This window comes from Perissodus microlepis, chromosome 12 (assembly GCF_051167445.1).
Source record: "Perissodus microlepis isolate ML-2025 ecotype Zambia chromosome 12, ASM5116744v1, whole genome shotgun sequence".
NCBI lineage: Eukaryota > Metazoa > Chordata > Actinopteri > Cichliformes > Cichlidae > Perissodus > Perissodus microlepis.
Genome location: NC_140472.1, coordinates 21,545,614 through 21,678,059, shown reverse-complemented (window position 1 = coordinate 21,678,059; position 132,446 = coordinate 21,545,614). Strand labels below are relative to the sequence as shown.

General features: G+C 41.1%; 8 protein-coding genes across 21 annotated transcripts in view; 1 reads left to right on the top strand and 7 right to left on the bottom strand.

The window, feature by feature from the left end:
* Positions 1 to 14,333, bottom strand: part of trim36 (tripartite motif containing 36) — a 32,705-nt gene extending 18,372 nt beyond the window's left edge. The window contains exons 1-4 of one of the 8 annotated variants that reach the window (XM_084945812.1): positions 13,902 to 14,333; positions 9,380 to 9,614; positions 4,667 to 4,732; positions 585 to 928 (exon numbers count right to left, since the gene is read on the bottom strand). In XM_084945812.1, the coding sequence (XP_084801938.1) occupies positions 585 to 928; positions 4,667 to 4,732; positions 9,380 to 9,614; positions 13,902 to 13,964 (708 nt within the window). In that variant the 5' untranslated portion in view covers positions 13,965 to 14,333. Of the gene's footprint in view, positions 1 to 584; positions 929 to 1,851; positions 1,933 to 4,666; positions 4,733 to 9,367; positions 9,615 to 10,441; positions 10,694 to 13,901 lie in introns of those variants that run through there. The other 7 variants (XM_084945811.1, XM_084945813.1, XM_084945815.1 and 4 more) reach the window with 7 other exon arrangements.
* Positions 14,334 to 18,505: 4,172 nt separating this feature from the next.
* On the bottom strand, positions 18,506 to 37,365 carry pggt1b (protein geranylgeranyltransferase type I, beta subunit). Its single transcript, XM_084946567.1, has 9 exons — positions 37,203 to 37,365; positions 34,839 to 34,957; positions 33,525 to 33,589; positions 33,097 to 33,248; positions 31,252 to 31,384; positions 30,212 to 30,257; positions 26,805 to 26,989; positions 25,585 to 25,693; positions 18,506 to 21,852 (listed from the first exon to the last, which is right to left on the bottom strand). Exons 1-9 carry the CDS (start codon positions 37,328 to 37,330, stop codon positions 21,686 to 21,688), a joined length of 1,104 nt encoding a protein of 367 aa, XP_084802693.1. The 5' UTR covers positions 37,331 to 37,365; the 3' UTR covers positions 18,506 to 21,685.
* A 477-nt stretch (positions 37,366 to 37,842) lies between these two features.
* ccdc112 (coiled-coil domain containing 112) lies at positions 37,843 to 44,271 on the bottom strand. 2 transcript variants are annotated; one of them, XM_084947472.1, is made up of 14 exons: positions 43,616 to 44,271; positions 42,992 to 43,122; positions 42,218 to 42,339; positions 41,886 to 41,975; positions 40,926 to 41,001; positions 40,512 to 40,638; positions 40,195 to 40,311; positions 39,898 to 40,035; positions 39,284 to 39,405; positions 38,975 to 39,101; positions 38,622 to 38,789; positions 38,306 to 38,404; positions 38,047 to 38,165; positions 37,843 to 37,931 (listed from the first exon to the last, which is right to left on the bottom strand). In XM_084947472.1, exons 1-14 carry the CDS (start codon positions 43,658 to 43,660, stop codon positions 37,901 to 37,903), a joined length of 1,512 nt encoding a protein of 503 aa, XP_084803598.1. In that variant the 5' UTR covers positions 43,661 to 44,271; the 3' UTR covers positions 37,843 to 37,900. The 2 variants fall into 2 exon arrangements, with proteins under 2 accessions (XP_084803598.1, XP_084803599.1); XM_084947473.1 differs by having other exon boundaries at positions 42,992 to 43,119; positions 43,616 to 44,270.
* A 20,906-nt stretch (positions 44,272 to 65,177) lies between these two features.
* On the bottom strand, positions 65,178 to 73,355 carry fem1c (fem-1 homolog c). Its single transcript, XM_084946638.1, has 6 exons — positions 71,965 to 73,355; positions 68,895 to 69,064; positions 68,621 to 68,809; positions 67,819 to 68,330; positions 67,344 to 67,520; positions 65,178 to 67,176 (listed from the first exon to the last, which is right to left on the bottom strand). Exons 1-6 carry the CDS (start codon positions 72,506 to 72,508, stop codon positions 66,912 to 66,914), a joined length of 1,857 nt encoding a protein of 618 aa, XP_084802764.1. The 5' UTR covers positions 72,509 to 73,355; the 3' UTR covers positions 65,178 to 66,911.
* Positions 73,356 to 75,303: 1,948 nt separating this feature from the next.
* Positions 75,304 to 80,642, bottom strand: tmed7 (transmembrane p24 trafficking protein 7). 3 transcript variants are annotated; one of them, XM_084946958.1, is made up of 4 exons: positions 80,560 to 80,642; positions 80,081 to 80,276; positions 78,462 to 78,707; positions 75,304 to 77,519 (listed from the first exon to the last, which is right to left on the bottom strand). In XM_084946958.1, exons 2-4 carry the CDS (start codon positions 80,237 to 80,239, stop codon positions 77,283 to 77,285), a joined length of 642 nt encoding a protein of 213 aa, XP_084803084.1. In that variant the 5' UTR covers positions 80,240 to 80,276; positions 80,560 to 80,642; the 3' UTR covers positions 75,304 to 77,282. The 3 variants fall into 3 exon arrangements, with proteins under 3 accessions (XP_084803084.1, XP_084803086.1, XP_084803085.1); XM_084946960.1 differs by having other exon boundaries at positions 80,552 to 80,634; XM_084946959.1 differs by having other exon boundaries at positions 80,556 to 80,627.
* Positions 80,643 to 82,347: 1,705 nt separating this feature from the next.
* Positions 82,348 to 91,930, top strand: LOC146376273 (RNA-binding protein MEX3B-like). Its single transcript, XM_084946739.1, has 5 exons — positions 82,348 to 83,129; positions 84,044 to 84,282; positions 84,469 to 84,514; positions 87,101 to 87,816; positions 88,132 to 91,930. Exons 1-5 carry the CDS (start codon positions 82,526 to 82,528, stop codon positions 88,540 to 88,542), a joined length of 2,016 nt encoding a protein of 671 aa, XP_084802865.1. The 5' UTR covers positions 82,348 to 82,525; the 3' UTR covers positions 88,543 to 91,930.
* A 2,118-nt stretch (positions 91,931 to 94,048) lies between these two features.
* On the bottom strand, positions 94,049 to 128,278 carry LOC146376271 (SMAD family member 4-like). 3 transcript variants are annotated; one of them, XM_084945731.1, is made up of 10 exons: positions 127,790 to 128,278; positions 103,290 to 103,648; positions 102,051 to 102,225; positions 101,245 to 101,502; positions 101,007 to 101,111; positions 100,861 to 100,911; positions 100,439 to 100,622; positions 98,428 to 98,596; positions 97,958 to 98,096; positions 94,049 to 97,289 (listed from the first exon to the last, which is right to left on the bottom strand). In XM_084945731.1, exons 2-10 carry the CDS (start codon positions 103,527 to 103,529, stop codon positions 97,078 to 97,080), a joined length of 1,533 nt encoding a protein of 510 aa, XP_084801857.1. In that variant the 5' UTR covers positions 103,530 to 103,648; positions 127,790 to 128,278; the 3' UTR covers positions 94,049 to 97,077. The 3 variants fall into 3 exon arrangements, with proteins under 3 accessions (XP_084801857.1, XP_084801855.1, XP_084801856.1); XM_084945729.1 differs by lacking the exon at positions 127,790 to 128,278 and adding an exon at positions 104,698 to 105,167; XM_084945730.1 differs by lacking the exon at positions 127,790 to 128,278 and adding an exon at positions 104,000 to 104,474.
* Positions 119,273 to 127,779, bottom strand: LOC146376272 (nesprin-2-like). 2 transcript variants are annotated; one of them, XM_084945733.1, is made up of 4 exons: positions 122,749 to 127,779; positions 121,698 to 121,846; positions 120,814 to 120,978; positions 119,273 to 120,736 (listed from the first exon to the last, which is right to left on the bottom strand). In XM_084945733.1, exons 2-4 carry the CDS (start codon positions 121,752 to 121,754, stop codon positions 120,569 to 120,571), a joined length of 390 nt encoding a protein of 129 aa, XP_084801859.1. In that variant the 5' UTR covers positions 121,755 to 121,846; positions 122,749 to 127,779; the 3' UTR covers positions 119,273 to 120,568. The 2 variants fall into 2 exon arrangements, with proteins under 2 accessions (XP_084801859.1, XP_084801858.1); XM_084945732.1 differs by lacking the exon at positions 122,749 to 127,779 and having other exon boundaries at positions 121,698 to 122,740.
* Positions 128,279 to 132,446: the final 4,168 nt, after the last annotated feature.

Here is a 132,446-nt window from a genome sequence, read left to right as displayed (position 1 = left end):
TGGACATGGAAGTCTGCAGCAACAGCTCGGACAGATTCCAGCATGGCAATAACCTGGCCTCGGCCAACTTCACTTAATCACGTGAGTTTGTGTTCAGCAAACAAATTACCAATCCCCAGACTAAAACCAAACAACAAGAATTGAAGACTAATCACAGAATTTGTTTGGGTTTTCACATGTAAAAAAGATCAAACTTGCACTTGTTTTTGACTAGTATATGACACAGGAACCAATTTTATAGTTCTGCTGAGAGTAAAGTATATTTGATTCTGTTTCTGAGTTACACCATGCGTCACTGACCTTTCTGAGCTTCAGAAAGTGATTAAATATAGTTTGATCAGCAAAGTTACGTTTTAAGCCAAACTTTCTGTATAGCAATGATTAGAAAACCAACACAGCTGGTAAAATTCACCATGCATGACATGCAACTCTCATACCGCCATTCAATCAAGTAAGCAGAAATCTATCAACTAATGTTTAACTCTGTGATAACATATCTTGTTAACTGTTCATAGTTCAAAGTTGTTTTGTTTATCGTTTATTACTTCGTGAGAACAAACTGACAGCTACTGAGCCACACTCACCTTGGGCCTAAAATTCGTAGTGGGACCAACATACTCGTGCTGGGCTTTGGGCGTGCCCCAGGGGTGGTGCAGCTTGAAACACTCGTTACAGTAGCTCGCCTTGCAGTCCATGCAGCTCTTTGTTGCCTCCTGCTGTGGAGGCTTGCAGATGTTGCACATGATGGCGACGGCTGCGCGGGCAGCCTGCCGGTAGCGCTCCACGATGCTCTCCAGGGTGAAGTTTCGGAACAACATGCTGATGCCGCGTTCGCCCAGATCTATGTCATGCTGGCAGCCTGGGCACGGGATGGCGGTGACCCGGGGAGTCACAGATCCTCTACGCCATCCCGGAGAGGAGATGGAACCTGGAGGAGAGCAACGAGGGCAGAGCACTGAAATGAGTGTCAGGAATATAGAGTCACAGCCTCGGGACACCCATTTTCCAGTCTTGCCTGAGGCCCTATTTTATTATGTGAAGAACAATGTCCTCTGATTTCTAATTACAGTCAATTAACAGCTTTCAAGATGTTCCAGCACAGTTTAAAGACAAATAGATTCGTTTTGAAAAGCAAATTCACATGACTGAGCTTAAAGCAAATCTGACGTTACAAATAGAGCCTCAGCATGTCTCTCTTTGTGCTTTATTTCCACAGTGACAGCTGCACAATTGAGGCATGGCTGTATTGGGGCAATACACCCAGCAGCTGTCAGGGGGAAAAAAGTCCACAAAGAAAGACCATCAAGGGTACTGGAACAGGTTAAGGAGTGACGTTTGACAGGAAAGTCAGCATCCTTGGAGCTTATACACAGTCTTAATAAGAAATGCATTTCATTCAACACTTACTACATGAAGGAAGAGTATTTTAAGTGCTCACAATGATCTGGACAAAGGAAATAATTCAATTTCCCTTAAATGGGTGATTGGCAAAATAAAGATGAAAAACAAACCACATGATTTAAACAAAAATAAAGAACAAGCAATTTTAACTGAAGTGCAGTGTAAGACAAAGAAAATAAACTTTCAATAAAAATTTCAAGCAACTGACATGTCCAGTTCAATGCAGGAACACTTTTCACATAGCACATCTCCTCTTAAAGCAACATTGCTTTCAAGAGTCTCACAACATCGTGCTTGTTACTGATGCGGCAGCATCAGAACAAGGCAGCAACACGGTTACACGAGATCACATCACAGACACAAGCAGGGTCTGTTAAACAAAACATCGTCACCACACTTAAAGCCAGCAAACTGACGCCAGAGCACGCAAAAATTAATATATTGCTTCACGTTTTTGAGGGACAGGGGAAGCGAGGAGTGCTGGATTTATCTCTGTTTGCAAGCCAGTATTTCCGCTCCGTTTCCGAGGACCTAAAAATTAAATCAAACACTCCTCAGGTAAGCAAAACACAGGAAAATGATTTGAAAGCACCACTTCAGCAAAAAAAGTAAGGAGGAGCAGCTGAGGGAAAAGCAGCAGCAGAACAGCAAACACACTGATGTGATGTGTAGCCATGCTGGGTTTTCAGATGTATCAGTGAACACTGATGGTGCACCTCTACGAGGTCAGATCTGACTGACCACAAACTACAGAGCTTTGTTCACCACAGTTTTTCTACCTGAATTTATTTAACATAGGTGAAGTTGAACATTTTGCTATGATGTTACGATGAAAATCTGAGGCTAATGATGGAAATGAAGATGGCATGGTCTTATTAAAGACAAGCAGAGTCAGTGGATGACAAGTCTGGCAAAGGAAAAAAAAGTAAAGAAAAGCCTTCATACTTAAACAAATGGTGCTGAAGGTCTTTATATCCTGCAAAGACTGCACGTGCGTGTCATGCAGGCACACTGACTCAGGTTCTGGTCAGCACAGAAGGTGTGAGCAAACAAGGCCCACAGAGCAGATGCCTGAAGCAAAGCGTGTTTGTGTGTTGATTTGTGGATCTGCAGAGGGAGCAGAGCCAAAGGCAAAAACTGACGAGTCATTGCAAAGAAAAACTGACCTTTTCTTTTTCCATCCTGTCCAGACCTTTAGACAGTATAATGCAGAAACCTACAATTTCTTTTTTTCCCCCCCTTAAAAGGTTTCAGATTATCAGGATACATTCTGGATGTTTAAACTCACTGGCAACTTTATGAGGTACACCTATTTAACTGTTTGTTAATGCAAATAGCAGCAATCCAGTGCATTTAGTGTATGAAGACATGGTCAAAACGATCTGCTGAAGTCCAAACTGAGCATCAGAATTTGGAAGAAAGGTGATTTAAGTGTTAGTGTAACAGTTTTTGGTGCCAGATAGGCTGGTCTGAGCACTTCAGAAACTGCTGATCCACTGGGATTCTCCCACAAAGTTATCAACAGAGTTTACAGAGAACAATGTTACAACGGTAACTCAAATAACGCAATTTGTTATAACCAAGGTATGCAGAAGAGCATATCTGGATCTTTTATTGAAACTTAAGCAGCACTATAGCTACTGCGTGCCACTCCTGTCAGCTAAGACAACTTACATACGCTCAGAAGACTTGGGGTGGGGGTGACCTGATGGGTCTCAATTTCATCTGCAACATCCACATGGTAGGGTCATAATTTAGCGCAAATATCAAAACAGGTATAATGGCTTGGCACACTTTTGCTCCAAACGAGCATCGTAAAAAAAAAAAAACCAAATAGTATTTTTGCTAACCTGCTAACCACGTCCATCCCTTGATCATATTGCACCACATCACAAAGCATGATGATGAGTTCACTGTACTCACCAGATCCCAATCCAACCTTTGGTCTGTGGCTGAACAGGAGATCATCGTGCATGTGAAGCTTGTATGGTACCATCATGTCAACATGATCCAAAAATCTGAGAAAGGTTTCCAGCACCTTGTTGAATGCCATGGAGAATTAAGGCAGTACTGAAGGCAAAAATGGGTCCAATTCAGTACTAGCAAGGTGTACTTAATAGAGTGTCCAGTGAGTGTATATTATAAAAATGGTTAAGTCTGCAGTTTATGAAATATTTACTTCTATGAGCAGATATCCAAGGCAGATTAACAGGACTCCAATTAGTACAACTACACTTTGTTCAATATGGAAATGTAAAATATTAACTTAATACATGTTCTCCAAGGCCGAAAGAAAATCAAGTCAGCTCCCATTATTTTTTTTGTACTTTTTTTTTTTTTTTTTTTTTTAAAAGGGCTTTGGGGATACTACATTATTTTTTCAGTGTTCAAGAAAGAGACGCTGACTCTGCTTCAAAGCTGAGAAAATAATTGCACCTGATTAAAAACATCCACTGAGCATGTTAAATAAACTTCATTAGTTAAACTAAAAGGGCTTGTGTTAGTCTCGTTTTACTTTGCTGGCAATCTGACACTTAAATCATGCTTAAAATAATTAGAGGTAGGCTCAAACAGGTTTGTGTTCCTATAAGTGGTTTCTCAAACACTCATTATTGTGAGGTCAAGCATAGCGAGCAAATTAAAAGGCAAACATATCAGGAAATAATGACAGTTAACAAACTTGGCAAGTCCAAACATACTGTATGCTTTTTTTCCCCACTGTGTGTTTAACTTAAGAGACCTACAGTTCTCCATCCCTATAAAGCTGCTTTAGTTGCTACCGTGATTTAGCGAATAATGTAAGGCTTAGTCCACACACACACACACACACACACACACATTCTTGTTCCACTTCAACTCCTAGGAAACTTCCTTGCCCCTTTCTCACTAATTTGAGCTCCTTTCAATTCCTTTTTGGTACGAAGCAACCTCTCTGTCTGGGACACTACCTCCCTCCCTCACTCAGGCACTACTTTCTTTTACATACTGACTCATCGTTGGAGCATTTCATAGCCATTTTAACACTCAGGTTTTATGCTCAGTGGACATTTTTAAGGGTCTCTTAAACCAGATATTAGTCATTAAGTGTCTAACAAAGAGTTAAAAGCCTACTTTATGGTATTAATCACAGCAATTCTTCATAAGAACCTATTTTATATCGGGTGTGAGTCTGTATGGTCGTGTGAATAGGGCTAATGCAGACTATGTAGAGAAGAGGTTGAACCAAACTAGGGTTTCACAGGGGTTCTAGTAACACTGTACTCACTACTACAGCTACTCAAAACACGGAGCCCGCGTCTACCTCGACTTCCAAACGACCTTCGCACAGTGGCTGCAAGCAATGAACAGAGAAGTGAGGTGAGAACAACAAGGAAAAAAATATATTTTAAATGAAACAAAGCATAATGTGAAGTGATGCGTGAATACAGATTTTTTTTTAATATGACACTGAGAAAAAAAAAAAAAAAGGTCAACTTATGAGAAAAGTGACAAAAATGGTAATGCAGTTCAGTGTAAACATTTAAAAATACAGTTTGAACAAAGTACACTTAACTCTTGATTTATGCATTATTACTAGACAACTTGTATTAAAAGGAGAGAAACATATACATGACTGGACTAATAAATGTGGTCCTCATTTTATTTTTGGCCAAGAATGTGTATTAATAGCAACAGTTTGGTTTATGAGAAATATTTCTCGTCATGTTTATATGCCAAGCATAAAATTTAAAAAAGGAGACAGTTAGCTTAGCTCACCATTAAAATTAGGCAAAGCTAAAACCACTTTCCTACCAGCACCACTGCACTATTTGCAGCCTTTTGCACAGATTTAAGGGAGAAATCTTTTTTCCTTTTGATGATGTTCAGATACCATTTTGCTCTCAACAAATTAAACAGGGATTGTCAAAGTGTAAAGGACAGATATTTCATTCATCAAGATCCAATATGGGATTTAAAAGTTAGCTTAATTTTTGTGAGATTTATATTATAAACCACATTATATTATTGTAAGGTTTACCTTACAAAATAAAGCCTTTTGAGGCAACTGTTGCAGTGACTTAGCACTATATGAATAAAACTGAACTGAGATGTTGGCTGAACATTGATATAAACTGACTGATAGCCCTAATTATGGTGGCCTATCACCATGTAGAACATTTGACTAGGTTGACTGTCATTTACCTGTAGGCAAAGAATCAATCATGCATATGCTAAACAGTTTCCCTGGACACCAAAATAAATTAACACTGCGGAAGTTTGTTTATGCCACTGGAAAGAGAAAAAAAATAATAATATAGCCATACATAAGAAAAATTTAGAGAATGTAAACTTTGGTCTTATGGGTGGAAATCCCCTCCCCCCCTTTTTTTCCCAGCGGCAGCTCAGAGCGAAAAACATTAGCATTTTTAGCCAACTAGCTAAAGATGCTACCAAAGTTGATGAGTTACCAAAATTAAGTTGGCTAAAGTCGGAAACATTTTATATCTCCCTTAATTTTCGAAGCAAGTGTTTTTAAATGTATAATAGGGCTGTTCGATATAGGATGACGATATAAAAACGTCTATCGTTTCATTTTACGCTATCATGTGTTTCGTGGTGTCGCAAAATAAACTGTTTACGGCAATATTTTTCATCGTTTTGATGGTCACTGTAGTGGCTATATTAATTTCTTAAAAGTTCCCTCTTTCTCTTATATTTAATATAACCACACTACAGACGGACAAGCGCCTGTTTTTATGTGTTGTTGTTAGCAACAGGTAAAACCATCGGGTGTCCGCTTGTTTATTTCCCCACATAAACCTTTCACAATAAAGCTCAAGATCCTGTTGAGATTTTTCAAAATAAACTGAATCAGGTGAAAGATTATGCCGAGTATTTATGGATGAGAAGCAAAAAAAGAGCCGTCAGATGCTAAAAAATAAACCTTAGACTCAAACGTTAGAACAGGATTTTCCCCGCAGCACGCTGTGTAATAAATACAAAGAAAACGGCGGCCTTCTAAAAATGTATCGTTTCATGCATCTGTTAAGACACTTGTCTCCAGGTAGATGATGCCCAGCTGGAAACACTTCACGCAAGTCGAGCTGCCCGATATTCACAGAATTTACAGAAAATGTCAAATTTTTGTGATTTACATCGTTATCGGACATAGATGTCTTATATTGGGATATGAGATTTTGGTCATATCGCACAGCCCTAATGTATAATTCAGTTACATTTTCCAATAGGAGCATGGAAAACATACTTTAATAGAAAGCAGGTAAGCAAAGCCAACCATCTCCTGGCTATAGTTTCGCATCCAGCATTTCACTTCTAAAACACTGACAAGAAAACAAATTTGCTTATTTCTCAACATGTGACAAGATTACTAAATACAACGCAGCCTTCGCCAGCTAACTCTTATTGAGGGTTAGCAGTTAAAGGTTAGCTGTGTTTATAGCCCCAAAGCTGGGAAACGTCACGTTTTAGTAACGGCCCTTTTCAGTCACAGTACAGCGAGGCTTGTCCAAGCTGCACACTGATAAATATAGTCTCAAGTCTTTTCTTTCTCTCCCTTCATCTAATCCCTCAGTCATTCCTCTCAGGCAGGTCGCATCACCATGGCTACCAATGAGCTGAGCTCCCAGCAGTGAAGGCACTAGGAGAGTTAGTTTGTTCTGTTGGGAGTTAATGTGTTAATAAGGCTTCCTTCTTACACTCACTGGAAATCTGCACTCATGAACAGCCTTATTAAATATCATGTCAACCAAATGTCACTGAATTTACCATACGTTAATGCTGTGCATTGACCTGAAAGGAGGCAGTAGTCATAATGAGTCCAGTGGCTCTGTGCACAACCTGGATTTTTGCAGAACCTCAGATTTGTTTACTCAAAAAGCAGGATTTGATTATTTCCTGCATCAACAGATGCAGTCGTGCCAGTAAGGAACAAACTTGAGCTGAACAGGGAGACTGTTCAAGAGCCCTGCCTCTGTGGTTTGGAACCAGCGCTGAATAACTTGCAAAGAGTTCACCTCAGTAAACTTCGGTTTTGTTAGTGCTACCCTTCTGATTTTGACAGTGTTCCAAGAAGAGATGTTGGTTAAACATTACTCAGTCTCATACAGCACGAGTTACTGAATAGCCATAATTGTAAGAAAATGAGTGCCCACCTTTATGCACAAGTCTGCATCAGTTCAAAAATAAATAAATTACATAGAGTCTAAAATCAAGCACTGTAAACTTGATTTTAATCAACTTTCACAGCATAATCACTCAACATGTTGATTTGGGGTCAGCCACTGATTATGCCCAAATGTCATCTTAAAGAAAAAAAATTGAAAAATCAATTTAAAATGGAAAAAAAGCACAACCAAACCTTTAATACCAGTGAGTTAAAAAGATTACATTCAACACTACATCTCGAATGGTGTCCCAGTTCAATACAACACACTCATAAAACACTGAAATAAAAAAAAAAAGGATTCATCAGCACATATGTAGATGTTTGGCATTTTAAGGCATGCATACGCTCTCTGGTAAACATCACAGCAGCAATGTAACAATTTACTCGATTTTTGTATCTGTCGTCTCCTTTTTTAAAAAGGGGAAAAAAGTAAGAATTGCACAGTGAGACTTGATTAAACTCTGAAGATTTCAAATATGCACACTCTTTCCCAATCCCATTATTCCAGCATGAACCCACGACCTGCTTGGAGTTGGTATGTAGCATTTAAGTCAGACACAGCCCGGGTGATGTCAAGAGCGCAAATGAGACAACATCTTTCTGAAAATGGCCTCCAGCCCAGAGCTCTCAGGAGCCACAGAGGCGGCCTTGTGTCCCACCATGACGCTTTTTTTTTTTTAAGGCTTAGACATTGACCCGCTTGAGCCGGACTGCAACAGTGCAACGTGCTGTGCAGAGAACATAAACATAATTTAGCCACCTGCGCCCGGACGAATCTCAACCAGCTTTCCTCCTCCCAGCTCAGCTTGGTTTTAAGAGTTTAAAATAACTCTAAATAAAAATGCAAAAAAAAGGAGCTTACAGATCTCCTTTGTTCACCCGTGTGTACATAACACGCACACACAGACGATACACACATATCCAATTAAAGGTGTAGTGAAAATGATAGCTGCTCTTCTTGTCATTACTTTAACATTTCCAAATGTGTTTGATGCCCCGGGGACCAATAGAAGGCAGACAGTGAAGATTAGGGCCTGATGGAGCTTGTCAACATTTCTTTTCTTTTCGAAGACAAAACTAAAGCTTGTCGACTTCCTCTTCTTTCTCTCTAATGAGGCCTGCAGAAGCAGACGGGATCAGAAATAGTGATGACTGACGGTGTTACAGCTGAGCGGTAAAATGATTAAAAATCATTTCTCAAAGTTTGTTCTGCGTTATCTAGGACAAGAAGAGGAGGGGAGAGCAGCGTCTGAGGTGCACTAGCACCCAAACGTCGCACAATACTTGGCCTATTTAGCATCTCTCCCAGTTTCCACGAGTCTATTCACACTCAACCATTAATTTGCATTGGCTAAAGATTTGCTTATTGGTTCATGAAGCCCTCTTCTCAGTTGCACTACCTTTTTTTTTTTCCCCAAGCCTTCGGTTTTTATTTGTGTCATACTTTTCCTTATTTGAGAAGCTTTCTTTCCCTTTCTGTAGAGGAAAATCCCAACACCTGTTGCATGCAGCCTTTTGACGAGAAGCAAAAGCAAAAGGTGAAGTTGAAGGAACTAGGAGGAAGATGTTACAGGAAGTTGGCATTACCAATTCCCCTAGGAGTCACCACAAATGGTCGAGCATTGCATTTTGTGTTCTGATTATTAGCTTCCATTAGGCAGTGCAAGAGCTCTCACTGTTCCTGCTAATGCCCTCGATACACAAGCTTTTAAAAACCTACAGAAATATGAGATTCAACTCCCCACACCATAATCCTTCCTGTGAAGCTCACTTTTAAGTTAACAAGCTTTGGTTCCTTACCCTGAGACCCACCTGATCTCACAAGCCTGTCCAGCCTCTCCATGGAGGGGGAGGGCACCCTGGACCTGGGGCTGCCCGGTAGGGAGCACTCAGAACCGGCATCAAAAGAGTCCTCGTGGTTCAACATGAGCAGCTCTTTCACACATTTGTGGCAGACGCTGTGCTGGCAGGGCAGGATCAGCGGATGGGTGAAGAGCTCCTTGCAGATTGGGCAGATCAGCTCCCTCTCTATGTTCTTGATCGGGACCTGATGATGGAGAAGGGATAACTGAATAAACTAGATTTCTTTTTAACATTTAGAGGCGTTTTCAGACGTGCTGTCAGGTACACCGAACAAGACAAAAATAACTTGGAAACAAAAAAGGTGAACAGAAAGACAGAAATAGCATCACAGCTCAGAAGGATACAGCTCTTTGATTCCCAGACAACTACTATAATGAAGATGCTGTCTGCAAATCTGAGCATGTATGCTGTGTCACTGCAGGTGGAGAAATGCACTTTAAGGTGGGCACACTGGGGTGTAGGTTTGACGGGCAGCTATACTGATTTCAGTCACTCCCCTGACTATCACAATAATGGCCATCCGCAGTGTATTTAACATGTTAGCGATAGATTACATAAACCGGGATTAAGCCCTGCTAAATATAGAGAAACAGTGAAACGCATGAGCCCAGCAGCTCACGTTTCAGCACATTAAAGACGATTACGAGCGTCTCTGCAGCAGTCCTAAAGCGGCAGATTGGTGATTTCTTTCAGGTGGTGTGATGAGACATCCCGGCGTAATCAATCAATCCATCCTCCTGCTGGTGGTGGTGCTTGAACAGCAGTAATTTAGAGAAAACACTCACGTGTTAAATACCCAGAAGGATAAAGGGAAGTTTAAACAGAAAACAGTGACCAAGCCTGTTTGAAGCGAGTCACTACGCAAAGAAATAAGTGAAACAAACGCTGGAGTCAGCAATGAATGGAGACTGGTAACTTTTAACAATGCCCAGTCCCAGCAGCAGAGGCGAACAATGACGAGTTTCTCACACACACACACACTACCATGAAACTCACTTTTCTCCAACTTACCCCGTTTATGCTGCTACGCCGCATCTCTGCAGACATCCCGGGGGAGAAAACGCTGTGTGAGAGACTTAAAAACACTTAACCCGGCGTGTTGGCTCGAGCAAAAACACCCGAACTTCTCCGACGCGACGTGAAGATGCCGACAGCGACGGATGAGTGAATTTAAATAGAGCGACGCTGCTGAGAGAGTCTGCGCCGGCAGCCTGGAGTGAATCAGCAGCCGCTTCTCTGCTGCAGGAGAGCAGGCGGACCGAGACAGGCAGGAGGGAGGGAGGAGGGGAGGAGAGCCGTGTGGGAGGGGGGAGTGCGTATGTTAGAGATGGGCGGATCGAGCCGAATATCGGCAGTATCGTTACTAGCGCGATAGAATCGATATTTTCATAAGAAAATGTTCAAATACACGAAACGCTGAAAGGTATTTTTTTGTTGAATTAACTAATTCTTGTGAAAAGTTACTGAATGATGTTACTAGGTCATTGAAACAGTATATAAGGCAAAAACAAAGTTTGTACACTCCTAATAAGCTTGCAAGTCAATATTTGGTGTGACTAAATATTTCTTCAACAAGCTTACTTATAAATTCTTTGAGTGTTCTTCAGGAACAGTTCTCCAGGCTTCTTGAAGGACATTGAAAGCTTTTCTTTGGATGTTGGCTCCTTTCTGTTCTGTTGTTTGTCCAGATGATCCCAGTCAGTGTTCCCAGTGTGACTGTCAGTTTTCCATTGTGTGCTTTTCTATCCTGGTATGCTTTTACTGCTCTGGCAGTGTGTTTGGGATCATTGTCATGCTGGAAAATGAAGCCATTGCCAATGGAATGCTGTCCATTTGCATGATAGACTCCCTCTTGCCAACCGTTCTTTCACTGGGACCATTTCTGATGAAGCTTCTGTGAACATCCTAAGCCTCTCTCAAGTCCCGTGTCCGATATTTGCTGGATATGTTTTGTTTGTTTATTTCTTAGGGATATGACACTCAGGTGCTGTCAATCTGCTGTACATATGTTTTAATGCATACCATTTCCTTTTCTGTCCTCCAATTGTCCAGTTTCTTCAATTTTTTAAAGTGCACACTGCACACCATGCTGAGATATGCCAAGTTTTTGGCTAATAGCACCTCGGGAATTATTGGTGCAAAAATACTGCTTTATTTCTATCAAATTATATTATTTTTTGGCACTTTCTATAGATTCAACTAAAGAAATGGGAACATATATGTGAAAGGCTGCCAGTAACAAAGTGCCTTAAGATGCAATTTAAAAGTGGTTCCGTTATGTGTTATGTGTAGACACAGCACTAATTCACCACTAATTCATCCCTTGAGTTAAGTTACCTTCTTATGTTTGAATTATTCATAGGTCAGTGTTAGGTAGCTTAACAAACGAAACATTCTTCTGAAAAAATGATTAGATACAAGGACTGGACTGAAAATGAGTGAAAGAAACGTCGGCTCCTTGGAAACAAAGAAAAAGAGAAAGAAAGAAAGGCCGGGGGGCCTCAAGACTTTTGCACAATACTGTACTGTATATCAGAGGGATAGCCCAGGTTGACATTTTTGGGAGACAATGTTGAATGTTTGCAATCAAATTGAATTCGGGAAAAGTATGCTGTGTTTGCAGATGTTAGCAATGTGGTGTTTAATGTGTGAAGGCTTGCTGAGAACAGACCGGTAATTAAAGTGTCTTCATGTGCCTATCAGCACTTGAATTTGAAGTTCAAGGGAAAGCTCTCAAAAGCTTTACAAAAGTACTTAAAATACAAAACAGCCTACCCTTTTCAGTGTGTCCATCTTTACACCGGGTTACTACACTGACACCCAGAAGCAAAGGGGGCCAGTAAACTGAGACTGCCGTGCTCGTTACAACGTCAGGGTCCTTCCCATTACATTAGGGGATTTATGACTCTATAATTGCTTGCTGTAGTGATTATTGCACAGGTCTGCAATTATTTTATTGAACACTAGGGTTGCCTGGCAAGTCACCTCAATAATGTTTCAGTTAGAGAACAAAAAGTGACCATAAAATAAGTTGGGTGCTTTGAGGAGGAGCTGTAATTCCTTCAAGAAGTAAAGTGGCCATGTTATTTGAATTGATTAACCGGCTTCTGCATGCACAGTCACTGGAGGCACAGAGGGCAACTTTAGGACTCTGTTTAGTCATTTGTTTGTTTGCTGGCAGACACTCGGGCCTTGCAGCGACACTGCCAGACAGCACCATCTTGCTGCTGTGTCACATGATGAAGTTTCTGCCACTGTGGACTTTCATGTTCTCCCTGTGCCTCTGTTCCTCACAAAGTCCAAAGACTTGACAACATTAAATGTCCTGTATGATGTCATTATGTCATATGCTGTATGTCAACCTGTGACTGACTGACAGCCTGTCCTGAGTTTAACTTGGTCCTCTAGGATTTGATTCACCCTCCAACAGCCCTCTTAGATTGGATGGTGATCTATTAAAACTAAATTTAACAGTTTCACAGAGGTCGTAGAAATGTTCTGACACATTACCCTCACTTACAGCATTTTTGTACTGCTGTTCACAGAAAGACGCTCAGCAAAGAATTTCTAGTTACTGTTTCATTAATAGATTTACTGGGCTCCTAATTGTATTTATTCTCTGTAATAACACTATCACTCACTGTGCACGACAGGTCTGACAACAGCTTAAAATATAACAGAAATCTGCAACTGCGGCTGGCATGTGTGAGTCAGTCGCCTCTAAGATCTTCTCCTGTTTCTGTCACACACGAAACACATGCACAGCTCTGTGCACGCATGAACGAATGCCAGAGATTGTGCTAGCAGGAGAGATACATTTCAGCACATTCTGTCAGTCTGGAGTGCATGAAATGGGTAAAGACACCCACCCAGCCCTCCCCTTTTAGTCGCAAACACACCTCAGTAACTCAGTCTCATCAAAACCACAGCTGCTGCCAAGTGGCCCACATTTTGACAGAAGTCGGTGTTCTCCCTGCAGCAGTAACCAGTAACACACCCAGAAAAACCTCTAATTAAGCTCATCATGTTCAATTTTTAGATAGATAGCTAGATAGATAGATAGATAGATAGATAGATAGATAGATAGATAGATAGATAGATAGATAGATAGATAGATAGATAGATAGGTTAGGTTAAATTAAGGGAATGAATCTCTACTTTTGAACTGCAATAATGTAAAGTGACAAATTTTCCAAGAACAGAATAAAATAAAATAGTTTGTGCTACAGGAATACAATAGGTGTGGGTCTTAATAACTCAGTCATGCACTCGTAGTGTATATAACGTAATATAATGGGATATTGTGTGACACCAACAAAGAACAGATTAGAATAGAAGTCTATGAGCATGCCTCTCCATCCTCCGACAGTCCTGCAGGCCGGCCCGGCGCTGCTGCTGCTGTCGGAGCATGCTGACAGGCAGATCGCCGCTGTCAGAAGGACCATAAATCATCCGAGCGGATGAGCCTCACCTCGCCCCTCTCGATCCGCTCCACGATGCTGGCGAACTCCGTCATATCCTCCGAGTCCGACATGGCTACAGATGATGGTGATGGTGGGAATGACGATGGATGCACAGTATATAGAAGAAGAGAGCACCTCGATATTTAAAAATGCAGAAAAAAAAATGACGCAAACAACTGCTGCGGCTTGTTAAAGAAACAGGATAAAAGCTTCACAGCTTCGCAGGGGAGGTGAGACAACATCAAGAGAGGAAGAGCCGCTCCTCAGACCATATCCACATCATCATCCATCCTCTCTCGTCCTCCCTCCCTCTTTCTCTCTCCGCACGGGCTTAGGTTTGTCCGTGGAGACTACAGTACCCCACATATGCCGGCAGCAGTTTAATTTTAGTTAGCCTCATCTTGGAAGGAAAAACCCCGCCCTCCCTCCTTTGTAGCGTCCTGTGCCATCTCCCTCCTTATCCCCACATCATCCCTCGGCGGCGATGTCTCGCCTCACACAGCTCTTTGTACTCGCCTGATCTACCATTTATCACCCCCCGAGTGAATGACTTCCCTTAATCTGTCAATCACTACAAAAATCATAATCATGTCAGCCTGAAGATTAAGGGTCGGGTAGGGAGGAGGGGGGTCTCAAATCAGTTAGTGCCGCTTATTCAAGTTTCTTTTACGCTTTTACGCATGGCTGGTGGCGCACTCACGTGCGCACATGAGGCTTTATGGGCCGACTTGTGGTCATTTAGCCTCACGTATGAGAGTACAGGTAGCCTTTTTGTGCCACTATTTGGTTTATTTTGTTGCTTGGGAAGCTGAAAACCGCCCCTTAAATGTGACGCATCCAGACGTGTAGAGGTTTGGAGAAAAAGCCAGATTGTGAAGCCGGATTAAGTTCGTGTTTTTTAATTTTTCTGGCAATGCCACTTGTTCCGCGTCGGCAGATGGCTGCACGGCTTCATGCAGATATATTCCACCCCATTGAGCATGTGGAGGGGGGACAAGCAGGCAGACTGCCCTGACCGAACAACCGAAGCATAACAAACTTATTAAGTATGTTTCCAGTGGCTCCCAACCACGGATACGATCACAGTCAGCTGGCAGCAGTCGAAAAACCTCATTAAAAAACATTTAAAGATGCAGGTACATAACTTAACTTATAATAGAATACTACAATAAAAATACGAGCGCCCCATCGCTGAATGATTTAGAGGTCACTAGGATCAACGTGTGGACTGAACAGACAGCAGTGAGAGGCTGCATTTAGCCAATGATGAGGACAGAAGGATAAATTGAGGGATTATCAAAGCTGAACTTCTGTCTGAGGGCAATGTGATTTCACCAGATTTCAGTGGAAAAATCTCACACCAAAACTAAATGTGGCCCTCATCCTGGCACAAGGAAAACATGAGGGATGACCACACTGTTAGTAAGAACTCATCGTGTAGGAGGCATTAATGTCTGGAACAGAGTTTATGGCCATCCATCACGTGCTGCTGCGATGCAGTGCTTTAGTTGTCATGTACATAAACCCGAGATGGCACATAACTACCCCATAAAACGCCACAGTGCTCTACACCTATTGCAAAATCAATATAAAGTACTGATTAACGTGTTTCACTAAGTAGGACTGACAGAGAATACATGATTTATAAGCACACATTAGTTCACCTAAGGCCCTGTGATCGTTCCAGATGAGTCATTAATATCACATGAAAGGCAGAGTGGTAAACATGCTGCATTTCTTCACTTGTTTTAGTAGAAACAGCTCAGTTGACGACTGAGTTTGCATTAAGCGATGTTTACCGACTCATATTAGGTCTTCTTTGCTGGCAGATATACATGTGGGAGCATGAGAGGTGTTGATGAACTCCACCCAAGCCACAGCTGCAACTTGCTGCCAAGGGAATATCTCCAGACATCACCAGTCTGGGTTAGGCTGTAATCACTTGGGTAAAAATACTTTCCTAACCTCATGTTTGTATTTCTATTGCTTTCTGTGGAGTGGGGGGCAAAATGTAAGATCCACTGCTGTTTAACATTTTATAATGTCCAAAGATTGGATATCAGTGCCACTGGGCTCCATTAGCCTGGCTCGTGTTACCCTATCAGTGCCAACAGTGAAGTCTGTGACTGTGCTGTGCAGCTGGGGCTCCATGTATGTTTGCACGTGTGATCTGTATCCAGAGGAACCCCCCACCTCCCCCTCAGCTTTTAATGATGTTTCAGTCACTGACCTAATAAAGCAGAGGGAAAAAAATCATCTCCCAGCTTTACTCACTACACAAGCCATCCACACTGTAGAAACATGAAAGGCAACTGAGGCAAATTGGGGGAAAATACCGACCAGCTGTCATCTTTCGATGTAAAAATAAAACAACAACAGTTGAGTCACCGAGCCATATGCAGGACACAGTGAAAGGAAATAAAGCCTTTCATAAAGAAACTCAGCTGTTGCAGGCAGCATGAATCATGTAACACCCAGAGGAGCGAACACTTGCTTTGTCTCTTTTTGCTGTAAGGAAGTATTTAACACGAGATACTTCCATCCAGGAGGCATTAAGCAAGGGGAAATCCATCTTTGGCATGACAGCTGGGATGACAAGATTCACAATAGTGAGAATAAAAGTGCCATGACCCGTCAGACCCAGGAGAAGCATTTTTCTCCCCACCATAGCAAAGATTGAAACTTTTATCCAAACTTGGTCCTGTTTTCATTCTGAGACTGATCCAAGACCTTTAAGGTGGACAGGTGAGAGTCCATACTCATGTTTTAGTGCAAAGAGGGGACAGAGACTGACTCTGAAAGGACTAGTTGAAGATCACATTTTTGATAGTTTTGTGTTTTAAGAAATTCGTGCTTTATTTCTTTCTGTGAGTATTTATTGCAGCTAATGATTAAAGAGATTTTTTTGTCGATTGTTTGTAATTGCTGTTGCAGTTGTGGATGCTTATTATAAATTTGGCCAAAGTTTCAAATAATGTCTCTGTATACCCAGGCTTTAGACTGCTCAAAGTGTTCACTTACAGTTTTTTGGGATCTTTATGAGGCCAAACAGGCTGACAGCTCTGGTGCTTCCACTCAGAATCAAGCAGAGCTTAATGGGAAAGACAGTTGCAGCGTGGATGTTTGAGCTGCTCCCATTTTAATCTCATTCATGTTTGGAATCTTGTCCTTTCAGTGATAAAGCCAAAGTATTTGTAGGTTTAGGTTTCCTTATGAAATGATTTCTTTTTTGAAGAAACTTGCCACATAGGAGGGTCTCAGTGGCAGGGAGGCAGGGATAGGATTTATTTCCTTATCACACCTTTGTGCAGATAAAGGCATTTCAAAAGCTACAGGCTACTTGCTATATGAAATTTCAATCTGTACTTTTGGTTATAAGAGGAAAAGCCTTCTTTCCTAATAAAACAAACACATGGCATATACAGTATGTTTTTTTCCCCTTTTGGTGCACATCTGGAACATAATCATTTGCATTTTTGACCAATTTTGGTAACCCCCATGGCCTTTCACCTCCAGGAATGAGTCTGTTTTTAACAAGCAAAATCAATAATTTGTGCAGATGATGCACACTGGCCTCACGGGACAAAACTAAACTGTTTTTTTTTTCTGAATCTGAAGCTGTTGATACTGAAGGAAAAACTTCAAGAGGGGCCAGTAGATTTGTCCACCATCTCCCAGATTACAGAGTACCTGACAGACAGGCCACAGTTTGTCAGACTGGCTTATCATCGTCTGACATGGTGACGGGCTGTCTCCATTCCTGTTCCCTTTGTGCACCTCAGATTTTGAATACAACCCTATAGAAACACTCTGATGATTCTGCAGTGGTTGGATGTACTAATGATAAACAAGAGGAGTACAGAGCACTAGTGGATGATTTTGTGTGCATTCTGTGAGGAATCACCTGCTTGTGAATGCGAATAAGACCAAAGAGATGGTGACGACGAGCACAGCTACGCGACCAGTGTTTGTCCTGGGACCGATTGTTGATTTGATGGAGGTTTACCCACGCAACCATGACGGCAACAGGCTGACCTGGAAGATGAGCAGGCTCTGTTTACTAATAAAGCTGCAAACCACAGCAAAACAGACATTATCAGTCTGCTGTAGCGAGCACAGTGTACGGAGCACGAAGGCTGGCTCTGTGATTGGGTGAAGTAACAAACCTAACCACCTCTGCTGCACGCACTGGACAGCAGCAGAGAAACTTTCTCTAACAGGCTGATTCAACCACAAGGACAGATACAGGAAGTCTTTCGTAGGTCATGTGACACATCTATCTGAAAATCATGTTTTCTCATGTTAATGGTTTATTCAAACCCTGCACCCAGGACCCAGACACGTAGCAAAAAAAAGGGTGGACAGATCTATATTTAAACGTATACTTTGTTTCCTTATTTGGATTTCAAATCAGATTTTACTTTAGTAAAATATATGTTGACATTTTGAATTTTATTTTACTGCGCTATACACTATTATAACTATATCGTTATAGGTTGTATTAACCTTTATTTTTAACTTCTGTACCGAAGAAATTCTCCAGCTTTTGAGGCTAAAGTGCGACTTAGCTAAAGTGAAAAGCTGCACGAACCCACCCACAGAAAACAATTCAGACAGTTAGTACAGGTTTTATTTACCATACATACAGTTTGCACTGCCAAGCCAGAGCCAACATCATTTCATTCAAAGCTATAGACAAACAGTACATCACATGCCAACATTTGCATATCCAGTTCCTCTAACAGTCTCACTCACGTCACCGTAAACCTGGTTCTCTCTTGCACGATAGAAGTCACATATTTATAGACATTTACATGTGTATCTACACTCAATATCTCTACAAAGCATAGAAAAAATAAATTTCATTACCTTTATTCTTACATTATTCATTATTACATTATGTATATTTATTGATGGCAAAGCAGGGGTTTATGGTTTGACCACGTTGCTGGATCTCGGAAAGAAAACAGTTTTCACTGCAGCTAAAAGCACAAAGCCGTCGTCCACCTGTTTTGGGACAGAGTGGACTGCGATGCGACCGGGGGAGAGAACAGGTGACTCTGCTGAGACACAGCCTTCATCTGCAGTCACGTGGCAGAGCCATTAATCCAATCTTTCATGCTTTTTAAGAAAGTGTCCACGGGGAGCGTTAGAGCGAAAAAACAAAACACCCCAAAAAACAGATTCCAGTAAAAAATAAATAAATCACTTCCATCAGTCAGATCGTACATCAGTCTGATTGTATAAGCACATTTAACAAAAATGGGAGGAGCAAAGAGTTTAGAGAGCAGTCGTTACCCTTCCTGTAAGTTTACATGCATTTAGAGTAGATGGTTCCTTCCTCTTTCTTCTCCTCCAGGAAAGGAAAATATCCTGGGCGTCTGTTGACAGAAGGAGCATCCCTAACCCAGTTTAACCATGCTGCATGTACAGAACTGCAGTATTCACAGAGCACTGACCCAAAACGACGCTGCACGAGGCACATTTCAAAGTCAAATTTGAGCGAGTGACAGGCCGAGGACGGCCTGAGTAAACTGTATAGGAAGCAGAAGTGACGTCCTAAGATGCAGATCATTAAATTTCACCGGATCTGGCTCTACAGTGGTGCAGCAGAAGTAACAGTTTTCTTTCTTACAGAGCAAAGCAAATCACAACACACTGATTCAAGAATATAATGATGACTTTAAAAAAAGAAAAAGAAAATTACATTTTTTCTCTGAATTCAGATCCTTTCCTTACTTATCTAAGGCTTAATTCAAGAACATCTGAAAAAGATGCACTGAAACAAAATCTTAGGAAAAATGATACTATAGTAACAACGAATCGCCACAGCAAAGCCTGTCGCTTTAGGAAAAGCATGCAAACGTGAAAGATAATAAAGCATTGGCTAAAAAGTAGCTGTATTTTGCGCTAAAACCAGGCTATATAACACTGAGGGCTTTGTTGGGAGTCGAGGAGAAGACGTCAGCCTAGTTTTGGTTTACTTTTAATAATAGATGGCTCAAATTATTTATTTATTCACCTCTTCTTTCCTCCGTCTCCCTGGTCTGTAACCTTAACTGAAAACGAGGTCAATTTGGAGGAAAGGGAGATGATGCCAGGTCCGGCTTTAGTTTAGATGGTAGGATAAAAAGAAAAAGATTGTGAGAACGGCTGTTGTATGCAGCCTACAGTGAGGGTGCAACCTCTGCAGGCAGCGTTTGCTTAGACGGCGACCCCGGTATGAAAGCATGTGGCTGGGAGAAGATGGTTATTTGGGAATGAGAGAACCTCAGTGAGGGCAGGAGGTGGCGGCTGTGATCAACTCAGTGTCGTGTGTCACTCTAAGGGTTGTTTTTGAAATTTAAAACTCTCTGCCTCGGGTCAAGGGTAAAAGGTTGCCTAAACGACATGTGGTGTTCCTTTGAGCACCTGTGCGGTAAACCCTACCAGCTCTGCCTCAGTGATTTAGGGGTCTGGGGTCAGATCACTGCTAAATACTTTGTGATGAACATTTTCGGTGGGGGGGATGCAAGTAGCTCGTTGGGATAACACTTGCTTCTGTTTCCTGACACTCTGTGGTCCATTCTGCTCGTGCTCATTGTTCTCTGTTGTTACCTTGCATCCTTTCTGCACTGAAAATAACTGCACTGTTCAAAGGAATACATTTCCTCAAGCTACGGTGCTATTGTCTCATCTTTTCTTACCGATTCCAGGCTGGTTAGCGCCTTACAGGGAGCATGCAAGCTAGCGAATGAGCACAGGTCAGGATGCAGGAGTTGTGGGGTGTTAGGATGGGGTCTGCTGCTACAACCGGGAGCTACTACCTCTGCAGGAAAGAAGGTGGTTTTCCCCTTCTTAACAAACTCCCCGGAGAGGCTCAATCTCTTTTCTGTTAGCCTTCAGAGAAAAATGCAGGCAAAGAATGATATTTTCTAAAATGATTTGCCTGCAGCTAAACCCATAACCACCTTTTCCATTAATTTCACACCAGGCGCTCTTTAATTTAAATCTTGATCAGTGCACACAGCCTGCAGTGGTGAAACTGGGAGATGAGTAAACCTGGCCTGGTATCACCTTTGGGACATGAGAGCTTGAGGCTTTAAACAGGTTCACAAGCAATGTCAGGATGGAAATGCTACAAGGGCAACAAAACAAAAAGCAAAAGAAGAAAAAGGAGACTATGCTTCGAATTCTTTAAGTCTTTGAATGAAAAGGAGACCTTAACAGTTCTCACATTTAAAATTTAGAGACATTACTCAGCAATAGCATAATCTTAGCAAATAAACCTGATAAAAAGACAGTGTGGATGCTCCCAGCCCTCCAGGGATCCCCCCTTAAACACTTATTACAATGTTTCTTATGTACATTTAGAGTTTTGATCCTTGGCTATGAAGATATTGTTCACAATGATGATGAGCAGCAAAGCTCAAAAGGCCATTATCTAAAAACTCAATGGAACAATGGAGGCATCAGAAATTTCAAGTTTATAGCAGCTCAAATTTGACTTTCTGGCACGTTTTTATTCCCACGAACCACAAACCACACCGTTATTGACTACTGTGCGAATAAAAGGCAGCAAAAAACGTGAGGCGTGTGGCTCTTAACGGAAGAGTTGCACTGGATGGATTTAAAGTGAGCGTCCCAAAGTTACTGCTTTTGTAAAGAAGAGCGTTCTTCAGTCCTCACATGAGATGGCCTCTTGGTAAGTGGCCAAACCTCTTCAACAAGTCCAGTCCTCCTTGACTGGTAACTGTTCGACGTTGCTGATAACTGAAGCCATTGAGAGGGAGCGCCGCGGTTCATCCGGCTTTCAGTGCTGACGTCCGCAGGTGTTGGTGCTGTCTCTCCATGTCTGCTGCAGCTGTTGGAGGCGCTGAAAGGCTCTCTGGGTGATGTTAAGACCGGGGTGGACCTTCCTCAGATTGGGCTCTCCAATTAGGGACAGACCACAAAGCCCTAAGTATGCATGAAGAGGATCTGACAGAGAGGAAGAGAGATTGAAAGAATGGAAAGAAGAAACTAGGTCAGAGATGATAACATGCATCACAGCACAAACACCTGTATGTGACAGGTCTGTAGCCTTTGCAGTACTCGTACACTGACTGATGACGCCAGAGAAAAAAAAATGGAAGCCATTTTTGCTCAGTCTCTTTCTTATTGTTGAAACATGAACTCTGACCTTAACTGAGGAAAGTGAGGCCTGCAGTTCTTTAAATGATGTTCCAGGTTATTCTAGGTTACAGAGCTCTTGGAACAAATTTGCCAGGTTGGCCACTCCCAGGAAGGTTCACCGCTGTTTAAAGTCGTCTCCATTTGTCTCACTGCGGTTCACTGGAGTCCAAAAGTCTTAGGAATAGCTTTATTACCCTTTGCAGACTGATAGATGCCAGAGATTTTGTTTCTCAGCTGCTCTCGAGTTTCTTTAGATTGTGCCATGTTGTGCACGTTATTCGAGATCTTTTAGCCTGCTTCACTTTGTCAGACAGCTTCTATTTAAGTGATTTCTTGATTCACCAAGAATCCGGCTGTAATCAGGCCTGGGAGTGGCTAGTGAAACTAAACCCAGCTTTCCAAAAAAAAGATTTTGGTTAAGCACATTTAATTTATGATTTAACAAAAGAGGGCAGGCAGGGCAGGTTAGATAACTCAAGTACAACAAAGCCATCTTTGTCTAATACTAAAATGCGTTTGATGATCTGAAACATTTAAGTGTGACAAATATGTCAAAGAATAAGAAATGAGGAAGGAGACACATAACTAAACAGATTCAGAGTCTATACAGCACCATGAGAGCTGTTGGCATTTTTTGCACCATCATAATATTCTATCTGCAGTATCAAGGTGAGCTGGTACTGTTACTAGCTTGAAATCATATTACTGGGAGCTTTCCAATTTCATGCTCAAGTCTAATGTAAGAATTCAAGAAGACTACAACTATGAAACTTGACCGGCCTCTTAAGTAGAGGAACAAGAAGGCAAGTAAGGTCTAGTAATGAAAAATCTCTGTATGGTCTTGAGTCCTGACGTCAGTCATAACCCCAGTTTAACCACTGGATAAGATGAACGTGCTGGATGTCCCTTTACCCATCCATATGCAGTCAATAAAACAAAAACCTCATTTCGCATAAGAACCTTCCTCCATATGGTTTTCTTGCACTGAACCTTTAAGTAGATATAAATAATGCATGCAGGTCGCCTCTGTGGTCGTTTCACCTCCCCTGGGACGAGAGTAAAAGCTGCACGAGCCAGTAAATGAGCAGTAATTGAATTATAATGAAATGACAGATGATTGGACACAGACATTAGAATCAATCAAAGCACCATTAGTGGCATCAATCACGAGTCAACAAGGACTCAAACTAAAGGTTGAACAGAAGAGACGTCTCCATCAGTCCAAGGTTTGAGGCGGTTTGACTGATAAGGAAATTATCAATGTCCATTTAGCAAACTGTCTACTTACCCGGAGATGCAGATGAACATTATCGTTAAAGCAGAGTCACCTCTGTTAGCTCCGTTTTAGTTACAAATAATGATACCTCTATCTGGCTCTTTAGCAGCTAAGTGCTAAATGTGTGGGTCCGAGCAGGTAGCACAGAGAATTGTGTGACAGACAACTTAGGAAAGAATCAATTTTAAATTGTATCTTTAGGCGCTTCGTTACTAGCAGCCTGTCACAAACGCATCGTTTCTTTCCGTTTCTTTTCCATTTCGTTACAACTTGGCATATCTTAGCATGCTGTGCAGCGTGCTCTTAAAAAGTTTGAAGAAACTGGACAAATCTGAAAGTCATGTTCTTAAGAAACAGGAAAAAAAAATGGCAAAAACCTGACACGGGACCAGAGATGCATCTGAACCTTCAGCTGATCCATCTACTATTAACATCAGCCGTTCTTAAGGAAGGCAAACAGAGAGAGAAGGCTGAGGTGTGCTAAATTACACAGCCATCTGTAAAACATGGTTGATCTCTGTCATAGTTTGGCACTGCATTTTAGCCAGTGGTGTTGGGATCTTGTAAAAATTAATGGAAATATAAATACAGAAAACTCTTTTTAGATTTAGATCCACATGAAAATGACCCCAAACACACTACCAGAGTAGTAAAAGCATACCTGGATAGAAAAACCACACAATGGGGCAATATCATAGATTGGTCTCCCCAGAGCCGGAACCTCAATATTATTGAAGCAGTGTGGGATCATCTTGACAGAGAACAGAACAAAATGCAATAGACATCCAAAGAAGAGCTTTGAATGTCCTTGAAGAACTATTTCCAAAGACTACTTAAAGAAATGACAACAAAGCTTGCCTAACAGAGTCCAGGCTACATTGAAGAATAAATATTGTCATACCAAATATTGACTTTCATGCTCCTCAGAATTGTACAACCTCTGTTTTCCCCTTATATCTTGCATTCCACTTTATTTTTGAATATGTTTCAATAAATCGCTGCACCCATTTCCCGTTTTCCTAGCAAAATATAAAGAAACGAAGGGTGACTCAAGACTTTTGCACAGCAGCGTATTGATCAATGCCACTTCAAAGCACTTTCTCCAACATGAATCAGTATAAGGCTGCTTTGATCATTAAGCTACGCCTTTGGGCCACGAACTGTCTCTTGTAAGTGTTATAAAAGCAGAGACACGCGTATACAATAAAGGCAGGAGCTTTCTTTGTGACAACCATTTGGTTTGATCAAATTCTGTCACGTCATTTACAGCAAAAGAAAGTTAGCTGAAAAGACCTGTGGATTTTATTTGATTTTATTTTTTTAATAAACAGCTGATATTTTGTTGGTTCAATTTAATCACTTTAAACTGGAATTTCAGCCACTCTTACCCCATGTAATCCCACATATTCCTGTTAATCAGATTGTTAAACAGTACCTGTGGACAAACTTGGGCTGTGCCAAATGTTCAAAGTATATTTGGCTTTATTTGGTGCAGATCTGCTAAACAAATACACAACACCTTCTTTTGTTCCGGGCTATTGTTGCTGTCCCATCTTCCCAAGCCAGCTCCTTCCTGTGCATGACTGCGCAGCTCAAACACACACACACACACACACACACACACACGCACACAGAAGTCCAGCGGTATCTGTTCCCATACTGCTGCAGTCTCTTTTATTTCCTAAAACTCTCCTTTGTACATGTATATTCACACGGCTTTGTCATCACACTGTCTACCTGCCCTGTTCACCTCATTGTTCCTTCCACCCTGTCTTCCCCTGCCTTGTTCCTGTAATGTGAGGAGCCCGATCTGCTGTGTCCTTGGCTACCAACAACAACCACCTCATCAATTACACATTACAAGGGCGAGGAAGAAAGCACAAATACGGACCAGACGAGCAACTAGACCATTGAAGTTTAGGGTTACAAGAGCTCATCCGCTGATCTCAAATAAAACCGGCAACCACAGCTCCACCCTGACCTCCCTGTACCTGTGGAGGGCATGGAAACTGTTCAGTAAGAGAGAAAGGAAAATAAAGGTATCCTAACTGCTTACATCCACCACCTCTTATCCTTGAGATATTTAGAGCTACAGCAAAGCATAGTAACCTTAATCGAGCTTCTACAAAAATAACCTCTATGCAAACAAACAGCAAAACTGATTTTTGTAAAAACTATGGGTGGAATCCACATTAGGCTTTTGAGTAGTCGGGTACCTTTTGCACTTTACCTAATGACTACATGTACTGTGAGATGCTTACCTGGATGGCTGTCTGGCCATTTGGCGAAGCCGCCCACCAACCGATCCTGCGTGGACAGGATGAAGCTCCGGTTCCTTTCAAAGTTTGTATACTGGAACACATCTAACAGCTGGAAAATAAGGGTAATAAGAAAAAGGAAAACATTTGCAAGAGACTCTAACAAAACAAATGCACTGATATAAATTTAGAGCGCTGTTTATTATAAGGTTAAACTGGCTCAGTACACACTCATTTCCAAAGAAGCAGAGCAGACTGTGTTTAGAGAAGTCACACACATATGACAACATTTATTTCCACAAAGGTGAAAACCAGTGATTACACACACTTGATATTCTCCCTCTATATACAGACATCAGGGGAGAAAAACATCAAACGTCAGTGTGAGCCATCTGCAAATATTTTGTTTGACTGTGAAACTTTAATCCTTCTGGCGCTTGACAACCCACAAATCCACTGTTTTCCTGCACTGGGTTTGCTTTTGTACGAGTGTGTGTGTGTGTATTTAGGTCAGGTTTTTAGCGTATATGGAAGTGAAGATCAACCTATGTATTAATTACCACATGTCCCGGTGTTTTATATGCTGTACATTCCTTCACATCCACCCTGATAATTTCAGCAACTTGCGATTGAAAAATTCAAAAACTGCGGCAAAAAAGTAGCCGGAAATGCCACAGGGACTCAACGGCACCGAGCTGTTGTAATGTTACTAGACGATTACATTTCCGTGTCCATATCAGGTGACGCTGTAGGGTTTCAGAGGGGTTTGCGGTTTACAAGCAATTAAATCCCCCAGTAAACCAGGAGTTTAGACGATGTGAGATTTTCAAAAATGATTCACATTTAGTGAATGCCAATATATTCTAAAGTGTAACATCTTCTGTGCTGTAATAAAGAGAAATTTCATAAACATAACTTCTTAAAAGGTTCTATAAATGAGACTATCGACAGGCCCACATTTTTCCCAGTGTGAACATGTAGGGTAATAGCCTCTGTAGGAGGAAAAAGAGCAGCACTTCCTCACTGTGTGCTGCAATCTGAGCTTCCCTATTTAGTGTTTTGGTATCCGGTTTGGCTGTGCGTCCATGTTGGTGCACAGGAATCACTTCCTCTTAAACTGCTGGTATTTTAATTGCCATTTAGTGCAGCACCCAGCTTCACTTTTAATGCATGCAAAACGGTGTCTCTATATGCGTGCACGTGTCTGTCCCACTGGTCTTTACCTCCAATGTAGCTCCCACCCAAAAGGAGTAGCATGTATCTACGGGTTTGTTTGGGCGGCCGTGGAAACCGCTCTGCTGCCTCATGATGCACCAGCGCCGGATCCGGTCCAGTTCCCGCTGACTCAGTGCCTCCTCCAGTCGACCCATCAGACACAGAGAGGCTATGGCGCAGTACGTCCAGCCGCCTAGAAACACAACACAGGCTCATTAAATTTGACTAATCTGACAATGTATTCAAACTGGAAAGCAGCGCCGGTGGTTCATATGTTTTGGTGACAAACAAGATGATTGCAGGGCACGGCAATCAAAACACAGATTTTATATCTGTGTGTGGGCTCAAATAACTCACAGGCTAAACGTAAGACGAGAAGAGAAAAACCTTTAGAGATGCTTTTAGAGTTGAGGGCTGAAAAACAGAGCATCATACAGCTGGACTAATACCAGCGTGAGAGTTTTGATTGATTGATGATAAGCTGTTATCAGAGCAGCCATAAGCAATCTTCTACAATCCAGCTGTCAACTGCTTTCATTATCACAGCTGCTCTAGCTGACCTCCACACATTATGAACATCACTGCCAGCTTATCTGTGTTTGTGTGAACGTGGTAACGTGTGAAGGGGAGACACAAAGAAAAGGCGTGGTGAAGTGTTTGGGTCACGAGTGTAAATCTGCCAACATGCTACACTTGCCTATAATCAGCCATGTCTAGCTCCCTTTCTGCTTGAGGCGAAGGAAGAGGAGATAAATATAAATGTCAAACAGAACTGAGGGGAATCCTAACCATTGACTCTAACCGCAGGGTTGGGAACAATCGGCTTTATAATAAAAATAGACCCTAAAAGCAGCTTTCTGTTTGGAAAGTATAACAAATATTCACACTTGAATGTAACCTTATTTCCTCCTGTGCCAACATATACAGTGAAGTCCCAAAGCTTGAGCCAACTTTCATTGATTTATTTTAAATAATCTGGGGAGTACGACCTTCTTGTCATTTTACTTACTAGTGGTCTTGAGCACTAGTTCTCCAGGCTTTCCCAAAGTGTTTCTAAGTTCATTTTTGGACATCGGCTGCTTTTTCCACTCATTTTCAGTCAAGTCCTTTGACCGAAACATTTTCAAAAGATGTAAAAAAAAAAAGAGGTGATAAGAAAATGAACCAAACTCACGGGATGAACTAGTGTTACAACAGACAACTTGGCAAGGAACTAATTTTAAATTGTAAATAAAAGAACATAATTTATTCTCATTTTAGTTTAATCTTCCAAAAATGCCAAATAAAACATAAATTGACAAGGATAAAATTTTATTTTTGGACCAACAAGGTGATTCCCAAAGTGCTACTAACCCAAAATTGGCACATTGCGGCATAGTGTGCGGTTTGACCTTAAAGAAAAAAAATTAGGAAAAGTGGAAGATAAAAGAAGAAGTGGCTTGCCTAAAAAAACCCAAAAAAAAAAAACAAACGGAAAAATTAACTATCTACAGGAGATGAACTTAATCTGAAATTCATGTTCTTATGTTAACAGGACAAAAAAATTCTTAAGGGAGGGGAACAGGGAGAAAAGGCTGAGCTTAGGGCTGTGCAATATGACCAAAATCACATATCCCGATATAAGAATTCTATCGTCCTGATAACGATATAAATCACAAAAATTTAACATTTTCTGTAAATTCTGTGAATCTCGGGCAGCTCGACTTGCGTGAAGTGTTTCCAGCTCTGCGTCCTTTATCCGGAGTCGAGTGTTTTAACAGATGCATGAAACGATACATTTTTAGACTGCCGCCGTTTTCTTTGTATATATTACACGGCGTGCTGCGGGTTGCCTGTTCTAACGTTTGAGTCTAAGGTTTATTTTTTAGCACCTGGCGGATCTTTTTTTGCTTCTCATCCGTAAATAATCTGCTCTTTCACGTGATTCAGTTTATTTTGAAAAGTCTCAACAGGATCTTGAGCTTTATTGTGAAAGGTTTATGTAGAACATAAACAAGCGGACACGCGAAGGTGTTACCGTCGTTGTTGCTAACGACAACGCATAAAAACAGGCGCTTGTCCGTCAGTAGTGTGGTTATATTAAATATAAGAGAAAGAGAGCTTAAGAGAGAAATTAATATAGCCACTACAGTGACCATCAGAACGATGAAAAAATATTGCCGTAAACAGTTTATTTTGCGACACCACGAAACAAACGATAGCGTAAAATGAAACGATAGATGTTTTTATATCGTCATCCAATATATATCGCTATATCGAACAGCCCTAGCTGAGCTATACTAGTGAATAACCCAGATTTGACATCTTTGTTTCAAATCATCATCGAAATGTGTGGAAGTCAGGAGAGAGGTGCAACAGTGTGTCTACAGCCACCTGTAAAGCAGGGTGGAGGCTCGGTGATTTGGAGCTGCATTTCAGTCACTGCTGTTGGGAATCTTATCAACATTGGTAAAATTACAAATGTGAAAAAGCACAATCAGCTTTTGATCCACCATGCAATACCATTTGGAAAGCACCTGATTGGCAGCAAATTCATCTTTCAGCATGACAATGAGCCCAAACACACTGATAATGCAGTTTAAACATGAGGGGTGACATCTATGGAATTTCTCTGAGGTGTATTTATGAGAAAAATGTTGTTTTCTTACCATCTTAAGAAAATAACCATGCATGGCAAGAAAAAGGAGAAAAGTATACCCTGCACATAGTTTTTAATAATACCCCATTTTATGCATTTAACACAATTATCAGCAAAACAGTGCAAAGCAAACAGCGTGGGAGGCCTTGCTGCTGAACAAACACACTTTAGGGATGTATGGGCATCTACTCTGCATCTCTACTGATGTGTAATCAGCCTTCAGACAGAGAGTTGGCATGCTTGCAGAAGAGAGCAGAGTCTCAATGAAGGCTGTAATCACAGAGGTCGAATTTATCTCAAGGAAGGAAATCACTGAGACACACTAGAATCTGTGCCTTTGAGCGGTTTTAGATGTAATTTATGCGTTCACAGCCCCTCACAAAGCTACCACAAAATGATTTCTTCACTGTGCCAAGAAGGTGACAGTAGATGTGTTACTGAGAAGTGTGTATATGTGTGTAAGAGCATGTAAGATGAAGGCTTTTGTGCCAGAATAACACGGTTTAATTTGAGCGGGGGAGAGCTTAATGAGAGCAAGGTACTGTATCTATAGAGAGTTATTTAAATGGCTAATCCTTTAAAGCACTTAGTACCATCGGGGACGTTCATACCCTTTACTGCGACACAGGCATACACACCCACAAATCCTTTGATCTGATATGAACTCACAAATCGAATCATTATTCAGAGACATTTGTGCTGCGAAGTGCGATAATTTTCTTCCTCTAATGTTCACTTATCTGATAACATAAACAATTAAAATAATATCAGACTCACCATGTGACTCTCGCCCAGCTCCCTGGCCAAACCCGCTGTCATAGGACTAGAAAGAGAGAGACAAAGGTTCAAATGTGAGCAAAGATTAAAAAAGCACCACATCAGTCTTCTGAATATATATTTATTCACACTGACACCCAATTTAGTAAAAAGATTAAATACATTTGTGTTGCAGTCTGTTTCAGTTTTTAGAAACTATATAATCTCAGTAAAATACATAAACATATACTGAGACAGCTCGCAGAGCTCCAACTCCTTCTTTTTCTTTCTTTAAAAAAGCCCAGATAAGGTTACCCTGTTGCTTTAAAAGAAGCTGAAACTGTCATGAAACACGACAGTTTTCTACACATATTTATGAAAAATTGCCACCTGCTACAATAGGCAGCTCATACAAAATTCACACTAAACGACAGGTGGTACGCGGGAAAGTCCAACCATGTTTTGTCCCTGTGTATGATCTGATCACGCCTCAACAATAAGGTTTGTAAATGGATACGTGGCTGCTCATAAACAGGCCCTCTGATACATAACCACCCACCACCCACTGCTTCTGGCATACTTACATTCACGAATAATTAACCTGCTATGCAAAAAAAAATTGGTATCCATCCAAAAGTATGAAGCCTGTTATCAACACACCAGTGAAACAATGATAAACTATGATAAAAGCCTCTTGTGCTAACTGCCAAAATTATATGAGCTTGTCCTGATACAGAATAAATTTAAGGATTTAGTGGAACCCGCATTGCTTCGAGGACTTGAGCTCTTGATAAAAATATCAGTTTGGTGCAAAAAATGTGTTTTCCCTCCTGGTCGGGAGGGTGGAAAGAATACTCTGCTACAGCTTTAAGACCACACCGCACTGCTCAGCCCCCTCCGTTTATTATAAATGAAGTATTTCTCGGCAGAGTGCCACCTACTGAAGGTGGGTGGCCTGTTCTTCTCATTCAAATGTTGCCGCGCTGTGTTGTTGTTTACTGCTGCACCCAGTTATCAGGAAGCTACATTTCATATTTTTTAATTTTTTAACATCTACTCACCAAACTTCCTCGGATGTATTCAATGGCCTTTTGGATGTCCATGCCTGACCAGTTGTCCAGCATGTAACAGATACTGGCTGCACAGTAGATAAAGCGTATATCATTCTCACTTCCTTCTGGCACTGCGTAAAAACTGGAAGTAAGAGGAAGCAGTAAAGGCGAATGAGCTACTTAAACAACTGGAAATAAGCCTGCTGTCCATACTGAAGACGAATTTGATTTTTATAAAGCTTCTCAGATAAAACTGCTAAGGCATTGTTTGTGCCGCATTAGAGAGCTGGCAGTCGCAGAGTAAACACTTATTTGTCATGTGTTTGTTCAGAGGTTGCTGATTAATGTTGCTAACTGTCGTTTTTGACCTGTTTTTTTAATCATTAGTGAGGCGGCTGTTACTTTTCTTAACACGAAGTGAACTTGTCAAAGATACTGGCAGTTGTTGGCTACCGTTGTCGCCCTTATGAATGGTGGGCGTGCCAAAAGTTACATGTACATTGACAATAAAAGGCTATTCTATTCTATTCTATGCTACAGAGAGCACAGATATTTTGTGGAAAAAGTAAGATGTGAGATCTAAGCTCACGATCCATCTCAAGTTGCAGGTTATTGGCTGGAAAACGACACACGTGACCTCGGCCTTGACCGAAATTTGGTTGAACACCTAGTAGGTGATCACCGTGTGCAAGTGTCATTAAAATCGAATCAATATTCTTGGAGGACTAGTGAATCTTCTGAAAATGGAAAAACACCCACAAGTTCGATTAAATTCTGGCCGACTTATAGGAAGAGTGGATGTTTGGCAGACGTCTGGCCACGGCACTGGCTCATCGGTCATTTGACCAGATGAGCCAAAATCCTCTCGATCGCTTTGTTGCCCGTTTCGTTTTCTTCTATTCTAATTCCCGCACCGATCCAGTGATTGTTTCTGCGTTGTGGCAGCACGCCTCAAGCACAGCTATAAGTAGTTACAGGGATGTGGTGACGTCACAGTTCCCATGAGCAAAGACCAATGCCAACAATAATGCCGCTTTGGGAAGGTTTATCCTGCTGTGATGGTTAGAAGAGAGTCGTTAAATTTATAGAACAGGGGCGTCAAACATAAGGCCCTGAGTCCAGAATCGGCTCGGCAAAGACTCTAATTTGGCCCACTGGATGAAAGAGGGCATAAATTTTGGACTTCTAACTGCAGTTTTGCATCTTTTTTCCACTGATAAAGATCTCTCCTATGGCCATTCATACATCAAGGTAACTAAATAACAGATAAACAACTGAATGACAGAACAGATTCTTTTTTTCCACCATCTGCTGTAGAATTGTCTGTTTCTTGTGTTTTTACAGTGGTTTTCACAGTAAACCAAAACTAAATGCATTTTCTGGAAATGAACAAAGGCTTTCTGTCTTATAATTACAGGACATTTTCTGTAGTTTTATATGTTCATTTCTAACAATGACATCCCAGAAAATCATGCTGACTGATTCCTTTCATTTACACCAGCAGCATTTCTTTATCATGTAGAAACACTGAGACATAATGATCAAACTGCGCTTCTTTTTTAATAATAACATAAGATAAGATATCTCAGGGAATAAATGTGCAGCTGAACCTCTTTACACAAACAGAAAGGGACGTTTCACTGGTCTACCCCACTAAAGATTTGCAAGAGTTGTATTGTTTTCTTGCTGTACAATCTGTTATCAGGGTGCCTGGAGACTTGCACACAGAACTGCTACTGCAGAATCAAATGTGAGTCAGTCCGTGTTAAGGCTGCTTGTTGTCTCCACCACCTCAGGTGTATTTATTTCGAGCTGCTGAAGGAAATCAGAGCGTGTATGTGTGTGCGCTCTGACCTGCCATCCTCCAGCTGCAGCGCCCTCAGACCAGCCAGACAGGCCTGCTTGTTAACCCGGCTAAGGTCATCTCCAAGTATCAGCAGTGAGCACAGCCCAGTATAGGTCATAGCTACATGGCCACTGTCATATGGATGGAGCACACCTGGGCCCTGGAGAAAACATCAGCAGGAGATATTATTTTTACCACTGAAGCTATACGGGAAGAGATTGTAGACAGAATGGTAATAGTTCTGACTACTAATCCTTCAGCTGGAGGGAAGAATAACAAAATATTTGGAGCAGGATTACCATAAATATAGAAAACAACAGAAAAATAGGGATAATAGTAGTGAAGCCGCCTCTAAGACTAATGCAAAAGAAGGTGATGCTTTAGTCTTTACAAAACATAACCTCAAAAAACATGCTGGGGTGGGCGATGGCTGTACCTTAGTGCTGTAAGGGATTCCAATATGTGATGATCCCCGAAACCCACATCGACTTAGGTTGGATTCTGAAAAAAGACAAGAGCGGAAGGAAGAGCAGATATTTAACAAAAGGTCATCACTCTACACAGGTGAAGAAAAACTGGGACAAAGAAAGCATTACTAGATTTTTTTTTTTTTTTTTAAATTCTCCCGAAAAATAATAATATAAAAAGAACACTGCTGCCATCTCCTGGTTATGACAGAAACACCACTTACAGTGGACAGCATGCTCCAGCAGTTTCAACATACGATAATTAAACAGTTGTTACATGTCGCACATTTATCACCATTACATCTACAGATCATTATGCCCTGAGTGGCAGGTGCTATTCGCACTTATTGTTGAGTTTATACTTGCTGCACAACACAACATTTTTTGATGCATAAATATAAAGATTAAATCACTCGAAACATCTGCAGTTTCATGCCAGAGATCTATTTCCATACCAATGATACATTAGGAAATCTCGAGTGCCTCCTGAGTTGTGTTTTTCATACCTAATGACAAGAAATCAATGTGACGCCAAACATATGGCAGCAACAAAACCGAGACCAATCAGGCATGGCTACCCCTCTGTAATTTCTGTTGATGGCTTGAATAATTAACTGAATGGGCATCTAAACAGATGGCACAGACGGGCTTGTTAGAGACAAAAAAACCCAAGTCATTAAAGATTTAGAGTCCAACTTTCCCTGACGAATGAATGAATGTAACAGGGTAAGCGAGGAGAACACCTGGAAGTCGGTATCGGTTTCATAATCCAGACTTTCAAGTTCGACAGCTTTGAAGTCGACAAACATGAAGAGAAAAACCTGAAATGTATCCTGGGGTAAAAATCTTAAAAAGGCAGAAAGCTGAACTTCTCAAGAGCCCATCAATCCCACAGTAACTCAGTCTCTCTGTAATATCCTGATGATATCTTAGGGACTAACATGCACTAACCCTCACCCCCTACCAGCATCCCGTTTGCTAACAGCACCAGAGATTGATGATGAATTCCATAATTTTCAAATCTTTTTGATTTATTTTCTAGTGCAGTTCAATTTAGGTACTAAACTAGTTAAATTTAACTGTGGAATATTACACCAAAGAAACAGGGCACAAATGTAGGCAAAGATGCAATGCCTGATTAATGCATTCAGGAACTCTGACAGCTGTATTGCTCTACCACTTAATGTTAGCCTTTGTAAAAAATAATATTCCTACTGACAATGATTTTTTTTTGCACTGCCAACTGCTAAATAGTTATAAAAGTAGGAAAATGTGTGACTTACGATCCTCAGTAGGCAGAACCTGTAGTGAGTAAATGTACTCAATCATGACGTTCTGATCAATCACATCTAGGGCATCCAGCACATCCAGACCAGACAGGGCGAAAAACACGATGGTCAACCTAAAAACAAGGTGAGATTTACATTCATTTTTACTTATTACAAATATATTTGTGAGAATGCAAAAAATCAGAGGCAATGTAAGATGTGGTTTATTGCAGTGCTTTGCGGCTCGATACTGAAATATCCATTCCTCCGATACCAGTTATTTATGCTCTAGAATTGATTCTCATATTAAACTATTGATATTTTAGTAATTTGGGGTAAATTTGTAGTTTATCATTAACAGGAACACAGTGGAAAGAAACAATATCATTATGATCATCTAAATTGGAAGGAACTACTTTCTCTTCCGCCTTTCATAGTCATATGCGAAATACGGCTGTATAAATGTGTGGCAGCCCCTTGGCGTGCGCACTCACAACAATGGCTGAGCGTAAACGGAGTCATGTGTGGACGTATTTTACCTCCACAAACAGCCAAGACGCGGTTTGCGATACATGTGGCAAGACAGTGAGGTGTTGTGGCAACACCGCTAACCTCGTCAAACACCTCAGAGTAAATCATGTAAGAGAATATGACGAGCTTATGTTGAGGCGAACTGAAGAGGAGAGGAGAGGGACAGGCGCTGCTAGGGCGAGACAGACGTCTCTCGAACATCTTAACACTTTCAGCTCCACCTCCTGTTTTCTAGTTAGTGCCACCGTTACTAAACCATATATCACAGTAGTTCTCATTACCATCTTGTAAACCTTACCTTTCACTCTTTCTGCTATCCTGACACTCACTCCACCTTGCCTGCACTCTCTTCTTCACCTCTTATTGGACTGTTCATTGCTTTGGATGGTTGATGTCAGGTACTTATTTTCCTTCACTGTTACACCTCCTTCCCTATCATTCACACACATTTCTTCCATTTGCGCAATATCTCCAAAATTAGAAACATCCTGTCTCTAAGTGACGCTGAAAAACTAGTTCATGGATTTATTACTTCTAGGCTGGACTACTGTAATTTGTTATTATTACGATGTCCTAAAAACTCCCTGAAAAGTCTTCAGTTGATCCAAAATGCTGCAGCACGAGATCTCACAGGGACTAGCAAGAGAGAGCATATTTCTCCTATATTGGCTTCTCTTCACTGGTTCCCTGTTAAATCCAGAATTGAATTTAAAAACCTGCTCCTCACATACAAGGTCTTGAATAATCAGGCCCCATCTTAATGACCTTACAGTACTCTATCACGCCAATAGAGCGCTTCACTCTCAGACTGCGGGCTTACTTGTGGTTCCTACAGTATTTAAAAGTAAAATAGGGGGCAGAGCCTTCAGCTTTCAGGCCCCTCTTCTGTGGAACCAGCTCCCAGTTTGGATTCTGGGGACAGACATCCTCTCTACTTTTAAGATTAGGCTTAAAACTTTCCTTTTTGATAAAGAATATAGTTAGGGCTGGACCAGGTGACCTTGAATCCTCCCTTAGTTATGCTGCAATTGATGTAGGCTGCTGGGGGATTACCATGATGCTTCTTCAGTCATCTTTTTCACTCACTGTGCATTTATACACCTCTGCATTTAATTAATAGTTATTATTAATCTCTGTCTCTCTTCCACAGCATGTCTTTCTCCTGTCTTCATCCATTCACCCCCAACCGGTCATGGTTCTTTGTATTATTGTAGGGTCTTTACCTTACAATATAAAGCACCTCGAGGCAACTAGCTTGGCGCTATATAAATGAAATTGAATTGAACTGAAATATTCCGTCTTGCTTCTGCTGACCTTCATTACTCTTTTATGGAGAGCATATCTCAACCACCTGCTTCGTGTTCTTACTTCAGATCACAGCCTAGTTAGCAAAGTAAGTACTAGTTAGTACTTAGTTTTCATTTCATTTATTCTGCTTAAATTATGGTAAACCTCTCAGTTGTTCAACATTAGAGACACATTTTCTTTATAGCGAAACACTAGTTTATAGTTTGTAAAGCGGCGTTTTCCATTAATTAAATAAAAAAGTTGAGTTAATATTCAAATTTACAAATTGCAGTTCGCTGCAACACTTAGGTGAGACCAATTCCTTTGATGACTATGATAATAACATGACCTATCACTTAATAATAAACACCTCACTGCATTGTGTTAATACAGCTGTTCATCTGCCATAACTTGGCTAAGCTGGTGCTTGCAGTTATGCTATGCTACTAGCATTAGCCTCCATTCAAAACTGCTTGTGAAGACCACCTAGCTTAGCTGCTAGTGAAGTTCTTCCACAAAACACACAAACTAGAGCATCTTTGTTCATTTCGGTGAACTGACCTGGTCGTTTCCAGCGAGGCGTATCTCTCAGGTAACACCTGAAGTGTTCGCTGAAAGAATCGTACATGTCGATCTCTTAAAAAGTCTATTTGCTCAAATTCTTCAAACTCGTTCTCCTCTTCCGCCATCTTTGCTTTCGCACCTATGAGAATCCTTTTCCGGTACGTTTAAGTTTCAAAATAAAAGCTCATACTACTTCGACGTACCTAAAGTGTAAACGGCACATCACAATAAAAATCTTTATTTAAAAAATAACAGTTTCACAGTTTAACCTCCTAGGACCTGGCGTCCACATATGTGTACATCACATTTTGGGTTATTTAGACCAAAATACTCAATTTTGCTCTACAACGGCCTGATATCCACTTACGAGGACATTATACTGCTACTGTTCTATCGAAATTTTAAATGAATATCCTCATATGTGGCTCTCATTCTTCTTAGAAACAAAAATTAGGTAAAAAAAAAAATCTGTTAATTCTTCTTTTTTTAAATTCATCAGGTCCCAATCAGCCCAAATATCAAAGAGAAATTAAAAATGCATGCCGTGGAATAGTTTGGGTCTTAGGAGGTTAAAATTGAACTGAATTGCAACTTAAAAGTTACATGACAAATTAAAAAGGGACAATTCGGACGGTGTATGTCTTTATTTTCTTTAAAAAATAGAAAGGATTCTGAACACAATGAAGGACTCTTCATCACAGGCCTTGTCTCCAAGTGGGAACAGCTCTGTAACAAAAAGAAAATTTCAGTCATTTAGAAATAAATTACTCATTATTACCAAATGTTTCTTGACAGAAACTTGAACGATTTACAGAAAAAAAATTAAGTTTAGGAGGCAGACCTGTGAAACATTTGTAGCATTGGCCCATCTCCCGACGGTCCAACGTGTTTCAGCCGCTCCTCCCATCCCTTCGTAGGGCGGGTAAGCCTGGACGGGTCTCTGTTGACATGATTGTCCACCTGAATGTGGGAAAAACCGACAAAACGTCAACCTTTTTCCCACACGTAGTTTAATCTTCTTATTTCAAGATTTCACAATGATGATTTTCTGATTTAGTGACTTAACTGTTACTTTTTCCACAAGAAAACAAACCTCTCACCTTTTCCTTCAACTTGGCAGCGAGTCTCCTCTGCCTTTCCTCTTGCTCTTTTACCCTCAGCTGTTTCTCATGGCGCTTTGACTCCACCCTATGAAGATCCTGCAGAAAGGCAGAGACGAGCCTTGTATTTCACAGTGTTTTGACATCACAACCTCGCCTGATGAAAACCGCGCTCTTATCCAGAGCAACATCCTGTTTAACACCAGAAATCTGAAAATCTGGCATTTTACAGCAGTCACTTAAGGCATCTCAGTTTAAAACACGCGAACATCGCATCTTGTGCTTCCCTGTGTCTGTAATTTTGGCACTTTTGTACCCTTTCATTAAAACGCCTGATGCTCTTTGTCGCCTCCTTTCTCCTCTCTTCTCTTTCTCTCTCTTCTTCTGCTCTTCTCCTCCTCTCTTGTTCCTCCTCTTCTACTCTCCTCAGTCGGAGCTGCTCCTCTACGGTTAGCTTCACTTCCAGCTGCCGGCGGCGCTCCTCCTAATAAAAAGTATGAATACATTATTGGTTAAAGTAAAAAGCAGTTCAGGACACAACATGCACATATTTACTCCGTGGTTTTACTCGGTATTTTCATTTTTACATTAAATGAGTGCATAACTACACAGAAATGCTCCCTGACTAAACTACAGCGACAGTAAAATGACACCCGAGCACAAAAGCACCTTTTCCCGTCTCCTCTTTTGAATCTCTTCAGCCAGTCTTTGCTCCTCTTCCTGCTCCTCCCTCCTTTTCTTTTCTTCCCTCCATTCCTCCAGACGCCGTGCCATCTCCCTCTTGTCCTCCTCAGTCCTAAAACAAATTATATACCACGAACAAACGACACCCCCAAAAATCCATCAATCAACTGGGTGCTCATAACATGAGGTGGGATTTACAACATTGGGTTGAATTTAACCGGCATAGCTAGGAGATCAACCCGCCTGCATCATCTCCTTTTTATTTCATACTAGTGTGTCACACTACTGGCTCACCTGTGTTGCTGGGCCTGGCTTTTGGCCTCCTTCTCCCTCCTTTTTGCCTCTTCTGTCTTCTCCTGAGTCTGTATCCTGATCTGGCGTTCCTGATGCTTGCTGGCTTTCCAGCGCTGAATAGCCTGCATGTGGCATAAAAATAAGCAGTGACATAAGAAACCACAAAATACTTAACAAGCAGCAGCACGGGTTGCAAAAAAATTCTTATGATGTGCTGTCTATTTAATGTTAACACATAAAGAAAATGTGAGGTAATGTTCAATCATCGCCATTTTTTCAAACTAATCAGGGGGGGATATGTAGTGAAAATGAAAATCTAACTCTTTATGATTGCTTAGTTTTCAGTTAAAAACAGTGGACTGTCAGCAGAACTTCTGCGCTGATGTTTTAAGTCTCAGCTCATAATAAATTATTAAAAGCTTTTTGTAACTCTGTCTGAAAACTCAAAGGTCAAACTGGCTCACCATCAATGAAACTCAAAGGTTATTGTAGGATGAGCTAAAAGTGAAGTTCACAGGTGCTTTTTCTCCAACCTCACCTTCAGGTTTGTGTAATGCGCACATATATAGTTAATAGTTGGATTTCTATTCTGCTCAGACATGTTTTGTCATTACCTCTTTCTTCCTGTCCTGCAGGTAGATGAGCTCCTGATGCCATTCCTCGTGTTGCTCTATCTCCTCCATTGTTCTACCAGGCAGATACAGCTTGGCTTCTTTCCTGTAGCCCGGCTCCCCACTGTGCTTCACCCAGACCTGTGAGTCAGACAGATTACAGACAGACAACCGCGCTGAGGTCACCAAGCTTTGGGCTGGCAGCTGCTGAGTCTGCCCGTTAGTTTAATCAGTGGTGTTTGACCATATGACATGATTGGCAAGTGAAAGGAAGAGAAATAACAGTAATGGTTTACTTGCTTTAAGAAAAGCTTCATGGTCATATTGGTCCCAGCCACCATAAGAGCCTCCAGTCTTCTGCAGGAAAACCTCCAGCGCTCTGACTTCTGCTGGCAGGTCTCTGTCAGGTGGTTTGGTCTTATGGAAAAGAGGCAGCTATGAATTCAGGGTGCATTTTGAAATAAAGTCAACTGCCACTGTGTTGGTTAGAGAGCCATTTATTTATCTTATTCTAATTCTGAGACTTCTCACTGAAACTCATCTCTCTAATATTTTACCACCTAACTGACAAACACAAGAGAAAATTCAGAGAGCAGGAAGACGAGACAGAGACACACCCTAACAGTGGGAGCTGCGGGTAGTTTGGGATTCGTTTTGACAGCAAGGCTCCAGTTTTCAATCTTCTTCTCATAAGCGGTGATTTCCTGTCTGCATGTCCACTCTTCCTTCAAAAATTCCTCAAAGCTGAACGAAAAGCAAACCAATTTTAACAAAATATTGACATCAGTACAAAAGTTCACCCCCAGAAAATATTAAACGGTGGCTGCTCTTTCTCTCCTTTAACGTACATAAAGCTGGAATCATGTGCGAACGAATGCAACATGTACAAGTGCAATGTACCTGCTTGCTTCACTATGTTAAATATTATTACATTTTAAGTTAAAGGTAGTTTTCTTTAATAGGGATGACATATTTTAAAATGGATTTTAAGCCTCTACATCTAACTCAGGTTGTTTGGTTTATGCTGTTACCGTGAGCGCTGTTCCTCCTTCACGCTGTTAATAGAAATTTCCACCTCTGACATGATTTCCTTCAGTTTTTCAATCACTGAAAATCCAAGAAAATGCAGAGACAATAAGAACTCTATACATATAACAATGCAGTCAACTTTGTTGAGCAGTGCACTACTCAGATGCGTTATTTCCTTTTCAGTCACTTTTCTCACTCAACAAGTGTTAATAGACCTCTCTGCTGAATCACACTTGTTATTAATCTCTGGCTCTCATCCACAGCATGTCTTTCATCCTGTCTTCCTTCTCTCACCCCAACCGGTCGCAGCAGATGGCCCCGCCCCTCCCTGAGCCTGGTTCTGCTGGAGGTTTCTTCCTGTTGTATGTATTATTGTAGGGTCTACCTTACACTATAAAGCGCCTTGAGGCGACTGTTGTTGTGATTTAGCGCTATATAAATAAAATTGAATTCAATACTCTGCAATAGTGGAAATTAAATTAAAGAGAGGACCTATTACATTCATTTCCATTTCCAGCTATTTACTCTTGGATCTTTACTACATCAGCTTTGCATGATTAAAAGTTCAAAATCATCCCCATTTACTTCATAGTAAGTCTCGTTTAGTCTGAAATTAGCTGTTTTAGCTCCCTGTCCTTTAAGCAATATTTTTATGACTGGCTGCCAATCGAGAACAGAACGCTTAAATAGCAGGTGGAGTAAGATGTCCATGTTAGGGATAACCCATCTCTTTGACATCATCCAGACCCAGGAGCAGAAAAAAAACAGTCTAAAGGGGAGTTTTAAGCGAGGTCTGAAGCCTGAGCTTGTGGCTCACAGGGATTTCTTGCACAAATACCAGCTATTACTAATTAAAACCCTCACTCTGTTTAATGTGAGCATTTACCAACAGTATAATATATATGACTGGAATAAGGAAAAGCAGAAATGGTCCACTTTAACACAAATGAGTAAAAACTTACACTCCGGAGTTGGTTTCACATCAGTTAGATTTCTCTGAAATTTCCTCACACCATTATGAATCTTCATGAGCTGCTTTTGAAGATTTATCTCTGAAGGAAAAAGAACAGGTTAATGAAAAGCAATATTCATCACAGAGGATGGATGCTTCTTCTAATAAATGTTTATTGCTATGCCTCCAGTTCCAGAGATTCCAGCCTCTCTGGATCTGATAATAAGTCTTCCCAGCAGGGTATTTTATACCCCACAGAAAAAATGCTGAGTGAGATGCCCCATCACCTCGCAACATTAAAATGTCAGGTGAAAATGTTAGTATATGTAAAGAAAGACCTACTCTCAGCATTTCTTTGTCCCTCCAGCACATTCTCGTACTCTTCGATCTCTCCACTCACATCCGCCCAGCCATTCTTTCTGCACTGAGAAATCAGCGTCCTCTCTTTCTCCAACTTCTCAATCCTATGAAAAGTTCAGCGATTCATTTGATCTGTTACACATTATTACAAATAATCTGATTTCACCTTATTAGAACAATTAAAATTACAAGTAGACATGGTCAAGATGACCTGTGATTAAAATTATCTTTAGGGTTTAGAGAATGGTCTGAAAAAGAGGAAATATCAAGTCAGCGTCAGTTCTCTGGGAGAAAATGTCTTGTTAATGCCAGAGATCATGAGAGAATGGCTTGATTGCTTTGAAATGATAGTAATGCAACAGTAACTCCAATAACCACTTGTTATAACCCGGGTGTTGTATAGGAAGAGCATCTCCTAATGCACAACATGTCGATCAGTCTTGATATCTTCTGCAACATTCAGATGCTAGGGTCAGAAATTGGCGTAAACATTAAGAAAGCATGGAACAATCCAGCCATGCATCAGCGGTTCAGGCTGCTGGTGGTGATGTAATGGTGTGGGGCATATTTTCTTGGCACACTTTGGGACCCTTAATACCAACTGAGCATCGCTTAAATGGCACAGAGTATTATACTCATCTTCAGTGAATGAGAAATCAACATAACATCGATATGAAACTTTTGACGATGTAAATAAAATATGTGTTAGAAAGTCAATTTAAACGCAGAAGAACTGACAGCAGCAGTATTACTTACTGCCTCCTGTTCCTCTTAGCCTCCCTGAGGAACTGTGCAGTTTTCTGTGTGGCCAGCCTGTGGTCCACACTTTGACCGCTGAGCAGGGGTGATGTGCATGGCTGCAGGACACTAGGCTCTTCCTCCCCCTGCTCATATTCAGTTAGTGTTAGTAAAACACAAGTGCAGCTCATGCCAACAACCTCAGGTGTAGATTTTTTGCATTTTCAAAAGTCCAGAAAGTTCTGTCCGATAATAAATCCACAGTCTACTCAACGACATTGGCATCTGTAACCATGTTATTTATACAGCATCCATTATCGGACAGACGCAAATTTAGCAACAAAAGCTCTGAAAAACATTTCAAAAACAATGAAACCATTAATGGCGCGCGTATGTCAGAGTCCTGCATACTACTGATTAGCGCAATAAACAAATCTGTAAAATTACCAAGCAGTTTCGTCTCTTAAAGCTAACTTTGCTACCTAGCACTGACTAACGTTAGCTCTTTAGACTTTCAGATGGCCCGAAAACTGAAAGTAAAACGCGCCAAAAAGAAAACAAAACATATCATTCAAATACAGCCGGCTGACTAATGTAAGGCAGTTTAGGAATAAATGAAATAATGAGCACTATGACAGATACCGAGTAATGTTTATCATCCTCCCATGCAGTTGCCAGGGCAGCCATGTTTGGAGTGGAGTACTTCTGCAGTCACTGGTTTGTACCAGCAGAGGGCGCTGCTGTCATTAAGGGTCTGTGGTATAACGAGTGACTGTAAAAGAACCGTGGACTGCACGTAGCTGTATATGACTGTATATAACCACGAAGAAAACCTTACACAAACACGTTTCATCCTTTTTAGCCAGTGTGAAGCTGTCACATGGATACCACGCTCACTCCTTAAATGTTTTGTTATTCATAACCACAATCTTTTCCTGCCACTGCCATGTGGTTTTATTCCCAGCCTTGTAGTTTTGCATGTTTTCTAGAAGATACACAAAGTCAAAAGCCAGAAAAGTCAGTGAGCCAAAGAAATATTGAAATCTTCCTTGAATTAATAACCTTTCAATTGCTGAAAGTTGATTTTAGTGTGGCCCAATAAAACTTACAAAGTACAAAACGTCTTCAAAGAGTATTATTCCATGTTTTCCTTTCAGTCTCTGTAACCCAGTGCTCGAGTTATAAAATCTGACTGTATCCTGCAGCTTGATAGTTAAAGTTACCTATATGCCTCTCACTCTCTAAAATAACCGCCTGCGCAGTGTACCGAGGCCTCGGCTATTTCTGTAACAGCTTTTTCACGATGGCCAACAGCTATAATTATTATGAGACTTGCCAAAGTGACAGTGACAGAGACACTGAGAGAAAGAGAGTGAAGGCAGTATAAATAGAAACCTGAATCCATTATTGAGTGCAGATATTGGGGATGGTCTCTCCCTCGGGTGCAGAGGCAGAGTTGTGATCGCAACATAAATAGCAACCACTCTCCTTAATGGAGAGTGTTACAATTTCCTGTCCTCATCCTCAGCAGAGGGACCCACTTAATTTGATAAAAGAGGCAATCAGATGACTGGTTGGCATGACAGATCAAACAAGTGGGTACAGCTGGGGATTTCCAGACCACATAGTTTGTATCTGCATACAAAAATGTAAATGTCAAGGAGAACAAATGAAAGCAGCTTGAAGATGACATAACTCGTTCCAGTGTTAAGGCATTAGCTCGGCAAAACAACTCATAACTCAAAGTTCACCTACTACCACGTGTCTATATCTGGCTGTCATAAGTTAAACGTGTGATTAGATATGTGTCATAGCAACAGTACAGGAGAAATACTCAATATAAAATTAGCAGTAGCACAGAGTGGAAGTTAAAAAACAGTTGTTTAATTCAACATTTTATTCAATAAATCCCGTGCACCACCACCGTCCTGAGATAATGTTAGCTGAGGGAAGTTGCATTAAATCAGCTCGACTGAAACACCATCCAACACTGGACACAGCGTGATATTCTGAGCAAGCTAATGGCTCAGCCGCAGGAGTAGAAATTGCGCAGCAACCTCCTTGCAAGTATAAAAGAGCATTAAAAAATAATATTAAAAAAATGTGAAGTTTCTTTTAAATGAGAAGCACCAGATATGAGATTTTTTTTAATGATTTATCATAGTTAATTGCTGTGTTATCAGAAACAGATTGCATGCAGTTGCCACCTTGACCCCATTTGTTTGCAGACTGATAGCAGAGTGACTCCAGCTTGTGGAAACATTTTATGGCAGGCTTTAGTGAAAGCATTTGTATGCTTGACAATCTTATTGGATAAAAAAATAAAGACAAATTTAACTTTGTGGACATAACTTGCCGTTTAAAAAAGGTGATAAATCATAATAAATGTCATTGCAATACTCAGGATACCTTAGTGTATTCAAAAATTGCAATAAAACCACATCATTAGTGAAGTATTGTGATGATTGTGTATCGTGGGGTGTGTGTGAGTAAAACCCAGGGATTCAACATTAGTTTCAAAATAAAGTGCCAAAACCAAAAAATACTTTATACACAAATTTTTATATTACTGTTTGTTATTGGATTAGTGATGTCACTAATTCTGCAGTTGTAGAATTTATCAGATGGGTATCTTAATGTACATCACTACTTTGCAATATTCACTATAATATAGTTTCTAATGTTTTGAGTCCTAAAATCCTGCCATGATGTTTCTTTACCGCTTATCCAGCTTAGAGTCCCGGGGCACTGGAGCCTATCACAGCTGTCTCTGTGTGAGGAGTAACTCAAATAAATGACATACAAAGAACTCAGAGTAAATGCACTTTTGCTTTTTTAGAATTAGGTCACAAAACCGATTAAAACTTAAGTCAAACTTTCGTAAGTCAATGTTAAAATCATGTCTTAAAACTGGAAGGCATGTGGATGAGGCAATACAGGTAGGAGAAAGAAGGAAAGAACCTCTGACATGACCTCTGACCTCTTACTTAAGAGCCAATGAGCTATTTGGAAATGTTATGACACACGATCGCTGTAAACTGAGTGGACAGTTTTGCATTCTTGAACGGTGGAAGTATCAGTGTCACTCATGCCAGATCTTTAAATTAAAATTTATGCCATTCTTCAAACTGTGTGTGTGTTTCCCATAGGAAAGCATGAACACACACATACATGATGGCTATTTAACGATCTATCCAAGGGGACTCCCATGCCTCTAGTTTTAGTTTTAAATGTATTAAGTTATATCTGCTACCTGCAGATATAGCGGAGTCTTGTGGAGGTGCCCAGCTAAGATATTTATGGACAATAAAGATGTGAAGCTTTCTTTATGCTATTACCAAAGACATCCACAGTATTGAGGAAGTTGTCTGGGCTCTGGGGCACAGCAAAGCACATCTCATCCCCTCTGGGGATGGGAAAAACTTCTTACTGATAGAAATAATGTCAACTAAATTTTGTTTTTGAACCCTTTTAGGTCTTGGAGCTCTTTCCTTCGATTGCATGCCTGCCAAAAGTTCAGGCTTGTTTTACTTTTAGTCTCTATGCCTGTCCCCCTTTTTATCTTCTTTGCCTTCTCCAACGATGACCTCTTTTCTTTTGCCAAAAATGAAAGAAAAAAAGCCCAATGAGACCTACTCCAGCTGTCCCAACATCCAACTAACTGAGAAAAGGGAAAGTTGGGAAGGTTGTGTCTTAATTTTGCACCCAGATGTAGGTGTGACAGTGAAGCTTACAAAAAATGTTATTTAGCTAATGCAATAGCTCATCTGTTGCCCATTTAACAGGTTCATTTGACCATGCATGCGCAGGCAGTTGCATATCCATCACTGTACCCTAAATCTAAATCTTCTAACATGTCTTCAACATAAAAAACTGAGTGATCTGCATTGTAGTGGAGTGGATTTTTGTCCACTTAAGACAGTTCCAATCTGTGATGTGACTGTTTAAACAGATTTAGGTCCTCACAACATGAGCAATGCCGTGCACCCGCATACGCAGAGTTTGTTCTGACACCTGCTGTAATTGTATACGGTGCTACAAAGCAACACGATCTGACTGTGCCCTGCGCATGTTGAGCATGTTAGACCCATACAGGATGCCATCCGGGGTGGACACATGCATTTCTGTATGTGTGCGTGTGTGTGTGTTTGTATGCATTTCAGTAAATCACTTGTGTTCTAAGGACTTGAGTAGTAGGAAAGTGATCAGTCTAATTGCTTTTCCCGCTGTGCTTCGTACTTGTTTCTGCAAATGTTTCTTTCGCTCTGACCTTCTGGTCATTTATTGTGAGTGCTTGTGTTAATGCCTTTATTTCTTTTATTCTTGCCCTTAACATAACCACATTTATCGTCTGCAGCCAGACTTTGTAGGATCTCTTGCTTCAAAAATGTCAGTTTTGCACCTCTTTCAGTGATCAGAGGAGACGTCTGAGGAGAAGCGATATCGACTTTTCTCTTATTCTTACTTTTGGACAGTTGACAGTTAAACAGTTGCTTTATTTCACACAGCTGCAGGGCATGAAATGGGGGTAATGACTGGTCTAGAAAGCAATAATGCAACAGCTTGGACAGGGTGAATGTTTGGTATGCAAACCTCAGCGGTCCCTGGAGTCCTGCTAACTTCAGTCATCCTCTCTTCTGACCTTTCATTCAACACCACCAGTGGGCCGTCGTTTCTGCTCATCCAGCACTCCGCTCTATGCAGGATGGCTGAAATGAGCTGCAGTATCATTGCACCTTTACTTGTTAAATAAGTGGCAGTTTAATAAGAATCATTAAAAGGAGAAAAACCTGGTGGCCTTAACTTTTTATGAAAGGTTGGAAACATTTTAGTAGCATGCTTGCTGTGAAAAACGTATGCACAGTGTATTTGAACTGCTGATTTAGCCCTTCCTTTAGCTATTTTTACTCTCTGACTGCATTGCTAATAAAAATCATGGTACAAGTTCCTGAATGAAACACTTAAAGCAAGCTATATCAGCGTAGGCAGGAAGTCACACAAAAATGAGTAGACGCTTGAGAGATAACAACCTTGAATGTCATACAGGGACAGTCACAGCCGCACTTCCAGTCACGCCAAAAGCTATACATTCTGCTTAGCTTTGACAAAAACTTTATATTACTACCAACACTTAGAAACAAATCAGGTTTTACTGTTTGCCTTCCTTATACTGTCCACTTTTATGTGAGAGAGCCTCTGGATAAGAGGCCCTCTCACATGACTCTTTACCTCAACAACCCTCTCAGATAAGGGATGTACAAGCAAGGCTTTTCACTGCTGACCTCAGATAACCTGTAGAGAGGGTTATGTTGTTAGTCTAATGCTTTATATAGAGTGGCGGGGCTCTAAATCTTACATAATATATACACACATGCACCGCTACGCTCAATGTGCACTTTTATGGGTTTTAATGGAAATATCTAATCAGCCAATCACGCAACAGTAACTCAAATAGTTGTTACAGTGAAGGTGTGCAGAAGAGTATCTGTAAATGCATAACACAATGGACCTTGAAGCAGACTGACTTCAGCAGCAGAAGAGCACACCAGGGGCCACTCTTGTTAGCTAAAAACAGGAAACAGAGTCTAGCGCTAGCAAGACTAGGTTTGGTCAGAAATTTGTGTAAACAACGTGAAGCGTGGCTCCATCCTGTCTTGTATCAGTGTTTCAGGCTGTTGATTGCGATGTAATGGTGTAGGAGATATTTTATTAGTATGTCTGTAATACCAGCTTAGCACCATTTCAGCACCACATCCTACCTGAGTCTGACTGTGCCTTTATGACCACAGTGTACCCATCTTCTGACGCTTCCAGCAGGATAACATCCCGTGTCACGAAGCTCAAATCATCTCAAACGGGCTCCTTGAACACATCAGTGAGTTCCCTGTACTCAAATGGCCTTTACAGTCACCAAATCCAAGTGTAATAGAGCACCTTTGGGATGTGGTTGAAGTATCTATGATCTATGCATATCTAAAGCTTACCCAAATAAAATATACAACAGAAGCAGCTAACATTACTTCATATGCAAATATGAAGTAAGGCTCATCAGCTTGGGAGTTTTGACCAGTAGTCATATAATTGGAGGCAGTTAAATTTCTTTAAAGACTTTAAAGACAAGCTTTATGGAAGCTGCCACCCAGGCAAAAGAAAAATAGAGCCATATCACGTTATAAACAGGGGTGCACATAAGTAGTCCGCAGGTGCGCCTGGGCTGTCAAAATAAAAGACGCGCACCAGATAAGAAGTTGCAACGCGCGTTTGCGTACATATAAAAGGCACTGTTTTTGTCCGCTATAGAGTGGGATTTTCATGGCATATTCTGCACCACATCTCAGTGCGTTCATCATTTGTTTGAAGCCAGCTCACCTCCTGCAACCACTTTTCCAAGAATACGCGCTTCTTTTGCGGTTCGGAGCTTTCTAACATTTCTTTGGAGGTGGAGGAACACCAAAGTAATTGCTTAAAGGAGCTCGACATCTTCTAAACAAATGTCTGTCCTCCTCCAGAAAATCCTACGTACGCAAACGCGCGTTGCAACTTCTTATCTGGTGCTTTTATTTTGACAGCCCATGTGCACCCCTGGATATAAAGTGAAAAGTTTATTGTTCTAACAAAATACTTTTCATGTTTTTACAATATACTATCATGTTACTACAATATACTTTTCACGTTTGAACAACATAATATCTCGTTATTACAATATAATATTTACATTGTAAGAACATGAAAGGTTTTTTGTTATAACGTGATAATTATGTTCAAACGTGAAAAGTATATTGTAAAAACATGAAAGTATATTTTTAGAAAAATAAACTTTTCACGTTATAACATGATATAGCTCTATTTTTCTTTTGCCTGGGTGGCAGCTTTATGCTTCCTTACAAATATGATGAAAAACCCTATTAAGTTATTTTAAAATGGAAAACTGAAAATCTGACGACATCTCGCCTAAGACAGATCAAGAAAGTGATCAAATGGACCTTGTGCTAAGCACAAACAAAAATGTATAGTTGGTTGATTTATTTTTAGTCGGTCCTGCTTTCAAAACCTCTTACCTTGTACATTACAACTGAAATTTTGATTTTACTTTATTACTTAGTATTGCAACTAATTATTCACAATCTAGTTTAACGAGAAAAATAAAGTCATATCACGCAGCTCGGCCCTCATGTTGACATGTGTGTGCTTGAGCTCTGGCTAAAAGGATGCTTTCCACAGAGTATCCTCGTGGGATAAACACGATCCGGCTATATGCAGCATGTGTATGCCAGAGTTTCTACCTATAAGTTTAACTCTGTTAGAATTTCACATCAGTGCCACTGCTAGCAAAGTTTGCCTGACAGCCTGCTGAGGTTAAAACAGCAGAGCTGCACTGTTTTATTTTAGCTTTCCTCTTGTACACCTTTTTTAAAATACACTTCTAAAACTAACTGTTAATGATGAAAGACTAACATTTTTCCTTATACACACAAGCAGATCACATAATGAAGTGGTTTAAATGTGAAAAATATGCTTTTGGGTGTTGGGATCCATTTTTTGCATCTCTTCAGCGTTCATGCAGCGCTCTCATATTAGATAATTAAGGAAATAAAGTTTGAGAGATGACCCAAAAACAATGTTTCTAACCTCATTATTAGATTAACTCAACATTTTGTGTGAAATATTACTCAGATAACTCATTCTGAAATTAAACCAACAACACAGGATCCTGGAGCTTTCTTCCCTTTTCCTAAATTAACAAACTTTTACATTAAGAAAATCCATAACTAATTGAAAACTATGTTTGTGATGTCAGCAGACTCTTGCGTCTTCTTTGGAAAAGTAAATTGTGTTGGAGTAAAATCTTGTGGCATCTGTTCAATAATGCAGCTGTGGTCTGAGCCCTGTCTGTGTGTTTTCTACAAGCTGATTAAGCATTAACTGGAAGAAAGTGAATGAAGACTCACATGGACACCAGGAGACTGTTAAAAGGAGTCCAGATATTGTTGTCATTGACCACACACACAGTGTGTGTGTGTGTGTGTGTGTGTGTGTGTGAGAGAGAGAGACAAGTGTTAACGTTACAGAGCTGACCCATGGGGCTTATAGGAGTTGATTGCAGAGATGCCACTCAGGGTTCAGAGAGTGTGCTTGGGTACATTTAAGAGTGTGTGTGTGTGTGTGTGTGTGTGTGTGTGTGTGTGTGTGTGTGTGTGTGTGTGTGTGTGTGTGTGTGTGTGGACAACAGGTATTGACATCTTCATGGGGACCAAAAGTTGGTAGTTTAATATACTTGTGGGGACAAACAGCCCTCGTGGGGACTAAAATCCCGGTTCCCCACGAGTTTGAAGGCATTTTTGAGACTCAGAATGTGGTTTTGGTGTCAGGGTTACAATTAGGTTATGGTTAGGTTTAGGGTAGGGGTCAGGGTTAGGCATTCATTTTTGATGGTTGGGGTTAGGGTAAGCGGCTAGGGAAAGCATTATGTCAATGAGATGTCCCCACAAGGATATAAATACAAACGTGTGTGTGTGTGTGGTTTAATGAGCAGTCTGTCTGCTCTAAAGTCTGTGGCTGGTGGTGTCACCCTACTCCGAGAGTTTTATTACAGTTTAACACAACTACTAAGACACCTCTCTTAAAACATTCCAGCTTTTTGTAAAAAGTGTGAATGCAAAACCTCTGACTGATCAGGCAAGTTGTAACGCTGCAAACAGACAGCTTTTTGTTTGGGGAAACTTGCCTATTTCCACAAACTCATGCTCAATGATCACATTTTATGGCGCTTTCATTCAGCTTGTTTTGTCCTTCTCTTCTGGGTCATGGATACTTTGAACAGAAGCTCGCTTAATCAGATTGTTTAATGATCTACTGGCTGATTGGTGAGGCTCAGCAGTCAGCCAGAATCCCTTTAAAACAGACACTTAAATTTGATTTTCTTTGACCAGCCTTTGCATGGTGAGTTTCACTTTCTTCCTTGTGGACACAGGCTTATAGTAACAACAAGGTATAAAAATAGATTTGCTGCAGGAGCCATCACTCAAATAATTTTCCTCTGAATTTCCCTATTAGCAAAACCACAGAGAGTCTGTGGAGACTGAGTTGAACAACTGCTTCTTGTCTTGCTCTTCTCATCCTCCTCATCCACTAGCTCCCAAGCACACACACAGACAGTCTTCCCACTCTGCCTTGAAGACTCAACAGATCCACTTCTTGGTTTCAGTGCACACCACACTGTGCAGTCTGAGCTCGTATTGTTTATAATGCTTTCATCGCTTTCATCATTAGATACAAGCCAGAACAATTTTTAGTACTTCTGCAACCAACAACACCCAAGCTGTGGTTGAGTTTAGCTTCTGCCATCTGCGGTTACAACTGTGCATCACATGTGTTCAGAGTAGTTGAAAAAGAGTATATGAAGTCTGCAAAAAGTGTTCAATTAGGTGGATTTCTTTATTGAGTTTAACAGTGATCGATTAAAGCCTTGAACATTTTGCTCAGAGAATGTGATGTCAGTCAGACTGCGCCACTATCACAGCTTTTTACTGCTTAAAAATGGCTGTCAGTAGGAAATAAGAAGACTTATCTTTTCATTCTGAATATAAACCCAGCCTCTTCACATCTCTGCTCCTTTGAACTACTGGTGCTTATCTGGAAAGGCCTCTGGAAACCCATACCTGAAAGATTTATGACAGGCTTTAAGTTCAGACACAGATACAGATGATTCAATAAAGAAAATGTATGCATCACGAAGCACACTGACGGGCTATTTCAGGGCAAACTGGGGTTTCTGCTTTAATTCTGGTATGTGACCACATTATTTTTTGATTTCTCCCATCCCTTTACCACACCTGTGAGTTTCCCTCAGAGTTTCATAGCCTGAGAGGGGAGAACAAAAATGAGCAAACAAAACAATGCTGTAATTTCACACACCACCCTTCATAATTGTGGCTTGTTCTCAGACACTCCCTTATTTGAGGTGTAACGTCATAACAAAATTGTTGAAGAAGTAACAGAGATATGATGGAAGCTTGAAACTAGGAGTAGAACTACCAAAGAAAATTCACAGATAAAGGCAGTGGACACAGACAGAAAAGAGAAGCCGTGAAAGCTCGGGGTAAGGTATCGGCTGTACCAGTGAGATCGTGAGTAATGGACACCAGCAGGCTGGAGCATCAAGTTTATCCTCCAGACACTGGATCTGCCGCCGCCTGTGCCCAGCAACTCAGGATCAGAGCGAACGCTGCCGCCACTTTTTGGTTAGATTATCAGCTACTGATAGGTGCCAAGGTCGGGAGTGAGCGAGAGAGAGAAAGCGAATGAGACAATATATGTGTGTGTGAGTGTGTGTATGTGTGTGGGTGAGTGTGTGTGTGTGTGTGTGTGCGCGCACTTTTTCACACGTGCAAACCAGTGTAAGCCTGAGCAACATAGGCATGACAGAACAGTCCAACAAGTGAACCAGACAATGAGGCATAAAGCTGAATGTTCTACAATAGAGTGGGATAGGTTTGACGTGTGTGATTGGAAATAACTGTGAGGTTCAGGAACAGGGCCGCACCCATCCTGTCATACATGCCTACCTTTGCCTCTCCCTCTTCTTCTGCCTGACACTGACTCACATTGATCCTCGAGTGAAACCTTTCCCAAAGCCCATGTTCTTCATCTAGTCTAGTCTTCATCTAGCACTCCTTCTCCTGGTGCTTGCTCGTGAAATCTGGATGCCCCCCCACCAACCCCCAGAGTTATGTATTACTTGCACAGTTGCCTCACAGCTGAGCTTCTGAGCCACGACTGCTCTTTTATCTGCAGCACTTCTGCACCCACATACTCAGGTCTGAGTTCGTTTCAGCGCCGCAGAGCCGCAGAGAAACACCGGGCAAGGTGCAGTACATTGTTACGAGACAGAAAAGGAGGTACCTTGTGGAAATTATGGATTCTCAAAAGAGAGCGCAGGCGGCACCGATGAGTCAGTGCTGCTTTGTGGCAGATGGTTTGGCATTGGCAACAAATGTGGGCGCCGCCAAACAATTTCACTGATCAGGAGGAACTGTTGTTGTACAAGCTGCATTTTAATGGAAGCACTGAATGGAAATGGAAGCATTTCTTATCTCGGGGAAACGCTTTTCTGTAATGTAACCTGAATGCTTTTCATTAGAGCAATAGAAGAGGAAAATATTCTGACTGAAATAAACAACCGAAACCAGAGAAACGCTTTCAGCTCGACATGCTTTCTGTGAGGCAGATAGAATTAAAAAAATAAAAATAAATGTGAGCATCTGCTGTAGCAGAACATGACTGCCACTTTCTGATGATTCATAATGATAAGGCAGGGAGTGCAGACGCTGATATCGGTGTTTGTGTTTGCTAATTTAACTCACTTTCCTCTTATCTAGCCTGTAAAACTGTAGTTCTCTACAGTAAGTGGCAATAACCCAGTTTAATGTGCGTGACTGATAAATGAGAGCACAACAACTTGCATCACAACATTTATAAAGAAAATAGTTTTGATTGGTGAACCAACAATATTGTGTTGTTCCACCTTTTGCTGCCAAAACACCTCTGACCCAACTCTATTAGTCCCCTGAAGGTGTGCTGTGGTATCTGGCATCAAGAAGTTAGCAACAGATCATTTAACTCTGTTTAAGTTGCGATGTGGGACCTACATGGATCGGACTTGTTTGTCCAGCACATCCCACAGATGCTCGATTGGAGTAAGATCTGGGAATTTGGAGGCCAAGTCAACACCTTAAACTTGTTGGTGTGCTCCTCAAACTATTCCTGAACCATTTTTTTCCTTTTGGGCACTGCACATTATCCTGCTGAAAGAGGCCGCAGCCATCAGGGAATACCATTTCCAAGGGTGTGCATGGTCTGCAGCAATGCTTAGGTAGGTGGTATGTGTCAAAATAACACCCCCATGAATGACATGACCCAAGAATCAGACTGCGTTCTTCCTGTAGTGCATACTGGTGTCAGGTGTTCTCCAGGTAAGCAACGCACATGCGCATGATGTAAAAGACAACATGATTAATCAGACCAAGCCGCCTCCTTCCATTGCTCCATGGTCCAGTTTGGATGCGCATGTGCCCATTTTTGGCACATTCAGTAGGGGACAGAGGTCAGCACGGGCACCCTGACTGGTTTGCAGCTATGCAGTTCGACACACAATAAACTGTGATGCACCGAGTATTCCTACACCTTCCGATCAGAAGCAGCACAAACGTTTTCAGCAACTTGAGCTGAAGTAGCTCGTCTGTTGAGTCACTCCACACAGGCCACTCTTGGCTGCCCATGACGCCGTCACTGGTTCACCACTGTTCCTTCTTTGGACCACTTTTGATAGATACTGACCAATGCAGACAGGGGACAGCCCACAAGAGCTTCTAACACATCAACCTTGAAGACTTCCCTAATATATCCCACCTACTAACATGTGCCACAATGAAGAGACAATCTGTATTATTCACTTCACCCGCCAGTCGTCATAATGTCATGTCTGATCAGTGTATACAGTTCAGCAGATTAGTCTTTTAAAACCTATGCAGCAGGATCCAGCACAATTGTAGTGAAAAGAAATATCATGAAGCCAGAGACAGTGATAAGGGGGATGAAGTCAGTTTACAGTTCTCTATATCAAATCATTCTGAGCTTCACACGCTATAAATGAGCAGCCTCTGGTCTCTGGAGACCGAAGTTTCAAATGCCTGATTAATCTCTGTGTAAAATGACTCCTGGCTCTTTCAGCATCAGTGCTGCCAGCAATCGTTTACTTTGAACAATACTTGAGTTTCAGGATGCCCACTCTTGTGCATGTTCGTGCCTGGACAGCTACCAGTATCAGCTGCACCGGGCAAGCCAAATTAGCTACAGAGCATGAGTAGAAGAGCAATGAAGCAGATCCGTCCAAGAGTATCTTCAGAGCTGAGTGCCTGATATGAGCATTGAAATCACAAGGGACAGACACAAAGATAGAAAAATATCTGAAGTAAAGCTTTCAGAGCACACTGAGGACTGAGCATCCACTATTTCAACAGTACATTTACAGTATGACAGATGAGAAGCACTGAAGCCATACAGTCAAAACTTTCCCCCAAAAGCAAATTTGGAAAAAAATTTAAAAAGCAGATGTCAGACTGAGTGGGACAGAGCTCTGCCTACTTCAGTTCTCCGTCGGCCACAGTTTGGGCAGCACAATCTTTGGTTTTTTAGCTCCTAATATATAGTCCTGCTAACAATTGATTACCTGGCTTGAATTTCCTCAAACATGATTGTGATCATGCCCTCCGAAAAGTTAGATTTTCTCTTTAGAGACCATCCAAATGCAGAAAGATACCAATTTAGGGTGATTTGAAATTTTGCGTGGGTTCTGTTTGGGTACTCCAGCTTTCTCCCGGAGCCCAAAAACATGCAATTAGTGGGGTTAGCTCAACTGGTCACTCTAAATTCCCCATAGGTGTGACTGTAACTGTGAATGGTAACACCGGGCTCTCCGCATTAACCCTGTCTCAGATTGCCGACCTGTCCAGGGTGTATCCCGACTCTTGCCCTATGGTAGATGGGATAGGCTGTAAGCGCCTTCTCCCTGTGACCCCGATAAAGAGAAACAGGAGAAAATGGGATTCACACAACCTGTTAAAGCATTTTTTAGAAATCAATCCTTAAGTGCACCATTGTGCAGGAGTTCTAGTCTAAATCTACTACTTTTTAAAATAAATAAATAAATGAGGCATCAAATATCAAAGAGTTAACTCAGCAAACACACAACATACAACATACACACAGGAAACCAGGTAAAAATCTCATATCTCAAAGGCAATAACAAAGCAGAAAGCAGAACAACCGCACCAGTGTACTATACGTGGCAAGCGATTACAATATAAAACAGGAAGTGATCGTTGGGTTGCCAACGTGGATGTAACCACCATGACGTCACCCACAGGTTTTAGGATCCATATTCTGAGGTTTCACTTTTAGTTTTTTGAGCTATGTGGATAAAACACTGCAGTGTTAACTTATCAGCAAACACAAACAAACTTGGTTGGTTAGAATGCTGCGTTCAGACTCTACGGGTGGACTTATTAATGCAAAGTAAAAGACTATTAAACACTAGAATTTGAGTCACCGGGTCACACAGAAGAGCTGAAAGCACGGCCATGAAACAAAAATAAATAAATGAATAAACAATAATATACTGTAGCATTTCCCCTTTTTCTTGTTTCACAGAACATGTTAACTAATATTAATGTGACAGATTGCCGAACTGCATGAAAGGCTTTAACATAAACCTTAGCAGAGCTGCAATATTCATGCTTGTAATCAAGCCACTTATTTTTGTTGCTCCACATATTTTTTTTCTTAATTAATTCATGAATTTATTTATTTCTTAAGTCCAATAAAGGCAAAAAATCAGTGAAGATAAATACAAATATTAAAAAATTGGCAGGAAGGACACGTGCGTATGTGTGTGTGTGTGTGTGTGTGTGTGTGTGTGTGTGTGTGTTTGCGGATGGTGTGTGTGTGTAAGTGCAAGTATGTTTGCTTAATATTATTCCTGAAGATTTAACACTGTATATTAATGAGCTCATCTGAGTGTTAGATCCTCTGTCAGAAGATGACCGGCCTGTGTGTGTGTGTCTGTTGTGCGCATGTGTGTTACATTAGTGTATTTGTTGTGCTAATCACTGCCATGCCAGCTAATTCCTCCTCTATTTATATGAGTGTTATTTTGACAGCTGACTCAAAGCGGAAAGTTTTAGTGCCAGTGAGCTTGGAGAGCAGAAAACTCTATCACACATACACACAATAGATCATTTATCCCTCACAGTCACCCACACACAATTAGCATTGCCCCATGGTCCAATCAACGACTATGTGCGTAAGTCAGAAAGAGAAAAGGCGATGTGGAGACTGTGTCCAGGCCACACCAGTGTCAGATTCAGACCACAGTGATCCCCACGTTAATACTCTGCCAATCTATTTTAGCTGAGGGGTCTCTTATGTAATCTGTCACGTTTTCCCAGCACCCCTCTGTCCGTCACCACATTGTCATTTAACAGTCAGCAGGTGCGCCTCTCATCCAAAGAGATGCAATGTTGGACCATGAAAGTAAACAGCAAAGCAATGAGTGACCCTCTGGTGAATTGGTGCAGAGGATAATCTCCATATAAACTCTGTTTAAAAGGGATGGTGATGACAGATTTACTGTCCCAAAGCTGTGGGGCTGCGAGCAATCACAGGAAGATAGCCAGGAACACGAGCATGCAATGAGGTCTGCGTGTATCCACGCTGAAAGCTTCATTTGAAATATATAAGAGGGGAGATGCTGACATCTGGCAGCTAGCAGTTATGGAAAAGTCCAGATTAATGGAGATTAAAGGAGCTCCTGTTGCATTGAGTTTAGGACAGCACCTTACCACTTGCATCGTTTATACATTAAGCTTGCCAGTTATTATTTTTAAGTCAGAGATAAAATGCTTAACCTATAAAATGTCAGATGAATAATGAAAGACATGCTGGAAACATGCTGGAGGCAGGGTGAAGGTATGGGCACATATAGCTGCCAGTGGACCCGGGTCACTAGTGTTTATTGATGATGTGACAGCTGATAGACGTAGCAGGATGAATTGTGAAGTATACAGGGATATACTCTCTTCTGAGAGAAACCTACAATCAAGCTTAAGTGAATGTGGCTGCAGTGAAAGCAGAGCATCTCAAGGGAGGAAAACCCCAAAAAAATCAATTCTCAATCACGAAACACAATGAAATCCATCCTTGAAACTAGAACCAGACAATGTTATTCTTAAAGAGATATTTTCTTTATTAGAGAAGTCAAATGACTAAGCAAAAAATGGAAACATTGCCTATTGTGTCATTGCATGAGAGCAAAGTCCAAAGAAAATTAGTTTCAAAAGCAGCAATCAGTTTGTCCCTGAACATTGCTTCTATTGATGCTTTTTCTGTGCAGTAAGTCAAACCATCTGACTAGAAAATCAGGTTTCCTTTGAGTCGTGACCGGAGAATTCATCCATTTATAAAGCTTTCGAGTCTCCTGCTGCTGTGGGGAAGGCCAGAGAGGATCGAAGAGACGGCAGACTGACAGCCACACACAATAACGCAGGCAGAGCTCCTTCAGTGAGAGACTGCTGCATCCTCGATGCATGAAGGAGCGTTTCCGCAGGTCCTTCCTCCCTGCAGCTGTCAGACTGTACAATCAGAACTGCTCCCAACAAACATAGATGTTTACATCTGCGCTGTAACTGCAATAATTTAATCAACCGATTCACACTACAACCTGGTTTGCCTCTTATCTGTAGTTATTTTTATTTAATTTAATAACTGTACAGTACTCTGTTTATAGTAACCATTGTCCATATGTAAATATGTAAGAAAAATTGTGTATGTTTCTGTCCTGTGTCCTGTGTACTGTTTGTTTGTTTGTATATATGTCTTTCTGGCTGCTGTTACAACCAAATTTCCCCTTGTGGGACAATTAAAGGATTATTCTAGTCTAGAGAAAAGCAGTAAAGCATTAAAAAAGGACAATAGACCAGATTTTTGTATTCATATTCATGTCTTGGGTTTGTATGGTAGCATTATCCTGCTTGTCTTGGCACTGAAGCGAGCTGAAATGGGTTGAGTGGCACACAGAGACAGGCTGAGGCACGGGGAAAGAAAAGGTGTCTGGTGGTGAGTTCACCTGCAGGTATTCAGACACGGAGGAGCACGGTTAATGTAGGACAGCTTTCCAGCAGGGCATTATTCAGCCCTAAATATAGACAGGGCAGAAGTAGGCCGAGCTGACAGCACTGCCAAAAGCCATAAAAATAAGACTTGATGTGAAGCCTTGTGTACAGTGAGTGAGGACTCACGGTTACACGTTCAATCTTCACTTTCCGCTTTCTTTTTCCTGCCCTGATTGAATGCGCAAATGTTTAAATAAATTCAATTAGCTGCTATTTCTGAGCTGTACTGAGCTTGTACATAATAGAAAAAGGTGGCAAAACAGTGTCAAAGCACCGTAATTGTAAAAAGATATATACAAAAATGTCATTTTTATACTGGATATGGCAGAAACACATACCTGTATATACACTTTGCCAAAACAAAATCAGTCTGGAGTTTAAGTGACGCATCATAAGCATCGCTCGCAGATACAGAATATATGGAGCAGGTGATTAAAGCCTCCCACAGAGTCACTGATATCAGTAAGATGAGATGTCTGCGAAGAACCCAAAGGATACTAAAAGACAGTTCTCACCCCAGCTGCAGCCTGTTCACCCTGCTGCCATCTGGCAAGTGATACAGAAGTATCTGAAACCGCTAAACTCCAGACAGTTTCTCCTCTCAGGCTCTGAAAGTACTGAGCTCACCCTGTACACTTCACAAGTAATGGCTTTATTACTTTGTCACTTGTCTGCTTATTCACTCATATTTAGTTTTCTGGAGGCATGCAGGGGGTTCATCACAATTTCATTATGCAGCCTTGCGTTACACAATTAAAATGAGGCTTGAATCTCAAACTCCTCTGTATTAGCTCATTTGTATTAGCTCACTGATTGTTACAGCTGTAATCGCAACTAAGAAACAACAGTCTTCAGAGAATTTCTCAAACATGTCACCAGCTCAAAATCATATTCCTGAGCAAACCTCATTAAATAGCTAACTGATCATCTGCAAGGGAACGGCTTATTCTGAGAGTTTCACTCAGGATTTAGAGTGTCACAGAAACAGCACTCGTGGGTGTTGCTAACAACCTTCCTATGGTCTGTGACTGTGGATTCATTTCTGTAGACCAGAGTGCAGCATTTGAATCATATCTATCTGTTAGACTCCAACCTACTCATGTAAATGCGGAGTCGTCTTCAAACATTAAGGTTAATTATGGAGTTCCACAGGGCTCTGTGCTTGGACCAAGTCTATTTACATGATACTTATTTCCTTTAAGCAGAATTGTTATAAAATATTCATTCATTTCATTTCATTCTCTCCCACAGAGATTCTTTTCCTCTCTTTTCTTTCCTTCACCCCAAATGGTTGTGACAGGGGGGTAAGGGAGATTTTCCTTCTCACCATCTCCACGTGCTTTTTAATTGGAGGTCATCTGATTTCTATGTTTTTGTCTTGTTATTTAGTTTGTTTGATATTGTAGGTTCTGTAGCCTGCGATATAAAGAACATTGAGGCAATAGTTGTGAGTTGGGGATATATAAATACAATGAATTGAATTCAATTAGGAAATCTTTTCCCTTTTTTTGGCTGATCCTTAAGGGGTCACCACAGCAAATCGTCCATCTCACCCTATCCCTAGCACCCTCCTCTGTCACACCAACCCTCTCCATGTACTCCTTCAATACATCCACAAACCTCCTCTGTGGTCTTCCTCTTTACCTCCTTCCTAATGTACCCATGTGTAACTCTGCACCTTAAAGCAAGAGATGGAGAAAAATACATTTGCAAACACTTCAAAGTTAAGCAGTTAATAAGAACGTGTTGGTGGAAATAAGGTCATGTCACTATTTTAACAGAGATATGAACAATTTTATCATTTGAATATGCGTTTTATTATAGTTTAGTGAGAAAGAATGACACAATTTTGAAAGCTGGTAGGGAGCCTGAATTTTAGTAAAAGACAGTTCAGCATGGTAGATTCTCATCATCTTCATTCGTGAGACTTCATGGGCATTCCTCTGACTCAGTACACCCCCTCCCTGCTGAGCTGACAATTCCTTTTCTAGAAACTCTGGCTTTTATCCACACAGTCTTAGTACAAACTTAACATCCTCATATCAGCCTTTCACCTTTTTCCCCCCTGCACCCTTTTTTAAATTCTTCCTTGTTGGACACAGAGCCACTTCTAGTGGGGCTGAGCAACGTAAACACCAGTACTGTGATAAGCCTCGACTTGTTCTGTGCACTTCGACCCAGAAACATCTAAACCGTATATTTCACAATTACCATCAATGAGGTATGTTAGCGTTCCTGCAGAAGGAAAAGAAGGTTACCTGAGCTTTGCATAACTGAGGCTGGAATGGAAGATGTGCGTAAAACCAAATAGATTTTCCAGCTACAGTTACACCTCACACTAAATAAAAACATGTGTCCACTTTCACCTCATGATACCTTTGCTAATTTTAGAAAGGTAATTCTGGGCGTGGTTGTGAAAATGCAAAACAGCAAGTTCAATTGCACTTCTCAGAAGGAATGGCGGTAAATACTTCCTCAGAAAATTGATTTACCTGTTTATTTGTCTCCATTTCTCTTTTCAAGTGTTTTTTTTTTTTTTTTTTTTTTTTTTGGCTAGGTCTGTTACGCAAGAGTGACATGATTTCAGATGGCTACATGCTATAACCACTTATTAAGGAAGGCTGGTTGAAAAAGTCCCTGAAGGTTGCGAAATCCATTTTTATAGACCACAAAATGGCTGCAGGTCGTAAAAGAGATTCATACATATCTAACCAGACGCACTCAGTCCAGCCTCGGCGGCCTGGCGCACACACACACCTACAGTGATCGTGACTCATTAAGAAAGTCCCACTCTCTGCTTTACAGGAGATCCTGGCAGTGACTCATCACAGAACATTCAGGACGGGTTTCACATTTTGGGGACGAACGCTGCCGGCTCTACATGCGGAGGAAGCAAGGAATAAATGTGTATTCGTGAAGGTATCTGTCCGTTTGTGTGTGAGGAAGCTGCATCATCTGGCTGTTACATGACAGTTCTTTATATTTCACCCTTTCACTTTGTTAAACTGAAACGGGAGTAGCTATGATCACTCGGGAGATTAAACCAAGGCAGCGCATGTGGTGAATGTGGATTTTGTATCAATTAAGAAATCTAAAGTCATGCTTTTAGCTGAGTGAGGCCTTGAGTTTCTTCCAAATTCACTCATAAACCAAAAGTACAAGAACATCAGTAATTAACTGGCAGGACTGCAGTGTAGGCACCAGATTTTCTAAATAAAACCACCGAAGTTCATTTAGCCTGGGTCCAGATTAGGGCTGTGCGATATGACCAAAATCTCATATCCCGATATAAGACATCCATCGTCCATAACGATATAAATCACAAAATTTTTACATTTTCTGTAAATTCTGTGAATATCGGGCAGCTCGACTTGCGTGAAGTGTTTCCAGCTGGGCGTCGTGTACCTGGAGTCGAGTGCATGAAACGATACATTTTTAGACATAAGTTGTAAAGGCCGCCGTTTTCATTGTGAGTATTTATTACACAGCGTGATGCGGGGAAAAGCCTGTTCTAACGTTTGAGTCTAAGTCTTAAGTCTTAATTTTTAGCATCTGACGGCTCTTTTTTGTTTCTCATCCATAAATACTCGGCATAATCTTTCACGTGATTTCGTTTATTTTGAAAAATCTCAACAGGATCTTGAGCTTTATTGTGAAAGGTTTATGTGGAACATAAACAAGCGGACACCCGATGGTTTTACCGTCGTTGTTGCTAACGACAACGCATAAAAACAGGCGCTTGTCCGAACATAGTGTGGTTATATTAAATATAAGAGAAAGAGAGAACTTTAAGAAATTAATATAGCCACTACATGACCATCAAAACGATGAAACAATATTGCCGTAAAGAGTTTATTTTGCGACACCACTAAACAAACAATAGCGTAAAATGAAACGATAGACGTTTTTATATGTCATCCGATATATAGCGTTATATCGAACAGCCCTAGTCCAGATCCATCCACTCGATGTTGTCGACTGATATCATACCACACTTGAAGTTAATCCATTCATTTGTATGAAGCCTTTTTTTTTCTAAAATGAGAAAACCTCTGGCTCCTGGTGAAATGTTGATGTAATCCTGGAGGGTAATGTGCAAAGTAAATGACATTGCCACCAGTGGAGCCATAACACAGCATGGCTGAACACCAATCTCATCATCTTGGTTCTTTAAATAATTCATTAGATTTTTCTTGTTGATTCTTGTGGAGCATCAAGGGCCTCGCTGATGTGTTTTTGATGCTTTGAGCCTCACAGAGTTAATATACAACGCAGCACATCGGGTGTTGGATACAGAGACAATACTTGTTACTGGGTCCTAATGACTGTGCACGATCTGATTTCCTCGTGTTGGTGTTGTTCCCAGATCATCATACTAAATGTTGTTCCAGGATCAACATTGCAAGTGACCAATCAGAATATTGTGACGTCATACTTTTGCGACTTCGGGAAAAACCGGCGTAAAACAAAAAACTGTACTTAAGCTGCGAGAAACCGCCTCTGTCCACCGATCAACGGACCCTGACCCTAACCGTAACCCTTTAATAAACAGTAAGCAGAATTGATATTGTCCTTGCAACATTGGAATTTCATAAATGCACGAATGGCTTGGCGCGCAAAAGAATAACGTCACAACAATGTGATTGGTCACTTGCAATGTTGAACCTGGAACAACATTTTCATGATGGTCTGGGAACAACACCAACACTAGGATATCAGATCATCCTAATGACTGTAGTCTAGAGAAGAATAAACACTCCGAGGTTCTCTGCACAGCAGTCAGCTGCTGTTTTTAATTGCTTCATGCACAAAGTATTGAGCAAGCAAGTCATAAATTAGCTTGTTTTTACTTGGGGGCATTTCTTGGAAGCAACTCACGAACAACATGAGCAACCCCCGTCTGCAGTTTCACATCTCAGGGGTCCCCTTTGCTTCACCCAACTCAAAGATCTGCTCAGTGACTATAGAGCAAAAGCAGTGGGAACACCGACTCAATCAGCTGTTGCCTTTTTGCGCTCTTCCACCATTAGCCACAACATTAAAACCGCAGACAGGTCAAGTAACATTGCCTTATTAGAATGCAGAGTTCACTTAAGACACATAAAACCCACCTAAACATTGTTGGAGGTCAAGCACAACACGCGTTGACAGCAGCCTCTCCCAGGAGGACAATGTGTCAATGCCACAGCGCAAAGAATCTAAACAGAGCCAGGTGCATCAATCCGGCCACCAAACTGCTCAACTCCCAATCCAGTCAGGCATTTATGGGAGACAAGTCTCATCCTGAAAGGATTTTCTCCAGCTTTCCTAATCCAGAAACCACATGACACCCCCAGAGGTCCCTTGTGCCTGACCCAGTAAGTCACAATAGCGGTCTCACACTGTGTTAGGCAGCTGGTTTTAATGTTGTGGCTGACTGGTGTATAGCTATTAAAAAAAAGAGAAAAACCAGGAAATAAAGACATTTGGACAAGACGACAAGTGCAACATGGGTTTATTGTCAAACTGGTTATTAAGACATGAACTCAATTAATGCCATATCAAATCTTAAACTCCGCTGTAGTAAAGTGCAGATTCACATCAAGTTGCCCTGGGTGTCCTCAATACATTTGCTATGTCTGCTTTTTTTTTTCTTTTTAAACTGTAATATGAAATCCTAAGAATTATGAAAAGCCCTTTTTTTTAAATTTCCAACCCACACATCTAAAGCTAATGTGCAAACGAGATAATTCACAAAGCTTTCCTATTCTGTATGTAGAGGCATCCTCCCACTCGTGTCTTCAACTCCTCACACAGCTGGATGACAGCTGTATAAGACAAACAGATCTACCCTTGCTCTGCTCTAGTTTGGAGTGTAGGTGTTGTCATGAAAGGTCTTCTGCAGTGATTAGTTGGCTGATATGTTGTTGCACGTGAACAGTGGGACAATGTTTACCCAGACGTTTTTTGGGGGGGATAAAAATTATTAAAGAACGACAGTATTTAAAGGTCGGCCATGTATGAATGTTAAAGAGGTCACTTCTGTGTACGAGCCTGCACTCGCCAGCGGTTGTGAACTGTTAGTTTGGCCGCTGTGGTTTCTACTGGCAGTCACGTGCATTGTGGAATCTCCATGAGCGCCACTTCACCAAAATTCCCGTTGTCAATAATTTGTGTAAAGTCAAACAAAAAACAAAAGCAAAAAAACCCACTCTGCATACAAGGAACGCACCGTGGGGGGCACTCGCATTTCTTTCACACACGCACTCACGCAAAAAAAACAAAAAACAGTTGCTCAAATTCATTCACTCGTCTTACAACAATCAGTACAATGTTTTTTTGCACCCCTCTCCCCCTCCTTTTTGAGTGAAGTAGGTGGATATTGAAGAAAACGGCAGCAATGAGGTAAACAAAAACTCATGAGAGATATTGCACAGACAAGTGCCGGCACAGAATACAACAGTCTCTCTTTCCAACAGCCTAGCCTGTGCATAGAAAGAATAAAGCACTTATGGTGTTTGCACGCATTAAACCCTTCTTGTAAAGCTTTGTTGTACACTTAAGTGGGAACGACAAATGAGTCTCGAATCCACAGCACTTGGCAGATGTCCAGATTTGCATGACCAAAAACTAGGTGTATTTGTAAAAGTACAAAAAAACTAAAACAAAACCAAAAAAAAATCTAATGACTGAGGAAGGGTCCATGACTGTTGGCAAACCAAAAATATTTTTTAAAAATAATAATAACAACCTGAACTCCCAGTATATGTAGAAATGCCTTGAGACTGAGAAGACGTGAGCAGGCAATGTTGAGACTGGGTTGCAGCCAGCATGGAGAAAAATCTCTCAAGTTTCATTTAATAAATAGAAATCGAGGAATATGCAAAAAAAAAAAAAAATCTCAAGCAAAAATACATAAACCCCTTTGCTCAGTTCATCCAGAGATGCAGCTGTGTTTGTCCATGTTGCAATCCACTCCTGATGCATCCTCCAAAAATTGGGCCAGTTAATCCAAATCATTTTAAGTCCATCCTGGTTAGTTGAGGACTTTTTTTGTGCACTTAATTCTTCCAACAAGTTCATACTCTCCATGTAGTTTGAATTTGCAAACCTAACCCACATAATTGTCTCTGTTTTTCAAGCACCCTGTGGGTGAGGCGTTGAGATTATGTTGCTCCTTTTCACACTTTTCCCCGTGCACCCATCCATTCTTCTCCACTCCTTCACAATCATTATCTGTGGAGCAAGACGAAGGCCTCCAGTTTCTCTGGGATGTTTCCCCGGTAGTCGAGGCCGTGCTTGATGATAGCCCTGGCGGCTAGGCACTGCAGAGTGGTGTGGTTAATGGGCTGGATGACATTCCTGGCCAGCTCCTTCTCATCCAGGAGGTCGCAGGCCGTTTGCTGGAAGGCGTTGGTGCTGTCGAAGTGAGTCCCACAGGAAATGAGCAGGTTCATGATGTCAGGGTGACCGTTGGATGCCGCTATGTGGAGGGGGCTGGTGGATACAAAGATAATAGATCTGTAAGAGGATTATCCTGTACAACATACAAGCACACATGTCTTCTTATCCACTTTCTGCCATTTTCCCCCTGAACAAATCTAGGTGAAAACTAAAAGCTGGAGAGTGTGGGTGAAACAGAAGCGCGATATTTAAAAACAGACCTGTTGTCATCGTCATCTCGACTGTTGACATCTGCCCCACACTCAAGTAGGATTGAAGCGACCGTGAGGGAAGGGAACTTGCAGACGGGATAACGGCCCACGCAGGTAGTGTTGCGGTCGACTGCCAAGTGCAGCGGGCTGAAGCCATTCTTACCACATGGGTGGAGCTTCAGGAATCTAGAGATGCGACAGTGTCAGAATGAAAGGCAAAGAATTATGAATATGAACAATAAGTTTGATTAAACTAATGTTTTTTTTTAAATCAACATTACTGACAGAATTGCAAAAAGCCTGTGGCAAAGGTCAATTAACATCCTGCCCTTTGCTAAAAAACGGTTGTATATGTGACTGAAAGGAACATTAACAAAAATCACTGTCACAGGAAACTTTTAGACCCTTCCAACTGCCATATTGTGTACAGAGACATATGTGACCTTTATAAACAACACTGAGGAGATTTTCAATAGGAACACACCTATAGATGGTCTCCTTCTTGAAATGGTCCTGCTCTGCAGTACATGGCACCTTCTCTAAAAGACAAATGAGGTGGAGAATAATTGAGAGGGCCTTGCTGAGCTGAGCAGGGTCAGGAGGCATTGGTCCACTTTGTTTAATGGCTCGTTCAATCTCCATCACACTCTTGGACAGTATCCCCATCAAGTCCTCAAACGACACCGATGTCCCCAAGAGCCCCTTGGCCCTGTCCTGCAGCATGAAGGAGAAGAGCTCAGCGAATGACAGCAGGCTGGAGGAAGTCATGGGACTGAGGGGGTCCAGGTTGCTTTGTTGCATGTCCAGCGCGTACTTCCACAGATTTATGCAGCGTTCGAAGTTTCCAGAGTCAGCATAGACGGCACCACGGTAACGGATGTAGTAGGAAGTGTCTGGGTGTTGTGGACCGAGGATTCGCTCTCGGATGAGCAGAGCCTGCATGCGCATCTCATCCGGGTCAGAAATAAGTCCATCCAGCTCTTCTGCGTTTGTTACCTAGAAAGCAGATTAAAAAGTAGCAGAGTGACTTGTGACTTCAGCAACAAGACCCATATAGATATATGGGTCTTGGATTTAATCTATATAGCTAATTAACAAAGTTTTAGGCTACATCTCCAATACTAAAGACCAGAGTGTAACATTAAAGTTTTCCCCAGCAAAATGAAAACATTTACTTTTTCCATCTTGATGTCAAAATGTGACATCATGTGAAAAGAAAACCTATTTCAAGAGTTTTAAACACATTGCAAGCCCACTTTAAGGTGGTGCTGGGTAAATGCACTCACCTCTCTAGCATAATCGTATGCCATGATCAGCTGCTTGGGTTCCGGCTTCTGGATGATGTTGTTACTGTCCATGTACCTCAGATCCATGGCTCTTTTCCAGTATTTTAAAGCTCCAAGCAGATCTCTTTTTTTGTCTACAAACGTAGCTCCCAAGAGCTCCAGGGCATCAATGCGCTCTGTGTGCCTCGTCTGCAGAGACAAAATATGTGATCTATGTGATCCTCACACAACTCTACACAAACAAACTTTAACTGTAGGCGACAGGAAGCCTGACCTGCTGATGCGTAGTCAGGTAGTCTACAATATTAGTATGGCCTGTAACACTGGCAGAAAGTAAGGGTGTCATGCCGTAGCCATCCTGCTCCATGGTTGCGCCATACTGCAGCAACATCCGCATGATCTCCAGGCTGCCTGACTCCGCACAGTCGTGAAGCGCCGTGTTGCCTGTGAACAAAGAAGACGCATGTTGTGCAGTGAGTTAAACATAATAAGACCTACAGTAGCTCACAGAAGACTAGCAGGAATTCAGTTTGCAAATCCATGACTACATCCATCCTATTACCTTGATATAGACTTAAGGAATTTCTCTCTCCATGTTACCATAAGCTGGTAATTTAAAAAAAATATTTAAAGGGCTCAATGACTGATGCTAAAGTTCTTATGGATGCTACCACTTTACATTTATTTATTCCATAAGATGTGTCATATTCACTTTTTTTTAGCGGTTTCATCAGTTTTAGAACAGAAAAAGAGAATCAACTTCTACAAAGGATTTGAGCAAACAGACACACATCACATGAAGTATTTTTCAGCACAACACGGACAAAGAAAAACAACAACAACAAACAAACAAAAAAAAAAAAACATGCAACACAATAAAAAACAAACAAACAAAAACAAATAAGCAGTTCAAAAGACAAAGACAAATATGAATGTCTAACAAGGAAGAGCACAAAATGCATTCCTTAAAAGTTTAATCCATTTAATTTAGTTTCCTTTTAATTGATAATGTTCCATTCCAGGGATACCAGAGCTCTAGTTTAATCCAGTTTAGCAACAAAAATAAGACATCTCTCCACCTTGGGGGTTTCCCAGGAATTTACCAAACTCAAAACAAGGAAGTACTCCCAATCACACTTCTGTTTAACTCCATTCACTACTGAGACTAAATACAACTATTAAGAGTCAATAAGAAGAAGACAATTAGTCACCAAGCTTCGAGTACCTTGGTGTTATTGTGGTGCTGAATTTCAGAGAAGCTGTTCTGATAACAGTTTCTTACGACTGCAAACTTACAGAGTAAAAATGCCTGAAGCGCGCTTAAATTAGCATATCAGACCACCGTATGGACCTATGTGGTTCACCATTAAGGAAAACACAGGGCCAGACATTTGTACAACAGAAAAGTCTGAGAAACTCCACTGGTTCTTTGGACTGCAGGACGCAAAGGTGAGTCAAGGGCAGATAACTTCCATCATGAATTGTAAGAATATTTAGGAATGACCACAAACTTCCAACGCCACATTCCTCAGATAAAAAGGAGAAATTGCACTTTGTCAGGTGAGCTAAGCTATTGTTAAAAAGAAAAAGAAAAAGGGAGAACCTATTACAAACAATTACAGTGAAAAATGAAGTTCCACCAGCAGTGTTTTCAGTCTTGACTTGTTTGCCTTCGTTGGAGGGTATGTCACATTGTCAGTGAAACCATGCAAGAGTCACACAGTGGTATTGTAGCCAAGAAAAAAAACAAAAACAATAAAACAAACCCACAATTTGAAAGTACAAAAAAATAACATTCAAGATCACTCATGGAGCAGAAGCAGGACCATTTCCACCACTGCTACATTTACTCAAGTCTGGCATGTTAAAAGTAGGTCACTCAGTCCTGAAAAATCAGGTTCAGTTTTCCCCAAAGAGGAAGGGATACACATCTACAGACACACACACGTGCTTACTGAACTTTGAGTCCCATAAAGATAAGTAAATCCCTTTGAGGAAATTCAACACATGCCATGACTGGGAATTATAAACACTTCAAGCTCACTCCCCTCTTTTTTTTCTGGTTAACAGTGTGTTTGTTTTTCTTTCTGCTCTCTGAGGCTACTCCACACTCAGTCAGATGAGACCAAACGGGGTTAGTTTGGGATCAACCAGCAGTTATATTCTTTGGTTTCTGCAAACATAACAATTCTGGACAGAAAACTGCAGCAGCAGCAGCAGAAGCGCTACAGCTTCCCCCCTCAGTTAAATATGTACAAGAAAAACTGGGTAAACAACAAGAAAGCCATGTTTATACTAAAAAATGGTTTAAACTGACTTTTGACTGTATAATCAGTGTTTTAATGTGGTTTGGATAAATAACACTGATTGGAAAAACTGGGGAAAAACTTCAAGAAATCATTTAAGATTTGTTTGTCTGCATTAATCGATTCAAGATGACACCTCACCAAACAGGTTATTTACTGGAAGTCTTTCATGAACTGAAAAGTGATGACTTTTCTGAGAAGGAAGTGAGCAGGGCACAACTTCTGAAGCAGTCTAGTCAGCTGTGATTATTTTGTCAGGACTGTTTTTCTCCTCCAACTTGCTCACTTTCCTGCCTAAACATAAGCTTTATTGTTTTTGAAAAGTTTCCAGTCATATCTAATAATAGAGATTTACCCTCTTATGTCAATACAGCTGTTTTGTGAAAAGCAGTGTAGAGAGGGTGGTTTGTGCCCTGCTCTTGAATTTAGTGCTAGTCACAGGAAAGTAAGTATAAGCTACAACTGTGTAGTTCTGATCACACAAGAGCTAAAAGTAGGGGCTTAAATGTGCCAATCTAGGTAGGTATCCAAAGGTCTGTGGTTGAAATTCACTGTAAAACCACGAATTCAAGCCTACCAAACAGCCGTCTCCATAGAAAGAGAAAATAATGGACATCCTGAGCAGTTAAGTGCTTTTATTTTTAACCACACGTATAAAAGACAATGATCTTAAAGACAAATTCTTATTGTTCCTGTATTTAGAAAACACCATCCAAAGTATGAGCTTCCAGACACACCCTGACACACACGCACGCATCCAGGCTGACGTAGCTAGCTTGCAACTTTCCACTGTGAAACCAGAAGTTCATGCTTTGCTGTTGAGTCATTTTATACAGGAAAAAAGCAATTGCAAATTAGTTAATTTTGTCATCCCATAACAAACCCTATATTTGGATGCATGCGTGTCACGTGCATTTTGCCCATTTGTTGCTCGATTTTCTCAAACTATCTGCTGTCGGCTCAAAAGAAGAAAAAGAAAATACGGCTTATCATCCATGTAGTCGACATTTTTCTGTGGAAAGCTTTTTACAGACTCACCTTTGATGCTTTTCCTGTTGACATCTGCCCCTTTCTCCAGCAGGTACTGCGCTATCTCCTTGTGCCCCTTGTAGCATGAAATCATGAGACACGTATGGCCGTGTCTGTTGGCTACTTCCAGGTCAGCATTGTGCTCCACCAGGTATTTCACAATATCCAGGTGGCCGTCAAAGCAGGCCGCCCTCAGGGGCGTTGAGTTGGTCAGCGTTGTGCTGTTGACAGAAGCTCCGTGACCCAGCAGGGACTGGACTACCTTCAGATGTCCCGCTGCCGAGGCAGCCCAGAGAGGGGGCGCCCCCTCGATAGTCTCCCCATCAAAGTTCACCGATCCACCGACCTCGACAGGAGCACTGCAGCACTCCAGCAGATACTCCACCAGGTCCAAGTGGCCGTACCGGGCAGCCATCAGGAGCGGGGTGGCCCCGTTTGTCTTCTCGCCCATTAACTTGGTCACCTCGTGCCCATCTTTGTTCTCCAGCAGCTTCTGAAGCAGCCGGAGCTTACCATCTCTGGCTGCGTTAAACACCGCGGTCTTTAAATCCATCCCCGAGACTTAAATTCACGCTTTAATAGTAGTTTAAAAAATGGCAGCGCTGTCTGTCAAACAATGGGATCGACGACCCGTGGATGTGTAAGGTCGCTGTGGACAGGTGAAGCTTGGCAGCCTTTGTTTATAACAAGCTCCGACTTTCTAGCTAATTGTTAAACCAATGCGCTACCTTTTCTTCTTGTTGTTAGGGATTAAAATCTGCAAATAGTTCGTGACTTTCTAAATCTCCAGCTTTAAAAAGTTGACACCACTTAAATCTTAATCTATATTACTAACTCAGACGTTTTCAGCCTAGTTAGCAAAAGTGGCTAGTCAACTTCCTCGATCCGTTTAGCTAACCGACTAGCTCCGCTTAGCCGAACCACTCTTCACCGCTGCTCATCCACTGACATGTCCGCTCCACTCGAGAAGCCCTTCTTCCTTAGATCTGTCCCCTTCGCTGGTCATTGTTCCCCAGCATAACGTTACTCCTCAGGGGGTTATTTATATTTGCTTTCCAAGGGCCGAAGTGTAGAAATCCACCCCCACCCGTTTACGCTGCTGCTGCTTATGCTAGCTTAGCCAGGAAAAACGACGTTCAGTAAAACAAGCGAGGGGATATCCCCCACTAACCGTGCCGCGTTTCTCCCTCACAGACACACCTCGTCCCCTTCCAAAAACCAACAGGCGTTACCACAAAAACGGCAGGTTACCAGTCGTCCACACAGCCGCTCAACAAGCTGGCAGGTCCGCCGAAGGAAAAGAAGGTAAACAGGGGAGGCTAACTAACCACCCACGGCTCAACCGGATGATCACGACTCGGTTTGTGTCAAATCACAAACCCGACGCAGTCTTTTTTTTTTTTCTCCAGTGGAGCACATGATTGACAGGTGGACAGCCAATCAGAGAGCTGGAAGCCCTGTTACGCAGACAACAACAAAGAGTTAAAAGAGTCTGTTTTTCAAGCACCAATGAATTTTCTTACTACCATAGAAAGAGAAACAGAGGCACAGGAAAGACTCAAATACTGCACTGATAGCTGAGGAAGACACACGGTAATGCGCATCCTCAGCTGCTTCCAGAGGCAGTTTGAAATTAAAGAGACAGCATGAAAAATGATTACAAAAATTATATTAATGACTATACTTATTTATTTATTTATGTATAAAATTATTCATTCAGTCTGATCTTTTATTTTTCCTTTAACTTATTTGTTAGGGTTAGATCAACTATTGCAATAAAAACGCGGGACTCACAGTCATTTGGAGATTCCAGTCCCACTAACATCTGCATCAATACCCTGTAATACATTAATCATATATTGTATGCTTTATTTATTTAGTTTGAAAATTATTGTTTTTTGTTAATAACTGTAATATGCTTGGTCAGGACATTCTTTGTTGACACTGATGTTTGCAGATGACATTGTGATCTGTAGAGAGAGTAGAAAACAGGTGAAAGAGAGGCTGGAGAGGTGGGAGTTATCACCTTTTTTCAAGCATTTGTCTTAGGTGAATGTAACTGACATGTATAGATAAACCACAAGGCATATAAATATACAATCATACTGAAAGTAAAGTTAGTCAAGTCACGTTTTCCTATATGGGTATATATTTAATAGAATAAAATCTTGTATAACAATTTTTCACCATATACTTAATGGGGATAGGTGTCTGATGAGTGTAGTAGCATATAGTTATTTTTGTACACATACCAAGGTCTTGTAATCATATGTAGATGTATGCAAACATTTTACTGTATATAAACAGAGAACGAGTCCCATATTGATCTTCTAGTTATATAAATAGCATCTACCACCTTTTTATTTCAACTTTTCTCACTTTGATTATGTACATCAGTTTGCCAACAGTACAAATGCACCAAATAATACTATAACTTGGGATATAGTTATAGTTTATAATAACAGAACCCAGAAAACATATCAAGTGTTCAAGCTGTGTTTACCCCTGCACAGCATCCACTCTTCTTTGACAATCTGTAAATATCTGTGAACTTATGAGACCAGGTGTTGGACTTCTGGGAGATGACATCTGTAAAAGTCCAATTCATGTCTGATTCTAGATGCTCAACAGTTCTGGGTGGGTCTGCTTTTTCATATTTATTCATTTAGCTGCAAAATGTTTTCAGTTGGAAAAAGGTCTGGATTGCATGCTTGGCAGTTCAGCACCTGGACTCTTCTACTATGAAGCCACGCTGTTGTAATAGCGGCATTATATGATTTAGTCTCGTCTTACTGAAATATGCTAGACCTTCCCTGAAAGTGATGTGCAGGATCCATCCATCCATCTTCTATTGCTTAGCCAGGTCTGGGCCATGCGGACAGCAGTTTCGGCAGAGATGCCAAGACCTCCCCTCCCCAGCCACTTACTCCAGCTCATCCGAGGGAACACAGGGGCGCTCTCAGACCAGCCAAGAGACATCATCTCTCCAGCGTGTCCTGAGTCTACCACAGGGCCTCATCTAGGGCTTTTCCACATTCTACTGTGAATAAAATGCAGGTTTATGAGTTATTCTACACACTTCCTAAAGATCGAGCTGTTTGTAAATTTGTTTTTTAAATGAGAAAAATAATTAAATAAAGAATAAGACTACATGTGACAAAGGAAATAAACTGAGTCTTGACACCCCTGACCTAAAGGAAACCATGAACATGCTTTAGAAAATTGTGATGGCCTTGACAATATCACCCCCCTCAGGATAAAAGAAGCATGAGCAGATGGTGTTATCTAGAAACCCAACACCTCAGTACACACTGTTTATTAATTAATGGTGACTAAATAAGTGCAGAATTTAACATTTAAACAAAAAGTTTATTCATCCATCCCACAATAACTTAACAACTTCCCACAATGCCTCGGAGCTGAACCTGTGCAAATGGAAATGCCAAAATTGCACCACATAAAACATGGCGACCTCTGGAGAAAGAATAACAGATCAAATTGATTGTTCTTGAAGTTTTTGTTGTTTTTAACCTCTTAAGCCCCAACGCCCCCTGATACAGGGGCAAAAGGCAGGAGATCAGGTAGGCTTGGGGCTTAAGAGGTTAATCACTTCTATCCCAAGTAGGACACTTCTATAAACCTGGACAATAAAATGAAACAAGCTTTTTTGGCTTCTTTCAGCGGGATAATAATATTTGTACACTGAATTTTTTTTTCTTTTCCCATCCCTGACTGAAAAGGTTTAACATATAACCACAATCTTTTAGCTTTCGATCTGTTCTCATCTCTTTTCATATAGCTGTGTATAGTAAAATTATGTAGGTTAAAACACCTTCTTTATACTTGTGCTTTAGCCAATGTCTATGTGAAAGAGATACATTTACAGTAAGATGTTTGTAAACCACAAATAAAGATCCACGTGATTCCTGCCTGAAAGTCAAACCACCCAGGTGAACTAAGCCCATAAACCATTGCATGTGACCTACACTAGTACAAAAAAACTGCTCACCGAAATTTGTAGTGAAACCCCTAAAAATAAACATGCATGTTTAAAATTTCTTTCTGCACTGCTAAATAAATGTCAAAAAAGGGTGAGATGAGAGTTTTGAAACATCAAATTAGAACTCGTATTCACTTGAATTATCTTCTATTCAAGCAACAATTCTTCCAACCACACAAATGTTACAATATTGTTGTACAAAACCAAATGGACAGCGTCGGCTCAAAGAAAGACAGTGACTTAAGGAACTGGTGCACCTCTAACAGCTGGGATTGCCACTTAACAGACAAAACGATGCGGTTTTAAATACAAGAATGAATCATTTCTTTTTTGTCTGCCACAGAGTCACACAGATGTAATAATAAAAAAAACAACAACAACAAAAAAACCCTACATCCCATATGTTAGAATTTATGTTGCACACTTAAACCGATCAATATTTCCCCCAATGTAAAAGAGAGCAAATGGAAACAAAGCAAAAACGTACTTTTAATTTATAGAGATTTTCTTTAAGGAATTAGGTTTGCAGTCACTCGTGGTATACCTTCTGCATTTTAATTCAATCCTTCAACCCAACAACCACCTTATGAACAAAGGGTGTCAAACTAATATTGGATTAAAGGACTGCTTACTCTCTGCAGAGCACAGCAAACTCCTTTCTAACTACTATCTAAAATGGCAAAGCTGATCAAAACAAAAAACACAACATCTACCATTTCTCACTTAATAAAGTGAGTTTTAGTAACACAGGAAAAAAATGCAACAGATTTTTCATAAACAAATCCAACCTTCGCACTGAGAGTGTGGCTTTTGAGAGCTAGTGCAGATAAAGACAAATATCTGCAGTATCCTTATAATATGACTACATTTAGTCCCAGTATCCACTTGGGTGCTTATTTCAGAGCAGTTTGGGATGAAAATTGGAACAGATCATGAAGACAGGGGTTAGAAAAGGACACATTTAAAATAAGAACACATTTAGAAATCATTTCAAATATTCAAATGACTTAAAGTTTTTCTTTAGCTATATGGCCGGTGCTTGAACTGCTTCAATTACAGATAGTTACAAGCAACACAATCAAGTCTTCCTCCTGTTTTTTTTTTTAATCCTCAAAAACACTTTTAACCCACAACTATTTTTTCTCCTCGAGACTAATTTGCATAAAGTTGTAAGAACAGCTGTACTGATTTAAGAGGCCGCGTCAGATTGTACGACCTGGCCGCTTGATATGATTCAATTACAGATCAGCGCGGCTGTTCCTATGCACTCCATGCACACAAGCCCAAGAACAGACAAAGGAAGTGATGAGTCAGATCTCAGAGGCTGTTATGAGCCCACACGTGTTGTCGTGGTCTTCTTGTCAGAGAAGAAGCTTCGCAGCAAGACCACCTGGCTGATGCTGACCACCAGAAGGATAATGGCTTCTCCGATGGACCAGAAAGCGACGCGGGTATTGAGGTCCTCGGCACGACTGCGTCCCTGGGCCTCACGGAGGCGAAAGTGTGTCTGATAGTCGATCACCGACTTCAGAGCCTCATGGATGGACACGCAGGCTGACTCCATCTGTAAATGGTGAAGATTGGAAAACAAAACTGATTTTAGATTTTTGGAAGATGGCTGAAAATATTTACTAAATTTATCCACCAGGAACATTGAATCTGCACAGCTGACAAATATGAGTCTGTCATTTAAGGGAGGGGTGGTGCTTGTATTTATATCATTGGTATTCTTTTGGCAATAGTGGTTTTGGCAGTGCTTTTTAATTATATTTCCTTAGCTAATATTACAGTAGGCAGATGCTATTTTGTGCTTTTTCTAGTCTGTCTGAACAGACATATATTTCAGTATTTGAACATCCCACATCTTGCTGTCTTTTTCTGCCTTTAGTTTTGTGCCTGATAAATGACAACCATTATTTACTTAATCTAATGAAACACAAAAAGGTGATGAGGTCAGACATTTCCAGAAGGAGGGGACTAACATCTGCAACATTTAGCAGGAATTTTTCCCCCATTATTCTAAAAAGAATGACTCCAGCTCAGCCATATTTTTAGGATCTAATCAGCTTCCTTGAAGTAATTGCACAAAGTTCAAATGGTCATTTTCTGGGTTTGTCTGGGTCTCTCCAAACGTCTTTTTTTTGTTTGTTTAAAATCGTTCTTTGGTAGATCACTGGTTAGGATCACTGTCTTGCTACATAGTTGATATTATCTTGTGAGAGTAGCCACAGTACTGAGATTTCATTTACAGACAAAGCTTGTCTGGTGACCCTTTCTATCTGAATAAAATAAAAAAAACTCTGCAAGGTGGCTGCTCTGCTTTTTGGAGGTTATTTATCACCAGGATTTATTTGCTTTTAATTTAAAGAAACTGTGTTGGTTCATTTGTGCAACCAGGATGAAGACAGGATAACCGTTTAGGTTATTATGCCCTAACAAATACAATGAAGGAAACATCAGTGAGAGAAACAGGCAGTTAACAGGTTTATGTGTGCTCACAGTTTACCTGAGTAAGAGCAGTGACTCTGTTCTCGTTGGGGAAAAGTGGAGGGTCATCGCCAACCTGGAAGTCAAAGTAAACTGTCTTATGTGTGAAGGTGGAGAACTCATTGCTGAAGCAGAATTTGTAGGTGCCGTTCTTGGCTGCTGTGAAGGTAAAGCTGTCATATTGCTTCTTCATCTCCTTATAGAGTGTTGTGCCATCTGGGTCCTCCAAACGGCAGTCCACATCGTAATGACCACCGGTCACCACCTGGGAATCGAAAGCACAGAAGGAATGAGTAACAAAGCCAAGGAGGGGTAGGATGGATACTGACAAAATGTATTTAAAAATATATATGGATAGTGTTTTTGCTTACAGGTCACATTCTTTATCAATTTCATGTCTGAGTCCTACACATGTTTTCAGTGTCAGTGCAAATTAATCTGAACACAGTGTAGAAACAGAGTTTAAAACAACTGCCCCAACATAAGATAAGACAACCTTTATTAGTCCCACACGTGGGAAATTTGTTTTGTTACAGCAGAAAGTGGACAGTGAAAAGTTATATATCATCAGATTGTTATTACAGGCTAATTATGCACACAATTAAAAAATAAAAACAATCACCCAGATTAATCTTTATTTATTGCACTTTTTCTCTTTTTTGGCAAATACACTTGAGGCACCAGTATGTGATTATTGCACTTTTAAAAATAACACAACACTATGCTCCTAATGCATACTTGTACAATAATTCCCCACTCGCCCTGTGGGCTCTTCAGCCCTTGGTATTTCTCAAGCTTTTTGTATTCCTTCTTCTTCATTCACTTGGTATAGCTACATCCATCACCGTGGCCTTCTTCCTCTGATGGTCCACCATGTGGACATTATATTTGATTGGTTAACCATCACCAGTTTGTTCGTCTGCATCTGGAGGTCTCTCACTGGATGTTAGCTTGGGTTACTCTCAATCACCTTTGGGGTGTATCCCATTTTGACCTCTGGATTTCCAGACCATACTCGTCACAGATGTTCCTGTATACGATGCCACACACTTGGTTATGGTGTTCAATGTATGCCCTGCCTGCTAGCATCTTGCACCCTGCTGTTATGTGCTGGATTATCTCTGGGGTATCTTTGCACAGCCTATATGATAGACCTCAACCTCTAAGGATCTTTTGCTACCATGAGTAGTGTTTCTGTGCCGTCTACCCTGTCAAGCTTTAACCAGCCATTGGTAGAATCTTTCAATATCAGCCACTTCTTGTGTTTGTTATACACCCTGCATGTGTGTGTGTGTGTGTGTGTAGTTCTAGTGAAATGTTTAAGGCACGTGTCACAGATAATGAATAAGATCATTTAATAGTATTTATTACTTATAACTCGGCCCGCTGCTACCTGGACACCTCTTATTAAATTTAAATATTTACCTGAAGATCTTTCAGGTAGAAGTACAGTAACTGAGTTGGTTTACATTTCTAGTGTTTATCAGACATGCACATGAAGCTGTTCATGTCCCTGGGTTTTCATCTTTGACGCCTGATACAGATTTCAAGGGGACAATCTATACTCGATTTAATTTGGGGGGGAAACGACAAGGATGATTCGCATGGATGGGAGGGATCGAAAGAACAGACACGCACCTGGAACTCCAGGGTGCATTTGGTGCCCATGATGATGTCTTCGTAGAAACACTGTTTAGCGTTGTCTGGCAGCTCAAAAGTTAGCTCGGAGCCGAGCACCCACCCACAAAGTAGCTGGGCCCAGAGCACCTGAAGCAACACCCGAAGCGATCCGTGCATCCTGAAGACTGAGAGCCGACAGCTTCTAAGAAAAAAACTGTAAAAACAACAGATTTAAAACTAAAACCGTCACCGAAGGTGGCGAAAATACCGACAAGGAAAACCCGGACACTGATATAAGCGGCTAGCTGCTAGCTTAAAGCTAACTAGCGAGCTAGCTGGTCTTTATATTTTAGAGAAAGAAAGAAGCTCGGGATTTGTAATATGTTTCAATGGTTGCTGTGTTGTTGTTTTATTAGTACATAAGTAATAACAGGAGTTAAAATAAATCCAAATATTTACGATTTTAGATTATGTTTTACTTAAAATTACTTACTCACCCCAGCCCTCACCCGGATGCAACTAATGCTAAGACGCGTATTACTAACGACACATCTCATTGGCCGTCATCCGTAAAAGCCCGCCTTTGCTTGCTCTCACTGGTGGAAAAACATAAAAGGAGGAGCCATTGTGACATCACGTGGGCCACAACCACGTAAGTGTGAACAAAGCGTAGCTTCCCTTTTATTACCTGAATCCAGGGCTCCAACGTGGCCGCCGGTTAAAATGAAAGTGAAGGCAGTTTGAATGGAGTAGAAATGCTGCTTAAGCCCTATCGGTATAGCATGGTGGTTACATTTATGTTACTTATAACCAGATTTCATTAGACACATTAAATGTTTTGTAACACATTTGGGATATTTAACCCCTATGACAGCGTCACACTTTGGCAACAAAACATGTTTTTTTGTTTGTTTGATTTGTCTTGTTTGTTTATTTCCTTTGGTCTTTTTTCTTATTACACTGTGCCTTAAGTTTTATATTCATTTATTTTTATATAATGACACAATATATAAGGAGTAAGGGGGTGAAATAATCTTTGAAATTTACCTGTATGTGGATGAATGTGTGAAGAAGTATATTTGGTTGTTGAAAGGAAAATTTTGATTTCATTTATTACTAAAAAAAAACATTTTGGCTCATTTTCTCAGTTGCATTATGGGTTTAGACCACTTTCCCAAACTACTTTGAGCTCTACTTTGGGTCCTATCTGTATGGTGTAAAAATGAATGACTGACTTAAATATTAGTGGATAGTTTTCATTCACAATATGTAGTAGACTTGATTTTAAAGGTTATCATGCCAGCTAATAATCTATTTTCCCTGTGTGTTTAAAACAAATATATAGAGAAATTTGTTGCTGGAGTTGAACATTGCAAAGTAACCCCTGAAATCATGAAAAAGAAATATTGGTCTTGAGTACATATTAGCATTTCTGCTGTGAATTGTAAGAATGAAAAACAAAAACAAAACTATATCATTCTATTCATAGCAGGCTTACCTTTTAAATGTTCAGGACAGCTGTCTTCAAACCCTTGCACTTTTCCACTTAGAGATGTTATAGATGGCAAGGAGCCAGACTTACATCGATCCTCTTGCCTTGCAAATAAAAACTCTCCATGCCTTCATTATACATTTACATCCCATCCCTATAAGCATTTATTTTTATCTCTCAATCTTTATGCCTACAAAACGCACACTGAAAACACCACAATGTCTTTCTCTCACATCTAATATTCATGTACTCATTTAATACTTTTGGGGGTGTAACCCATGCCTACACCCACAGATGTTGTATCATTCTAATATTCCCATGACACAACGCCCTTCATAATGTACGTTGAGTGCATCTTCCTGATAGTTGTGAAATTGCATCTCACCCTGAAAACAAGCTTCACATGAACATGCAGTGTGTATGCAGTGAAAGAAAAACAAGCCACAGAAATCAGTCAGATGGATTTTATGGTTGGGTTATGGTTAAGCAGGAAATAAAGCAAATGCATTATGAAGCAGGTGTCGAATGAAAGGTATCAAAAACAATCAAAGGTTAAGAGGAAAGACTAGAGTTTAAACGAAAGTGGGAGAAAGTAGGTGTGGAGAAAGGAATGACTTTTTCATCAGACACACAGGAACATCGTTAAAATATTCAACTTTGGAACAGCTTTGCTTCTTTCACCTTCACCCCCCCCCCCCTCCACCCCCGCCTTCTCTGAACGTTGAAATGATTGGCTCGACGCTGTAATATTCACTCCTTACCACTTGGGGCAGTAATGGGCCAAATAATCGAAAGCCAGCTGTAAATGCGCCTCAATAAAGAAGAGAAGAGGAGCGCCGTAAAGACAAAACAAAGCCACACATTTCAACGAACAGGCGCTGGTCGCTTTTTTATTTTTATTTTTTGTAATCAACCAAATTTCATTCATTATTCATAACGATTACCGGCAAAATCACTAAAAGGCTTGCATCATGCCGAGTAGTACATCTTTGCTGGAGGCCGATGAGGGAGAGTCCGAGGTCCCACCGCCGCTCCTGCACGCTTTCGCCGGTATGGGCCTTGACGAGCAGCACGGCGCTCACAGCCAGACGCCCGAACTAGCTGACGAGAGCCTCCCCTTTCACCACCTCCCGCTCTCCTCGGTCTCCCATTTCAGCCTCCTCGGTACGGTCCTCGACTTGAAGCCCTTGCCACTGCCTCGTCCGCCCTCGGGAGACGAAATTAACAAAACGGCAGCGGCTGAGGACGAGGAGGAGCCATTAGTTGCAACCGATTCCTCGTTGCTAACGCAGGCCCACCACCGCAACCAACACCTCCTTTCTGGGCCGGCTAGCTCCGGGATGGAGCACATCGAGACTGTGTTGCTGTACAACGGAGACGAGCGGGACGATCCTGCGGTCGGCGGCGCTCTCCCGCCGGCTAACAGCATGACGATGCTACCGTCCGGCGGGTTCGGGGAGCCGGATTACGGAGAGGCCGAGACATCACTGTTGAACCGGCGTAAGAGCGTAAACACGACCGAGTGTGTGGCCGTGCCGAGCTCGGAGCACGTCGCGGAGATCGTTGGCAGGCAGGGTGAGTCGCTTTCTTTTTGACTGCTTGTGGAGCTAACGTTAAGGTGCTAACGGAGTTTAGACTAAACTTTGTGGGGAGAGTTAGGCAGGACCGAATTAAGGGGCAAAATAAAGAAACTTAAAGAATCGCGAGTTTATCTTCTAATTAATTAAAGGCGTGGAACAGAAAAGCAACGAGATAAAACTCAGTTATAGCTTTAAAAAATCGTCACGAAGAAAAGTGGCATAGTCAGCTACTAGCTTAGCATTCCCCCCCCTTCAAACTGGGTCAACAACAACACCCTCGCCCAACGCCCTGAAAAAAGTTTACAACTAAAGTTTTATTGGTCTCCGGAACCCACTCTGTGGCCTCGGTGCAGTAGCTCGCCTATATCACGGGTATGCTGTCAGTGAGCCTCCCCGTAGCCGTGCTTTGCTGAGCTAAACCAGCCTGGGCTTTGTCTCGGAGGAGAGGGCACCATTCTTTTGCCACATCAGCTGCAGGTTATAGTTAGCTCCGTGACATAACCGATATGATTTCAGCTAAACATCCCCTCGCTGTTCTTAGACCCTTAAATGTGGTCTTTGTTTTATCTAAACTTTACATAGATGGCTGGACTCGGTTAGTGGGGCAGTGTGATTATGTTTGAGAGTAAGTTGGGGGATGGTGCACAGACTGCGGTGTTGACAACAACAGGAAATGGCTCTGGTAATGATGCTGGACTCTCAACCACTGCTGAATGGAATATTTAATTTATAAGCTATGCAACTTTTATGTGGCATTAATGACTGGAGACCTGTGCTGTAGTGCTTGTGTCATGATCTTTTATTAGTTCATTAGTTTATTAGGAGATGCAGAGTTTCAAGAGTTCAATGTTGAATCTGTGGAGGTTAACGTGGTTCCTTTATGTGCTTTTTAACTTGCCCATGTGACAGGCTGCAAGATCAAGGCACTTCGAGCCAAGACCAACACCTACATTAAGACACCAGTGAGGGGGGAACAGCCAGTCTTTGTTGTGACGGGGCGTAAAGAAGATGTGGCCATGGCTAAAAGGGAGATCATGTCTGCGGCTGAGCACTTTTCCCTTATCAGAGCCTCTCGGAACAGGACGGGCCCTCTTACTGCAGGAGCCAGCCTCGGGACTCCGGCTTTACCTGGACGGACTACCATTCAGGTCCACAAGCTTGACTTTAAATGGAAAAAAAAAAAAGAAGTCATTCAGGGGTTGAGAACAACCGTTAGGATGACTCAGTGTTATTAGTGTCAGTATCTAGGCAAAATTATTGTATAAATAAGGCTCTCTATTGTGTTTTGTATTTTAAAGTGTGTATAGCTAACCTTTATCGTTTTAACTGTACAGGTGCGGGTACCATATCGTGTTGTTGGGTTGGTTGTGGGTCCTAAAGGTGGGTATTTAATTTGTATTGTTTGCATGTATGTAACTGCTGAAAGTCATAGTTTTAAAGAAAGTCTCTAAAACAAAAATCAGAATTGCCCTTTAGCTTAATTATATGTTATTTTAGCATAGATGGCAGGAAAGGTGTGAAACATACAATTTAGGACAAAAAGAGTCAGAAAAACAAATTTCATGTTAGCAGATGCAGAATAAAGTGTTTTTTGGATGATATAGGCAAGACACTATGGGACTGTTCAGTTGTGTAGCTCTGCTATCAGGCCCCACATCTAACAGCTTTCTGTTTCTGTGTTGTCTAATGGATATCCTTTATTTCTAAAAGCCTCTGCATCTTGATATCCATCAGCTCAAGTCCAGAAGATTCCCTGTCGCTCTCAGCTAGTCTTTGTACACATTAGCACCTGTGTGTGGAAAAAGCCCTGAAGCTGATTATGATTTGCTCACTGTCTTTAACTCTTTGCCCTGTTGACATTACCAGCTGTGTGTCAAATAGCTCTGGGCTGTTTTTTTGTTTTTGTTAAACCAACCTGTAACGGTCCTTGCGATAATACCTGTAGAGGAAGTGGTGACGTGTCAAAAAAAAGTCACTGGAGTTGAAAATTTAGGATGAAACACTGCGTCACACAAACACAGAGTCGAGAGGTGTGCTGTGGAGTATTTACAAGCATCAAAATGCACTCTAGGATATTGTTCTCTGTTAAAAACACAGTATTGACATTTGATAAGGTTTCCACACTGGATCTGAATTCAGTGTTTTGGTCAGGTGGTGTGGATTTCAGCCAGATGAGTCAGTAGGCCAGCCTGTAGTTGAGCACTGTAATTACTGCACAGCTGTGCTGTTTCCATTTTCAAAGCAACACACAATGATTAAATAGATCTGAGTGTGGGGCGCTGGTTTGACTCACTGGGTTGAGCAACGGTGATGCATATGCTATAAGGTTAATGCTGAGGCCTGCTTTTGAGTTATGTCTTTCCTCCAAGCTTCTCTCCTGTCTTGTCCAAAAAAAAAAAAGAATCTATAAAAAAAACAACAACCAAGAAACAAGTGTATCTGCCGTAAATGCACAATACTGTCGTTTAGAGCAGGGCGATATGACCAAAAATATTTATCACGATATACATTTGAAAATTTGTGATAACGATATAACTGACGATATAATTGACACTAGACAAAATACTTTACAACTCCACAACTTTATTAGTGCAAAAACCCCCCCAAAAACATCAATGCATTTTCACTTAAACAAGCATCTGTTTTTTATGTGCATTAAAGTTATATAAAAACGTAACAGTGCAAATTCCTTGCTGACAGTTTAACCAAAAGGCATTTCCAGTGGAAATTGGCCGACATACCCTCAGCATAACCATGTATAATATCCACAAAACTTAAAAAGAGGTTATAGACACACAATGGTAATATTATGTTGAAGCGCAGTAGTATCACTCCGCGAGGCGCCTGCCTACGATAGCCGTAATGCTCCGACAATCCATCAAGCGGTGCGGGTTCGTAGCTTAGCAAAGTCGTACTAAAACATTTGACAGATTTTCGAGCGCCGTGTACCACATAAAATCGTTTCGAGGTCAGTAAACACAACCAAAATTCATACATAAGGCACACGGGATTACAAGGGGCACTGTCGATTTTCAGAGAAATCAAAGGATTGATTTTAAGTGTGCCGTATTTTCCAAAAAACACGGTAATAACGACGACCCGCTAGCATGCTCTACCAAAAATAGTGCTTTGTTGTGTATCTGACGGACGAAAGCTAAACCAGTGCCACACCACTGAAGTTGCAGCATTTTTACAAACCAATTCTGGTTCATCCGTTTCATTTAACGGTCTGCTTTCGCTCTTCTCATTCTGCGTCGCCGCCATGTGCGTATGTAAACATAGGCACTGCGCGTGCGCGTTTTACCCATATTCTATCGCGATATTTCATTTTCCTATCGTTGCCCAAAATTACACCGGTATTATCGTGAACGGTATGATATAGCCCAGCCCTACTGTCGTTGTGACTAAAATCTTGAGTATTTAGCTGTGACTGCAGTTTCTGTGTGACTCAGCTTGGCCTATTTTGTCAGATTGTCAAGCTGCAGTTGTTAAAAGACAAACAAGTACACAGAGCTGTTAGTGTTGCAGTCTGAGATTTTGATGGACTATTATTTGATTTATGAGATTTGTACCACCAGCTACTAAAAATTAAGCGTCCATGTGCCATTTGTTTGCTTTATATTGGTGGCTGCTCATATTAAACATGGACAAAGTTTCTGATCATGAGGTTAAGGTTAGGTGACACTTTTGTTCAAGCACTTTTTTCTACTCTTGTATCTGTGTGACATCAAAGGGGGGAGGGGTATATCCCCAATACAGCAATCTCACTGCTCTGACTATGAGGACCTAAGCCCCGCCCACTTCATATTCAGACTCTTGAAAATGTGAAAATGAACATATTATATCCACTTCAAACTATAACGGACAGTCATGTTGCAAAGTGAGCAGAACGTTGATTGAGTCTTTGTACTCAACATGTGTCTCTCATGTTTTGAGTGAAAGAGCTGGTCTGGTCATATCTTTCAGGAGCAACCATAAAACGCATTCAGCAGCAGACCCACACCTACATTGTGACCCCGAGCCGGGACAAAGAGCCAGTGTTCGAGGTTACGGGCATGCCGGAAAACGTGGACCGGGCGAGGGAGGAGATAGAGGCCCATATCGCCCTCCGCACCGGAACCTGCGGGGGCATCGAGGCTCCAGGTGTAGACAACAATGACTTTCAGTTCAACGGGACAGATGTCAGCTTCGAGACATCGGCTGGTTTGGGAGAGGCCGGATGGCTTCAGGCAGGTGCATCATCACCAGGCGGCGGTGGCTTGCTGCCACTAAACATCAGCGGTACTCAGCGAGTCAATAGCAATATCAACAATGGCGCCAGGATGTCTTCCAACTACCGCAACGACAGCTCCAGCTCCCTGGGCAGCGGCACCAGCTCAGCCGATTCTTTTTATAGCACCGGGAACGTCAACCGACTGGCAGACGTCAGCCCGACCGGCCCGTTTAATGCCAACGCTAACAACAACAGCAATGGCGGCAGTGCAAGTTTCTGGTTTGGTGAGGGCCTTCTTCCTGTGGGGTCTGAGGAGCTGGTTGGGCTGGGAGGTGGAGGCTCCTCCTCAGGATTTGACCCATTAACCATTTCCACTGCCCATTCGTCACACCCTACTGCACAGCCACACATCTGGAGCCCCTTTGTGGACCACCAGCCCCTCCAGGCCTTTGATGCTCTTCAATCTCAGGTAAGAGAAATTTAACAGCTGCAGTTTTATGGCCTCCTGTGCAGTTTTATTTTAGACTTTTTACGGTCAGCAGCGTGCAGGGGGAGTTTGATATGCAAATTGCAGGCTCAGAACTGTGATTTATCACAGATGTGCATTTATAAGGATTTTGTTATAACATTAGAAATCCCTTAAAAATGATGGTGGATATAAAACTTGGTAAGCTAAGTTAATATGTTGTTTCTCACGAACTTATTTGCCTGCATAGCTCAATTTTAACATAAACTTTTTGATGGTGTCCATTTATCTAATCTTCAACACCTATGATGTCTCCAGACAAGCCAGCCTGGGACACCCCGGCTCTCGCCAACCTTCTCTGGGACCGACGCCCTGGAGCATCCTCAGGCCCAGCGCGTTCACCGGGGACCGTTTGGCTCGGCCGGGGCTCTCGACGCCCACAGGTTCCCCTCTTACAGCTCAGCCTTCTCCTCCTCAAGTGAAAGCACCGCCTCCTCTTCCTCCCCTCCCGAATCCTCGCTCGCCTATCGACTGGGGCTCGGATCAACAGGGAGGGGACAGGATTTGTGCGTCCAGTGTATGAATAACCAGGCAATCGCCGCCTTGGTTCCTTGCGGCCATAACCTCTTCTGTCTAAATTGTGCCACCCAGATATGCCAGGGTCCAGATGCTGTGTGCCCTGAGTGTCTGTCCCCAGCCACCCAGGCCATTCAGCTTCGCAATATGTGATTTTCTTCTTCTTCTCTTTTTTTTTCCCTTAATTTCCTTTATAACTGATTAGAGATCAGCCTGCCCAACACTTATGGTTCATGACGTGTGTGTAGGGGAGGGAAATACAAAACTGACCCCAGGTCAGTGTCTAAGTGTAATTCTCATCTGGCTTCCTTTAAGCTGGTGAAGCAGAGTAGGTGAATAAGGAATGATGTTGATTTAGGGCCGAGGTTAGGGTGCTGAGCCCGTTCACGTGCCTGGTATTGTGAAGTCTTCTTCCTTGATTGATCAACGAGAGGGTTCGAAACCCTCTATGTAGCATTGGGGGGAGGGTGGGGTTGGGATAGATATATTTTTTGATTCATATTTTCTTTTTTGTCCTTAAAATCTTTAGTTATTGTTATTTTTTGTACCTACCTATAATTTTATTTGTTTTAAATTGAGTTTGAATTCTATTGGCCTTTTTTGTCTACATCTCAAAAGGTTTTTTTTTTAATACATTGAACTATGGCCAAGACCCTTTGCCTTTATTTTAAGTAAAAAAAAAAAAAAAAAAAAGTAGAGGCAAATGAGTTCCACATGTGACTGTATAACTACACTATTAAGGAAAAATAGTGTTCTTCTTGTTACTTAAAAACAAACAAACAAAAAACCAAGTTAATGCAGTAAATCTGATACAGCGTAGGTCGTCTTTTCAGAATTCATGTTTCCCAGATGATTGGTGCAAATATCATCAGGCTACCGGCGCACACCTGCGCGTCTTTAAAAAGGATGTTTACATTCAGTAGGACTTGAATGAGAAGTTTTGAGTACTGCTAATATAATAACAGTGTAACACACATGGACACACACCCGCGGCGTGTTTTTACTTTATTAACTACAATTTGAAAGTTGTCGCACTCCAACGGCAATCTCTCGTTGGCTCATTTCTTTATTCTTTTCCCAGAATAACACCGACAAGTGAGTAACTTTTTTATTACTTTTGGGGTCGAGATACCGCCTCAGTATCGCCACGTTACTTTCCACTTATACTTACAAACTGTTTACGGTAAACTTGTGCCTAATTCCACTCTGAGTGTAAACAGAAGTAAACCGGTTCAGCGGACACATGGCGTTGCTCTGTCTTTAAACAAACTTGTGGCCTTTTTTTTGGGAAGCCTGTAATTAATTCACAACACTATCTTCAGATCCAGATTTTCGGGCTCAAAAGAACACAAGCTGACAGACCGAAGTCTTAATATATTTGTCGAGGTTCAGTCTCCCGAGACGTTCCTCGCTGGAACAAATCTTGTCTCACGAGGACGCTTTCTTTCGCTTCCTTTTTTCCCAAGCTGATATCGAGCGTTGCGTTCATCTTTTTTGGCACCAAACTTTCTTATTTTGTCCATTTCTGTTGTCACATTTCCCCACCCCCACCTCAGTTTATTTACTTCTAATTTATATGTCCGTTATGACCTCGTATGGAAACAAAGTGCTGTTTTTCAGCCAAAAACAGATATGCACAGCTTGTACCTTTGGAAACATTCCTCCTCCCTGTTGTTAAAGTATTTACTCTTACTTAAATCTCACCTGGGAGCAAAAAAGAGATTTTTCTGAAACTATGAAGACAGCTGTGATCTGGAACAAATCCCTGTACTGTACAGGCAGGCTACTGATTCTTTTCTTTTTTCTTTTTGTAGACATCTCAGTAATATCCTTCTCTTTCACTTGAATGTCGACTCGTTTGGACGGCTCCACCCCGTGGCTGTCTCTTCACAGCTTTTCGGTAGGAAGTCAGGAAAATGATTCCAATGGGATGCAAAACTGAGATGAAGGCCGCTCGTTGCTTCACTTTTGTAATCCCACGTCTCTTCTGCCAGGCCTATGCAAAATTCATCTCAGCACGAAGCACTAGATAAGTGAAGCTTCTCGGGTTTCAAACAAACAAACTTTGGGGTTAAACTTGTAGGCAGAAATAATCCGTCTGTTTATTTTAGTTTTTTATTCCTATTACATTTCAGTTCTTCCTTTAATGAGATGTTTTAACGGTACACACTTCACCTTTAACCAGCTCAGTTGCTGTTGTCCTGTGCACTACTAAGCACAGAGCTTCCCCATTATCATATCACACTATTGACTGGCCGGGACAGGCATGTTATTGACTTTCCTCTCACCTTCTCCATCTATATATATTTTTTAAATATATATAGTTCTGAAACGTAAAGATATGGTACAAAAAGGATGAGAATCATCTCAAATCTTAGCTTTAAATATCTGTGTCTTTAGACTAGTACAGGACTGAATGAGCTCACGGACACTTTTAAAAGGGGGAAGCACTGGAACGAGTTCAGCTCGGACTGCGCTCGCACTACATTAGGTCAATGCTGTCTCTCTGGTGTGTGGACACTGGATTGCAGTCCCTCTAGCATTCCAGCTGTAAACAGTATTTTGAGAGTTTTTACACAGCTTTGCTCCGTTTCTTTTTAATATCCATCATCTTGGCCATGGATCATTGAGCTTTCATAACAAAATGCAACCAAACAAGTCCCGCTTCTGCCCCCCTCTTTGGGTCATCCATCCGTCCCGTTGTTTTCTCAGCTCTACGATGAGCCGATCTCCTTTTAGTCTTTCTCTCTCTGAGGGAATGCAATACACTGTCGGCCCTCAGTTTATCGATATGAATCTATTTACATTTTTGTGTATGTATTATATAATATTACTGTTAATGACTGATAAATATACAGAACTTATTTTTATTTTGTTACATTTCATATATACATAAATATATATATATATCTTTAAAATGTTTACAATAAGATTTTTGTAAAAATATTTCTTTTTTTTTTCTTTAATTTTCTGAGTGATTAGGTGAATGAAGAGTTGGAAACGCAGACATGTTTCCACGCAGGAGAGTGTCAGTGCTGTCTGCTTGTAGTCTAGGTATTAGTTTACAGTATTGATCATAATAGTATTGATAGCTGCCGTTTAAACCTAGTGGAAAATGGAATGTGCATCACGAGCATGTCTTCATAATTTACCGCCAATGTAAAGCATCACACTGCAACTGTAAAAAGGCCAAGGATCCAAGCTGCCTGTCATGTCTGTACACCACCAAATTAAGAACGGTATACTATTAAAATGTATCTTAGATTATCTCTATATAAATACATATATTGTTAAGCTGTACCAACAGTTCAAAGTATTTGCTAATTTTACTACTTTTGTTATGTATATGTAGGGGGAGTCTTATGGCATATAAATTCTTTCAAATTGAGTCAGGAGTTTAAAAGCAGACTATATTTTATAACGGCCTTTTAAGTTATTGTGGCCAAAGCACTGATATTATATATTTGCTGTAAAGAGAATTTAAGAGTTTTATTTTTCTGATATTAAAGTTACTTAATAAAGACGGTTTCATTTTAAGCCATGCCAGACTGCTGTCATTTTTTTCTTTTCTTCATATTTCCCGTGGGATTGTTTTCATGAGGAGTTCAGATTTCATCAGAATTACAACATACGGGAGGATGTTTTTTGCGATTGAGTGGGAAGGTTCAGGTGAAATTTTAAGTTATTATCTCAAAAGTTCAACTCAAACTTCTAAGTAAGTTGAAATTTTGGAACGCTAACCTTGAAACTCTTATGAGAAGGTTTTTTTTTTTTTTTTGTCCCACAAGTGGCAGAAATAAGCTTTCATTTTAACAGGTATTCCTGACGAAAGCAGCACCACACTCCTCACTAGTGAGTATTAATGTCCCTCAGGACCTGCAAAAATTGAATTATTGGATCAAGATTGCAGAAAAAAAGAACGATGCAAAGTGCAGCCTTTGAAAAAAATATTGATATGGAGTTGGGTAAGCGTTAAATAGCACGAGGACTTTGTTCTTTGAATTCTGCTGCTCAGACTAGGGTGAAGTTAGAAATTGTGATTAGAAATTCCAGTTTGGAAACACAGCACATAGTAGTTGTTGTTGTTTGTTTTTTTTGTTTTTTTACAGATTCAATAATTTGCCGCTCATCAACTCTGTAGATAAAGCAAAAAATAGAAATACAGTGTGTGTCAGTGTTGGAGCGTTTTTTTACATCCATTTTTTATGGCTTTCTCTACATTACTTTTTCCGTATGCTTTACAGTAGCCGTAGGGATTTTTGTACTTGTGTTTCTTTTATTTATTTCATACCACTCAAATATCCAGCCTTGTACAGAAAGAAATCAGATATTAGAGGCAGCACGACTGAACGTAAGATATACACGACTGCTAACGGTTTTCATCAGGCAGTAAATTTGAAAAAGCCCACCCACATGTGCCTTCTATTCTTTTTAATTAAACATCAGCTCAAGTGCATGTTGTTCTGCTGGTATTATAAAGAATGTGTGTATTTACAGAATGCTTGTCGCCCGAGAGGTTTTGAGCTGTGGCAGTTGGAAAACTACACGTGTAAATAAGGCAGGGTCTGCTGTGTCCTCTGACCTCATGGATATCCTTTAAAAATCATTTTCTTGATTTGTTGTCCAAATGTCTTCTGTGACAAACGAACATGGAAAAAAATGGGTGCAACAGAGCAAAAAGAAGAATGAGGGGAGATATGAAATATAGCAAAAGTGCATTTGAATGAGGGGGTGGGGTCAATATTTACCCACTTTTCTTTGCAAAGGGCATCTCCAGGACACAGGTGGGATTCAGGTCTGGGCTCTGACTGGATGGGGTATTGCAAATCTTCTTTGTTGAAGTCATTTTTTTTGTTGATTATATGCTTTAACTTGTTACAGCAAAAGATAAAACTGCTCTTTATCTTTAGATTGCTTCTTGTGTTAAAACTTCTACCACCCTGACTAAAGCACAAGTCCCAGCAGAGGAAAACCAGCCCCAAAGCATAACGCTGCCACCGTGATCATGATGTCCTGGTGATGTGCAGTGCTGTAGGAATTATGGCTACAAAGTTCAACACCTTGGCCCCACATGCTTTTTAATAACCTGGTGTACACGGTTGCAAAACGTATTCAGGGTTGGATGGTTCATGTCTTGCCACTACAGCCCATTTAGTACACGACCATTGCTCGCCAGAAATTCCTGCAGCTGCCCTAATGCTGCTGTAGGCCTCTCAGCAGCCTCCAGACCAGTTTTCCTCTAGTTTTCCCATCAGTTTTGGAGGGATATCCAGGTCTTGGTTGTGCCATATATATGTGTCTCCAATGATCGTGTGCCATGGCATACCCACGCACCCTTCTCTTGATTGATATATTTTTCATTACTTGTTTTATAAAACATTTGTCTCAACTCTTCTTTGTACACTTAAATCACCCCTTAAGATCAGAGGAATTAGCAAAAGTGGAGCCAGTAAAGGTAGCAGCACTGAAACACAGCCATCAGCTGAGCTTTTCAATCCTGTGTTCTTTGTTGAAATTCAAAGTGTTCTTCTAACTTTAACTTGAGCTCTGGTGTAACTGTACACTCCTGCGTGTCTATCCAGGCCTTTTCATTAAGGATCACCTCATTTAATTATTGCTTTCTTATGTTGCTGTGGAAAAAAAAGAACAGGACACTGTGTAGAGAATATCAGGCCATTTTTAATTATAGACTCTCACATAAGAAATACAGGTAAACTTTATATCTGCAATTTGTCATAGTAGTCAGCATCAACTCATCTGAGCTGTCTTTTGGCTCCTATAATAATCGCACGTTATATAAAAACATCTGTCCACCTTAAAACACAACATCATATAACGGACTCTATTCTTCAGCATAAATTCTCTATCCCGTTTCCTGCCATGCAATAGATTAGATCCATAATAAGAAGTGTGAAGATTTTAACATTTTTGAACACAGCTCTTCAAAATGATGGTGACATAATGCAAACAGGGATGAGGAAAGCAAACCACGGCTTAGTTATGGTTACTTGTTGGGTTGTGAAGATCCCTGTGAACAAAGAATAAAAGGACAGACGGACATTCATGAAGAAAAATCCTTTTCATGAAGCTATGACTGAGCGGAAGTTTGTGTTAAAATAACAAGCATGAGTTGATGGTTGTGAGTGATCAACATGTGAAAACCTGCATCAAACAGTGCAACAGAATCCATCAAACGCGCTTTTCTTGAATAGTTTGTCACACTTCACCCGTTTCAGGTTTCAACCTGCGAGTGAAGTGGTCGTTTATTAGAGGTGGACCGCTAATAACCAGAGGACTAGTTTATTAGATTTATGTCTTTAAGGTGCCTTTTTTTTTAATAGGACGTGCTAAAATTTTTACACAAATTCATTAGATCATTTGAGTAAGTTACGTCTATGCAGATTCCCTCTATTTGCCTTTACTAGAACACACAAACATCAGTACACAGCAGGTGCTGGTTTCTACTCTCTTCTGATGATAATTTGCATGTAATGCAGAGCAAATGAATCACTCCATTTTAAAAAGGGCTTTCTTTGACATTAAAATTCATGCAAACACTGACATGCATTTCAAAAGCAAAGTTATTTACATGGATTAAAGAGGAAAACAAAACTGCAAATCAAAAGAAGAGGAAAAAAAGTCTGATAAGCCAAAAGAAAAACTAAGATGTGTTTAAATGAAAAGTGAGAGGGCAAAAAGGTGTCCCAATGCTGCATACAGTATGTTTTCATTACAAATGCATCACACGATGCTGCCTGATCACAGCCCTACGTTAGCTATAAACCAGCCTATTTGCTATACTGTTCATTCGCCACCTCAAAACAATGGTTATTGAATTAAATCGAGGAAAAAAAGTAAAGTGCTAAAAATTTACAAAGAAAGGTAACAAAAATAAAACCAAGAAAATATATCAATATTGCTGTTAACCGCCTTAAACTCTCCTTCTCTTTGTGGGTAAACTACACACAGGTGACCTGGATCAAGTGGTAAATAAGTGGGCTGCAAGTCATAAGGTATTTAAGTGCAATTAGATCTAGGCCTTTAAAATCCAATTAAAGAAACCTCAGCTAACAGAGGTTGAGAAACAGCTGCCAGTGACTGGACATGATCACACATTTATACCGTTTCTCAGTATTTTTCGCTTTGGTTTGCCAAAACAAAGCCTGCTCATTATTCTGCAAGCACATCATAGATAAAAATTAGCTGTCTGCCTCTGCTCTGCTCATCTTATTGTACCCAAAGAATCTCAGCTTTTCTCTGTGTTCTCAGCACAAAAGTGAGGAGGTACAGAGCCCGAGTATCATGGCGGCATTATGGAGGGTGTATCCGAAACCGATGGGAGGCGACCATGGTTTAAAAAAAAAAAAACTGATCACCTACAAAGGCCTCTTGCCAGAAATGAATCATTTGTGTATGCTTATGTGGATTTTGTTATGTGCAGTGTGTGTCTGGTGTAAAGCACTTTGTAACGCTGGTTTTGAAGTGCTAAGCTAACAAACTTTACTTATTTTTCAGTTATTCTTGAGACACTGATCGCCTGCTGGGAAATCTTGACTCTGAGCTTTTGTATGAATGTTACTTTGACGCCCATCTAAATGCAACATCTAGCATGACAGAAGGCTCATGTCCCGATCCAATAATTTGTGTGATTTTGCTGAAAACGCACGATTCACAGATTTAACTGCCATCAAAAGCCCTGCACAAGACAATGCAGGACACCTAAAGACTCCACCCCCATTCACACGATGGGTCAGAGATGTTTTACCAGCAGCAGCAGGACTTACACAATATCAGTGAGGTGGTTTCACTGCTGTTACTGATTGGTGTACTCTATTACCCGCTGGATACCTGAACTTTACACAACACCCCTGAAAAACTACTGTTCAAAACATAAGCCAGATGTTCTGCTCATTGCACAGAACACTGTATAATAACTGGTGAAACTAGGACATTAGGACACCCATGGGCACAGACTTGCACCTATCACTTGAAGTCCAAACCTGTACTTTGACAACACCACACCAAAAAGCAAACAAACAAAAAAAAAAACCCAAGTCCACAGAGATGTGTCAGTTAGGGAGCTGGAAGCAGTCTTCAGGCACGGGGGCATGTTTTCTCCTGCAACATTTGTGGATGGGTGAGAATGTCGAGGGGTTTTCCTCCTCTGAGTGTTGGGGTGCTGCTGCTTTGCTATTCAGCCTGACAGCTGAATGAACCTGTGCCTTTCTCCAGGTGTAAAGCAGTCTGTAACACTTTAAATAAAACTTGACACAACACAAACCAGTAGTACACAGATGTTTTTGCCTGCGTGTGATTTTAATATCCGTCAGTAGTGGGGTGGTTGTGTTGGTGAACATTCCAGTTTAATGGGGTCTGCAGGTCAACCTTGTGCATGTTTGGTGATTTATACTTTGAAGCTGTGTGACTTTTTTAAGCCATTCCAGTCATTCCAAATTAAAGCCATCTATCAAAAATGTGGATAAGCATTTTTAATAAACTGCTTCCGCTAATTTAGTGTCACGAGCTAAAGTTGGGGCCACAGTGCACAGAAGGTGCTTTAAACACACCTGGAAGTATTTATTCATGTGGGACAGCTTCAGTTTCATCTTCTCTACCCAAAACAATTCACAGAGGAAGACTTTCCATTGCCACTGTATACTGCAGCGACATGCTGCTGTTACAAAGATCTCAGTCGAGAGGCTGTGGGTCTGCTATAGGCATAGTGTGCAGAACCTCGTCCAGTAACTGCAGAGCTCTATGCAGGTGGATCTCAATCCAGCAGGGGGTCTCCTTGATGCTCTGGCGTGGGTAGTCAGGCCCCCAGCCTTTAACAAAGCTCATCCTGAGAATACATAACCTCCGCAGGTCGTCCACACCGATTCCAGCTGCTGCTGACAAACCTGACAGGAGACCGAAAGACACAATTAAAACCACTGTGACAAAAACAAACCAACCCAAAATGCATCCCTCAATCAGGCAATTTTCACAGATGAATTCGGGACAATGTTGGGAACAAGTCTGAAGTATCCATGTCTCTGTACCAGAGCACAGCAAGGGGGATAGTGTGCTTAGTAGACAGCCTGCAGGAGGCCAGAAAACCACTAGCTGTAAACTCACTGGACTATCAGAAGCAATATCCCCAAAAACTCTATAAATAAAAGCAACCATAGAGAATTCAGTATCTGAGCTGACTATATCAAACAGTTGTGTTCTCCTGTTCACCTCCGTCAGGTAATATCCAGAAAAAGTCTTCAGGTGAGCTTACAAGTGATTCTCATCAACTACAAGTGAAGCTATTTATTAAACTTAATAGTAAGGACATTTTTAAATCAAAATATGTTTTTCAGATGATTGTTTTTCTTATACTTAGATGACAGTAAACTCAATATTGTGAGGTTTTGGATGTACAGACACTCAGATTATGTCTATATGAAAAGTAACACATCCAAAGATTTCCAGCTTCAGTTTTGGAGTGGGGTAGTTAAGACTCTACTGAGCAGGAGTCCATAAAATCATTTTGATTTAATTTCTGTTCATAGCATCAGTATTTGCAGTTGCTATATCTTACTAATAGCTGGAGCTATCCCTCCTACTGATCCAGGTCCAGGTATGTTTCCAGCCACAGCTGCTGCTTGAGCTGCTGCTGCTGCTTGAGCCGTAGCAGCCTGCTGTTGCATCTGTCTGTGGCACTGACGCAGGTCGAACACCTGGTGGGACAGAGGACACTCTGAATACTGTCTTTATTTTTTTGTGATCAACATTTTATTGATTTAAAATGGGGTTGGGGGGGGTACAGACATATACAGCACAACTGTAAACTGCAGTAGCAAAGCAAACATTAGTCACAAGGCATAGGGACAGCAAAGAAAAAACACAAAGTTAAAACCAATTATTGCCTCTTCCAGGAGATAACTCTGGATGAAAAGATTTTCCAAGCGTCAATACTGTTTTTATTTACATTTCTCAAACCAAAAATATGAAAGCTGACAAGTTTATTACACAGGAAAAATTGCTGTGGACTGAAACCTGTGGCCTCACCTTGATGTAAGCGCTGGGGTAGATTTTGTGAACTGCGTCACCGGGGGCTCGGCCCGCCTCTCTGTCCAGGTAGTAACTCTGAACAAACACAGCATGATCACTGAGGCATCGCACCCACACATCTCCCTCGCCTTTACACTCCAGCTGGACCCCTTTACCAATGTGAAGTCTGTCAGAAAAGAAGGAAAACATGAGAAAGAGAATTAACTGGAGTGACTTTCTCCAAAACATGGTGTGCAATTCCCATAAATGTCAGCTTTGCACTCAGAAATTCACATAAACAAGGCCTTGATCCATAGATCATTTCAAAGGTAAACACACAATGTGATTGTCATTTTTGATGTGGACACATATTTACACAAAACAGACAGCAATTCCAAAATCTACTTTCATTCAGCCTCAGAGGTAAATGTTTGAAATTATTCCTGTAAAATTCATGTTTATAGGAGACTCCAGCTGCCTCCTCTGATATTCCTGTATTATGCAACTCCTCACTTCCCTAAATTTATAGTTGAGGATGGCATGACCCACAGAACACCCATTGTCACATTTACAGGAAATACGCAAGTTGTCGCTTAAAATGTAGCAAAAAGTGCCAAACGTTATGTTTCAAGTCAAATGACTTCTCATGCCAGTAGAATAAAGGGTCTCTTTAAGTAAACAGGAAGGCATAAACGGAAGTTATAAGAAGAACAGATTCTTCTGAAATTTCTACCTACAGTCATGTGAAAAGACATTTTTCTCTTGGCAGTCTTACTGCATCCATATGAATTAAGAGGGTACGTAGAAATTCATCAAATGGACTTTATTCTTTGATCACCAGCAAATGTGACCACCTTGACAAAAGCAGAAATTTTGGAGCATCCAGGTTTGTGACAAGACAATACTAAAGAGGACAGACATCAGCAGTGATCTTAGAGAAACAATTACTGCTGTCCATCAATCTGGGAAGAGTTGGAGGGTCATTTCCAAACAATTTGAAGTTTGTCATTCTACAGTAAGAAAGACATTAACAAGTAGAAAACATTCAAGAGAGCTGCCAATCTTCCATGGCCTCAAGGTCAATGCTCAGAGAAACTGCAAAAAAAACAAAACAAAAAACCCCACAAACATATCACTCATCTAAGCACGACGTTCAAAACAGTGTGGCTTGTATGGAAGTGCTGCCAGAAGAAAACATCTCTCTACAAAGAACACGGCAGCACGGACGCGTTTGCAAAGTTTTATATGAAAAAACTGCCAGACTTCTGGAAGAATGTCCTTTAGACTGTGGCTATAATCCACAGCACCACATTTGGCAAAAACCAAACAACATATTAGCACAAATACCTCATAACAACTGTCAAGCACGGTGGTGGTCAGGTGAGGATTTTGGTGTGTTTTGTAACCACAGGACCTGGGCACCTTGTTCTAAATGAGGCAACCATGAAATCCCCTGTATACCAACGTATTCTAAAGTCAAAAGCGAGGTAGGACAACTACAGCTCGGCTAAAAGGTCGTCATGCAACAGGACAATGATCCCTAGCACAGCAGCAAATCTACAACAGCATGACTGAGATGTGGACTTGGCCCAGCCAAAGTCCAGACCTCAAGACCAATACTCAAGAAAACCAATACTTAAGAACACCATACTCGAGACCTGCTGTGACAGGACCTTTAGAGAGCTACACATAAACAAATGGCCACAAATCACAATAAACCGAATCAAAGGTGTAAAGAAGAGCACGCCAAAATTACACAATGATGTAAGAGACTGATTAAGTCACACGGAAAATGATTACTTTGAGTTATGGCTGGTAAAGGTGGTTTGCTGGTAAACAGTTGACTGGTGTGGTGCATTTGGTTTTTCACATGGCTGTATGTAACATATGATACTGTTCAGTTTCAAACATTTAACCAAAACTGATACAATTAATCTGTAAAAAACAATACAGAACAAACAAACAAACAAAGACGCAAACCAAGCAAAACATGTTAAAATCTCAGTTCATTATTCTTGTTGGTGCCTACCTTGCTCTCTCGATAGCCTCAGTGCGATGTACATTACTGAGCTGGCCCAAACAGAACCTGTCACCGCCTGAGGGGTCCACATAGCCGTCTACAGTCACTATGGGGCACGAGGAGGGCACTTTAAATGTCTCCCCAACCTGAACATCCATCTCAAAGTAGGCAATGGAACACCAGTAGTCAGGAGCTGAAACAGAGGATAAGAAGATCTCAATAATTTCACATCATCAATAGAAATGAACCATAGTTAATCCTCAAGGCTACATAAACTTTCTTATCTTTGAGTTATATATATCTATAATGAAAGAAAAACCAAACTACATTTTACATTTATAAAAGTGTGATGCTTTCAAATCAGACTTTCTATTACATTCACCCCTGAAACAGGGTTTGTGTATTTGGGTGGGTGGGTTGCGTTTCCTCACCTGGATGATTGGATATAGGAGGCTGAAAGGCGAGCTCATTGTGCACTGGCCCTGAGAAAGAGAGAGATGTCAGAGATCACCTGCTCTGCAAAGAAAGGTCTGTGATTTTATAAACAGTTACAGCTGTAGTGTCCGTGTGTACCTACAGTAGTGTGCTGGATGTGGTATAGGAGGGTGATGCTGTAGATGCCCGTTGCTGTGGTGGGGTATGGTGGGAGTGAAGCCGTTCCTGGGCCAGGCGGAGGTGGGATCTGAGGAGAGAACAAAAGTCAGATCTGAAGCTGGACAGACAAAGACAAGGAACTCCAAAAAGTGCAACACACTTTTGAAACGTTCACACTGACAAGCAAGTTTACGAGGTGATGTTTTATGACTGTATCTTACTGCCTGATCCAGCAGCAACAGCAGGAAAGGATGCCGTTGAGGCAGAGGTGGAGGGCTCAGGGGGCGGGAGCAGAGTTGGAGTTGGAAATGATTCCGACGGTGGTGGCCGACTACTGGTTGGGGGATGCTGGATGGTCTGGAGGGAGTGGCCGCCATCAATGGAGGACACACTCTGCTGTCCGTCAAAATCAAACTCATCCTTAACGATCATGGATGAGCTGTGCCCGGCGGAGCTGTTTATGGTCAGTCCTGATAAGTCTGCACACCGAGAGAAAGGACAGGTGGAACAGGTCACTGGCAGCACCAGATGCTCATGGGTATGCAGATGTGTGTAAATATCGCAACACTTAAGGTGGCAAAGCAGCTGTCAAACTACAATCTGTGTTACAGACCAGAATTATTATAGTTTTGTGTTTTTTTTTAATTGAATTTTGATTTTTGTTTTTGATTCAGTTTAGTTATATTTTTGAAAATGTTTAGTTTGGGCTTATTTTTGTATTAGTTTCAGTTTTAAAATATTATCGTATGGAAGGCATATGTCAGAGACAATATTAGAAAATCAGTACAGGTATTACAATAAACACATAACCTTTTATCCATCAATACCTCATCAGGCAAGTATTAACTTTTTTTTTTTTTTTTTTTTTTAAACAAAACTACCAAATGAATGAATAAAAGCGAAATGCTTCACAGTAACTTTGTACGTCAACAAATGTGTTTTATTAACTGTTGGTAGCCAAAATTGTAACTCAGATTATAACTGGATCAACTGCAAATCTCAAATGAACCTCACCAACATTACTCACCTATGCCAGGAGACACCACCCTCTCATAGTGATAGGGGTTCACGCACACACAGTCACACTTGAGGTCAAAGGCAAACTGGCAGTATTTCACATGCTTCAGTTCATTCTTATGCAGGTCAGGCCAGCGCCACAGCCGTGCATAGATTACATGAGGGAAGCCTTTACGTCCAGCCACCTTAGAACAATGAGAGACAGAAAACAGAGTTAATTCATTTATACGCTTGCTACAGAAAAGAACGCCTATTGTCAACTTTTGTGTAGCTCATTGATATTTCTCAAACGGAAACCGATGTTTTAATAGTTTAACTGTATATAATATCTGTAAGTGTCAAATAAATGAAGGTACATACAACCTAAAGTAAGGCATAAAAATGTCCTCTTTTTTCTTGGAAGTCCTTACATTAGCAGGAGGCAAAAAGAGTTCTGACTGGATGAATTACATTAGGTATATGTTCACCTGTGTGTCGGCATGTTTAAACGTGCTAGTGAATGAGTGAGTATGTGTGTTTGTAAGCCTTTAAAAGAAAATGTGGCGGGTGCGCTCAAGAAAAGCGAGCATATCAGCATTCTCTGAGGTTTGCCCTGCACTTTGATGTGACGTTTCCTGCTGCAGATAACAGACGTTCTGATGGAGTCGATGTTAGCATCCAGTTTAAAAGCCCTCGGGTCAGTGGATCAGCGTTTTACTGACCCATGTATGTTTTTTATGGGCCTCTGGGGAAAAAGGATATATTCATGCAATTTTCAAACTTACATGATGACAGTGCAAAACCATGACATAGTCTCCACCGTGTTTTAAAGATGGCTATAGATTTTCACTGTTGTACCTCTTTCCTGATCTCATCTGTGTATATCAGTGACAATTTGATCCAAAAATATCAAATTAAGTTTCTTCCCTCTCACCTGTTGCCACTGATTTTCCGCCCCAGTTTCCCTTCCAGTGACACCATTTCTGGCAGATGGCTCATCTTAAGGGCCATTCCTTAGTTTAGTTTTAAGGCCTGCCACGTATTTTGTCCTCCTCTTGTCCAGCTTCCTCAAATTTCTTTAAGAACTCACTGCACACCATGCTGAGATCTGCCAAATCTGTTGGATAATAGCTCTTTGCAAATTACCTTTGTGGTGCAGAAATACTATTTTTTTTCTGACAAGTGGTGCTATCTTTGGCAATTTTCATAGATGTGTAAAACCTCATGACCACTGATGTGTTAAGCAGAAACAGCCTTTATATTTAAATACCTGCAGCCGTCCATCAAGTGTCCTCTGAATGGTCACACACTTGCTCGGGTGGGCCCCATTGGTGGTGATAGCTGTAATGAGAGAGTCAAGTTCGTCTTTTTTCTCTTTCAGCTTCTTCACCAAGCTCTCGATGGCGCGCTTGGCAAACGTCTCGCTCTCGCCGCCCTGCCTGTGACACATGAGGCTGTGTACAATGCTAAGGCAGGCATCATTGCTGGTAGGAGTGTTGGTGATGGACATCTCGGCTAATGTTTTTCCCACTGCGGCTTTTTGACACGGTTTCACCTCATTGTCAAGATGTTAGGGCAGAGAGACTGTCACAGTTCAGCAGTGCTTCTTAATGAGACTGGTGACAAGCTCTGAAAGTAAAATGAAAAGCAAAAAATAAAAATAAAATCAGTTTAACTGAAAAGCTGATTCAGCTTTTCAGTAATTTTGAAACCTCTAGAATAGATTATGGTGCTGCACAGCTCAGTAGGTAAATATAAAGACATAAGACAAAACATTTTTAACAGCATTTTTTCTGTTGAGTTACTGCCTTGTTAATTCAAAAGACAGATTAGCTTTCCAGGAAAACAAAACAACAACAACAACAAACAAACAGGATTTCTGTTTTGAGTCTGGGTGGCTGGCAGCAGGTGTGAACCAGAAACTCTAACCTTATAAAGAAAAAAGAAGTTTTTAGCCGCATAATGACAATGCTAGCTCACCAACAACCAAATGACATGTCGAAGCGGCCTTCCGTATATCCACAGCCGAGTTTAGAAACTCCCGTAGCTTTTTATTCGTGGGTAAAAATGAAGTTCGAGTTGTTGTGTTCGCTAGCTGCTCAGCTAACTAGCGGCGCCAGTCTGGCTGCCGCTTGTTCAGGAGGAAGCTTCAGGAAATTACTCCCACTTGACAGACATAACCGGAAATGCGCGCACAATCTCTTCAAAATTAAAGGTTGGGCACTCAACAATGGTTTGGTCTACAGGCGCATTAAAAGTTGGTCATACAAGCCACAAAGTATTATTTTCTTTTCAACACAAATTCACAAATCTCTCAGAGAAAGGTAGAGGGATCAAAATATACATTAGGTGCATAGATTAATCGCCTTTGCCTGTAATTTTATTTTGATGTGCTTTCACGGATATAACTGCTTTAATTAAAGCCAACTCTCTTGTAGTTCGTGCTACCCGATACCAAAATATCAGCTAGCACAGATGACTGTTGATAGCAAACTACGTAGCGTGCAACCGTGAGGTTAGCAGACATGTTTGTTATTGTGGCAAGTTCCGCCGCACACGACACCAAGCAACAACGTGATCACTCACAAGTCGTAAAACACTGTTTGGTGAGTAAGGTCTTTGTAGTTTAAAAACACAAACTCGTTTTTAGTGTTTCAAACCTTCCACTTTACGCTTACCTGGAGTTAGCAGGTGTAGCGGCTAACAGACGAGCCCTGTCCCCAAGTAGCCGTGCCGACAGGGGCCAGCGATGGGTCTGTGCAGGTCCTGCACACCGCCTAGGTTATCCTTATAATTTCCAGCAGGTGTTTTAAAGAAAGACTGGGAAAAGCTCCGACGTCCGTAAACCCCTTCTTTATACCCTATAGAGTGAAGCGCGGATTAAATCAGAGTCAAATCTCAGATTTCGTGGAAACTCACGACTGGTCTGCTCACTCCTCTCTAACCATTTCCTTCAATGGCGCGTTGCGCATGCGTAAAGAGCGCCAGCTCTCGTTCTGATAACTCATGATTTTAATTTTACTTTTAGCTGTATTACTACACCTGCTGCTATTACAGATATTGCAACTAATTATTACTGCTGCAACTTCTCACTACATCAAAGACCTCATGATTTCTCTGAATGCATTTACTTTACCTGCCCGTCTATTACTCTGACCTGCACCTGGCGTGTTTTCTCTCCGTTTTGCAAACTTTAAAGTAATATATTTACATTTCTTTCTGTGTCAGAAGAAGGCCCTACAGATATAGATGTTTTTTCCCCTTTTTCTTTCATATCATCAACTTTCTAATAAGTGGATGACCTACTCTGTCTCCTGAGCTACAGCTATCCCAAAACCAAACCATTCTACCTTCGATATGGGGTATCTTGAAATTTTGGGGGTATTTCCACTGCACTAGAGTGCTTTAGAGGTGGTTTTCAACAGGTCTCCAGTATTTGCGTGATTCTGGACTGAAAGGTTTCAGATTATTTAGCTTTTGGGCAACAGTTAAGTTTGTGCCTATCTTTAAAACAAATGCTGCAAAAGTCAGCTACAGATGAGAAAATACAGTAAAATACTTATGAGATATAATTTTTATTTTATTATTTTTGTTAGATTGTCCTTGACTGAAATAGAACTTTATAAATCATACATTTCCTCAAGGTATGTTTGTATGCAGGATGGATCTTTAAATAAGGATCATGTGGAAACATTTGTGCTCAGTCAATATTTGATACTGATACTGTCTAGTAAGAATATGTCAGTTTACACATTTCTGCTTTCTGCTGCGCTCTTTAGGGGTCGCCATAGTGGATCGTTTACCTTCATTTCACCCCATCTCTGCCATCCTATTCTGTCCTCTGCATGTCCTCCTTCACTACATCCACGAATCTTCTTTGTGGGCTTCCTCTTCTCCTAGTTCTCAGCAGAATGTTGGATCTTCTTCCATGAATTTTCAGCTTATTCATCAGCTTCACTGTGCAAAATGATGCAGTGCTGCCTGGGTCAAGAAATGCATAGGTGTACAATGTTACATTTCCTTTCTTGGCCTTAACTTTCACAGGCACGATTGAAAGTTTGAATTCATCTTTACCGGCCCCAGTAAGAGCACTGGTCTGAATAGAGACTATGGCACGATCTTGAGTTTGTTCCTTTGATTCTTGTTCTTTACTCATTGTCTTTTGATAAATGTGTAACATTTGAGGATGCTTTAAACCACACGTCTTGCAACTGGGGCGCTTTTTGCAGTCTCTACTAATGTGTCCTTTACAAAGACATCCGAAACAGACTCCAATCTCTTTTAGAAAAGTGATTTTGTCTTTTTGCGTTTTTCTTTCCAGCTCTTGACAATTTTCTAAGGTATGTTCACCTTTGCAAAACAAGCAACTCCTTATTTGTGTGGCTCTTTCTTTTTCCTTAACTTTGTCATTTTCTTTTTCAGATGCCATCACAGAGGTAGCAAAAGAACTTTCTTTGAATCTTGTGTGAGTTTGAGACTTACGTTTTCTTGTGTCTCTGTTTGTTGTGCAGATATCCTTGATGTCCCCAAACACTGGGTCAGATGCGATCTTCACTTGTTTTTCTAAAAACTCCACAAGATCCTTAAATGTAGCTTGTCGATTACACTTCTCATGGAAATCACTGACTGCAGTTCTCCACTTATCTCTCTGCCTGTAGGGAAGTTTCTTTGTTATAGCTAACATGTTGGCAGGCATGTCAAGCTCCTGCATATAACTGAGATCTTCCATAGCATTGCAACAGCCTCTTAGGAATATTGTGTAAGCTTGAAGAGCTTTCATGTCCTCTGCTTTTATTGAAGACCAAGCAAGTGCTTTGCTCATGTAAGCCGTGGCAAGTTTATGTTCATTACCAAAATGCTGCCGTAATAAAGACTTTGCCTTTCTGAATCCTGCTTCTGAAGTCATGTGTAGGCGACTCCTTACAAGTTCTCTTGGTTGACCCTTTGTGTGTTGTTCCAAATAATAAAGACAATCTCCAGGGTTTTCATTTCCGCTTTCAATGTTGTGTTCAAATGATTTAATAAAAGTCTGGTACTGAAGTGGATCTCCATCAAAAACTGGCATCTCCTTTTTAGGTAATGAAGAAAGACTATGTTGTTGGATTAATAAAGCAGTGAGTTCATTTTGCTTACTCATGACCAGTGTTGGGTAAGTTTAAATTAGTAACTTAGTTACATTACTAGTTACTTCCATCAAAAGTAACTCAGTTACTTCAAGTTACTCGTTACTTTCAAAGTAACTAGTTACTAGGGAAAGTAACTTTGGTTTTACTCAGACTTCTCTTGTTAATGTGTTGCTAACTGGATACCCAGCAAGATTGCCAGTCTTCTAGTTTGCTAACTTGCCACAAGTGCACTGTGCCACCTACCAAAGGAAAAAACAATGTGCATATTTCCACGAGAGAAATCCCACGCCTGGACCGTCGTTGACCACCGCCATGATTCTAGCCTACGTTACAGCGTCGTGTGTGCTTTTTACATCCAACACAAAAACTGCAGTCGTGGTGCTTTCGATTGTACTCAGAACTCAGAAATTCTGCCTTCTGAATAGGAAGATGTAGGAAACACCAGGCTGCAGATGAGCTGCATACAGAGCTGGACTGGGACAAAAAATCAGCCCGGGCATTTTGACTATAGACCAGCCGCCATTATAGGAAAAATCATAAAGCCTTTGAATGAAAACAAACGCTGTTGTGACAGTGATGTACACTGTCTTGATGGTATATATGCATCAATCTATCAATCGTTTGTTGTAAGACTCAGATAATTATTTATTAAAAGCTAGACATTTTAAATGAGAATAAGAAAGTATTTCTTTGTGCCCCCCTTTCCCTGTTAATGCCCTACCTGCCCCCCTGGCAAAACTTTGCTAGACCCGCCCCTGCACAGTTACCAGCTGTCAGCTACACAGAAAGGATGCTGGTGTTATTTATCTCCCAGAAACAGTTCATAACTTCCCTTCAACTCATTCATGTCACCTCAAAGGTAAACCTGTTTCTCCATCACCTGTTCAGCTCTGATGATTCAGTAAGGACATCTCCTGGTTTCATCTTCATGTTTCCCACTCACCAGATAACCAAACCGATATCATGACCAGCAGCTTTACAGCTGTGGCTCCAGCAAACATCAGCTGATACTAGAAATTAATATTAAATAAATTCTAACAACAGCTGATCAAACTTAAACGTGCTGCTGTTGTTTAACGTGACATCCGGTGGTTTCCTCTTTCTGGCGCAAAGCGGACGATAAATAAACAAGAGGGAAAAGCCGATCAGCTGATCATTGATCAGTTTCATGATTGAAGTAGAAACAGGAGAGGGAGAGAATGAGAGGAGAAGAGGCAGCTGTGCAGCAAAGACACAGAATAACTCCAGCTTTGTGTCTTTTTCACTGTAGCTGAAGTCCGGGACAAACTGTGTTCCTTTTCACCTCAACACGAAACGCGTAATATTTTCTCTGAATAGGAGACGATTCCGTTTTTTAGGGAACGGTTGGCAACTCTAATAATTAACCTATGAACAAAATAAAGTTCAACATCAGTAACATAGCACCACCCAGCTGTATAGAAACTCCGTCATGCTAGCTAGCACGCAGTACGAAAAAGTCAGCACAACGAAAATAAACTCCAACTAAACTTGGTTTATATCTGACCCAGATAGACTGCAGGTTATAACTTCTTACCTGAAGTTCAGTTCACCTGACACTCGGACGGGCGGCCGCTTCGGGTCTCTCCTCCTGCCTCCCTTTCCCTCCTCCACCTGCTGGCCTCCACCACTTGCTAATGTTACTGAATCTGTGGAAGCTCCGCGATAGCCACCACACGAAGTAACGAATAACGAGCCTATCTAAATCCCAATAACGAGTAACGCGTTCCTGATTTTGGCATAATAACTAGTTACCGTGCTCGTTACCACAATAATAACGTAGTTACTGTAACGCGTTACTTAATAACGCGTTAGTCCCAACACTGCTCATGACAGATAAGATGTTACAGTCTTCTTCATGACTAGAAATTTGAGAAGATACATATTTATTTTCACGTGAATTTCTAATGTTTGACTCATATGTCAAGGGATCTTCAGAAAGAGTCTGAGGTTGTGTTGGAACTCTGCCTGTGGTTAAGAGAGATTGTGAGTCTGCAACATTATGCTTCCTAAAGATATGCACATGTTGCCTTTCATGTACAGGATTATCAGGACGAGTATTCAATACTTGAGTTACTTTTTGTCCCTTTTCAAAATATGACTCCATACCATCTGATATTTTTGATAGTTTACTTTTAATACTGGATCCTTTTGAGCCTGCCAGTACTTTCATTTTTGCAACCGTGGCAGCTATATTTGTTTCCAGCTCCAGTTGCTCCCGCTGTCTCCTTAACTGTGCTTCATGTTCCTCCAAGGCGTGTTTATCCTTAAGCGGTTTTTGCCTTACAATCAGTGCAGCTGCTTCAGCTTCAGCCATTATTTGTGCTGATGTTGTACTTGAGGCTCTGGAGTTTGAGCTTGAAGAACTGATTTTACTCTTTTTGCTTCCTACGTTTGAAACACTTTCACCTGGCTGTATTTCATCTTGTATGTCAGAATTTGTTTTAACCTGCTTTGGAGATGTTAAGATGTTATGTTTATTGTTTGTGGAAGAAACCGTCTCCTTTGATAAAACAGTCTCAGCAGAAACAGGCACATCTAAAGTAACAGCAGTAGGCACATTCTCAGCTTCATTGCCTTTTTCCATAAAAGGTCGTCCAGCTTCAAGAAGCCACTGTTTCACATCTTCAACAAAACCATCATTACATTTTGTTATGCATCCAAACCAATCAATATGAGTGTCTTGTTCATCTTTAGGAATCAATAAAATGAATGCATCATCAACTGCTTTGGCATTTTTATACAAATCATTCAGTTTTCCCAAGTTAAGCTGCACAGTTTTTGCATTGTCATCATTTTTCATCAATTCTTTAATATCACGTGTTAACCCTTTAATCTTGTTAACATGAGCCTTTCGCTCTTTCTGCAAAGTTTCCATTTTAAAAGCAAGCGCTTTAGCCGTCAGTTTTGCAGATCTTTTTTCTTCCAGTTCATGTTCGGCTTCTTTTATTTCACTCATCGTCACTTTTTCACATGCATCAAAACAACATTATATTCCACAGCTTCAAAGTGCCTGCCTGGCACACCTGGAGTTGGCGATAGCTATTTAATAAGAGAGAGCGTGAGAGGGGAGGAGGAGGAGACACATGGCGTGGTAACCGGTGTGGGCGACGGCCGCGCAGAGCGGCACAGAGGCCCGGCTATAGGCAGCTGGCTGAGGCGTGCGGCAAAGGAGAACGAGACCGGAGATCGCGGATGACCGCGCACTGGAGAGAGTGATCGGGGCTGAGCAGAGAGGTCTGTGTTGGTGTTGACGGGAGGTAGCTCCTTGCCGAGAGAGGCCCACGGCAGGGGATTGAGAGGCAGCGGGATGGCACCTTATGTCCCCGGGACGGCGAGATTATGGCTACGCGTGTGAAAGCACAACACAGTGGCGGGCGGAGTTAGGAGCTCTGCCCATCCGGGGTAAGTCCCGATCAATCCTGTGTAAGACGTACCTCCAGTGGAATCTAAGAATGGTGACTGCCGCTGACCCTCTCTCCTTTCTTAGTTGGCACCAGAATGAAGAGGCAGACAGGACGGCGACAATCCTGTTGGTTTCTGCACCGTTTGGACTTTTATGGGACTTGACCTTCATGGCTGAGGCCATTGCATTTTGGCTGTATAGTTGTGAAGAGAAAAGTTATTAGAAAGGCAAATGAAGTCACACTCAGATATCTAATTTTTACATGCGCATGGGCGGTCAGTCCGATCTGCTCTGCTGTCAAAGTGCGCACAACAGATGTGACAGAAAAACCGCCCAGGGCTCTCAGCGCATTCTTTATTTATACTCCAAGTGAGCTTTCAAGGAAGTGGGAGTGGTATGTTCAGTATACAAAAACGTTTCCATAATAGGAGAAACCTTTAGCTTGTCTGTTGAAATAGGAGATAGCTTGGTATGTATAGAAACTTAAACATTTCCTTAAAAGGAGAGTGAGAGAGGGGGGTGACCATTAACTCAGGATGTAGTATGTATGTCACCGCATTCCTCTACACATCTGGTTCCACTTTCCTTTCCTGTGGTGGTTCCAACTCACAAGCTCTCCTATCTTAAATGAAGCTACAACTAAACAATAATCACAAAACTAAAAAATCTCTTATCAATAGTTTTAATTACTTTTAATGTTTTTAACTTCATGTTCCTGCCTGGCCAGAGTATTTTAGTGCTTTCTTTAAAAATAAATTATAGTTTTAGCAATTTGTGTTTATATTTACTATTTCCCTTGGCTGCTCCACTGCTCTTCCCGTCAAAAGGGTTTCCCTTCTGTGTTAAACTTACCACCTGTGAATCCTCCTATGACACGTGCAACAATTTTCTCTTGACTAAATGTTGCAACTTTCATCCATAAATAAAGCCGCGGCCGGCTGAGTTGGTTGTGTCCCTGTGACGCGCCTCCAATAATCCATAATGCCCATGGACTTGGCTCAACCTCAGATGAGTACAGCGGCAAAATGATAGATTAACATAATTGGAACGACAAACAGGCCAGGCTTTGGCTGAAATTTTACAGCTTCACCTCTCATCCTGCCCTTATCCTGAGGAGAAGCTTAAAGGACAGTCAATCTCCTGATGAAGACAGAAGACAGACAGAACAACACCGTAGATTTGAAGAATTAACAGCAGGCAGAAGACAGTACAACTGACCTAAAACACTGAAGGGTCCAGCAGCATGTATGTTAATGGAACATGCGCTCTGAATTACAAGCTGGAAAGTGTACCAGTGACATGACTGTGTGAAAGCACTGCATTGGACTGTCTGAGTTCATATTTGCCATGCTGGGAGTTAACCGCCAAGAAAAGACTGAAAAGATGAAGAGAGAATGAACAGAGAAGAAGAAACGGCTGATTTGGGCCTGTGTTTGATTTGGGAGGCCACACAGGAAGCTGTGAGAAGAGGGGACGAGGACCGGTGAGAGGTGAAGGCTGGACGTGTTCAAGTGAAAGTATAGGAAAATTGGGTTGAAAATTGAGGCGGAACTTGTGGGGTTTAGAAATGTCCAGAGCATCGCAACAGAAAGGTGAATTAAAAAAAAGAGAGAGAGCGGGATAAAGAAATAAATAAACTAATAATACATATATGAATAGAAAAATCTTTTGTATATGGCGAGGTGCTGTGGGCACCTAAGTCTGTGATAGTGTAGAATTTTCAAGTCAATACCATGGTTGTATCTACTGAAAATCTCTGTGAAGCTTAAATCTCAGTGACCTTGACTTCAAGGTCAGAGGTCAACTTTTCTGAAAATCAGAGGAGTTTCACATTTATAACACAGTTATGTCTACTAGGAGGCTGAAGGGTAGCACTATATATTTATAAACAATCAAAAACAACAATTATTTCCAATTTGTATGGAATTTATTTCTGTAAAGGTGGTATTTTAGGTCTGATTGAAGGACTGATGTGATGGTAAGGTGTCCGCTGCTGCGCTTTGAAGATTGGTAGGCTTTTTTTTTTTTTTAATTTTCACAAGAATTGCTACTTCCCCTAGAGTTTTGGCCACTCCAACAATCAGAAGATTTCCCTATGAGCAAGCATTTAGCGACAGTGGGAAGGAAAAACTCCCTTTAAAAAGGAAGAAACCTTCAACAGAACCAGGCTCAGGAAGGGACAGCCCTCTGCCACGACTGGTTGGGGTGGGGGGAGTGAAAATTTAAAAAAAAAAAAAGCCAAAGTGATCATTATTGAAGCAGCTTAATTAATTTTTGCATTGTAATTTGCTGTTAATATCATTTTCCAACCCCAGTTTGTGTTTTTATCACTTTTGTCCAGGGTGGAAGATGCCATGCTGGAGACTGATTCAGTATGGTCCTTCAATGTTGATACATGGGATCCTGTCAGAGAGGCCAGGGCTGAAAAAGGGATGCCGGAGAACCTGAGAGGGTGTTATCCGCTGGTGTGCATCCAAGGCCAACATCTCTTTAATTAGGCTGACAAATAAGCGTTGGCCAGCTTCTGGTCCTCGTCTAAACATCATTAGCTGTTCGAGGTCATCCAGACGTGTAAGTATTATGTATCTTGTCTCCAGGGATTCATGTCCTGTCCCTGGAACAGAGCCTTTATATTGTTCTTCCGTCTTAAATGTCCAGCGCTGTTGTTTGTATTTGTCTCCAATGAAATAGTTTTCAGTGTACACGCCAGAGTCTAGCACATGATCTGGTGGCTGACCCTGAGTCTCTATGATGAATTTCAGATAATCATAGTCATTCTCCGAAGGGTAGAGTGGCACCCCTGTAGCAAGCTCCACAGCCACCAGCCCCAGAGACCACATGTCACTTGCTTCATTGTAAGGAAGGCCAAGCATAACCTCAGGTGCACAATAACCAACCGTCCCCACAAAGTCACCAGGTATCACTGCAGATGCAGGACATGCGAGGCCAAAGTCTATAAGTTTGACTTTGATGGGAGACTCATGGCGGTTTACAACCATGATGTTTCCAGGTTTGAGGTCAGCGTGCACTATTCCCACAGAACCCAGGTGGGACAGAGCATTTGTCAGTTGACCTAAAATTGGCCTGACTTCGCTTATGGGGAGACCCTGTTTATTCCGGTCCCCTATGTAGTCCCACAGGCATTGATCAAGGAGTTCAAATTTCAGGCAAACCCGCTCTCCGTCGTGGAAAAAGCCGTTCCATTGAACAATGTTGGCGGCATCTGGATCCAACCTTCGCAGCTGCTCCAGGATGAAAATTTCCACATGTGCCTGTTGCAGAATATCAGGGTCGCTCTTGTTGACTTTAATGGCAACAGCTTGGTTGGTTGTTGTGTCGCGACATTTGGCTACAATACCAAAGCCCCCTTCTCCGAGGAAAGCCTCTACCTTGTAGTGCTTTCCCAAAATGCTCCCTTTAACTATTTCAACCTCATCTGAGTTGAATGATGGACTGGCTGACGTGCGGACGAATACTTGCTGAGAAAATTCAACCGAGTTTTGAAAACTGCAGTTGATTTTCTGTGATCTCTTGCTTTGCAAGTTTGAAGGGTGCTGAAAGACCACAGGGTTTTGTGATATTTCAGCACTCATGTCAATGCACAGGGAACTCTTAGGGTTGAAAAAGGGATGCCGGAGAACCTGAGAGGGTGTTATCCGCTGGTGTGCATCCAAGGCCAACATCTCTTTAATTAGGCTGACAAATAAACGTTGGCCAGCTTCTGGTCCTCGTCTAAACATCATTAGCTGTTCGAGGTCATCCAGACGTGTAAGTATTATGTGTCTTGTCTCCAGGGACTCATATCCTGTCTCATACTGAAATTGTTGGTCAGTCTTAAATGTCCAGCGCTGTTGCTTGTCTTTGTCTTCAATGAAATAGTCTTCAGTGTACACGCCAGAGTCTAGCACATGATCTGGTGGCTGACCCTGAGTCTCTATGATGAATTTCAGATAATCATAGTCTTCATTTCCAGGGTAGAGTGGCACCCCTGTAGCAAGCTCCACAGCTACCAGCCCCAGAGACCACATGTCAATTGCTTCATTGTAAGGAAGGCCAAGCATAACCTCAGGTGCACTATAACCAACCGTCCCCACACGGTCACCAGGCATCACTGCAGACACAGGACATGCGAGGCCAAAGTCTATAAGTTTGACTTTGATGGGAGACTCATGGCGGTTTACAACCATGATGTTTCCAGGTTTGAGGTCAGCGTGCACTATTCCCACAGAACCCAGGTGGGACAGAGCATTTGTCAGTTGACCTAAAATTGGCCTGACTTCGCTTATGGGGAGACCCTGGTTTTTCCGGTCTCGTATGTAGTCCCACAGGCATTGATCAAGGAGTTCAAATTTCAGGCAAACCCGCTCTCCGTCGTGGAAAAAGCCGTTCCATTGAACAATGTTGGCGGCATCTGGATCCAACCTTCGCAGCTGCTCCAGGATGAAAATTTCCAGTTTCGCCTGTTGCAGAATATCAGGGCGGCTCTTGTTCACTTTAATAGCCACAGCTCGGTTGGTCATGGTATCACGACATTTGGCTACAATACCAAAGCCCCCTTCTCCGAGGAAAGCCTCTACCTTGTAGTGGTTTCCCAAAATGCTCCCTTTAACTATTCCAAGCTCATTTGAGCGGAAGGATGGGTTAGCTGACATGGTGAAATGTGTCGGCTTGATCAGTGAATTGCTAAGTAACGCGAAATTCAATCAAAACTCTCCAAAAGGGTTTGCTTGCTGTCAGGTCAAGGTCCGTTGAGCAACAAAGTTTAACAGAGCAAAGCTCCTCCTACTTAAGGGTTTTTTCTCTCAGCAAGATGATGACATAACAAAGGATCAAAGGCATTCTATTTTGGATCAAAGGTATTCTATTTTGGATCAAAGGCATTCTATTTTTTCAGTTGAAACACTGAAAAAAAATAATGTTTAAACAGGGAGGGCTGTATTTTCTGCTGCAACATCTCAACAGGAGATAATAAGATAAAGACAAGGAAGACTGGTGATCTATCCATATCAGCAACATCGGCAGGTTTCTAGTGCAGGAAGTAATAAAGTCAGCCCTCGTGTTTGCACTACAGGTTGCTTTCATGAATATTTCTGTTTTTGTGGTGGGGGAATTTTTCCTCGTTCCAACGATGTAAACAAAAACATTAATTGTGCTTTCCGCAATGACTAGTAATCTTTTTGTCCTACTGTTCATTTACAGAACAGGAAAGGTTTTGTTTGGTTATGATTGTTTTGCAAGAAATACTTCAATCACAGTGGGGTAGTCTTGATTAAAATGTTATATGAGAACTGTGGCACCATGTGTGACCAGATATTGGCATGTAGTCGTCGCCAGACTGTCATCAAACGTGTGAAGTTTGTGAAAGACTGGACAAAATACATTTTTAGAGATGAAAATCTTATGTCCAGTGGTAAATGATCAAAATTCCACCACAAACATGGCTTTGACGAAGATGTCCCTTTCTGAAGTAACCCCAAAAAGTTCCTGAAGTAACCAAATGGAATTTAACCAGTGACCTCTCACTTTGCAGGTGAATGTGTAAACCAGCGATGCCTGGAAAACACTAAAACTGTGCCAAAATGTCATTTTACATTCAAAATGGCGGACTTCCAGACTTCCTCTTTGGATTGGGTTCACTGAATCTGTGTGTAATAAATGTCATACACGTATTTCAAGCTGTAAATAAGTTGTTAGAAGTTCATTAAAATTTCTTAAGTGGTGCTGTAGATCCATTTCTGCAGTGCCAGTCACTTTTTTAAAAAAAAGTACATTTTGACCTGATGTGAAGAATGCAAAAAATTTCATTAGTTTGGAAGCATGTTTGGTATATGATATACTTGCCTGACTAATAATAATTTATTATTACTATTACTACTGTTGTTGTTGTTGTTGTTGTACAATGGGGCCTTTTCCCTGTGAATGACCAGCTCCCAGCTAAAATGTGTATTTTGTGCCATTTATAAGGTCAGTGCTTTATCATACCTTAAACTGTAAGGTATGTGCAGGGTAAAAGCCTCAGTTGCTGGGAAAAGCACAGGTGTATTACAGTTTTTCTGAATTGCTAAAACACTAAACCCCATTGTAAAAACTAAACTGTCAACTATGAAAACTCTTTCATCAAATCAGTCCCACTGTTGCCAAAATCTTAAACACTATTCATCTGGTTAGGACACCATTTGCAAAGCTCAGTCTCCCATTTAGCAAAACTCTAAACACAAAACACACTTAGCAGTGTGGTGCACCTGTTGTCGTGTGAAGGCTGTGTGCAGAGTGATGTCTCCTGTGTGTCGAAGCTTTGAAGCGTGTGTCGGGTAATCTCGTGGTAGTTTTGTAAAGCGCGTATCGAGGCTTGCTTTGATTACGTATGCAGTGATGTTCGAGGCCTCGCGGGCAGTCCGTACCACGTGACTGATTCAGGAACTGGCTCACCGGTTTGCACCAGATTCTAAATAAATTGGGCAGCAAAACACAGCTGATTCCCCGTCACATTGTGTTGTGGAATTGGATTACGTCCCAGTTACATACTTACTTGAACATTTCTCCTTCGATGGAACCAGCAAGGAAGAGAATATTTGTCTGACAACATTTAGATCTCATCTCTCCTAATATTCAAATATTGAGGAGGGATACAGGAGGGATTCAAAATCACAACACCGGTCCAGGAGAGTCGGTCAAACGATGATTTTAATGAACACACGTGTGGGAGATGAACATTGTACGCAGACAGCATCGATCTCTCTCTGACAATACACAAGCAGTTGTTTTATACCATCAGGGTTTCATTTTATGACGCCCCCTCATGCGTCAAGCAGATACAATACATGCATAAGTTTCAAAACCACAAACGTTCCATTAACGACTTTAACAAAGTTTGAAAGAACATCTTCTTCGCCTCCACGCCAGGTGCTTCCGGTAGCTCATCTCGCTCTCGCTTCTCCAAAACCTCAGGGCATGCTCTGCAGCAAAAACTGTCAATTCTGCAGACTCAAAATGCAGTTGCAAGAAAAATATATCTGAACTCTTACCTAGAAATGAATCTGCCTAAGATGTGTGTGTATATGTCTCCCGACCTCAATTGCACTTTGTTTCACCTCTCACCTCACCTACTAACACTCACAACCAGAGGCCCCTCTCATATGTGCAACAATCCACTAAAACTATATATGTAATATATTGAATAAATGCTTTAAATGAATGCCACTACTCAAAGCTTAATATTAAGATTATAAATGAATAAAAGATAATAATGGATAGCCTAGTTATTCAAATAGCATCATCCAAACTGCTCCTCAAAATAACTTACCCTTAGACTCTGCTTTAGTTTCACTTTCACAAGCACGCTCTGCAAAAGCCTACGTTTCCTGTCAGCCTGCAACCTAATCTTTCACACACTGAAGTCTGGGGCCTCTCCCATACAGACCAACATAACCAGCATATAAACATTTAAGATTATAAAAAGCATTGAAAAGCATTTAAGATTATGAATTCAACTCAACAGTTTAAAGTGGTTATAACTGCACCTGTAATAAAGGCTAATTGGGTGCCAATATGTTTAAACGTCTTTTAGTTTATTAAAAAGTGAAGCACCACACACTAGTTTGTGTCATTGTCCAGATGTACATAAGCATGATTACACAGTTACACAATCATACCAAAACTCTGTCCTGATAGTTTCCACTTTCTCTTTTGTATCAGACATACTGAGACAATATTCGGGATAAATAACCATGAAAACAATTTATTTATTAAGTTTAGAGGTTTACACATCACATCATTATAATCATTGAGCCTATCTGCCTTTAATCGTCCACTTGATGGCGCAGTAGAGCCAATGAATCGTCACAATGCTTCGAACCATGAGTCGACCAGTTGGATGGAAAGCTTCAGTTCATCACAAGGCTTCATCTCACCATCACTAATGAAAGCTCTTATAATTTGGCTGCTATTAGAGACCATTGATTTAGGCTCTCTTTGGTTACTACGTGGATCTTTTTTCAGACAAATTAATGAAAAAAATATAATAAATGGAAAAACAGAGTACAAATGTGGACAGTTAACTGGATATTACAGCGCGATTTCAGTGCATAAATACATAAATACAGGTCTGAGACGTAAGTGGGGCAATATTGATAGAGCTCACATGACTCCCTCCTGTTCGTATCCCAGAAATCCACCAGGATTTTAGTGCCTCATATACTGCACAGGTCATTGGCACACCTGTGAGATTCAGGACGACATGCTAAGCAGTGCTGTCACCATCAATAATACACCATATTAATGCAAGGTACAATTACAGCTGGGCTCTGCATATTTTATTTTAACAGAGGAAATAAAATATGCAGAGCTAGCTGAGTTGGTTGAAATTCAGTTGCTACTTTAAGAGAATTTCATACAAGAATAATTGAAGATGAAATAGGTTATTAAAGCTGTCATCATTGCTTCAGTGCCATATTCTCTCTGCTGTAACTCCGATTTGAAGAGGGGTTGTTTAGGCAACAACTCAGAGCACTAACTATACGATCACTGCCGGTCACTTAGGTGATTTGTTATAAATGTGAAAACAGCTATGCAGGTTTAATGCAAGGAAGTCTTTACTCAGTGTTTGGCATGGGTCCTAAATCAAGGAGGGGTAGTCTGTCAGTCACTGCATTCCTCACCTGCATGGGAAACTTCCCAAACTGGAAGTTATCAGAAACATTGGAGACAATACTGAATCCACCAGAGACAGCTGGGACAGGTCCTGGTCATTACCATACAGAAAAGAACGGATTTATTTCAGTTCAGTTCAAATCAATAAGGTGAAGAAAAAACAGAGACTGCATCTTATGTGTTTTCTATTCTATTCTAGTAGTTTTAGAATCCAATAACTACACAAACAATCATGGCAGTGAGGTGTGGAGGGCCAGGAGTGACAAAATGAATTAATTAAATATGCCATTAATTATTGAATTAAATCTTTCATTATTTAATTAAATGCCCATTCACTTTACTAGTGTTTGTAGTTGTTGTTGAGAAATGCCCACTGAAAGAATGGCCACCAGGGCAAGTGCCTGTAATCGGTTTACAGTAACACGTTACTTGTAACGCATTACTGCCCATCTCTGTTGAGAACAAATAATGTAAATGAATAATAGTGTTCAAATTGTTCGTTAAAACTCTGCATATCTCAGAAAAAAAAAAAAAAAAAAAAATCAAAAGTGGTTCTTTAGACTGATGCCATAGAAGAACCTTTTTCGGTGCCACAAAGAACCTTTCAAACAATGGTTCTTTGAAGAACCATTTCTTTCAGTGGTTCATTGAAGAACCTTTAAAGGTGCCCCAAAGAACCATCAAGAAATGGTTCTTTGGGGCATCTTTAATGGTTTTTTAAAGAACCATTAAAATGATCAATGAACTTTTTAAAAAGGTTCTTCCTTCAAATGGTTCTTTAAAAAAACCATTTTAAAGAACCTTTTTTGAGTGGTTCTTTAAAAAACCATTTTAAATCTTTCAAAATAAAATGTATCATAAATTGAATTTGAGTAGGGTAAAATAAATACGAGCACAGCATAGACATATATTAATGGTTTATTGTCATTTTGTAGTATACCAAAAGACAAAAAGGCATTTTAACCCTCAGCACAACATCACTACTAATACATGTCACATATTAGTGTTTTAAACAGTAATAATTAAATATATTTGCTATACTATAAATAAATATATATAAATACTATATCTACAGATAACACAACAATGAATACATGTACTGTTTAATTAATAAAACATCAGAAAGTGATAAAACACATTAGAAATAGCAATAGCTTCATAACAGACCAATAAATCAACACATTTTCATCAGCAGATATTTGCATGTTCAGTAAAAATATTTCAACAACAAGTTTATGATTAAAATGATCAATGAACTTCAGCCTTACGCTATATAATGTACGTTTCATGTTGTACTCATGGTCCTTTGTTAGTCCAGTTTAGGATAATGTCTCTGACGTATGTATCATATCAAATATATGTCATATCAAAACAAGCCCACACCTGCAGTTGTTTCAGTTTTTCACTGGTGTTTCCTGTTAGCTGGTCAACCTCACTCAGGTGGACATCCATATCAGCCAACCAAACGACAAGTTCCTCCCTTTGTGCTTCAAATCCCTCCCACTCTGAGACAAGGAACTGAAAGAGAGAGAAAAGAGTCAATTATAAAGAAGAGAGAAAAGTGAAACCCTCCTCAGAAGGTCTGACTCGCATACCTGCAGTTGACCTGTGATGGACTCCAGTTTGGCGTTCACGTCATCCCTCGCCGATGCCAGCAGCCGAGTCTGCAGGGTGCCCTGGAAGAGCTGAGTTAATGTTCGACTCCTCCTGGTCAGGTTCTCCAGCTGGATGAGCCGAGGTCTCCCCTCTCGCGGCTGCCTCTGAACACAGAAACACAAATTGCATCTGAAGCAGGAGGTGCAGATTTTTTTTGCTATTCTTTTCTAAATCCAGGCTAGATCACGTGGAGGTATTTGGAAAACTTTTTTGGCCAGCGGACGACTGTTGTCTTGCAGAAAGTCGAATCAATCAAACATATGCGATACACAATCAATTCACAAGAACACATTATAAAAAATAACTCCAGTTCTTGCCTGATTTCAAGTGAATTCTGCATCAAAACAGGGTGACAGAAGTAAAACGAGTGTTTGCAGCAAATGTGAGCACAAAGCCTCACTTTGTACAAGCCTGCTATTAAAGTTCTCCTCTATGCAGACGACTTTCCTGTTTTCAAGGCACAACTTGGATCTGCTGTACGAATCTTATGGATACACACTAAATGAAACAGTGTGCATGACTCCAGATTCTGATCCCTCATCCTAATATGGTCCCAACATAGCAACAGCAATAAAGCAGATGTTGAGGCTTCAAAATACAAAGTCCATAAACCAATGGCTGACATGGGTTTTATCATAAGGGTGATAAATATACAGATTTCAGTCTGTCTTAGAGATTTGATGTTCATTTACCTGCAGATGCACTATACGTGCCTGCTCTGTGGTTTTCCACAACGTTTTCCACATCACTATTTAATACAGGAAGTAAGTTAACTAAAACAAGTCATCTTTCTTTGTGAGAGGACCATATTAATGAAACAAACCTCAATGACATCATAGGGATCCCTAAATATGCTCCTGCTGCTTCTCTTCCTCCTCATCCTAAGCTTCCTTCTCCTTGTCCTCGCCTTCCATCCAATTGTAATTCAACCTAATTGTGTTTCTCCCCCTCCTCTTCCTCATTTTGTTGGAGCTGTGAACACAATTAATGTGAATCTGGATTAATTTGTGCAAACAAGAAAAATCTACAGCTTTTTGGTCAGAGGTGCTCTTGTGATTTAAGCCGGGTAGAGTAGATTTATGTGTTGATGCTACCTGCTTCAGCTCTGGCTGCTGAGTGATATTTACACCCTGGCTGGATTATAAACTTTAACCATGTGCTGAACTTTAGCCCAGCGTTGATACCTCTTGTTAGTATAACGACCTCTTCTTAGCTTGTATGTATGATGGTGGATAAATGAAATATACAAAGAAAATTTAACTATATTACAAAAGAACATTATCTTGGAAACATCAAATGACCGGAGCATAACTTGTCAACTAGTCCAAAAATAAGTTATACAGGAACAGTCAAAGACACACCTTCTCATGTCACATTTCTATTCATTTCCATATAATTAGAGTTAGAGTTATCTAATCTAATTATTCATTCAAAACACTTATGCATAGCTGTATTTTATACAGCTCATACAGAATTCAAAGTACAGGTTCATGTGAGTATTTAATGTACGGCTCAGATCTACAGAATTTCAGAGTTTCTAGAGCAGACAGAGCTCGCGTCACAACAGGCTTCAGGCGCCATTTTAGTGACTTTAACAATATATTAAATTTTAATATCGGTCTAGCTGACATTAGGTTATGTACGCAGCACGCAATTGAACCACACATTTTAGAAGCCAAAGGTTCAAAATAGCTGGGAGCACCTTCACTTAATTATAACAGTGGTTTTGTTAGGAAAACAGTTTCTGTATACCGGATACTAAATTGCGCTGACGGCTAACGTATCTAGCTAATCGCTACTGTTAGCACAACATTAACAGCAATGACGAGTAACAAAAACAAAACAGTAATAAGGTTTTAATGAAAATGTTTTACCTTTTCCAACAGTCCCAGAATCCAGAGCTTCAAAGTCCAGCAGGTACTGAAGACTGTTATCCGTTTCGCTGTCACCGTCCGTGAGAAAGTTTTTTTTTCTCGAAAGGTCAAGGCCCGCCGCTCGCGCACTCTGTCTGCGCATGCGCATCCCAACGACTGACCCCCTCCGTCCGCTCCCGGGAGGTTATAGTATGACGTGTCCTGACGTCACTCTCTCTCCCCCTGTCATTTATTTGGCTCGAAACACATATTAACAAATTGCTCAGTGATGAACAACTACTCAGATCATTTACCTAAGCAGTGCGCTTTGTCAAAACGAAGTGTGTGTTCATTACACTGACATTCTGTTCTGCAATTGTTATTTACTTGTATTTTATAATTTGACTTTACATACTGCTGGGTGGTTTGTAAAGTTTACAATAACTAGTATTATCATTATGCTATATTTTCAAAAATATATAATAATCTCAAAAGTAATGCCTTGGAGTAGAAAATAGTAATGCTTTATTAAAATTTAAAACTAAAGTACAGTATTTGAATGTGTGTATTGTGTCTACTGTTTGTTAACTCACCATATTCATAATGGGTTTGCAGGGTTAGGGGTGTGTGTGTGTGTGTGTGTGTGTGTGTGTGGGGGGGGGGGGGGTTAGGGTCTTTAGGCTTCCCCCACCCCTGCCACCAGTATATTTTTAAGCAAATATTTCTAACTTTTATTTGAATATTCAGTTTCCTACCATCTTCTCTTAAAGGGTAATTGCCAGGTAACCCGCCCTCCCCCTTCGCACACACATGCACACAAAGAAAACACACAGTATAATTCACAGCCTCGTTATAGTGAATAAATATTTATGCCATTTACAACATCAAACTTAGATTGCTAAGGATGAAGAACCTTTTGTTCTTTAAAGAACCATTTGTAATAGCTGAAGAACCATCCACAAAATAAAAAGGTTCTTTGACGTATGATGGTTCTTTAAAGAACCATGAAGACATCTGAAGAACCATTTAAGAACCATAATTTTTCTGAGTGTGCCTGGAAGCCCAGTACATCCACCATTCCTTCTCTCCACATATCCAAACCATCTCAGGCTTGCCCCCTTAACTTTGTTTCCAAATCGCTCAGCCTGAGCTGTCTCTCTCATATACTCATTTCTAATCCTGTTCACTCTAGTCACTCCCAGCGGCAATTTCAGCACCTTCAACTCAGCCAGCTCCACCTCCTGTCTCCAAACCAAACGTAATAACAGGCCTCATTACCATCTTGTGACCCTTCCCTTGCTGCTATTCTCCTGTCACAAATCACCCCTGACACTGATCTCCACCCACTCTGCCTTGCCTCCCGAACACACCTTTCCCCTTCCTTTACCTTAGGTGAGCATTAGGACCACCACAGTGTTGGCCAACAACACTGGAGAGATGGAGACTGGTCCAGTATGGAAATCTCATTCTTGATGATCCACGTTTGATTTGACAAAGTTTTTTTTGCTGGATGCCCTTCCACACTGTTGACTACTACTTTCCTTTTTTCACTCACAAGAAATAATAAAAATTAAAAAAAACGAGACGAAAATTTTCTGGAGAGACGAGAGCCAATCAGAATTAATTAAGTTGTGTAGAGAGGAAGAACAAGTTTGGAAGTGATCCAAACAGGAGTAGTCTCTTGCTGCAGCAAGGTTAGATGTGCATAATTTGATCTGCCGCTTACAAACAGGGTGGAGAAACTCCCATGCACCCTGTTTCTCAGGAAAATGCGGCAAAATGTCAACGCCTGGGAGGAAGAGAAGAGCGGACGGGGACCAGGTAAATCTAAGAGACTGAAACCAGCAATAAAAGATTTACAAATACACACATCCATATGTTAGAAAGAAAGTTACCTGAGGGTCTAACATTTACAATGAGGCAAGAGGTCACTGTAATTACATATTTACATACAATCTAACACATACCTTACAATCTCTGTGTCATAGTGTTATATATCTTTACTCAGTATAAACATTGTTAACACAGGGTTGCAGTTGCTGCAAACACGATTCTCAGCAGAAGGAAATGTTTCATATTGATCTTCCAGCGTTTAGTGAAACATGAAGGTTTTATTTTAGCTGCTCCTCCACAGCTGCTTATTTCACACATTATTTTCCCCTCTGCGCTTAACGAGGTGCTAATTACAGACGTGAAAACATCTGCTGCGGTGTTTATTTGGGATGAAGAGTAGACGCTGTTTATCTTTGATGGCACGCTCATTTTACCCTCTTCACGTTAATGAGAGCATGTTTTGCACACACGCACGCACACACACCAAAGTTTAAATGCCCCACTGGTTAACCATTTGTCCCAATTACAGATGTGACTATTACCCACTGACAGGCACACGATGATGATTAATTATCAGCTTTGGTAGCTAATGTAGTTGGCATGCCCCCATAATATGACTTTAATTGTCTATCATCTTTCTCTTTGTTTCCCTTTCTTATCACCCACGCACTGAGCTCATTGTGCTCTGATCTTTATTCCTAGCAAATAACCTTGACTGAAGAAATTGCGAGGACAATTATTTTTTAATTCTCAGTGTCTCCCTTTTCTCTGTTCTTGTCAGTTGCACTTTATTCCCATTTCTCACTCTTAAGTGATACTTCTTTTTCTTCCCCTCCCGCTGTCCATGAGCAACATGATAATTAAAAATCGTGACCTCGTTATTTTAGTTTCAGTCACAATTCTTGAATAGAGGGAGCACCAGAGCTGAAAGGGAAATGAAAAACTGATCTAGAAATATACACACTCACACACGGCCTGACTTGGCTGTATGTTGTTTAAGTCCCATCACTTACCAGCAGAGTGCAGTAACCACCAGCCTATAAACCACCAGCTCTGCTCTGTGTCCACCTCCCGACGGTCTTCAAGTATAAAAATTTATGATGAATTTTGTTGGTTCATTTGCTGTGACAAATATGTGTAATGCAAGCTCTAAAAATAAAATAATAAAAATCTCTTTGGGTTCCACAGAAGTTGAATAAAGGCTAACGAAGTGCAATCAAATACACATATCCTCGTAAACCAACAACAATGCTTCATTGCATTTATAGTAAACTTATGTACTATAAGTTTACTATGCGTTATGTACAATGTATTTTAATTTACGTTCAAATGGCATAACAAAAAAGTGTTTTGTGAATATTTTAAGCATTAAACCAGCACACATCATGGATGCCACTTAACGAATTCATGCCACAAGCTCACAAATAGCTCAGATGCACTGAAAGGCAGCAAGGTCTGCACCATTACACCGGAGACAGAGCATTTCACCGTGATTGCTATTCCTCAGAGGTGAATATTATCATTCTAGTGCCTTAGATATTTGTGGCCACATACATCCTAACTGGAAATCCCTTTTAACCCTGTAACGTTACCTTCCATGCAATGTGATGTGCACCTCCAGAGAAAGGTAACTACATGTCAGATGTATTTAAGCCTGCAATGTCTGAATGGAAGAGGGGTTTCTGGTTGCATTGTAAGGTACGACACAGATTTTTAAATTAGGCTTTGGTGTGTGAGCTTTACGCTGTGCACCCATTAACATGGTCAAAGATGTAAATAAAACAGAAAAGCAAGACAGGTGATGTGATTATCTGTCTGCCGAGAGGAAAGAATAAAGGGACGAGGTCATTCACCTCGTCACTGCTTGTTCACTTGACTTTGACCATCAGTCCATTAGCAGCAGTTCTCCTGCTGCACCTCCATTCACCAGTCTATCAAACTCCTGAAGTTTGCAGATGACACCACCCTCATCAGGTTGAGAAGGTGATTGGCTGGAATCTTCCTTCCCTCCAACACCTCATTTGTGTGGAAAACATGGCAATAAATGCAATTCTGATTCTGACGTGCTTTTGTCTGCACCCTGTCCCAGGGGGACAGGTTACATCCTGTGGTTATGTAGAAGGAGAGTCGAGGTACACTGTGGACAGGTCACCAGTGTGTCACAAGCCTAACACAGTGAGACAGAAAACTGCCCGCACTCACATGCAATTTAGAATCACCTCTGCTGACCAACTGAAGGAACTGCAGCTTCAGGCACTTCTGCTCTGGCTTCAGTTTTCAGCCTGAGAAGTTGCTGCTTGTTGTCACACTGTCTTCTGTCTCCTGCTTTTGTTCTTATGTCTTTCCATTTCTGCATCACTTCTAAAAGACCTTTTGATTTAAGATGAAAAATTGTGAGACATGATGTACAGATAATGATGTCTCTCAAGGTTGTTGAGCTAATGCCTAAAAATTTGCAATGCTTCTTGATTTCAGACAGCTGTGTGTCTAATCATGTTTCAAACTACTGCTTGTGGCCACTAATTATGCTGTCTGAAGTGACTCGTGACACGAGGAGATTCTGTCATCTGTGAACTAGATTTGTAATTAAGCTGCCGTTGGCTGAAATTGCTGTTGATTGACACCGCATGTTAAACAGTGTATTTCACTTTTAACGTCAAGGATAAAGACAGACTGCTGTGTTTGAATAATGTAAGAGGACCCTGGGTAACGTTTCCCTTCATTCATGTATTCATCCTACAACTTTGCTTCTGCTGCTTCCCGTTCCCTGTCCTCCATCGAACCCCTCACCTCTTCCTCTGAAGCCTGAGCACATCACACGAGTGGGGGATGTATTAAATCTGAAATCCTTCCACCTCAGTGCGATTGTGGAAATTGTGTATCCCTGCGGGAAGTAAATGCAGATTGAGGGATGGGTACATGGAACGAGGAGAAGTGAATGGAAGAAGAGATGAATTTAGTGAGGAAAGGTTGGATTGATTGGGTGGTATTTAGAAGATGGATGGAAGATGGTGAACATGAGGGAGAGAAGGAATGAAGGGATGGATGTGAGAGGAGGTGTGTGTGAGAGGAGACGAATGAGCTGTCCGTTTGAAGATAAATCAGAGAGGCAGCGTAGTGAGGAGCTCTATAACTACACGCACACGCACATATACAAACAGATGCGTGTGTGTGCGCGCTCATGTTTTGACTCACACACATGCAAACACAAATACACTGACTGACTTACTCCCTCGTGCACATTCTGCCCCACGGCGAGGTGGTAAAAGGCCACGGCTGATTGGATGCTGGAGGCTGATTTTGCCCCGAGTGGCAGAGCAGGGCATGTTGGGATGTTTGGATACAAATGCAGTCATCCGTGAAGGCATGAGGTAGGTCACCCCTCTTCTCTCTGTTTCTTTCGTCCTTCCGATTTTAACATCTCTTTCCTTCCTCACGTCCTCATTCTCTTGTTTCTTTCTCCGTCTTTGTTACGTTTCACACATTTCACCACTGGGCTTTTCAATGACGCCCTCTGTTCCCATCTATCCATCTTTCATACAGAGTGCTTTCTCTCTGGGTAATAACTGCAGCTCTCACGGCTCCTCAATTTTTCCCACTCTTGTTCTCCTTTGTCTGGCCTTATCCATTTCCATCTGCCCTCCATATCCATATCTCTTATATATCTCCCCTGTTCTAGCTACTAGCTGCTTGCCCTCCATCTTTCCTTGCTTACAGCTCCCTAACGCACGCACGCACGCACGCACGCACGCACGCTGTATCCCTGCAGTGTAGTGTGCTAACAGAATAATTAGTCGTGCTTGATGTCTCTGACAGCTCTAATCCTTCTAAATGGCCACCACATGCCTCCCCTCATCTACTCATGGTTAGACACACACACACACACACATGGTGTGTTGTAGATACACACACATTCTTGCACCACTTGCAAACAGTTAGAAACCAAAATCTCTTCCATCTGTGTTTAAAGCATTTTGGGATGCTGTTTAAAGGTTTTCTTCTCTAATAGCTAATTCAACTGAAACATATCTGCACAAAATCAGCCTTGTTGCCAATGAGGTTTGACTGTAATACCCAAATAAAAACAAAAAGTTGGATATGTTGGGCAAATAGTAGGAGCCACCCTCCTCAGGCTGGGAAGCAGACAGACTGCATAATGTTGAGTAAAATTTGGTCCTTTGTGGAAGGACGTCAGAGATGAGTGCAGATTACTTCAAAAGAAATTCCACCAGATTCCGAGATATTTTTTTCTTCGTTTGCAGCCAAGAGAACACACCTCTGATAGAAATCAAAAATGTCTAAGAGAAATCAAACACAACACTTCTTGATAAAAATCTAAAGACTTTGACAAAATGTTACGTTAGAAAACCAAAGAAGGTGTTTTTAAAAGATTTACCAACTCTAAAAGAAATTCAACCAGTATGATTATTTTCAAGTATTTATTGTGTTTTTCTTTTTCTTTGAATTTAAATATTTTGTTTGCTGCACGTCTTTGCTATGAGTAAAGTCAAAGTTATTAAAACAACCCAGATAGGGGACAATATGGAGTCCAAAGTGCAGGGGATAAACAAATAATGGACTAAATCATGGACTGATCCAAAAATTAAGAAGGATATTCCAACAAGAGGAGATGAGGAAACAGCAGAACTCCAAAAGAAGGGAATGGGAACAAACCCTGAGACAGACTGGCGACCTCTCGAGCAGCTGGGTTAGGGTTCAGCTCTCCAGCCCTGTGACCTTGAATTAGATAGTGGTTGAGAAGATGAACGCTCGACACTAAAACGCAATGGACACAGAAAGGTGAGCATACAATCTAACAACGAGACTCAACAATCAAGACAGTAAAGGAACAGTAAAGTGAAAACAGAGCACATCAGAAAATAGGAAGTAACTAAAAAGAAATGACTAACAAGCAAATGTGAGAACAGAGATGAGGATAGAAAAAACAGGGAAACACAAAAATGAGTAATTCATCATGAATTTTCTTTTATTTGTGGTATTTACCCCAAAATTCCTTGGTGCTGCAACAAGTGGTGCAAACAAAGAAGCACTTCATAAAAGTTTATTTTAGTTTCTCTATAGAGCTCAAAAAGTGTTTGTTGAATGTGTTGAATGTTTTTGTGACTCTATTGAGAGTTTGTTTCTGTTTGGTACTCTTTGTGGGTGGTAAGAAGCTCACTTGGGACACAGGGCTAAATGCTATCAAGGCAACACGTAAACCTGTGATGCTTGGATTACTGTTACGTCAAAGGTGTAGCTGCATGTCTTAGTAACTCATAGGGTTTCCTTTGGTGGGCCTTCACAGCTCACCAGATTGTGGTATTAGTGCCATACAGGGAGTTTCACACAGGATGTTAAATTCAGTCTGCTGGCTGGTGAACTGATAACGGTGACACCAACACCTCTCCAACCTCCTGCAGTCTTTGACCCCCCAAACTGGACTGCTGTTTCTTTTTTTAGTGGTAACCCATATGGAAAAGAAATAATAAAAACTTATATGATTTACTCATGAAAGTGGCCACTTTCTCATTACTTTCATATATTGTTTTAGTAAGTATCCAAAACATACAAGTTTCATTATATAATTTTTCAAGGGATCTTATATGTGTTTTCACTCTTGTATGCTTTTCATACAAGTTTCACACAAGACAGATACGAACTTTATAGGATTTATATATATCTTTTCCATATGGGAAGATATCTACTATTTATCAAATAGATGTAGATAAGAGTACTTCTTGTTAGGACTCTAGATTCTCCTAAGCTGTTTTCACACACACTAGCTTGTCCCAAACTTTTCTAAACATTATCTGATAGAGTGGATATCCAGAAAAGGTAATGGTAAAAACCAAAAAAGAGCATATCCGCATGGATACTTCATACCAACTGTCAAACATGGTGGTGGAGGGGTGATGATTTGGGCTTGTTTTGCAGCCACAGGGTGCCTCGCAGTCACTGAGGTGATGAACTCTGTATACCAAAGTACTCTACAGTTAAATGTGGCAGGAGCTGAAGAGAGCTGTGCATGAGCAAATGTCCACAAACCTTTATTAAATGAATGTAAACAAGTGGGCCAAAATTTGTCCACAAGGATGTAAGAGACTGAAAAAATCACAGAGGACATTATTACAGAATGTAATGCTGTATTTTTTATTAATCTTATATTTTTTTACTCACTTCTTCCATTCCTGGTGATCTCTGGCCCACTTATCAACCAATCGGCATTCGACCAATACATAATTATTTTTACTGTTAGTATTATTATCATCACTACTGATGCTGCTACTACTAAGAATCAGAATAACTTTTCCTGTTCCCGTGAGCAGATTAACCCACATTTGGTACTGAAGTTAACACAGGATTAAAATCAGGACTGTAACAGTGTGAGAGAGCTTTACTTGTGCACAAAGATACATATGTGAGTGTTTGTTTGCTGCTTCAAACATTTGTGGTGGTGGAGTTATCCAATCTCCTGTAGTTATTTATTGTCTGGGAGTATATTGTACTTATTTATCTATGCAGTTGTGACTATAAGCCTGAAGCCTGTAGAAGCCCTGTGTTGTGTGTGTGTGTGTGTGTCTGTGTGTGTGTGTGTGTGTGTGCCCGCACACATGTGAGTAGGCTCATTCTTTGTTGTGGAACATGACAAGCATCATTACAGTGCTGAACTGAGTCAACATGGAATAAATACAAATAGCTGTGTTCACTCTGTTTCGCTCTACTACACAAACACACTCTAATGTGAGTGTTGTTTGTGCCTGCATTAATGCATATTTGTTTACTGTATTTGTGTGTGTGTGTGCACTCTCTTTGTATGGTGAACCTTGTAATGCCATGATAGGAAACTGAGACAGAGTCACAGGGGGTTTGCAGCGTTGTACTGCTCTTCTGAAAGATTTCCCCAGAGAAAACACCGATCAGCCAAAGAGAACCACAGGTGAGAAATGGAGACCCCCCCCCCCCCCCCCCCCCCTGCCCCCCCGCCCCCGCCCAATCATGACATGCTAGGTAGACTGGCAAAGAGAAAAGTAAAAAGGAAGGAGGCAATGACTATTGAGACTGAATGAACTCAATCAAAAAGGAAAAGGGACAAAAAGAAATAAAAAAAAAGCAAAATACAAAAAAAAGAAGGAAAGGTGTGGTTTGGAAAGATGAAATGATTTGGCGAAGAACAGAGAGAATGAGAAAGGGTGTATAACAGAGCTCCCAAAGGAATTCCTACCAAAATCCTTATCCTCAGATGTTCACTGGTTGGCTGGTTGTGCTATTTAAGTTGCACTACAGCTCCATCAGGTGTCCATCCCCATCCTGACTGGAAGTGATACATTAAAAAAAACATCCTCAAGCAGTCCCTTTTACAGCAACCACATTCGGGTTCACAGATTTAAATTTACTTTGTTGCTATAGTCGTTTTATTTAAAGCACAGAGATTAGCATTTAATGCCTTATGTAGCTTTAGATATTTAGATTTCTAAATAGTGTATGTAGCATGTGCAGAAAGAACAGGAGCAAATAAACGAGACAAAAGTGTTTTGCAATATGTGTGGAAAGGTAAAGTTAAAGCTAACGAAGAGCGCCTTAAAACAAATAAGTCTTTGTAAGGTTAGAATTGAAATTATTTCACCAATAACACTTAGAAAGTCTACAGTAACTCAGCTCTTGGTCTGCTTTGTAGCCTCCCAGTTGGATTTTCTTCCAGTACCTCTCCAGAGATTTGTCTGGATGGTATCACAGTCAGAAAACAAAACCAACTTCGTCTGAGCTCCACCCCTGTCCTGAAGTATGAGTCCACACACTCCTTCCAGCCACCTGTATCTATGATCTCTTCACAAACCAAAGCTCATAATAGACAAAATCATGGATCCTGCCATTTTTGGTCCAGGTCA

Bases quoted from the DNA above. Each gene is read 5' to 3' on its own strand.
- LOC146376272 (XM_084945733.1), bottom strand. From the start codon at position 121,754: ATGAGGAGGAAGAGAAGCAGCAGGAGCATATTTAGGGATCCCTATGAT. The intron at 120,979-121,697 runs GTTTGTTTCATT...TTCTGTGTTCAG, and splicing joins ATCCCTATGATGTCATTGAG to AGGCAGCCGCGAGAGGGGAG. The intron at 120,737-120,813 runs GTATGCGAGTCA...TCTCTCTTTCAG, and splicing joins CCATCACAGGTCAACTGCAG to TTCCTTGTCTCAGAGTGGGA.
- tmed7 (XM_084946960.1), bottom strand. From the start codon at position 80,619: ATGAGATGTGTCGTTAGTAATACGCGTCTTAGCATTAGTTGCATCCGG. The intron at 80,277-80,551 runs GTAATTTTAAGT...TTGTTTTTACAG, and splicing joins GTGAGGGCTGGGGTGAGTAA to TTTTTTTCTTAGAAGCTGTC. The intron at 77,520-78,461 runs GTAAACTGTGAG...CACCATTTACAG, and splicing joins GAGTCACTGCTCTTACTCAG to ATGGAGTCAGCCTGCGTGTC.
- LOC146376271 (XM_084945731.1), bottom strand. From the start codon at position 103,529: ATGTCCATCACCAACACTCCTACCAGCAATGATGCCTGCCTTAGCATT. The intron at 98,597-100,438 runs GTAGGCACCAAC...CTTTTCTGACAG, and splicing joins GAGGCTATCGAGAGAGCAAG to ACTTCACATTGGTAAAGGGG. The intron at 98,097-98,427 runs GTGAGGCCACAG...CTGTCCCACCAG, and splicing joins ACCCCAGCGCTTACATCAAG to GTGTTCGACCTGCGTCAGTG.
- fem1c (XM_084946638.1), bottom strand. From the start codon at position 72,508: ATGGATTTAAAGACCGCGGTGTTTAACGCAGCCAGAGATGGTAAGCTC. The intron at 68,810-68,894 runs GTCAGGCTTCCT...TTGTCTCTGCAG, and splicing joins ACCTGACTACGCATCAGCAG to ACGAGGCACACAGAGCGCAT. The intron at 67,521-67,818 runs GTGTGTTCCTAT...TCGCATCTCTAG, and splicing joins AAGAAGGAGACCATCTATAG to ATTCCTGAAGCTCCACCCAT.
- LOC146376273 (XM_084946739.1), top strand. From the start codon at position 82,526: ATGCCGAGTAGTACATCTTTGCTGGAGGCCGATGAGGGAGAGTCCGAG. The intron at 83,130-84,043 runs GTGAGTCGCTTT...CCCATGTGACAG, and splicing joins GGAGATCGTTGGCAGGCAGG to GCTGCAAGATCAAGGCACTT. The intron at 87,817-88,131 runs GTAAGAGAAATT...TGATGTCTCCAG, and splicing joins TTGATGCTCTTCAATCTCAG to ACAAGCCAGCCTGGGACACC.
- ccdc112 (XM_084947472.1), bottom strand. From the start codon at position 43,660: ATGGCTGCCCTGGCAACTGCATGGGAGGATGATAAACATTACTCG. The intron at 43,123-43,615 runs GTATCTGTCATA...ACTGAATATGAG, and splicing joins AGGATGATAAACATTACTCG to CAGGGGGAGGAAGAGCCTAG. The intron at 41,976-42,217 runs GTAGGTCTTTCT...TTTTTCCTTCAG, and splicing joins GGGACAAAGAAATGCTGAGA to AGATAAATCTTCAAAAGCAG.
- pggt1b (XM_084946567.1), bottom strand. From the start codon at position 37,330: ATGGCGGAAGAGGAGAACGAGTTTGAAGAATTTGAGCAAATAGACTTT. The intron at 34,958-37,202 runs GTCAGTTCACCG...CCTTGTTTTTAG, and splicing joins GCCTCGCTGGAAACGACCAG to GTTGACCATCGTGTTTTTCG. The intron at 26,990-30,211 runs GTGAGTCTGATA...TTGTGTTTCTAG, and splicing joins AGCTGGGCGAGAGTCACATG to GCGGCTGGACGTACTGCGCC.